Here is a 111,333-nt window from a genome sequence, read left to right as displayed (position 1 = left end):
ACCTGGAAAACATAAGCAGTAACAACATCCCTGGCTAACAAGAACATGCTGTGTCCATACTACTCGGCATCATAACAGGGAACCCGATCTTGTCTGCCTCCGCCTTCAAGGTGTCCAGGCTCTGGTCCTCTCCGTGGTAACCGTGGATTACAGGTACGTTAGCGGCTTCCATGATCATCTAAAAAACAGGTTAAATATTAGAAAAATTGTAACGACAGACTTCTTTTAAATACACAGTTGCTTTTCCTAGAGCCTACTTGTGTTTCGTCTTAAAAGAGGATGGTTGGAGGGTTTTTACCAATGAAAATATTCGAGGTCATTTTTCCAAGAAGCGGTGTCATACCCCCCCCCCCCGCCAAAAAAACAGCATAAACATTCCCTGAAAATTATGGAAGACCAGAAGATTGAGATCGTACAGGACAAATGAACAGACATCCTGTTACTCCGGTATAGTATAGAGTGTTATTTTTTTCTACTTGAAATCAACCAAAATAAGTTCCTGAGTAGCTACTCTATCATTTACCTTAGATGTAGACTTGATACCCATATCTCTAATGGCAGTGGACGGTGGACCAACAAATATAACTCCTTTCTCCTGATAAAAAAAAAAAATTTAAATTAAAAGGTAGGTATCATTCTTATTAATATAATATTACATTCTTGAAATTAACCAGAAAAAAACGTAAGCAGTACAGTCTGCACAGGGTTTTTACGGGAAGGGATGTAATCTTAGAGGTTTTTAAAAAACGGGGGGGGGGGAATCTACATAATTTTAATTTTAAGGGGTGTGTTGTCAACCCCATTCCTCACACTAATGACCGTGGACAAGATAATGAACGAAATATACATATATAAATCCCCAAATATATTGAACAAAACAACACCTTAGATTAGTTCAGACACTGCTAGTTTGAATGAACCAATCAAGATTTAAAGTTGTGAGCTAACGTGTTTATAAAACTTTGGGTACCAGTATAACTTCCAGTCTAATATCCACTCCCTCCCTGCAGTCAAATGGAAAATATTACCTGTCCAGGGATATAAAATACACGTGGATATTATTAATGACATATCATGGAAATTTGTTGTCATGAATTTAGGTTCCTAACATGGACTTCATATATTGGTCAGATCGTTTACCCAGAAGGAGGTAAGGGGGTGTTGTAAGGGAGGAATAAGGGTGTATCTTTATTTTAGCCCGCTGTGAGTACCGCTTTATTAGAGTACATGAAAAACTGGTGTAACATCCAGGTAATAATATATCCATTTACCCAAGAATCTTAAGGGATAAGACAATGGTCGACAAATTGATGTACTGTACATGTACAACCCCATTGATGATACACAAAATTACCCCTTACATAGATTACCTTTTGTGGTTGATACGTTTGGACACTCAACTTAATGTACCAACCAATCAGGGATCACTTAATCCCCAAAGTTGTTAAGCCAACGAATAAGAATACGTTATTATAAAAGTTTGGGGACACGTGTAGTTAACAGCCCATTGTCCCCTCCCTCCCTGCATTTACCTGGCAAAGATTAGCAAACTCGACATTCTCGGAGAGAAATCCATAGCCAGGATGTACAGCATCGGAGCCGGTTTCCGCCGCAACCTAAGATAATACAGTGTATGGTCAATAGTAACTAAGCCCCTAGAGGCCTCTAGGGGCACTTGAGTTAGTGGTGAGTTGAAATAGATCCCAACATTTTTTTATTTTAGTTTCAATAGAAAAAGTAAAAAAAATCCATCTTAAGGCTTAAATATGATCAGAAAATAGAATAAAACCAACTCAGGACCTATGTGATGCCTACCTAAAATAGAGAACCCAATCGGATCAGTAGTTATTTAGAAAAAAAGTCTTACTGCTTTATATAATAGGATGATGCATTACTGATTATATGCTTCACGTGGCGTATGGAGTCGTGGAACGCGGGGTCCTAAGTTATGGAGGATTAAATGAAGGAAGGAAGTGGACTGTTTATTACACTAGTCCCCAAAGCTTTATTTTCTTCTTATTATAACGTTTTCTTATTCATTGGCTTAGGTAACTACTTTGGGGAGTTAATTAAATTTTGATTTATTGTTTCAATAAGTTGAGTGTTCAAACGTTTTTTAACCACTAATTTTATGTATCATCGATGTTGATGTTCATCAGTTTATCGGCCATTGACTTATCCCTTTACATCCCTGATATAAATTTGATTTTACCTTGGGGGTGGCCGACCTCTTGGTTCAGGTGAGTAATCCCTGGGCCCCTACCGGGAGGTCCCCTCCTGGGTGACGGGGAATATTCTCTGTGGTGGGGGGGAGGAGGTCCGCGGGGGGGGTCCTCGTGGCGACATATCCCTCATTGGCGGTGGGGGGCCTCTGTAACGTTGTTGTGGAGGGGAGTAGTCGCCCCTGGGGTGTGCCTCCCTTGTGAAGTAATGTGAGGGGGGTCCGTAGCCATCTCTCCTCTCATACCTGAAAAAATAAAAATAATTTACTTAAAAAGTTAAAATTCATTAAAAAAAAGGTTTTTAAAATTTTTTGATTGGTAGAAAAGGGAAGAACTAATAAAAAAGAGCATATCTAGGTAGGAAAGTTATTGTAATTTTAGAAAATCTTTAATAAAGCAATAAAAGAGATGGTAGGCATTTAAAGTTAGCAAATTTGGAAATTACACTAATATATTTTGTTTATATACTAAATTGTTTAAAGTAAAAAGGTTCTTTGTCTTTAGCTTAAGATTTCGATAACTACTAAACCGATTGAGTTCTCCTTTATAGGTAGGAAAGCTTCTCATATGACACGGAATGGTTTTAGACTATATTTCTGTCCCCTATCTATCCTTTTTAATACAGAGCCCCTAAATGCTAGGGCCGCAGCCGCTAGCAATATCTAAACTAATCTTAAAATTTAAAATTTTACCTTGGTGGAGGGGATCTACCACCCCCTCTGCCACCACGTCCTCTGAAACCACCCCTGTCCCCTCCACGGCCTCTGCCTCTAAAGCCACCCTTATCACCTCCCCTTCCTCTAGAGCCACCTCTGTTATTTTTAAATGTTTTCATTTTGAAAAAAAAAATTCGATGATTTTTAGTAAGTATTTTGGAAGATTAATTTTAAATTTTTTTATCTTAGGTACTGCTGTTTTATTAGCGCAGCAACTTTATAACAAAACTGTACGTCAGTCCATGGCGAAATTACAAAAAATGCATTGCTTTTAAACGTTACATTTAATAAATAAGCCTACCTAAAGATTTTCTAACTTTTACTTTTTAAAACAAAAACTTTCCTAGAGTAATGTGGGGGGCTGCGTCTTTCATACCTATCCCCGCTCCACCCCGGCCTCTACCTCTGTAAGAACTGCGCCCCCTATCACCTCCGCCTCCACGTCCCCTGCCTCGTCCCCGGGATATTTCCACTCTCAGCCGTTCACCGGCATATAATGTACCGTTCATTTCCTTAAAAAATAAAGTGAAGTAAAAATAACTTCAATTTTAGGTTAGGTTAGGTTTTAGGCTAGGGAGCCGAGCGCTGCGGCTAGGCAGGCAAGTGGGCCGAGCGCTGCGGCTAGGCAGGCAAGGGGGCCGAGCGCTGCGGCTAGGCAGGCTAGGGAGCCGAGCGCTACATTTCTAAAAGGATAATACCACCTACTCTAATGAATGTAGAATATACGTGGATATTACGACAGGGGGAAAAAATTGTCGTTATTTTAGCTTGCTAACATGAAATTCGTTTATTGGTCAGTTTGTTCAACCAGTAGTAGGGTAAGGATTGGGTTTAAAGAAGGGGGGTATCTTTATTTTAGCCAGCTGTGAGCATCTCCTTATCAGAGTAAATGAAAATGTGGTACAACATCCCAGTAATAATATATCGATTATTTTTATAAACTTTAATGGAAAAAACATTAAAAAAATAATATACCTGTCTAGCTAACACTCTGGTAAGGGTTTCCATAGTCTTAAACCACTCCCGGATTAATTCTTCCCATAAAGTTAGTCCACTCAAAACCTAAAACAAACGAACTTATTTTGACAAGTAGAAAAGTTGGTGGAAAAATAATTCATCTAAATTAATGAAGCAAAAATTCGTCCCCAAACTTCATTTTTAATTCTTGATACAGATTTTAAAGGGTGGGGCTTAAAGGGTGTTAACTCCACTCAACCCGTAAAACCCCTTATTTGTTTCCCTTCAAAATTAAAAAAAAAATATATTAGATTACCAACCTCAAACCTTTGAAATCCCTCATTTTATCCCTCTTAAAATTAAAAGCTTGACGTACAATCAACCATTGGTTGTCTTTAGGACGATTGGCAAATAGATCTGATTCCTGTACTGTAGAACAAATAAAACATTATGGAATGGATATAGAATATACGTGGATATTGATGACAGTGGAAAAATTGAAGTCAATTTAGGTTGCTAACATGAAACTCATTCAATGGTCAGTTTGTTTATCCAGTAGGACGGGACGGAATGGAGTAAAGGGGGCGAATTAGGGTTATCGTCATTTTAGCCCACTGGGAGTTTTACTTTATTAGAGAAAATAAAAATCTAGTGTAACATCCAAGTAATAAAATATCTATTTCTGCAGGTTATCTTAATTATAGTATAGCTAACATTACCTCTAGAAACTGATCCCAAAGTTCACAGTACACAACAACATAGAGATTAGCCTTGATCCATGTGACAATGAGGGTCTGGAAGATGGCCTGGGTCAACCTTCCTCCAAGGGTGTCCTCCCTGATAAGCATAGATAACTATTAACTAAAGATCCAAGAACAAATTAAATATAAATAGGCTATTTTTATTTAAGTGTGTAGGTAGGTATAAAGTATACTTTTTATCTAAAAATGGTATTTTTGTCTCTGATTTTATTTATCGCGTCGTATTATAGACAGCTTTCCGCGACTGGTAAAATGAGAAATTTTCAGATCAATAGCAATTTTGTTAGCCCCGAGGGGCCAAAGGACTGGCCTAACAAAGCTGGTATTGATAATATAATTTCTAGACTATTGTTCATAGAAAATTGTCTGTAATACGTAATTTTTCAGTATGGCCCAGAACCATTTTTAATCCAGGGGATATTTATCGGTTTCAAAGCCATACTGGAAACTCTTTGTTTAAGTCAAAACTACATTAATATCAATTTTTCTTTATTTTAGATTTAGTGTGCTGACTAAACAAACTAATTTCATTACTTCTTCTTTACAAGCAAAATGCTAGTGAATTTGTTCTTAAATACTTAAAGAAAATCGTAACTTCTCTATAATAATTATCTATGTGCCTGCGTCTTGGTGGTGTTTCTGTGAGGGTGAGTTGAGTTATCTGCTGCAAGATAAAGAGTAACTGCTCCCATGTTCGCCCGTCCATCTTTACATTCATTACCATAAACCTGACCAAAATAAAATTATTGTTAGATTAGGAATATCTATTTCTTAAATAAAATTAACAGGATGTCTTTCTGTACCATGTGAAAAAGTTTAATTTTAGCTATAATGGGAGAAAAAATCGGCGTTATCCTCTTAGAAATTTTTTTTTCAATTTTGTCCCCCCCCCCCCCCCCCCGACTACCGACGAACAACTATTTTAGGTTAGGTTAGGTTTTAGGCTAGGGACATTTTAAATAATACGAAAAATTTCTTCCTTTCCCTGTACCTTATAAAAATCGTCGGAAAAAGCCGTTTTTTAAGCAAACAAAAGCGCGTTTTGCTCTATCTGTGAGATATTATGAATAAGATAATGTTAAGATGAGAAAAATTTACGTTCACAGTCCCTTTAAAGACACAATACCTGTAATAATAATACCCTGGCCTTTCTCATTAAAAGCCTAGGCAGAGCCGCTGGTGAGTGATGCTAGCCCAAGCGTGGACCGTGGTGAACTGTACTTCTACCGCCAATACCTAATTACAGGGTTACGAAATTTTAAATTGATGTTTTTTTTTTAATGTTAATATTAACTGTAATATAGTTTTGTAATGACATATAAAATATATATTCGATAGAATATAAAAAAATATAGTGCATTCAATATTAAAAAAAAATATTTAAATATATATATAGTTGTTAACCATATAGAATCTATTTCCGGCCGGGTTCTTAAAAGATATTGCCGCGTTTTTTCGACATTTTTTACGCTATGAATAACAAGCGCGACATTCGCGAAATCTAAAAGAGTATACAATGATTTATTTATCTATTTCGCTTTTGATGGTACGGCCTTCATAGAAAAAAAAAGATTATCTTCAATCCATTTTTGCTGCATATTAATTAATGCATCTTTTTAGAGCTGTGTTAGACATTAGAAAAATTGCTAAAAAAATAATTTAAAATTCAGTATTTTTATGTTATATACTCTGTTTGAAATTCTCTCGTCAACGTTCAATCAATCAATGTCTAAAAAACGCCGAAAAAATGTGGCATTCATCTTTTAAAAACCCATCTCGGTGGTACTTCCGGTTGGCAAAGACAACATAAATATAGAAATCATGAAACATTGTTGTTCCACAATTTTGCCACATTTTTAAACATCTTGCTTAAAAAAAACTTCCAAACAAATTGTAAATTCTACAAATTTAAATATTTAGAGAAAATTGAGTAGTAATTTACTTCTTGATTCAAAATATTTGATTAAATTGAATCAAAACTAATAATTATTTTTGGCACTCTATATTCAAATAATCATAAGCTTAATATCAATAGTGCGCATGCGCGCACAGAGGTGCCATAAATTTCAAAACTTAAAAATATAAGTTTTGTAGCGAAATTACTCTATAATTCGAAATCTCTGTCTTTCTTTTAGAAACATTCAGGGGAATATACGAAAGCTTATATTTATATTAAAGATGAAAAATCGATAAATTCAAATGCACACGGCACATCTGCGTAAACACACCCTGGATTTTTTTTCTTTTAATTTTAATTCGTATGAAGCTAGCTCAAATAAGTAAATATTAAATTTGATATATTTTTGATGATGCGGGAGGATGTTTTAAAAGAAATGATGAAATAATTTTCAAGGTTTTAAAAAAAAGTTAGCTTCTTTTATGCGAAAAAATTCAATAAAAAGTAAAAATTTTTACCAAAAAGTTGGTCAAATTTTACCAAGTTTGTTTTTTTGTTAAAGTCCAAAAATCTGGACTTAGCCTAAAAATTTACCTTGTCAATTTTTACCAAAAAGTTGGTCAAATTTTACCAAGTTTTTTTTTTTGGCAAAGTCCAAAAATTTGGACTTAGCCTAAAAATTTACCTTGTCAATTTTTACCAAAAAGTTGGTCAAATTTTACCAAGTTTTTTTTTTTGGCAAAGTCCAAAAATTTGGACTTAGCCTAAAAATTTACCTTGTCAATTTTTACCAAAAAGTTGGTCAAATTTTACCAAGTTTTTTTTTTTGGCAAAGTCCAAAAATTTGGACTTAGCCTAAAAATTTACCTTGTCAATTTTTACCAAAAAGTTGGTCAAATTTTACCAAGTTCATTTTTTTTGGCAAAGTCCAAAAATCTGGACTTAGCCTAAAAAAATACCTTGTCAAATTTTACCAACTTTTTGGTAAAAATTGACCAAATTGTGTTTTTTTGTCTAAGTCCGAAAATTCGGACTTAACCTGAAAAATAGAGTTGTAAAATTGACCACATTTTTGGTAAAACTTCCAAAAGTGGTAAAATTGAAAAAAAAAAAAAAAATTTAAATTTAGGCTTCATTGTATAAAAGTCATTATTTTAAAGTACTACAACTGATTATGAAGAGCTGTTTTTTATTTAAAACACAAAAAACGGGTTTTTTTGTTTCGTCAAATTTTACAAAAAAAATGGTAAAATTTGACTAATTTTTTGGCTAAAATTTTTGCTGGTAAAATTTACCACGAAACTGGTATATTATACCAGGTTGACCAGCTTTACCACTTTTCTGGTAAAACGACTCTTTTTTTATGGTATTTCGTAGAACCTGGGTTTTTACTCTCATAATTAAATATTGTAATGATTTTGTTTAATTTAAAGATTAGCAATTCTGGGTATCCTGTATATTAAACCAGAAAGGTTGTGTTAGCATACAAATGTAATGTTATGTTGACTATATGTTATTTCATCTGATTGAAAATTTCTGTCATACATTTTTTATATTTGATAGATAAATTTTTCCACATACCAAAGGTAAACTATCTATGTCTTTTTTTCATGGTTGACTTTGTCCCTAGCCTTAAGAGAAATGTTGAAATAAGAGTTTGCCGCATTTTATTTTAGTTGCAGTAGAGTAAAAGAAGGGTGAATCAATTCATATAAAGCAGTTTTTTTATCAGAGGTGGATTCTTAAAAAAATTTGGCCCACTAATCGCTTAGTGGGGCAAAATTGTTTTTGTGAAAAATCAACCAAAATCACATTAAAAATCTACAAAAATTAAACAAAATCATACATTAATAACCCTTCTATGATTTTGTTTAATTTTTGTAGATTTTTAATGTGATTTTGGTGGATTTTTCACGAAAACAATTTTGCCCCACTAAGCGATAAGTGGGACAAATTTTTTTTAAGAATCCACCTCTGAAGTTTAATATTTCAATAACTTCTAAAAAGATCGGGTTCTAATCTAAAAGTGCCGTGATAGTTTTATGCTATTTAGCCGCTTAAAGTAATAAGGTTTTTGTGTCTTTACCTTAGGACTTTGATAACTACTGAGCTGGTTGAGTTCTCCATTTTAGGGAAACTTCACATAGGTACCGGGTTGGTTTTAGGCTATTATAGTTATAGAAAAGTCTCGGGATGGTTTTTTTTTGGATTTCCCTACCCATACAAAATCCATAGAGGTCACGGGCGCAGTTATTTGTTATTGAAATAGTACTGTAGTCTGTAGATTATATAAAAATCTATTATTATCATTTTTAAGAGAAGAGAAATAATTTCAACCTTATAGCTGTTTATGGCAATATTAAGGAAGGAATATCCTGTAGAGATAGGGAAAGGGAAAGGAAAAGGGGAAACATATCAGTCGATATAGATGGGTTAGGACACGAGAAAAGGGGAGAGGGGAGATAGCTGGTACAAATTTAAACTATAGGCCCAAATGTCTTCATTTAGGATTAGATCATCTTTGATTTACCAAAATCTACTTTAATTGTCTGTAATTCATGTTACTTAATTTTAGATTATTTTGGTTGAAAGTTATAAAAAGTTATTTATACCTTTATGTTTTATTTGGTGTATCTTAGGAAAGTATACCTACAAGATTTATTACATTTTAAGGGATAAGACAATGAACGATTAATGATGTTGAATTGAAACCCATAATGCTAAACAAATTAAAATTTGTCTCGATTAAAATAATTGATGGAAAAGTTAAGACACTGTTATTTTTCACAACTAATAAATATTTAATAAAAGTCTTTAAAGTTTTCAAGTCTTATGTCCCTTTCTTCCCTGTGATTTACAATTGGCTAGATTGACAATAAAAGACGATAAATCTATCTGGTTTCATATGCTAATATCATAATGGATAGTTTCCAAAGCCAGGAAACAGTAATGTATAGTATAGTAGATTACAAGTATATTAATCTTGTTTCTTGATAGTCCTTTCTGTAAGATTCGGATCTAAATTATTCTGACCACCATTTGTAGAATTTAGTTCACCCCAAGCTAATAAATTCACAACATTTATTTTTAAACTTTTCATTTAATTCATTAGTAACGAAGCATCCTAGTTTTTAATAGCAAAGCTGCTCTAAAATTCACTTTGTCTAACCCATTGTTCGTATTTTCTCTCTGTTTGTCTTTCTATGATGTATTTATGTTTTCTTTGTATCATTAAATAATCTGCCAGCCAAAAACTTAAATTAAGCACACAGTTAATTCTGCTGGACTATTTTGAAAGGCAGAAAGAAAGTAAGTTTTGCCTCAAAATATAAATGATAGAAAATTATTTTTCTTCATACTAAATATCCTTTCCAACATTGATATGTAATCTAAATGTATTCCTTGATTATGATTGTACAAATGGATAATGGCAACGTTGCTACTTAATATGCAATAGATATCATATACAATACATATGAGTGTTGTCCACCTTTTAAAGTGTGTGTTCTTGTCAGCTAAAAAATGATATTTCATTATAAGCAATTCTTTTTCTGCGGTGTTTTACATCATTCCCCAACCCCATATTTCTCAATTTATTTCAAAATAAGGTAGATTATGTACTAGACTAAGAATTTTGAAGGAAACCTTTCTTTGTCCTAGTTTTTACACCTAACTTTTTTATGCGAATATTATCATAAGCAAAATCATTTTGGAATTATGAATTGGTGTTTTTTGGGTACACCGTTTTTTGCTATTTAAAACCAACACTACCAACAGCACATATGTAAGTTTTAACAGTAGGACAAGGAAAACATTGTATATTCTTAAATCTAAGGAATAAAATTGTTCTTTTATAGTATACAGCAGTAATTAATAAATTATAATAAACAAAATTACCCTTGCTGTAGATTAAAATTATTGAAGGAAAATTTTCTTCTTCTCTTATTGTTAATCTTTTTAAAAATACATTAAATTGAACAGTAACCATATAAATTGTAAGTCAATAAAGTTTACAAGTTTTACAGGGAGGATTGTCTGTCTGTCTGCCCAACTGTTTGAACTTGACCAAGGATACAGGAATAGGTGTATAACCTTAGATGGTCAATCAGACACTATAATTCGCCAAACTTTATTAAGATTGTTTAGTAGACAAAGACATTTGTTTTTATTTAGTTGCATGTGATACAAGAATATAATTTCCCCAATAAAAGTAATTCAATTATTTCTTGCTAAAATATTAATAAATTAGATAAAAAATAACTGTCCTTTCATACCAAAATGTGTATACATTCAAATCAATAATGTGGTTGGATTATTCCTACTCTGCGTTCTCATTGGCCCTATTAAGGGATTAAGCATCTAGACTTTGTATATCTATAAATTCCAGCTTCATGGTCAAGGCAATGAAAACAAAGATTATCAAATCTGATAAAATTGAGGCGATGATGGAAACGAAGGGAGTTGATTGGCTGAAGGATCAACATAAGGAACTATTAAAATGTACAGGCTAATATAATTCAGGTCTCTCGTATGTTACACAAAACTAAATATAATACTTCTTTTTGGAGGGGCTGATTAATATTCCCCAATAAACACAGGGGACTTTGTTCAGTAAAATATACAGGTAACCAAATTAAAACCATCTTATGAGTTAACTCAAAATGTTTTTTTTTAATTATGATAGGTTGGTTCCAAATTAGAAGTGCTCAAATCATTCAACAAATAATTGTCTTCTAAAGAAAGGATAATTTTTGTTTATGATCATTAAGATGTTCATGATTCAATTGTTCTTTTAATCAATACATAGTACTGATCACTGATTGGGCTGTTCCTTGGGTGGGTGGGGGGTGGGGTTGGCTTTTAACACACAGGGACAAAAGGAATATAAAAATTAATAATGATCAAAATAGATTTGTTAATTTTCTTGTTTGTTATTAAAGAATAAGATGCTGACATTTTTTGTAAAGACGTTTTGGATCAATTGGAAGATTTTTTGGCTGCATGTTAAGATCTCTGTAATCACAGAACGAAAGAAAGATTTCTATCTATTATTTTGCAGGTTGTCTTACGACACATTATGATGTATTGTTATTAATTAATCAATATCACATTTGGACAAAACTACTTTTCCCTTTAATTCCTGGATTAAATATCATTGGCAGCAGAAGCAAACAATCTATCTTATTATTAATTTGTTGAAAGAAGTCATCAATTAATATAAATTTAAAAGATGTGGCATCGGCCATAACCCTATGTTTTATTACATAAGGATGACAACATCCATAGGTAGTGAACCAAAAAAAGTTTCTGATAGAGCAGCGAATAAAGTGAGTCTAAGAGCAGATATTCAGTGTTATAAAAACTGAAGATCTAGTAAAAAATCACAAAACCTTTTGTATTAAATATCTAGTAATCCTTTGTAGTAATTTTTTGTAATCTGGATGATCATATCCATTGGTATGGTGAATCTTCTAAAAAACAGCCGTCTATCTAGATAGCGTTTAAGAAAATCGCATTTCCCCAGAGAAACAGACATACAGACAACGCAAATTATGAAACAGTTATACAATACAATTGACCAATGATAGGCTAGTATACAATATATCATTTATTAATTACAATGTACACTGGCCTGTCATTGGTCATTTGTATTATATGACGTTATTTTTTATTGGACACTATACGCTGTTTCGCAAGTTATAGAGTGGCTTTGTTACTAATTATGTAGTGAACAATTTTTGAAAATATTTGATATTAAAAAGTATTTTTGTATGGTTTTGTCTATTCTTTATTATGCTATTTTATTAATCATGTACTAAACAGTATACACATGATAAATTACCTCTTAATTAATTATGATTAAGCTTACTTTTCTAGTACCTAGAACACTGTTTTAAAGTGGTTTTTTTATGCCAAAAAGGCGAATAGATAGAGTGAGATATACAGTAGATGCATCTTAATAATGGAGCAGTTTCACTACAAAATTAACATTGAAAAAAAATTGAAAAATATGACTGGTTTTATATAGATTTATAGAAATTTATATCATTTAAGAGTTATAGGTATTTTAAAATCTCATTATTTATTCACATTTTTACCTGTGCTAGATTTACAAAATAAACTACCGGCCTAACTATCCATCTACAAATCAATTTTGACAAGAAAACTGGAATTTTCCATTAACTATCCATTATAATATTAACTAGAAAATATTAACATTTTTTTGGCAAAGAAGTATAAATTACTAGCAGTGGCTACGCCCCCTGATGTGGGAAGAGGAGGGTGACGAGTCGCCCACCATCCATTTTTAATTTTGTTTTTTTAAAGAAAAAGTAAAAAAAAATTGGGCTTTTTTTTAGGGTGGTATTTATAAACCTTCCCAGGACCAATGAAAAGCTACATATTGTAAAGGAGAACCATATAATTTTATTATTAATTCTCTATGAAAATGTTATAGACTTGAAGTAAAACCTATTTCAGGTTTAACATTGTCTATTCCTAATCATGCCGCTCTATCATATAATTATATATTATCTAATTTGTTAATCTTAACTTTTATGGATCTTATTATCCTTGTTTTATTTACAAGCCTTTATCCTATGTATGAAATGATACTTGTTGTTTTTAAATGTTAGAATGCCTAAACTCTTCTTCCTATTTAGATTTCAATTTCATGCAATTTCCCTAGAAGTGCCTAGTCGAGCACGGAAAATCCCACCTCTCCTCTCTGATTTTGAAATAAAATTTAAAAAAAGAGGGGGGGATTTTTCATGTACTATTTAGGTTAGGTTAGGTTAGGTTATAATTGTTTAAATGCTAGCCCCGCATGGTTACATCATCACAGATGTTGCCACAGCTTCGGTTAGGCATAAAGAAATAAAAACTTCCCACCCCCTTATTTATAATTTATTTCAAAAATAAGAGATGCTATTCTTGCACTTTAAAGGAAAGCGCCGAATTCAGGTCCCACCAAAACATCCAACCCAAAATAAAACCTTTTCAGAGTGTAATATTAAAATCTTATGAAATACCGCTTCCTAAAGTCATATTAACTGCTCTATCACAGCTGAAAAGTTCGAAATACCGTCATTACCAGGGATAAGATAGTGGACGATGAATTTAAAATAGACAAAATTACCTCGTTAGTTTATTTGAATTATTGGTTGAAAAGTTTAACACTACTTAATTGAACCAATCGATCAAGATTTCTAAAATGTACAAAAAAGGGTTTATATAACTTGGGTTATTAGTTACTACTAAATCCCCCCCTCCCCTCCCTCCCCCTTCAATACTTGTTATGGTTTTCTGCCTACTGAATGTCTGTCTGTCCGTATGTCTTAAACATTTTGAGGTAACATGATTTCTAGGCTGCTATTTAAAAAAGACAAATAGACAATTATGTTAAACAAAATTCTATTCTGTAGATTAAGACTATTGGCGTAAACCTTTTAACACTGTAAATATTAACAAAAGTCTCCAAAGTCTTTAAGAAGGTGGTCATAAAGTTTTGGGGAGAAGTAAAATTACCCTCTCTAACGGCTACTACGTATTAAGATCTTAATTTCTAAGTTTGAATCTGTAATCATCTGTGTCAATGTGATTTTCCTCTTATTTTTTTTAAAGAAACCGCTTTAAATCTGACAGCTAAAAGTTAACGCCCAGCCCCCAAAGGAATAGAGAATATGATGGTCAGTTTTGTGTCAGCAACACAGCATAAGAAAAAAAAATAAATCTGTTCGTCTGTCATCCTATTTTGACTCTCTTTGTCCATAAGCTGTGCTGAAGAGCAAACGGATTTGTATTGGCTACAACATTTGGACCCTGAGTTATACTGGTACCCAAAGTTTTATAAACGTCTTCTCTTATCCGTTACTTTAAACCTGTTGGTACATTAAGGACGTCCAGGGGGGGGGGCGGTAAATGGGTGATTACCCTCCCCCCCCCCCACCGAAAGCTTTTTACATTTTTAAATTAACCCCCCAAAAAAATTTACACCTGGGGTAAATTTTGGGGGAAGGTAAAAAAATTTAAACAAAATTTACAGCGCGCTTCGCGCGCCATTTTACCCCTCCCCTCCCCCCCAAAAAATTATCCCCCCCCCTTAAAAAATGTTGACCCCCCAAACTAGAAAGCTTGGACGCCCCTGTGGTACATTATTGAATGGTTGGTTCAAACTAAAAGTGTTCACACTTTTTAACCGTTAAAATTAATTTACAAAAGGAGTTATTTTGTTTGTCATCATTGGGGATATACATCAGTTTATCATTTATTATTATGTAATATGTATGTATAATTTGTATATGCTGTTTGAATAACCACGCTTGCTTTGGGCATTTTGTGACAAAAACTAACAGGATATCATACATACATATTTAAATATACACTACAAAACATATCATTTAAATACAAAAAAAACTCATATAATTTGTTTTTCGGATCTTTGACCGAATAACCTTTACAAATAAGTGGAAACAATATCTGAAAAATGAACCCTTTTTTTAAATTTTAGGTTTGGGTTTTAGTGCGTAAATTTTGATACATAGAAGACTTTTTCTAAATAGTAAAACTATTCATGCAACGATTAGGTATAATCTTAAAGTGTAAATATAATAGGAAGAGCTATTCATTTTTTGGTTTTTAACAAGGATGACATCTATAAAAGCCCACAGGAATTTGGGACTTTTTCTCTATTATGATTAATTTAATACCTTTTCATATTATGCCTAACTGTGAGGAATATCATGCCAGGTTTGACATCGATAGGCCTATTTGCACTTGTCTAATATTCTGTGTTTTTTTACATTTATAAACCTAGCTATGATAGATATTGTCATCCTTGTTTCATGTTTATTTCCAATTGCTTAGAAACTATATGTGAGTGCCGGATGGTGTTTTATCATTTTCTCAAAAACAAAATGAATGTTGATAAGGTTAAACGTAAAAAAAGACCACCAAAAGTTTCGGAAACAGATATAACAAGGAAGATGACATCATTCAAAATTAGCGAAGCATAAAAATATTTAAAGATATTACGAAAGAAGCATAAAGAGTAGATGCTTATTATTCTTAAATCATAAAAAAAAAACTTTGAAATCGGAACAAAAATATCCATGATATTTTTAAAATAAAGAAAAAAATAAGACACCAAAATTTGATTTAAATACAATTAAGATATGTGTACATGAATGTTTAACCGTTTACCTTGACGTTCCCCCTTCAGGTTTCAGTCGAACATTTCGAATTATAGAGTAGCTTTGCTTCTGATAACAATATCTTTAGGTATTGAAGTAATGAAATTTTGCTCTTCTAATAATCTTTATCACATTGATGTTGAACTTTTCTAATTTTGGTAGTTCTAATAAACTTTTTTTTGTTGAAATGATAATACACCCTGTGTGAGACACATAAGTCTGTGACCAGAAATTACCGTTATAAAATTAGATAATAAAAGGGGTCATATACTGGGATAAAGAGACAAGACAATGGGACCTAATTATGATATACAAATTCATCACTTATGTAAATTAGAATCATTGGTAGAAAAGATTCAACACTGTTACTTTGCACAATCCAATCATAATTCAGCCTTACCCCTCTATAAGCTAACGAATGGCAGAACAACAATGGTGGACAGTTCCATATACAGTCCAATGTCCCCCCTCTATCTATCAAATATGACAGTCATAGTCCATGTCCATCATAGGCAATTTAGTCGATATTAAACTTCGAAATTGTTAGTCGACATAATGTCTTCATTTTATAAATGTATTGCCTTGTGGTATTAGGTTAAGTAACGACCAACTCTTTGATTGTACGACATTTGTAATAGCTATGAATGGTAATAAGTTGCGCCTGTTTTTAGGCTAAGGTATTTTCCCCTACTCAGTCTATTAATGTCGCACATGTGACATAACAGCAGTTGGAACACTTTTTTAACGTCTTTAGTTATGCCGCCGGCGTTGAGCCGAGATTCAAACCCCTCACCTTTCCAAAGACGAGTAGATTCCGTAATGCTTCGATTACTGAACCATTTAGTTCTGGGCAATAAACCGTTTATTGTTCATTTGTCTTTATGTCTAAATTTATATTATGTTGTATAGATGTAAGATGGTTTTGTATTTAAAAATTTCAAAGTTGAGCAATTTTCCAAAATATTTGTACAGTTAAATTGTGTAGTTTTTAAAGCCTTTTTATAGACGGATACATTATCTGGTTTTAACTTTAGACTTTCCAAATATCTAGTTTTAAATACCAAATTATGAAGTGGTTAGTCAGTAACCGGGCCAATATCCTGTTAAGTGGTTAAGCTACTCTATAATTGTCTGTCCATAACGCTAAAAGGGAAATGCGATTTTTTCAGCTGATATACAAGATAATTACCTGAAGATCCACTCCGTCACACCAATAAACCCGATTTAATATTATCTGGCCCCCAATAACATGCAAAAAAACATTTAGGAGGGGTTTTAAAGACGGGGGGGGGGGGGATAAAATAATAATATGGGGAAGATGCCACTTTACTCCCCCACCCCTTTGACGTCCCTTGTTCAATTGAAACTAAATATCGCTTTGAATTGTTTCTCTAACCAATTATCATTAATTTACACAATTCTATTGTTCTAATTTTATAGGTATATAAAAGCATATACCATTATATATGTCCCTCAGCAGATTATGACGTCATACGATAAAATAACCAATGAGAGGCCAGCATAAATTTTACCATTGGTTAATTACAGTGTATATTGGCCTCTTATTGGCTATTCTATCGTATGACGTCATAATCTGTTGAGGACTTTAATCATCTTCTCCTTATATAATCATAGTAAAGAGGGTTTGACATTTTTACAGTGAATAATGTTAAAACTTGTACAGACTTTTAAACAAGTCCACAACATTAGTAAAATACATAAATGGCTTGTTGTGTACTAGTAAAGTTTAAAAAAAAAACAGATATAGACTTACAAACCAATTATATATGAAAAATGCTAAATCTTCTAAAATACTATTGTTTTTTTCTGCTTTAGTGAAATAAAAGTTTTGTAGATTTATGATTATTATAATGCATTTTATTTGCACCCTAAGAATATTACTACTAATTATTTCGATAAAATAATCATTTAACGTATCGCATTATAGAGAGCTTTCCTTGAATAGTAAAATTTAAAATTATTAGTATGATTTCAGTTTAGTTGTCCCTGAAGGGCCAAAGGTCTGGGCCAACTGCAATGGCTATCTGAAAACATAATAATGTATTTGTATACCTAACTGCAAGAGGCAACAAAACTAGAACAACTCTGCAACGACCCACAACATCTAACAGTCGTCGTGAAAAGGATGTTAGGTGCCAGGAATGTAAGGGATACATAACGACATATCCTTATAATAAAGTAACAGGATGTCTATTTGTTTTTTTTGTTTGTCTGTCTGTCTGTACCGAAGGATCTCGCTAACCGCTCAACCAATAGGGTTATTCTTAACAGGGTAGCTTCTCATAGGTCCCGGAAAGGTCTCATAGGTCTCCAGATAAGTCGACAAAAATAATGAAAATAAAAAAAACACTGTTCTGCGAATATTTTTAGAACTAAAATAAAAACATGACTAGCAGCAAACATAATATTTTTTGTAAATAGATGATTCATAGACGTCCAAGGGGGGGGGGTAATCGATTACCCCCCCCCCTCAAATAAAAAAAATGCCTCTATGAAATAAAAATTACCCCCCCCCCCAAAAAAAAAAAATAAAAAAACTTATTTTCTAAATTTTTTAAATAGCTTGGACGCCCCTGAGATGATTTTCACACGGATTACTTGATGAATACTTAATACTTTAATATTACAATTTTTAAAAAATTGGTGTCAAATATAAAACACTTGGTTATCAGAAAACTTTTTGGGAAGATTATACCTTGTTCCTGTTAAAATATTGGCTTTGATTTAAACGTGTCTGTTTGTCTGTAAGTGTATGCATGTGTGTCTGCGAGTACGTGTGGGGGTAAAACATTGGTCTATTCATCAATATTAGTGTGTTAGAATTTGGTTATGTGCTATCAGGAAAATACAAATAAGTAAATCTGCTAAAAAAATTTTCAATTCAAAATAAATATTTGGCAGGAATCTTGAGGTATAAGACAATGGACGATAAATTGATGTACATGCCCAAATAATGATGACTAAATCTATCCCTTCTCTATTCAAAATTTAGTGTTTGAAAAGTTTAAGCATAGCAAGAATTACCAAGATTGGATGGATGCCTTAAAAGTTTTTAAGCCATCAAATAAAAAGGCATGATTAAAAAACTTTGGGTACCAACATCATTTACTATCCCCGCTTTTTTTTAAATATAAGATGGTGGTCACACGAACCTTCGCCTGAAATTTTAGCAGATTATCTTAGATAACAGCTAAGAAAAACTCATTTCTTAGCATCACAATAAAGCAATGGACCAAATTTTTCGCAATTAAAAAGTTTATATTCAAATTTCAAATTCTTAAACACATTTTTCTATCTCTATTTCTCTGAACATGATCTATATATCATACACACTTATATACCTAAGTCTCAAGCATGTAGGAACTGTAAATTGGTTTTAAAGATTTAAAATGACAACCCAATTTTACCAATTTGGATATGTTAATTAATAAAACTAATTGAAAGGCATAGTATGATAAAATAAGAAAGCTAAATAAACTCTAATAATCAAACTCATTGTTTTTACATTTACGTGCTATTGATATCTAAACTTCACCTAAAGTCAAATAAACTTTATTATATAATAGCTAAATGATATTTATATTAATGTAAGATCTAAAAGTTAAGTTACTTAAACATGTGTATTTTGGTTCCACTCCGTTTCTGTTAACTTTTTAGTTTTGATTTATTGTCAAAATTTAAAGATTATAAGAAATAGTCCATTGGCATATCTCTGTATTCCAGCTGTATACCAGAAATGTTAGTCAATATTAACACCAAAAAACATGATTTTACAGTTAGACACCCAGATATAATACATTAAAGTTTTGGTCTTATTTTGGTTTTCCTATCTTATTTGATACATGTTTGTTATGACTAATTATCTTTATAAGTCGTCTTTTCCCTCAATTTTAGCTGCAAGTGGTTTACATGACTGACCTTTTAAGTGATCTTAAGGGACAAGACAATGGAATATAAATCAATGTACATTCCCTTTGAATTATTGTGGAAAAGTCTGGACACTGCTAGTTTGGTTAAAACTAGCAGAATGGATTTGATGAAATCGATGATTTTAATGACAAAGCCCAATCTGCCCCCTTTTTTGAGCAAGACGATTCCTATATGACGTCATATAAAGGGAAAAGAAAAAGGGAAGGGGGAGAAGAAAATCTCTTCAAAAAAGATGGGAGAAAAGGGAATCGTCTTGCTCAAAAGTGGGACAGATTGGGCTTCGTTATTTTAATGCACAGAAGGAGTATTTTAATCATCTTTGGGGATGCACCTAATTTTTTTCGACTATTGTCTTATCTCTTTAATATCCATAAGAAAGAAAAAGGTTCTCTAGACATATAAAGAGAACAAAAATACTTACAAATGTGCGAAAAATTTGCAATGAATAAATGAGTACATACTTATAATATTAAAAATAATGTCTTAAAATTCATTACAATTTTGTTCTATAATGTTCGTATGCTATGCATATAAAACTTATGACTCATTATACCAAGAATGAGAACATTCATGAAATTTAAGCTCAAACAAACTATCAAACGAAGATAATTAATTATAAATAGATGTAGACAGCTAATCTTTAATGTAAAAATAAACATTTTGTTTTATATTTTGTGGTAAAACTGCGTAAAATGCAGGATTTAAAAAAAAGAGTTTCTTGATATATAATATAGTAAGTTTTTTGTCTGAAGCTTAAGATTTTAATAACTACTGAACCTAGTGAGTTCTTCTTTTCAGGGAAGCTTTATATGGTCTGAGGATGTTTTATAGCAAATTTTGTGCCCCCTTCTTATGAGGGAAAAGAAAAAACCCCTAGGTGATGGAGCGCAACCGCTAGATACTAGTATTGTGGATATAAGCTGTCTATAGTGCCCTAGCAAAATGGGGATAGATGTCACTGCTTTTGGCCTACCTATTTTATTGAAGTCAGGAAATATCCCATACCCCATCTTTTTTCTATTGGATTTCTTTCTCCTTCCCTTTTTGTCTTTCCCTCTACTATGATGTCAATAGAATGGGTAGGCCAAAACCTGTGACATCTATCCCCATTTTCCTAGGGTACTAAACACAGCTACTTGTAGATACGCTGGACTTTTCACAAAATCAAAACAAATTGCCAAGGTAAAATAAATAGGACAATTTTAGCATGTAGTAACTTAGATATATCATACGTAGAAAAGCTTTGCTATTCAAAATGTGTATAAAACACACGTCTATTATCTGAAATCGATATCAACAGTAATTATTAGGTGGCTAGAATTGGGTTAAAAAATATAATTATACTTTGCTTTATTTCTATGAATAAAATTGTGTGCTTAATTGCAAAAACAAATTAAGTAAATATAAAATCAATTAGTTTAAAAGAGGTCACCAATCTTTGATTTTTAAAAAATCATTGAAAAATTGATTCTATTTATGCAATAGCCTAAAAAACAACCAAAGACATTTCCCTAGAAAGAACAACCCTTCTGGACAATTTCCGGGATCTTAGTTTCAGACAAAAATCGATGTTATAGGTTATTATAGCTTATATTATCTATTTTCCTATATTTGTAGTTGATTATCATTGCAATCATCTGATAATTAAATTACAAGTAATTTATATCTTCGCTCTTTTCAACATTGTCTTCCTTGTCTGTTACTTATAAAACAAAGCCTAATTTTGGCTCATACACAAATTAATCCGAGTCCCTGACCTATGCCATTCACAATAGACAGTGGGGAGCATGTAACAAAACTCCCATTTCACAAAATTCATCGGTACATTAACTACATGTTTATGATTGAGATACAAGAAGTTATTTGAAAATAAAAAATTTTCTTGTATTTAGTCCAATCCAGTGGATAGGAACCGGTTTTCATTCATAAAAAAAACTATGTCTAGCATCGTATTATATCCAGCTTCCTATGAATATAAAACTTTACAATCATAAGATTAAAACCAGTTTTTTAGCCTGTACCTTTGGCACTTCGGGGCTAAAAAAACTGGTTTTAATCTTATAATTGTACATTCTATATCCGCGGAAAGCTGTTTATAATACAATGCAAGAAATAACTATTCCCGTATTGCTTCAAAACCAAATGATATCCGATAGATTAGAACCAGTTCTCAGCAATACAGAAAAATTATGTCTAGCATGGCATTATATGCAGATTTCTGAGGGCTAAAAAACTGGTTTTAAATTATAATAATACTAGCGGCTATGCCCCTAGAAGCCTCTAGGGGCACTGCACTGGTAGGAGAAGGAAAAGTCGACCTCATCCTATTTTAAATTTGAGTTTCCAAAGAGTTATAAAAATTATTTTTTGGGGGAGAGGGGGGTTAAGATACCCTCTCGAAAAAATAGTTTAAAACCTTCCCAGGACCTACAAGAAGCTTTTCTGTAAAGGAGAACAATATCGGTTCAGCGGTTAGCGAGATCCTTCGGGACAGACAAAAAACGCTTACTACTTTATATAATAGGATGTGAGAAATCACTATTCTTGTATTTTTTGATATTATTCTACAATATTTTATCAAAAGTGAACCCTCGTACCCTTGACAACACAGTTCTTAATTGATATTTTTTTATAGATATATAATTCTAAGTAGCTTAGTTTCATGGTCCTAACTTATATAAAGATAATTTTATCTGTCTAATTAATTATCTGATTATTCCTCCTACAGACCAATGTGAATTATAACAAGAGGCTTGGTTTCAAGGTACTAACTGTCAGAAAAAGGGTCCCATCTGAAATTATCTAATTGATCCTCCTACAGACCAATGTGAATTAAAATAAGTAGCCTGGTTTCATGGTCCCAACTGGTAGAAAGAGAGTTCAATCTGTAATTATCTAATTGATCCTCCTACAGACCAATGTGAATTAAAATAAGTAGCCTGGTTTAATGGTCCCAACTGGTAGAAAGAGAGTTCAATCTGAAATTATCTAATTAATCCTCCTACAGACCAATGTGAATTGAAATGATTAACCAGATGTGCACTGTGTGATGTTAATTCCGCAGAAATAAACAGGTTGGTAAAAATTGCCAAATTAAAGTGACAAGTTATCATATAGATATTCAAAGTGCAATTATCATAATAGCATTTCTTATTAAAATCATTTGATATTATCAATTTGCGCAATTGATATTTGGGAGGAAATTATAAAACACCCATTGGGCGCACTTGTTTTAGACCTAGTTGTATAGACCTTCAACCACTGGTACAGGGATTAGAAAAATAAACTCTAAATTTCACTTGTACCAAAAAAATTTATAAAAAACGTATTTTTACTATAACTTCATGATTCATTCACCATTTTTTGACAGGGCCGTCAGAACTATGCCATTTATTGTGTTTAAATTACCTAGTGATAAATGTACAAATTGATTCTCGTCTTTACATCTAACAGATTATTTTCTTATTTTGTAGATGTTATTCTACTTTTATTACAATTTTATAAATGTAGTTCCCAAAATTAGATCAATTTATAATTTAGTAGAAAAATTCAAAAATGTATGTTTCTTTGACTTCTGCAGTCTCTCGTTGCCTTTCGCTTATATGTTGGTTTAGTTATTAGAGATTTTTAATATTTATTATTTGATAAAAGATTAACTAAGCACTTTTTTGACTCGCAGCTTCTCTTCGTGTTTATCTCCTTTTTTAACTTGGGTCTTAGCTTTAAACTTTGTTTTTTTTTAAGAAAAAAAAGACTTAAAACAAAGGGTGAAAATTTGTGCTCATTTTACCTTACTGTATAACATAATACGTACAACATTGCATGAATAAAAGAAATTACCTTTATTTACACTAAAACATTATATTCTTGAAAAGGGTAATAATGTCCATCAGATATATTAGGCATATTGACTTTGAAACCAGAAAAAAACTAATGTGGATGGCTTCGAAACCGATTAATATCCGCTGGATTAGAACCGGTTCTAAGCTAAACTGAAAAATCATGTAAAACATCGTATTATAGACAATTTTCTACAAAAATTAAAATAAAAATCATAAAACTAATACCAGTTTTGTTAGCCCGGACATTAGGACCCTCCGGGCTAACTCTGATCTAATTGGACAAACTAAAAAATCCCTAATATATAATTAACAGGATGTCTATGTATCTCGACCGCTAACCGATGTGCAGATATGGTTCTCCTTCACAGTTACAGGGAAGTTTTGTAAACTATTTTTGGGGAGGCTACCTCCACCCTCCAAAGAGAAATAGCTTTTTTCAAATAACCCCCTAAAAAATTATATCTTTTTAAGACTAAAATGTAAAGTTAGTATTGTATAATGTTTTTAAAGCCTGTATTTTTTAAATGGCATAATTGTAATGATTAAATATACAATGATTATATGCTGTATTCCTTATATTCTGAAGTACTTATAACGTAATCGATTAATGTATTTGATTTGCAACCATATTTTAGTAATAAAACTATTGTTTTTCTTTTGTTGCACAGCTACTTTATAACTTACTAGCGGCTATGCCCCTAGAGGTATCTAGGGGCATTTGAGAAGGGGGGAAATTGAATTCGATAATCAAATTTTTATTTTAGGTTTAAAAAGAAAGGTAAAATTTCGCACCAGGTCTACAAGTTATAACAAATAATATGGCCAGATTGTTCCTTCACATGTGTTCTCATTGGTCCAATTTATTGATTAGGGATCTAGATCTACCATATTTATTAACTAATGCCTTCCATACTTTAATATGTTAAAAATATGAGACTAAATATTGACGCTCTTATTTATTGAAGGATTTTAAAAAGTCGTTCGTCGTGTGGCTGACAAACAAACAGACGGACAGGCGAATTTTCTGGAAACTGGTGTTATTGTTAATGTTTTATATTAGTTTACCAAAAATTATGTACTTTTGTAAACATTAATAAAACTCAAAGGTTTACCTATAATCATAGTATTTCATGAATAAACAAGAAAGAGAACATTCTAGACATTCTAAAAGCTTTTGATATATCAATTAGTCATTTTATTGCCTGGTTGTTTATACTGAGTGTCTAACTTTTTGGAAAACGAAAAATGTCATGTTACGTCATAAAAACGTAGGATTATCCATATCTTACATTTCTTTCCCACTCCTCCTTTCATTAACCCTCATTTTTATGACGTCATTGTGCGACTTTCTTCGTCATCAACTTTTTGGGTCTTTGAAAATCAACTAAAAGAGTCGGAAATATTAACACAGTCAAATCGCTACAAATCAATTTATATATTCGATGAGCAGAGGTCATTGGAATTGTCAACAATAAACAACATGTACATATATGATAAAAGCCAATAAAATTACAAGGTCAAAGTAATCTATATAGTAGCCTCGCTACTAAAAAAGAATATTACATGGGCGTCCAAAAAGTATAATTACATTAATTGTGAAGGCAGAGCCGATAATCTATTGGGAATAACAAAACCAGTAAGACAATCATTCATTAGACGCGCGGTTATTCATTTACAGAGTGTCCAACAAAATATAGAATGTTCACTCCCAAAGTTTTGTGTTTTCAATATGGCATTAAATAGGAGTTGCCATTAGTGACATATTATTTATATGATTTGACATTATTTATGTCGACTTGATGACATTTGGTAGAAGTGGTCATTGCTGACATATTATCGATTTATCGTTATTAAGCTACATATAACTTTGAAAGGGATTAAGTAAAACTTGAAATAATCATTTAAATAACAAAACTACTGATATGTCAGTAAATAATGCACTTGTTAAATGTATATTAGAAAACACAATGGTGTCTCAAAATTCGCCACTACTCCACTGATGATCCAAATGAAAAAGAGTTATTTGGTCATGATTACATATTTTGTTGCCACCCTCTTGAACATAGGTTTATATAATATGTTTGCCCTAATTAATAAGACTGTACAATAAGCTTTTTGTTATATATTTGTACAATGTAAAACTAACAATATAACTAGCAACAACAACAATTTTATATACTCAGGAACCCAAAGTTTTTAAGCCAACATGGTTATAAAACTTTGGGTACATTACAATATAATAAGATAGTAGTTGGATTTCTGCCTTTTTAAATTAAATTTTCTCATCAAATAAATATTAGTATGTATGTAGGTATTATGTCATCTAAATATTCTGATGTCTAAAGATGGCAGTGTTTAAATTTGTTGGAAATATAAATATCACATTAGCGCTTTTATTTTATGTCAATAAGGCAATTTTCAGCTAAATGAAAAGTTAGAATTTTTGGGTAAAAGTAAATATTTCAAGTAACATTTAAAGACTTTCCAAGCTTTACATAACTGTTACTTTAATCACAATGCGAAGTTTCAAATCGATAGGCCTATTATAACATGCCTAAATTAACGATTAGAGCTAACTTTACGTACGGACCGTTCTAAATGTAGAAAAGCTTCGTTTTTTTAAATCTTCCCTTTTCCCTATTAAAACAGAAAAAAGTGACTTAACCCTAAAATTTAAGAATCCTTGAAAACTGGTCAAATATTTTTTTATAGTTGACCTCTTCTATAATAATTTTAAATGACCACCAAGATTTTTTCGATATGTGTACACTTTACCGTCTATACTAATTGCCAGAGCCCAGTTCACAAAAGACAAAGGTCGACCTATAGAAGCTTTAGGTTGACCGATTTTATAAATGTATATGTTGGTTGTACATGTTTAGGTTGACCTTATACAGGAAAAATCGGTCGACCTTTAAAAGTTATTTGTTAACTGGGCACAGGTCCTATAGCCGTTAATTTTAGGTTTTAAGTACTGTAGCGGCTCTTGAGCATTAATAACCCCGTTCCCCTCCTTATTTTGCATTCAATAAAAAGATTTTGGAAAGAGGTTTTTGGTTTGTTTGTATAATTAGGACAGGTTAGATTATGTTGTATAGGGTAACCCTGCAGGGTTATTGCAGTTCAGGTATACGACCGAAGGGTTAGCTAGTTTCACAGGGGTAGAGCATAGAAATAAAAAATCCTCTATTTATTTCTAATTCATTTTCAGTGATCAATTGCCTTTGAGCTATTATCGTCGGCTTTCCAAGGAATTGTTCAAAAAATTAGAAAATTTGCGATTTCCCTCATATTGAATCTGGAACACAAACAAATCAATTGTATTGTTTGTGTAAAAAAAATCCTCAAACGTTATTAAGAAATCCGAAAAATCTTTAAAATCCTAAGTGACCAATTCCTCAAAAACTGATTATATGTATATCAATAACCAGGGGCATAGTTTGAAACATTGGTAGAATCCCATATTTTCAAGAAGAGCAGCTGGCCACCCACCCCCATAATTTTTGTTTAGTCATGCCCTAACCATGAGGGACATTTAACCTACTAGTACATGTTGATGGTAAAAAAAGGTTTGGACACTACTGGTTTGTATTCCACAATAAAGATTAAATGAAAGTCTTCACAGCTTTTAGGCCAACGAATAAGATTTTGAAATTTTTTAAGAACCAGTATATTTTACAGACAAATGTTTCCTCCTGCCATGAGCATCACAAAAAAATAATATTGGCGAGGGGTGACGGTTGATTGAAACACACAAACGGATTTTGTGTAAACATTTGATTCAGGACTTCAAAATGCCACCCAAGACATAATTATATAGTCTACGTTTAGCTTAATAGGACACTATTAAACTTTTGCTTATTTAAAGAGAAACAGCTTACAATTTTTGTACAAGATACTTAATAATACAGCATTTGGTGGACCATCAAGAATATTTTTGTGTATATTTATTATCTCACGGTATTATGAAGGATATACTTCTTAATTTTAGCCTAAAACCTGCCCTGAATAAGAATCTTTTATAAATCTGAGGAAAGAAAGGAAATATTGATATGAAAATTATACAGATTCCCAAAGTTAAATAACGACTTTTTTCATTTTCAAAAATTCTAATCTACATTAGGAGTATTTTTGTTTATTGTAGATGAAGAGGTACATACATTTATCATGCATTGTCAAATCCCTATTAAATCTTGAATAGTTCAGAAGTATTACTAAAAATCCATTAACATCCTGTAGTTCATATTACAGTAGAATATTTAGGAAAAAATTACGTTGTAAAAAGTAAAATTTGATAAAAACAAGAACACGAGTTTCCTCTGACTGGAAGCTCGAACGTAACAATGTGGTGGCACGATATATTATTTTTATATCCTCACTGGTCAGTTCTCATAATTGGGCAACAAGTTTACAGAATTCACAATTCCTTTATTTATCAAACTTTAGTTAACCACCGATTGAGTTCTGTTATTGTTTTTAGGCTAATTTTTGGAATGACTTTCTTAAGTCAGCTTTTTTCCTGTTGAATTAAAAGCCCTTAATTCAGGGGCGAAGCCTCAAGCCCTTTATAACGTTCGCCAGTATATGATTACGTGAGATTGAAAATTAGCTGTCGCTTTCGGGCTCAGTAATAGTAATTAGCAAAAAATATAATTAATACTATAACATTTTTGGACCGTATAATTTGTCTATACGTTGTTTTCTGGTTTAATAGAGACACTTATGTCCAAATAGTATTAAGAGTATTAAAATAATTAATAAACTTGAAATGAACAAACAAATTATATCACTGGTTTATAGTAATACTTTGTGGCGGCAGCCGCGACTAATCCACAAATTTAAACCCTTAAAGGGATTACCATATTTAGGTTTACAGGCGGCTGACGCACGGCTGCCGAGCCCTGCTTTGTGGTTCTTTTACAATCTACACTGCAACAGCTTACTATTGCTTTGCTTATTCTAAAGATAAATGTAAGTTTTCGCTAATAAACTAAAATATGTTAAAAACCTTATTGAAACACAGAGGCATTTTTAGTAGGAATCTATTAAATCAATGCCAATTTTATTATGCTACATATTGGCTCGAACCATCGAAAGAAAATCAGATGCTGATTGAATCACTACCCCCCATACCCCCTAAATTCCCCCCTACATAGATACTAAAATTGAAATATAAAAAAAACAATGTATAAAGATTTATTAAATATGTGTCTAGTTTTGTATTTAATTTTCAAATATACGATAAATCTTTTGCAAAATAAGTTTATCCTCTGACCTACTTTAGTGAAACAAAATAAGTTAATATCATTGTTTTACTTTTTTCTTTCTATTAACTTTTAAACAGGGATTGAGAGGACAATGGGCTGTTTATTACACTAGTCCCAAAAGTTTTATAATAAAGTTAGCTTAACATCTTTTGAAACTTTTAGAAAATTTTGATTGGTTTGTTCATTAAGTTAATTGTCCAAACGTTCCAAGAAGGTGTAATTTTGTATATCATCATTGGGGATGTACATCAGTTTATCAGATATTATCTTATCCCTTTAGATCCCTGAGTTTTAATAGTAAAAAGAATTTGTTTACTTAATAGTTGAACAAACACACTTCGCCATTTCTGTTTAGAAGCATGAACTAAATATGTTATGTGGTGCTTTCCTTCAAACCAATTCCTAGAGCGTATTATTGAATTTTAAAAAACATATGGTCAAAAAATTAAGTTTTGGATATTTGTCTGACAAGAATTGACAAACTTTCGACGTGCCCCAAAATTTTTATTTCGATTTATTTTGCTTGTTAGCTATAACTTATTCCTTTGAAATATAACGTTTTCCCGCTAAATTGATTTTCAATAATTACAGAAATACAGACCAAACATTCTAACATGCCTAAAGTAACGTAAAGAAAGAGTGTGTCGTTACATGTGGACAGACGTACGGGCTCAACTCAAATTAAAGAGAGGCTTTGCTTTAAAAAAAAATTCATTCATCAACGTAAAAAATCCACTTAACATTTAATCCAATTTACTTCGACTCAATTCTTCATAATTTTCCAACAAACCAAGAATGACAACTTACATAAAAACGAAGCTCTACAAACATTATCAAAAATAAACGATACACTCTTATACATAATCTTACTGGGATTAATCGTCACATGAATACCCATTTGAAATATAAATTCATGTAATAATTCTACAATTTTTCAGGGCTCGGCGTAAAATTGAAATTGTCATTTTATACCCTAAAAATTCAGCTGGATGTTTTAAACTGTTCTTAAATAGACAATTCATTTTTTATGATTTTTTTTGCAAATAAGGAGGTTTAATTTAAGGCTTTTGCGCGATTGAGGCGTGGCTGCCGAGCCCTGAATGTTTCATCACAGAAGGTTTAAAATTTATAGGACGGTTCCAAGCTGTCTAAATTTATCGTCAGACCTATCAATTACAGTCAGATGTATGTACAGAAGTACATACACACCCTTATTGTAGAAAAGCTTTGTGTTAAATAAAAACATGAAATAATGCAATTATCATAATTTAGGTTAAAAATATAATATCGATGTAATAAAGGAGAAATCCAATATAAAAACGTCATACCTTTAAAATATATAATAATTGCTTGGTAGCTATTTTTTATGATTGTTTAATTTGTACAGCTTTTTTATGGGAATATATTGTTTAAATTCAGGCATTTAAAAAAGATATTTTGTTTTAATAAAAAAACAATTGGTTAAAAAAGTATAATATTTTATTGCAATTTCAGTGTGAGACTTGTATTCCGTTAGTCAATCCTTCCTAATATCATTACTTCTTTTCCAATACAATTTTGTATCCATTGTTTATTAGCAGTTTCTATTATTTTTTTTCTGACTTAAATGTCATATATGAAAAGATTTTGTGAATTCACATTACTGCATACTCCAGACTTGCCATTTGGAAAGAAAATTTTCATAAAAATAAAATTTGTGTAACTATATAATATTCACTTGATTCATTTATAATTGTTATTCTTATTATGTATGTACAGTACATTGTACACCAAAGAAAAATATATCTTATTCCAGCTACTTTTTTGTTGAATGTTTTGTTTTAGTCTAGTCTTTTACGATACACAAGACCATAGACAAGCATCAAACTACTTACAGCAAATTTGCCCTGAACACAGCACAGAACAGTTTCAAAATCTTCCGTCCATAAAAAAAAACACAGCTATTTACGAAATGAACATGCTTTACATCGCGTTTCAAAAATTAACGATATTAGCTGGTGAAAGGTTCAAACAAAATATGATATTCTGAAATGTTGGCAGCTCCTAAAACTGAGGAGAATAAGAAAAATTAGATACTTTTGACCTACATGCTGACTCGAGGAAGGGAATGGTACATATTTAAAATTTCCGCGATATTTGTCTATGTATTTTATGAAATTCAACCATAAATAACGATAAAATAGCGAGAAATCAATCTTCATGAATCTTTTAGAAGAATTTGGGGTTTAATGTTGTTGTTATGTTTTATCTTGAGTGTCGCATAAAAGACGGTGACCACTCCCCCCCCCCCCTCTCCCTCCACCTTCCAGAAACACCTGCTATCCTTATATAAAAGTAACAGGATCTTTATCTGTCTGTCTCTACCGCTAACCACTGAACTGATATGGTTCTCATAGGTCCTATGAAAGTTCACAACTATTTTTGGGGGGTGTAACCGCCCACAAAAAAATATAACCGAACCTAAAATAACCTATAAAAAGCCAATTTAAAAATACGACAAATCGCCCCTTAAGGTGCGATGACACGAAAGGAACTATTCCCGATTTTTCTTTTTCTAAAAATAAAAATAACAAGGGAGGGGTCGAATTCAACCCATCACCACCTCAAGTGACCTTAAGGGCCTCTAAGCCTAAGGGCGTAACTGCTAGTTCAGTTCAGGTCATTGTGCAAACTTCAGAAAATGTAAAAAAAAAACATCTTGTAGAAAAACGTTTATTAGGCGAAAGAGATTCTTTTTATGTTATACTTAAAACATTGATATGGTATATTGATAATAATTAAACATAATAATAATAATACAGATTTTTTTATGATTTTTTAGATCCCAATTTCAAGCTTTTTGTAGCTTTTGATTGAATTTTGCTTTTTGATGTCTTTTTATGTTACTTTTGTGTTTAAAGTTATAGTATAATTAAGGTTTAGGTCCCTACTATAAACTAATCAAAATAAAATAAAAATTTAATAAAAATAATCATTGTCATATAAATAATAAACATCTTATTATAAAGATAAATAAAATTTGATTATAACATTTATTTCAATAAATTTTTTGCACATGTTTTTTTATCTTCTTTGGTTAAGCTATAATATGCTTTAATACAATATTTTTGTTTAGTTTAGTTCATTGATATGGAGATTAAAATGACAGGTGGTATGTCCTAAATAAATGTACAAAACGTTAGAGAGATCTCAAATTTTACAGTCAACATTTAGGCTACACATTAGTGCGCATACTTTTGTTTTTAAACCAGAGTTTTAAAAGGTTTTACTTAATTTGAAGACAAAATGTTTAGAATTTTTTTTTTGTTCACAAAGATTTTCGTTATTAACATTAAAGTTTGTTCAACATTAAGTTGTTTCAAAATCTTTAGTGACAATAACGAGCCTAATTAAAAATCATTAAATTTTGAGATAATCCATTTATGTTTACATACTGACATATGTACTGTACAATTATTTAGCACATACAACCCATCACCGCTAGGCTACTATATATTACATTTAGAAGTTATAGAATTCATGATCAGGGTGGGGACTCCTTCGCTTCTCATTGGCTGTGTACTCAATGGTTCTTCGTACCTGAAAAGTCATTTTTCAGTTCTTAAAAACACGTTTGTTCTAAACATCTAAATTTAAGTTCTAAAAATCTGACGGTCAGAGTCAGACATATAAATCAAAAACAAAAATAATTCTTATAGTATTTAACATTAATTAGAAGTCAGAACAAAAATTTTTATAAAAAAATATTTATCCAAAAACTAGTTAGCTTGGACATACGTTCGCGTTTGCAATCGATAGGACAATTTTAAATTAACTGGAGAACTATCCGCAACGGATGTACGGATTGACAAAATACCCTAATTGTAAAAAAAGTTTCAAGTAGAATTAAATAAAAAACATGACAAGTAAATAATTGTAGAGTAACAGCGGCATTCAGATTGTAAAATTTACCTTGTGATGAGCTACAGGTCCAATACACACATCTGAGGCCGTGAAGTAGGTGCACAACTATAATAGATAGATAGATATATAGATAGGTAGATAGATAGATAGATAGATAGATAGATAGATAGATAGATAGGTAGATAGATAGAAAGATAGATAGATATATAGATATATAGACAGATATATGGATAGATAGATAAGTAGAAAAATGCATTCATTATGTAATAGACCAAAATAATGATTGGTTCTGTTGTACTGGTCCTTTGGGAACTGCTAGCCTAGATAAAAAGAACAAACCCACAAATCATTGTTTATTTTTCTTTAGCAGACAAGGTTATTTTGGTATAAATGTAAAAGAGTTGCTATATAATTAGTTTTCACTTTACTTGTCTAGTGTAGTTGTAAAGAGAAACATAAAAAGTAAAGAAAAGTTATAAAAGATTGATTGTATTTCTCTTGTTGTATAGATACTGTATAGTTTGTAAGCCAGTTAATCATATCAATATTTAATGTATCTATTTATAGTACAAATAAAAAAACATGATATTAAAACCTCATTAAAAGTTTCGTGTAAACAGGCTAAATCAATTGGTTTTCCACAAAAGTATAAAAATTAAAAGTATTCAAATAATGGAACTTTCATCTTTCCGTGAAATTAGATAATACATAATAGGATAGAAATGATCATAACAAATTAATTTGCCCTTTTCTAATGGTACTTCTGACTCACTTCAATCAAAATCTAAATTTTGTAAAACAGATTTTAATTGATTCTTAAAAATACATAAATAAATACAACATCTAAATTAATGTTATAACCTAATAACGTAATAACATTTTTAAAAATTATTCAAGTAAATGAAATTTTCTGTGATAGGATTTTGGTGCTTTCTGTAAAGTGCCTAGCGAGCAAAGAATCCCCTCTCCATTTTTAAATTTTATTTTCTCTATTTCTAACCCCTGCATATTGGGAATTTTCAACATTGGGAATTTATATCAATTTATCGTCCATTGTCTTATCCTTTAAGACCCCTGGATAATATGAATTTAATGCAGGTTAATGACGCACATAAATAAATGAATTGCGTGCCTATTTTAGTTACTTATAAATAAAACAAGGATGACAACATCTGCAATAGTAAAGCTAAATAAATAAGACAATAATAGAAGAATAGCTAGCTAAGAGTGGCTTTTATATTGAAGAATTAGGAGTCATGCAAAATTTCATGCTAATCTGGCATTGATTTGCTCAAATCTAAGATGTATAAAATGAAACGTTTTTTTCACTCTTACACAATAATTGAGAAGCTACGCATGTTAGAGGTTTTTGATAAAATAGTTTTAAAACATTTCATTACTGGATTGCTTTCCTAGTAATACCAATTTCTATCAGGAATCATCAAGCAAGGTTTAAATTGATAAGACCAGAGCAGACAGACGGACGGACATACTCTTATCATAGAGTAGCTTTAATACTATTAATAAATGTATTTCAATTGTATTTATGTTGTAATGAGAAATGTCAAGTAACATTGTTGGTTATGACACTTAAATTAGTCTGCCTATAATGGATGTAGAATATGCGTGGATATTATGACAGGGGGAAAATTATCGTCAATTTAGCTTGCTAACATGAAACTCATTTATTGGTCAGTTTGTTTATACAGTAGGAGGGGAGGGGATTATATAAAGGGGCGGAGGGAGAATCGTCATTTGAGTCTGCTGTGTGTTTCATTTTATAAGAGAAAATGAAAATCTGGTGTAACATCCAAATAATAAATTCATTCTGCCTATACCTTTTACGATTTATTCATTTTTTACTATATACCGGAGAATGATATTTTAATTTTATGTAAATTCATCCTAGGATCTTAAAGGATAAGAAAATAGACAAAAATTAACGTACTTCCCCTATGATAAAGAACAAAACTACTCTTTTTTTAGATTAAGATTATTGGTTGAAAAATTAAGACACTACGAGTTTGAACCAACAAACTAAACTTTTATAAAAGTACCCAAAGTATAAAATCTGCGGGATTAAAAAACTTTGGGTACCATAATGATTTACAATGTCCCAATGTTCCTTCATTCCCTGATTGTAACCTAACTTTATTTCTAAAAATAATTTACTTACATCATCACGCAACCTCTCCACATGAAAAAATATTCGTTGTCAATATCTTGCAACGCAGCTGCTTTATTACAAAGTTTCGACTGTATGTCCGTTCGTCCGTCCAATTGCTAAAAACTGCCACTATACTTTTTTTAATGGGGGAATAACGGGAAAACCTATATAGATCACAATTAGATAATCTAAATGTTTTAATTAGTAACTTATCAAACTGTTATTACTTAAAACAAAACTGCTTTTAATATTGTCGAAATTAAAATAAAATTGCAATCCTGTTATAAATTAAATCAAACAGCTAAAAGTAAACTATTTGTCACAAAGCAAAAATTTTACAGTCAATTAATTATCTTTTTTCGACACAATAAACATGATTAATAAATTTGCACCAGACCTTCATTTTTTCAATTAATTCTTGATAAAAATATAATGTAAATATTAGACTGTTGGGCGAATAATAAAAGATATAATAAATTTATGCTTATGGATATAAACTGCAGACAACTACCTAACTTATTTTACAACTATCTTTAAAGTAGGTACACCATTAAAGTAAAAGAATAGAGGGGGGATGCCCACAGAACGGGAACTCTTTCCCGATTTTGTATTAGGTCATGGAAATCATCTAATAGCGTCGAAAATATAAACACAGCCGAAGAAATAGGTCTCCACCACCATCTATACTTTTACATTTACCCAACTTTAACATGATCAAACTATTCTTTCAAGTTGATTATCCCGTTGAAATTTAAAAGTTGGAAAAAAAGTTAGTTTAAAGTAAAATAATTAAATTCAGCTGCCCAACTCTTAAAGCTGTAAAAATGCGTAATGGGAATTATTCATGAAGCTGTTTGCAAAAATAAACTAGTTACGTCATTGTTCAAAATTTTTTGGATCAATAAAACAAGGATAATAAAAAAACAAAGTCAAAATTTTATGTTGAAAAATTATATGAAACTTTTCCAAGTTAAATCATACCTCTTTGAACTTATCTAAAAGTTTGAAGTTTATCCTTAAATAAATGTCAAAACCAACCAATATATTTTTTTCTAGTAACTTTGGCAAAGTCAGGAAAAAAAGGATTGTGAGAAACATAAATTTTTCAACAATTCTTGTAATGCTGTTGTCATATTAAATGAAATGAAATCCACAAAAAAAGTTAAGAAGTTAGTATGACAGTTATGGTTACCTTCATTTCATGTCATATAGTCGACGTAATGGATGACAACGGCATGTTAATTATGACCACATATACTTTAAAAATATATCAAACCTCTGATCCCTTTTCCCTGACTACAAAATTGCACTTGAAGATCAACTTAAGAAAATTGCATTTTTTTGAATGGTGAATAAGTTGGAATTTCCACTGTTAAGTACCTACTGCAGCTATTACGTCATAAATTGGAAGAGAGGGGACATTGGACTGTTAGTTACACTGGTACCCAAACACGTTATCTCATTTGTTGGTTTAAAAACTTTGTTAAGTTTAAAAATTGGTTGATTCAAACTTTATAATCAATAATTTCAACATACAAAGTGGTATTTATGTATTATGTGGATGTACATACTTTTATCGTTCATTGTTCTATCCCTTAAGAACTCTTGAAATAAGACAAGAATAGTTATTTCTCGCATCGTATTATAAACAGCTTTCCGCGGATATAGAATGTACAATTATAAGATTAAAACTAGTTTTTTTAGCCCCGAGGTGCCGAAGGCACCGGCTTAAAGACTGGTTTTAATCTTATAATTGTACATTTTTATATTCGTAGAAAGCTGGATATAATAAGATGCTAGACATTGTTTTTTCGTATGGATGAGAACCGGTTCCTATCCACCGGATTCGAATAAATACGAAAAATGTTATAACACAACCCAATCTGAAATTATTGGATATTTCGATTTTAATGCAAGAATAGAAAATTTAAATAATGTATGTACATTTTTATACATATATATCTTATAAATTTATTCATTTTTATTCCATTTAAAATTGGTTTAAATCTTTTTTTTAACATATGACTAATCCCTTTTAATCTTACTTAAACGATTCAAATGAATAGAAATTCCTTTAAACAGTTCTGAATATTTCTTATGGAATTTACGATTTAAATTATGTTTAAGGAATTGAATTACCTAATTTTTTGATGATAAAAAAGTAATGAAATTAATGTACTAGTTTCTATGTAAAAAAAGACTATTGACTTCTGATTGTTTTGATAACGAATGAATACTAGATTCAACCTGTTTAAATAATCGATTTCTTAACTGCTCCTTCTTGGAAAACATAATTTTTTTACTTCATTTTTATATTACCCCGTTCAAAAATCACAATAGTTTTTTTGAATATGCTTCCCAAACTTAACCTTAAAATCTTTTTTTTACCCCCACCCCCACCCCTTATTTTTAATTTCAAATATAAGTCGGGGTCTTTTTTTGTGGTGGACAAGGAATTTTGAGGGAAGTTGGAAGATATTTTTATTAAGATGCGTGTAGTTTTTTAGAATTTGGACCTAAGTATTCATGGAGTAGGACTAGACACTTTTGTATGCTAGCCACCAGGGCCAGCTCAAGTACAAGTACTTAACCCGCTGTCTCAAGAGAGATACTCAGATAATATAGAGATGAAAGTTGAAGCTAATGGAATGTTACCTTTTTGGGCTGCATTTTCTGTCTTCTCTGGAGCCTGCAGCACAGACCCAGGTGGATGTTACAATCATCACTGGTACCACACTCATCACCTGAATAAATCATATGATTACTGGAGCCTGCAGCATAGACCCAAGTAGTTGTTACAATCATCACTGGTACTACACTCATCACCTGAATAAATCATATGATTACTGGAGCCTGCAGCCAAGACCCAGGTGGATGTTACAATCATCACTGGTACCACACTTATCACCTGAATAAATCAAATGAATCCTCTTCTTGGAAAGTTCCTTTATAAAAGAATATGCTTCAGTTTTAATAATGAGTTCATTTACAAAATATTTTTAGTCAAAAAATATCTTAAATCATAAATTATGGAACAATTCTTTCAAAACAGCTTCAAACAGCTAAGAAAATTATTAATAGGATTACCAAAAATAACAGGTTTTAAAAAAAAATTTGAAAAATGTTCAATGTTTATCCGATTCACGTCTTATTCCTTTACAATATGACGTCAATCGGGGTAGTTCGGCTTAGTGTATTAATAGTTGTACATTTTTTTGAAGACACTATAGGCTGTTTTCCAAAAATATGTACTTTTCTAAAAATAATCATTATAAACCTTTGTGTATACAATTTATAATTCCCAAGGAACATTTATCTTAATTTTACTTTATATTGAAATTAATGCTTTTTTCTCTCCATACGTATTTTTAACCTGGAATATATAGATAGTTTGATGGCAAATAATATAAACTTCCAAATATGAAAAATCAAATATGTTGCTAAACACAAAAATGCTATAATCTGAAAATTAAATGAAAAAAGTTCTTTTTATGTTTAATCAAATAAATGTACAAAAAGATACTATTATTTTTAAAAATGTACTTTTAAAGAAGAAATAACAAAGTGTATACAAGTTATTTCCATTTTTTTTCTGAGCTTAACTTAGAAAGTAACATGTAAAGTTTGGGAAAAAAACATAAAAAGTTTTTCAATCATAAAAAATAACAAGGAATGTGATAAACAAGAGAGACTATGTTTAATGTTTATCTAATTTTTTTAATAGAAAATATGCTTTGACTAGCTTCTTAGCTTTTAGGAGCTCTGTATTTGATTGAGTACGAAAAGTAGGAAAATAACCTAAAATCAAACTTAGATATAAAAATTAAATAGCCTAATACCATACAGTGACCTGTAAGAAGCTTCCTTAAAATGAAGAAATCTTAGGCTACAGACAAAAAAAAACCTTACTACTTTATATGATAGGATAAACTATTCTCACTGCAAACACATTACAATTGTAGAAAATCTTTGCTTCTAAAAATGTTACAAAACACATTCTAAACGAAAGAATGAAACGAAAACGAGAAAAATAAGTTTGCTATAATGAGGGTAATGAGATTATTTTTGCAGCTTTTGTCGCAAAAATGAAAAAGGGGAACATAATAAAAAGCTTGTGTTTTAGGAAAATTATTAGATTATAAAAAGAAGCGGGATCTTAAATTATTATTGGATTACACTGAAAAAGAGATAATAACTTTTTATACCAATTAGGACAGATACAATTAGTTTTTTTTATCGCAGCGTATAATAAACAGCTTTCCGCGGATATGAAACACTATAAGAATAAAACCAGTTTTGTTAGCGTTGAAGATGTGAAGGCCTGGGTTAAATTTATTATGTGATTTTTATTTTAACATTCGTGGGAAATTGTCTGCATGCTATACATTTTTTAGTATGACTGAGAACAAGTTCTCATCCAGGAAAATGTTTTACTACATCATCAATGAAAAAGGTGAATTATTACGCCCAATTATGCAAAGAATTTAAAATTTTATGTAATAAATTTTGAGTCATACAACAGTACTTTCAGAAAAAGTACAATATCAACCAAAAACAAATTAAAGAAGAAAAGAAAATGGCTGCCAAAAATCTGAAGAAACTTACCAAATCTGCCAGTACCGGGAGTCTGTTCAGCGCACATCATACGGCCGCTCTCCGCCTCAAGACAGACAAAACCGGTTTCGCAGTCGCTGTTCCTCACGCAGCTCTCGCCGTACTTCTTGCCGTACAAGGGCATACAGGTTCCAACAGCTAAAATTAATTATTTACAGAACTTGACTATCGCACTATGACTATTGTAATCAAATAATTTTGATTTTTGAAGAAGAAAAAATAAGTTTTATCTTTATTTATGCTTGATTTAGGGGTAAGATTGAAGTAAAAGGAACCCCGCAGGGTAAGATCTTACCCTTGATGTCCATATCAATGCAGACCGAGCCCTCGCAGCAGTGCTCGTTACTGGTACATTTCTTCTCGTAACAAGGATCTTCCTCAACTCCAATCTAAATATGTTCATTGAGATCTCAAACACGTCCTCAATTTTTTTTTCAAGTTTTGGCCCAAAATGCAGTGTACATTCCAAAATAGTTCTTAATTCTGATATGTCAATAGAATGCCAGCAATTTGCCAACAAAGACCTTGGCATATAACCCGCGTATTAAACCCGCAGTTAAGACCTATATACAAAAATTGTGTAATTAAATTGTTGGTTTTCCCTAAGTTGCAAAATTTACCTAATTGAATGAAATAATATATTTACAAATTATTTTTTAATTTATGATTTATAAAAAGCATGTAATTTTATTAATTATTAATTTATTTAATGATACTTTTGCAAATTGATTCATGATTGCAAGAAAGTAGGAAATACCATTTAATTGTAAAATCTATACAGTTTTATAAATGCATTAATAACCCTATTAAAAAGTTTGTACAGTTACTTTTATGTCGATAATATGTCAGTTATTGCTACTATTATATATCTTAAAAATTGCATATCAATAGAATAACTGTTTTGAAAGGGAAGAAATTTTTCTTTTTTCCTAAATAACTATCATGAGCAAAATTCAAGAGCAATTATATTATATTAATTATTATAAGTGGTTTACCTGTCCAGATGCGCCATCAACAGTCCTGGCCAAGACTTTGGGTTCCTGAATATAACAACAAATTATATCTTACGGGTAAATAAGATTGCTTGAGCTTCATCCACTTTTTTACTTAAAACTTTAATATAATTCAAATGTAATGCTTTATGTAGACTCTGGGTTTTAGAAAATGAAAAAAGTTTATTGTTTGTAAAAACTTCAACAAATATGTCTCATAAAATATTGACGCTAACAATTTTCTAACATTTCATCAAAATAATAGATTTCACAAATTTTAGTGAGGTAAATATATTTATAGTGGTATATACAGAGCGAATATAAATGAGTATGAGAGTTAAGTCCATATTGCTACAATGTAGAAATAACTTATATGATTTTAGTTTGGTTGATAAGTTTATGCAAGCTTAAATTCTATTTTAGAAGTTATTTGCAAGATACAAGATATGTTTTTTATATATGTTATACAAGATAAAGTTCTAATGCAAATAGGTTTACTTTTTGCATATATTTGTGTGGTGAATAATTGTTTAAATTTTTATTTTATTTACCTCGACTACATGTTTTGAGTCAGTGTAGAGATTATAATAGCTACCAGTCTTGTGCTCCTCAGGAACCAGCATAGGGTTTACTCTAGATACAAATAATCATTTAATTTTATAGGACAGGCTTTCATAAATGAAATATCATTACCAAGAATAGTTACCATGAACAGCACTATTCAAGTTACCTTTGCATTAAAGTTTTGAATATTACTTTTTTTAAAACCAGATGATGGTAAACTAATAATATTATATTCAGGTACAATCCTTGAAGCACACAATTAGAAAATAAAACACCCTCTTTTAAATCCAGGGAAATTGTTAGATATTCCTATATTTTTTCTAGGTCAGATTGTTATATAAATATTATTATTATTTGGATGAGTTATCATATCAATTAGATCAATTTATTTGCTTATTATGAGATTAATTATGATTACAACTTATGATAAATCTTAACACAAAAAAAAACAGAGAAAGAATGAATATTAATATATAATGTGCGTCTTTTTTTTTAATATTTGAAATTTCTATCTTTGAATAGAAGGATTTCTTAGAAATTAGATCTTTTCAAACGGATTAATGTCCAAAACAAAATATCTTATTCAGCATTTGAGGAATTAAAGAAATAATCTAACAAATAAAATTCTAATAAAAAGTATTTTCTTTAGAAATTTGATGACTCAAATTCTTTATATAAAAAAGAAAAATATTTGATCAGCAAGAATAATCAATGACTGATATTTTCAATAACCAAAACTACTCTATAATTCCTTTGTTCACAAGCTTTTGTTTTGATGGTAAAGATAGGCTTCCATAAATAATGGGTCTCTGATCAATTATTATGCTTTGCTAGAAGTTAGAATTTTATGAAAAAAACTGTGAGCTTCTTAGATTTGATGTTGAACGCCCCCCCCCCCCCCCCCTTCCTGTTTTTCTATCTCATTTTCTGTGTGTGGAAGATAAAGAGCCCAAAATGCTTGACTTTTTAAGTGTGGGTATGACACATAACTGAGAGTTGGAATTTTTTGAAAAGTTTGGCAAGGGGCCCGACTGTTAAGGGTTAATGAAAATTTCCTGGTCACAAAATTTTTTTTGCTTAATTAACAATGAGCCTAATAGGAAAATAACTTCTTGCTTTTTTGAAAGCATGGCTAAAATAATCAAATAAATATAAGATATTTGCTTTTATTACAGCTTCAATAATTGAAAGGATTATTAGCTAACAAAGTGAGGGAAACAAAAGAAATAAGCCAACATTTAACTGAAAAATATAACTTTTTTTTTCATTGAAAGAAAGAGGCCAAAAGCACATAGTTCTGTTCAAAATAAGGTAGAGGCCTTAAGGTTAAGACCTTTATTAAACACGTTCATAAAAAATCTATGAAAGTATTTATACATTGAAAACAACCCCGTTTCAAAAATTTTATATTGTTATTCTCACTCTTTAGAATCAATTATTGGTTTAACCAATTCAACTCAGAACAAATCATAAGTTCTCTTTTGTTCTACCAAAATTCAAATGTTGCCTTGATTAGATATTGTATATGTAAACAGTATGTTTTATAAGATATCTCGGTATACATTGCACAATTGAATATTGTTGTACTAACTAAAACGAGCTAGACATTCTAATGGTAGATAGTGTATTTCCCTGGGGGTTATCTATACTTAACTCCAATTATGTAAGGCAAATATATATTTTTACAAGAATAGAAAGGTGTTTTAGATATAAAAAAAAATACAAAAGAGAAGATATAGATTTAAAATCTCATTAATTGTAAATTATAGAAATTTAATCTATTTTAAAGATATTTTGTTAGATTGGTAACTTATTCTTCCTTTAATACATGTCCTTTACTTTATATATTGAAGAAACAAATTGTTGTTAAACATGAGATAAACTGGTTTTTACAGGATTTAATCCTTCTTTCAAATAATTTCAGCCAATAAAAGTTGTTTCTTTTAGAACACTATTGGAAGATTAAGAAATATATTTTCTATTTACAAGGCAAGTCTTTCTGTCTGCTAAAGTTTTGGTATATTAGACCATTTTTTGCGTGGTGATTCCTATGAAGATTTAGCAAAATATTTATCGATTAAGATAAATGACATTATGACTTTTCCTGTAATTCTTTTATTTCATAGTTATCAATTTTATAACAATCCAATATTACGTTCAATTTTACTTAACCTTATTTTTACATAATGACAAAACAAACAGAATTTGCTCGAAAGCAAAAAGTATTAACCCAAACATATTCATTCATATGTATGATATATTGTATAGAGTTCGATACTTAAAAACATATTTCTAGATGTAGAGGGACAAAGTGACTTAACAATAAGCCATGTAACGTCATAAAAATGAGGGAGATGATAGGAAAAGTGGGAAAGGACACCACTAAAAAAGAGATGGATAATCCAGGGGCGTCCAAGCTTTTTTTTTGGGTGGGGTAAACACCCCCAAGGTAGAGGTAATTTTTTTTGGGGGGGGGTATTGTTCACAAAATTTTGGGGGTGCCAAATGGCCCATTACCCCCCCCCCCCTTGGACGCCTATGGGATAATCCCTTATTTCTATGACGTCACAGGGCTGATTTTTTAGTCACTTCTTCCCTCTACTTTCTAGAGTCTTTTTAAAAAGTAATTTTTAACAAACAAATGATATTCAGGACTTTCGTAATTTTGTCCAGTAATCTAAGTATAGCTAAAATGATGAAATAAAAAGTATCGTTTTTTAGTAAAGAAATAAATGAATGAGACTATTTAAAGATCGGACTTTGGATAAACTAACCAATAATGTATGTAATGTGTATAAAGAAGTGTAAACACATGTAAAACAAATATAATTATATTTTGAAATAACGCATCATTCATTTAGTTTGCAACTATTTTAGTTTCAGATCAAATATAAAATTTAAATGAAAGACAAAAAACGCACTGAAAATTTTTTTAACAAATTTTGATTTGTTTTTTTTTTCGCTCTAAAAGTTCTAATTGTGCTCTAAACGTTTTAAATTTGATAATAGAAAAATGATGGTCAAGGTATGTATTAGAGACTTACGAACATGAACCTAATATTTTGAAGCTGCGCTCCTAAAATACCTAAACCATTACCACAACTATTCACAGGAATCCAAAATAAATATTGACTCACTTTTTATTAAAACACGCTCTGTACATACATAGATGCGAAAAAAGTTTCAATAATATTTTTTTTCGTAAAATTATATGACTTTTATTGATTGAAAACAAAAAAATCTTTGAAAACTTATTTTTTGCATAGAAAATAGGTTTAAAAATTTTAATTTAAAGGTTTTTATCGAATCATTCAAGCAAATAATACTTATATTTTTGCTTAACTTAGATGGAACTGTAAAAAAGTATTAAAATGACATGAAAACCAAATTAAAAACCCAAATTAACTTTAACTTTACAACATAAAATCATAAAGTAAACATAATAATTGTATAGAAAAATAATTGCGTGCATATAAATGATTTATTTCTTTGTACTTTACACTGAAAATCGATTTAAACTTAGCATGATAAGGCCTATAACAGTTTGATACAATTTGCAAATTGTAGGAACTCTATTATCATTACTATATAGACTGAATGGCAATTTAAAACTGGTTGATTTAAAACGATAATAGCAGTGTACATTTTTAGTAGCAGTAAAAAATGTTTGGGAATTGTCAAAAGCTTTGTCAAGGTCTAATTAACATTATTGTATTATCTGCCAATCTATAGCAACCTTTTAAAATATAAATCCTATATTTCTTAAAACTAAAATCTAGTTATCTTCATATGTAAGTCTTTCTATCTTTAATATCTTTTAAAAATCAATATAAAAACATTAAAAAAACACAAATTGGATAGGTTATAGGAAACAATAACTGGTTTTAACATAATAAATAAATTAGTAATTAGACACTATGAAATATTAAAGAAAAAAATTGTCTACCTGTTGAAAACGGCTCCCCATCCCCTCACTGAGCTAACAGCGGTCAGAACAAATACCAACAGTTTCATTAGTGACTTTTTGTAGGTTTTTTTTACTGTAAATATGTGTGTAGTTAATACTCTACAGAATACTTTCTGCTTGTAGAAAATCTATAAATAAAGAGCGTTTGTGTGTGTGTATGTAAGTGAGACTTGGGGTGTGCTGACTCTACAGAGGTTGAACACCTTCTGCTGTCATGAGTTATGAGTGCACCATAGTCAACATACGGACCCCACAACCCCTTCCTCTATCCGGGCCCTGCCTTCTGGCTTAGCAGCCTTCTTTGTCATTCCAGAAAGGGGCGGCTCCTAAGGAGGACATTTTTGTAGATTTTTACCATTTTAAGCCTTAACTCTTTCATCAAAGTCTAATTTCTTAAATAAAAAAAAATAAATCTACAAAACTCTAGTCAGCCTCCATCCCATGGGTCATGAAGTTGCCAGCCTCTTCGTTTTTTGAGGTCGAACCATAAAAGATGATGAGAGAAATAGAGAAATACACATAGAGAGAGAGAGAGAGAGAGGAAGAGATAGAGAGGAAGAGATAGAGAGAGGAAGAGAGAGAGAGAGAGGGAGAGAGAGAGAGAGAGAGAGAGAGAGAGAGAAAGAAAGAAAGAGAGGAGAGAGTGAGAGTGAGAGAGGGAGAAAGAGATAGTGAAAGGGAAAAAAGAAAAATAGAGAAGATAGAGAGAGAGAGAGAAAGAGTAAGCGAGAGAAAATTAAAGAAAATGAAAAAGAAATAAGAGGAGATAGAGATATAAAGAGAGAAAATGAGAGAGTCAAAGGGGAGAATAAAAATGATAAAAATAGAGAAATACAGCTAGAAAGAGAAACATAGAAAATAGAAATAGTTAGAAAGGATGTACAGGATTCCAAAAAGATAAGGTGAGTTGGATGCATAGAATAGAAGGGGGCTAAAAAAGAAAAAATACTAAAGAACGGAGGAGAGAAAGAGAGAGGGAAATAAGAGTAATATAAAAAAGAGAGAGAATGAGATTTATTAGCAGAGAAAAACGATAAGGATGTGAAAAAAGGATTAATATTATCAAAAAGTCAAAAAGAAAGAAATTTAGAAAGATAAAGATGTTAATAAAGAGAATAAAGAAATATCAAGATAGAGAATGAGATAAAGTTAGAGAGGGATGGAAGGTTAGAAAAAAAGAGAGAAAGAAAATAGGGATACTGTAAAACACAAAAATAGAGATAGATAGATAGAGAGAGAGAGAGAGAGAGAGAGAGAGAGAGAGAGAGAGAGAGAGAGAGAGAGAGAGAGAGAGAGAGAGAAGAGAGAGAGAAAGCTATAAAAAAAATTAAATATATTATAACAAGCTTTTTGTTTAATGTCAATACTAAACATATTTATAAAAATAAAGGAGCTCCAAAGAAGTTCTGGTTGGTTTTAGCTCAATTTTCTCTGATACCTCACCCATAATAATCTAAGAATCCCTATGTCACCGAAAAAATTCTTATTTAGAGGGTAAATTTTATAATCTTTTTTTAAATTTGTGGGTGTCCTAATCTTGAAGGGGAGTAAAGGATTAAACACCCCTTAGATAATAAGGTAATAGAAAAGAGATAGAGAAAGAGAGGAATGGAGAAATAGAGAGATTAATGGAGAGAAGAAAAAAAGAAAGGGGACGTTCAGAAAGAGAGAAAGAAAGAGAAAAATAGGACAAAGAAAGAAATACGAGAGAGAGTGAGAGTAAGAGAGAGGGAGAGAGAGAGAGAAAGAAGAGACATAGAAAAATAAACATAGAGAGGGGAATGTCAAAAAGGGAAAGAAAAGTGGCCCAAAGGGGCCTCATGGTGCCAATTGATTTTTCTCCTCATGAGCAACAGATTTTAGGCACTTCAATTCAGATAAAGCAAGAGCTTTACAATAAATGCGTAGCTATTCATATATAAAATTGTAGAGTTAAAACAAAGTATTTATTTTTAAGATTCTGCTGAATATTTGTAAAAAAAAACATATTTCATTTATTATAAGACTTTGCATGGTTAACGTAAGGCCTGGTAGGGATTTAGTGTTATTCTTTAATAAGATAACAATAGAGCTTGAAGTCAGGATAACTCCAATTTAGATGTCATATCAAAGTTAAAAAAAGACTCTGAGCCCTGTCTCTGAGGTTGCGAGGCCATACATACAGTAGAGGATGGTTCGTGCTTACTTATTTTTTCAAACTTGTTGCAGTCATCTTCTGGAAAGCTAGCTTAAATTCTTTATTTCAATAGTAATACTTTTTGAAATCCCTTTTGGGGTTTTCATCGTATTTTATTGGTTGTTGAAAAATACTATTCATTAAATTATATGGGTACTCTAACATGTATCTATTTATATAATTTATTTATACCAAAATTACTTAATCAATTTTGTTTTTTCAAAATAATATAATGAGCTTTATAAGGGTTAAATTATAATTTAGACGGACCTATGATAGTAGACATACTTATCTACATCGTTTTAATTCTGTTAGTAAATATAACTAATATTCCCTTTCTGTAAAAAAAAATTCTCGGAGCCAGCTAAGCAACCAGAAATTAACATTTGTGCAACAAAAAATGCGGGGGAAATATTGAGGTAGAGAGCCGGAGAAAGTTGCTCCGATGGTTCTGTTCACGAGACCTGGATCAGCTGACATAGGATAGAGATAGTAACTCAAGACTAGATAAGTGAATTTATTGTGTTTTTACAATATTTTAGGCAATAAGTGCTTAAACGAACTATAAACATTATTAGATTAACGTGTTTTTGGAAATCTATTTTATTCTTTATTTATTAACCTGTAAGTTTTGAAAAAATACTATTATTTTATATAGGAACCTAGTTTTAATACTTTTCTATTAATCTATTGTTTAAAAATAAAATGCTTATTTCTAGCTAAAACCAAAAAAAGCGAGGAAAAACTTAACTTTTTCTAGTCAGTTTTTTGATAATAAATGAAAAATCTTAATTTATTACCTTATGCATATAAATTAAAAAGATACAAGATATCTAAAGTACATCAGCATTATGGATATAGAATATACGTGAATGTTAATATATCGTTGCAATAATTGACATCACCTATTGGTCAGTTCGTTCATTCGTTAGGGTTATATTGGGAAGATTTTAGCTATAAATAAGTTTGACTTTATTAGATTACATGATAATCTGGTGTAAGATCCAAGTAATGATAATTGATTATAAGCATTCACAAGAAAAGTAAATAAAACATAGAGACAGTATTTTAGATTTTACATAATATTAAAGAGAAATATATGTTTTACTTTTAACATACCTTATTTTTTTCAGAAAGTTATGATGTTGATTGGTTTATGATATTGATAATAATTGTTATATATTGATAAACAAAAACTTATTACTATATTGTTTTAAGCATCGATATCAGGAAAGAGTGATTAGATAATACATCCTATTATCCTAATATTAAAGAAGAATGTCTGTTTGTTTGTGTCTGTCTGTCTGTACCAAAATCTCGCTAACCGCTAAACTGATATGGTTCTCCTTTACAATGTAGCAGCTTCTCATAGGTCCGGGGTGTATAACTATATTAGGGTATGTAACAAGGTTACCACCAATCCCCCACACCTCAAATGCCCTCTAGGGACGTAGTCGCTAGTTATATGTTTAAAGCAGAATGGCTTTTTTGTTTGACGCTTAAGCTTTTAATAACTACAGAGCAGAGTTCTTCTTTTTAGGAAAGCTTTGGATAGATCCCTGGATGGTTTTAGATTTAAACCTTGGATAGTTTTAGAACTTTTTCGGCCTTTGACGGCCATTGTCCTATCTCTCTAGATCCCTTGGTTTCTAAAATGTTACTGGCCATTACAATTTACAGTCCAATGTTTTCTCCCTCTATTATTGTATATACTCACTCTATGTATCTCCTGATAGGATGGGAGACTTTATGACTGGAGGAACAGGCGCAGCCCTATTCGAGGAAGGAGCCACCGCTCAACCAAAGCCAAAATTAAATCAACAGGTAGCTTAAAATAAGGATGATATAAGATGCGTTCTACTGATTTTTTTTAACGCCCCTCTTAAGTTTAACTTTTTTATTCTCACACAGACCTAAGCTTTATTAGGTGCGTGTATAAGGGTTGTGCAGACCCTTACTAAAGAGGGTTTAGAGGGATGTACTACTCTTTTCTGCACGCCTTTGATAAAGAAAAAAATCAATTTAAAACGGACATTCAGACTTTCTAATTATGATTGCAGACAGTTGGTTAAGTTTCCAGATTATAATATTCTGTTTCAGGAGGCCACTTGCAAGGAATCGACGATTCTAACAGCAATCTATACTTATAAATATTTAGAACTTGGGAGATGATTATGTACCCCCAGTAGGATTACTAGAATATATACCAGATACTAATATATGGATACTATGTTTAGAACTTGGAAGATGATTATGTACCCCCAGTAGGATTACTAGAATATATACCAGATACTAATATATATGGATACTATGTTTAGAACTTGGGAGATGATTATGTACCCCCAGTAGGATTACTAGAATATATACCAGATACTAATATATATGGATACTATGTTTAGAACTTGGAAGATGATTATGTACCACCAGTAGGATTACCAGAATATATACCAGATACTAATATATGGATACTATGTTTAGAACTTGGGAGATGATTATGTACCACCAGTAGGATTACCAGAATAAAAACCAGATACTAAGATATGGATACTATGTTTAGAACTTGGGAGATGATTATGTACCACCAGTAGGATTACCAGAATATATACCAGATACTAATATATATGGATACTATGTTTAGAACTTGGGAGATGATTATGTACCACCAGTAGGATTACCAGAATAAAAACCAGATACTAAGATATGGATACTATGTTTAGAACTTGGGAGATGATTATGTACCACCAGTAGGATTACCAGAATGGAAGCAGCCAAGCTTTGATGATGATGACCAAGTGAGACAGACAAGTGTACTACAAGATGTAAGTTTTATTGGTTCTTTCCCCGTAAGTGCATATGGAGCACAGACCCTACCCCTTTTCCATTTTTAGAGTTAATTAAAAATAAGGGGTGAGTGTAGTTTTTCCCTACGGATACCCAACCCTGCTTTAAAAAAAAACTTTTATTTTACCGGATAAATAAACAAACAAAAACTAACTCCTCCATCTTATTTTTAAATTATTTTAAAATAAGAGGGGGTTCTAGGCACATAAAGGAAACTGCCGTTTTAGTAACACATTTAGGGTCCTGGCTTTGTAACAGCCCCAAAATTTGAGCTCCCCCTGTTTCATGTTATTGTGAATAAGGATTAGTAGAACGTTTATGTTTTTTGGGTAATTTAGATTTTCAAACAAAAAAAATGCTTTTTATTAATCTAAAACTATTTGTTTGACTTTGCTAGATTAAAATTTTTGTTGAAAGAATTACATTTTTTTAAAGCCAATCTATTAATTAACTTGTTTTCTTGATTTAGGGTATAGGCAACAAGTTTATCTTTATAAAGAGTGAGTTAAAAGTAGCGAAGGCATTCTACTTCTTCTTCTTCGGTGCCTTTGGTTCTCTCTTCCCTTTGATGGCTGTATACTTCAAGGTAATTATCCTTATATGTATATATAAGTAACAGGATGTTCGTCTGTCTGTCTGTGTGTAGCAAAGAATCTTGCCAACCTCTGAACCAATATGGTTCTTCTTTACACGAAAGCTTTGTAGGTAGCTGAAAGATTTATAACTCGTTTTGGAGAGGGAACCTGAACCATCCAAAGAGAAATCGTCCCAAGAAAAAAATAACCCCCCCCCCTTAAATTTTGTTTTCTAAAGTAATAGAAGGTGTGTCTGTCTGTTTGTTGTTTTGGATCTAAAAGTTTAAGAAAAGCTTTGTAATGATCATTAGGCCTCCTGCATTTGCAGCAATTTCACAACAAATGAATGTTTGCTAAGACACCTAAATAATCAGCTGTTTCAATGAAATTTAAAAAAAAATGCCACTCTATCAATATTTAAGCAATTTTTTCCCTCTGGTTTTATTCTTGTTTTGCTTTAGCATATAAAACTCATATTAAAATTGCAGAATGATCAGCAGTTTACAAGATTTTACTGAACATAAATACAGACAAACATCATAATACTGTTTAACATTGGAAAACAAAATATACTCATTAGAAGCAGAGTAGCTACGTTCTGCTAAAAATGTATATGTAATCCCATAATGCTAAAAGTTGCAACACTAATTCCCGTGGGTTTATGAATATATTATAAAGTTCAAATCTCTTGGGGGGCGCAGCGCAATTTTATAGAAATAGAAAAAACTACTCACATACAGAAATAACCACTCACTATAATTAGTTTAGTTCAGAGAGTCGGGCTGAGCACACGCATTTAGCAAGCTCTCCCCCGCCCTACCCCATGTGTTAAGCTCAGTTCTACCTTCCCCCTCTCTCTCAACTAGTTCCCCTCTCCCCACTGCCCGTGGTCACTCCGCAGTTGGAGGAAAGGGAAGACACTGTAGCCAGAGGGCACCTCGTATTTAGGCCTGGCAATGTGTATGTGTTAACGTATCGGTCAATTGTTAACACAAAAAAAGTGAAAATAAAACATTAATGAATTAAAAGTTTTTTTTTAACTTATGTGTAACCTAATCGCTTTAACTTAATGAACAATTTTTGGTGAAAACACTCTCAAATTTTTTTGATAATTTTATGATAATTTATCGGTCTGGCAACATTTTACCGGCGCAAAGTACTCCCGACAAATAAGCTCTCCCATTGGCTAACATTTTTTCGCGTCCCACCATTGGTCAGCTGACCCACACTCACTCAGCACCCTCGGTTCCGCCATCTTCACTTCATCATGGCCTGTAGTACGTGTGACAACCCAGAATATTGGTCAAAGTTTAAAACAAATTTGGACGCTGCTTTGGATGTTAAGTTTAAAGAATACGATGCGAATATAGCTAAGGTAAGGGATGAGCTTATTCATAGTACTTTTGCCAGTCATAAAACCGAAATAAACGATATTAAATTGAGAGTCTCAGATTTAAATGTTAAAATTCAATCTATCAAAGGTATAGAAAATTTCGTAGATGCTAAATCTGTTGCAAGTGAACAAAAAGCGATTAGGACCACGATTACACAACAAAAAGACTATTTAAACTCTGTCGAATCGTCGAGAGAAAATTTCGTCAAATTTCAACTTCTACAAAACTCGATAAGAGAGCAAAGGTGCCGCGATTGGAGTTGTAGAATAGTGAATTTTCAGCAGCCGTGGAGCCGTGAAAATATTACAGAGTTTATCATATTTAGAAACATTATAAGGCCCACCCTTGAAGCCGCTCTTAAACGTGGGGAATTAGAATATATTCCCTCACATTTTTGTGATATCGTCGAGCGTGCCCATATGCTCCCATATACAAAGGGCCAGATCCCCGTTTTTATTTTTCGTTTTATGTCTAGATCCTACCTCGACGCGTGGATGAACAATAAGAAGGCTGTGCTTGACCGTTACAACGCCGAGATCAAGAGGTTCAATCCCAGGAACAACGCGTCACCGGTCCCGTTCTTCCCCAATAGGTTAGTCCAGGCGAAGCAAGATATGTCCGACCTCAACAGGAAGACCATGACCTTTGTATATGCCACAAACCAGATTTCGAGGGCCAAAGTCGCTGGCCAACATGTCCAATTTCAGCTCAAGAACGGCAGCCGCTGGATACGCTGCCTTAACCCGTTTGGCAAAGACCTGAAGGAAATGGCCCAACCCATACCTGGAAGCGAGGATTTTTTTCTGTCAGAGGCACCGCCTATCCTTTGTTTCAACAAGCTAGCGCCTGAGGAAAGGAAAACATTCTTCTCTAATCAGGCTGACTTAACAGAGGATGACTTCCCAAGACAGTTTAGTACGATCACAGCCCACCCTTCCAGCACGATTCAACATAATTTAACGTCTGCCCCTGCCCCAGCTCTTGGGGACCTAGCTGTGTTCCCTCCCATAGTTGCACCAGCCGCACAGCCCACACAGTCAGTACCTGCCGCCGTCGCATCCGCAGCCGCCGCTACCGCTGATTTCACTGCCGCACCTGCCGCCGCGCTCACCGCCGCACCTGCCGCCGTGACCGCCGCCGCATCTGCCGCCACGTCTGCCGCACTTGCCGCCGTGTCTGTCGCCGTACCTGCGGCATCTATTGCCGTACCTACCGCCACACACACCGCCGCACTTGCCGCCACGTCTGCCGCATCTGCCGCATCTACACCTGTCGTTGACTCAGCACCTTCTGATCCTGTTGCCCCTGTCGTTGACTCAGCACCTTCTGATCCTGTGGCCACGAGGGCCAAAGCTAGAGACACCGCCAACAAAGCTAAGCAAAGCAAAGCTACAAAGGCGGTAATCACATCATGAGGTTAAGTATCTTATACGTCGGAAAAAAAGGTACCTAACAAAAATTATTATCATCATTTTTAAATTCATTTACAAAGTGATTATTTCGAAAAACTTAATGTTTATATCCACGTAAACTCTATATTATTATAATATTATTATTAAATATTACCTAACTTGTTAGAACGCCAACATAGCATATTAATTTCAATCTATTTTTCTTATTTTTCTTTTCTGCTGATTAGCATATAAAATACTTGGAACTTGTATGAAAATGAGTAGGGGGAACTAAACTAGCTTGAAATGTGTTGCCACCCCCAACACACACATAAACTAAACGCTATCGGAATAACCATAGTAAATATGGTAATTTTTTTCGCCTTAACGATAATATATTGTATATTACCTATTTTTATTTGTCCACTAATATCTACTGTGTTTCAGATGTCCATACTTGATGTTAAGACGATTCCTCCTGCGGTGCTCCTGGACCAGCTCTACTATGACAAACCTCCCTAATGATCAGATTAACCAGGATTACGGTAACTTAAACGATAACATTGGTCTAAATCTTATGAATCCGATTTACGGCGACTACTTTAACGATTTTGAGAATGAATTCGGAATAAATTGCGTTTTTTCAAGTGAACAAGGTATCGTACAGAAACTGAAAACATTCAATGAAAACCTTCTCAATATTTTTAGTATTAATTGTCAGTCATTACATTCTAAATACAATGATATTGTCTCCACTGTAGACTTCTTTAGGCAACATGATATCCACTTAAATGTTCTGTGTTTTCAAGAATTATGGCTGAATAAGGATGTAAATATGGATTGCTATGGAATTAATAATTACGATTGGCATGTCAAACTCCGCACAAAAAGTAGGGGGGGAGGGGTGGGTATTCTAGTAAGCAAATATTATAAAGTAGATAAACTATTTGATAAATTTTCATTTAAAGAAAATATTCTTGAATCTATTTGCTTAAAAATTTCCCACAATGGACTAAAGTTTTGCTTACTAAACTGTTATCGGCCACCCAATCAGAGTAGTGCTGAAATAGAAGAATTTTTTGAACTTTTTTTGGACCTGATTGATAGAATAGCAGCTTTAAGCATACCATACTTCATTGTGGGAGATTTCAATTTTGATCTTTTCAAAATAAATAATATAAATAGCAACTCCATGAGAATTATTGAGTCTTTTTCTTTTAACGGTATCATAAATACCGTTACCAGAGCTACTAGAGTAACTAGAACCACTGCAACCCTTCTTGATTTATTCGGGGTGGGTAACTTTATTCAAAACCTAATGTCTTCCTTTGTTTTAACTTCAAAAATCTCCGATCACTTGCCAATTATTAATTCATTCCGAATAGACAGAGTAAATAAACCCAAACCTCCAGATTTCTTTGAAAAAAGAGAATTGAGTGATGAAAACTTTGATGCCTTAAACTATGCACTCTACCACACTAACTGGAATCACGTTTTAAGTCAAGACAACACAAACATTGCTTATGATAACTTTATTTCAACCTTTTTGAGACTTTATAATGAAAAGTGTCCAGTTAGGAAAAAACGAAAAAACAAACGTACCCAGCCTCAGCAGCCTTTCATGTCAGACTTTTTATTGCGTTGTAGATTGCATAGAGATATTTTGTACAGCAACTTTTTAAAAGACAAAACAATTGAAAATGAAAGTATTTACAATGTCTATAGGAATAATTACAATAGGCAAGTGAGAAGAGCAAAGATTGAATATTACAGACAACAAATAAGAGATGCAAACGGGGATGGGAAAAAACTCTGGAAAACCCTAAAGGAAGTCATTGGGTTTAGTAAATCTTCCCCTGAGTGCACATACCTTCAAGTAGGCCCAAACAAAATTGAAAATGACCAAGAAATAGCTAATGAATTTAATCGTTATTTTAGTCAGATTGGGTCTTCCCTAAGGCCTGAAATTCCTTCCACCCCCAAAAATTTTTTTGAATATTTACCACCCCCATGTCAAGATTCCCTCTTCTTTGAGCCATTGTACCCCTTCAAGGTTATTAATATCATTCGTAGTATTAAACCTAAGCGTTCCACAGACATAAATGATGTCTCGATGTATGTTCTGTCTCGCTGTGCTGATACCATTGCCACTCCCTTAACACATGTTTATAATTTATCACTTCAAAATGGCACTTTTCCTGAAAAAATGAAAACTTCCAAAATAGTTGTCCTTCACAAATCAGGTTCACTCAGCGAGGCAGATAATCATCGAGGAATTTCACTCATTGATAACTTTTCCAAACCCATTGAAAAATATGTCTGTGAAACGCTGGTTAAGTTCTTGGAAGATCGGTCTTTTTTTAGCAACCGCCAGTTTGGCTTCATGAAAGGGATCTCAACCTTTCACAATGTATTGAACTTAAGCACATTGATCACCCAAGCACTCAGTCGAGACACTTCCTGTATGGCCATATTTTTGGACATAAGGAAGTGTTTCGACATGATAAATAGGGACATCCTTTTTAGCAAACTGGAGAATTCAGGGATAAGGGGGGTTGCACTTGATTGGTTCCGTAGTTATTATGCAAATAGAAAACAGCGTGTATATTTTAAGGGCCTTTTCTCCTCCACAATTGAATTCATTATCATTGGCGTACTTCAGGGGTCAGTCCTGGGACCAATTCTTTTTTTGATTTTTATCAATGACCTTGTTTCATGCAGTGAGGAGATCCTAATCAATCTCTTTGCTGATGACGCAGTGGGCTTCATTGAAAAGCAGAATATTATACAATTGATCAACCTTGCAAAGGAGCTTGTCCCCAGACTGACCCAATGGTACAATGCCAATAAACTTCTTATTCACCCCCGCAAGACCAAATGTATGGTCTTTTCCTCCCCCCGTGAGATACTCACCCCCGCTGAGCTCGCCGCTAAGACCAACTTTGAAGTCTATGTAAACATGAATAATCATAATGAAAATGATGAGTCAAAAATCACTAAGTTGGATCTTGTGAGCGGTACCAATGAGGGTAGTATCAAACACTTGGGAATTCAATTGGACGAGAAAATGAAGTTTTCTTATCATCTTGAAAAAGTCTATAGCAAAGTCTCTAAAATAATTTATAGTATGAAAGTAATGCGTCATTTGTTGGACAAGAAACACTTAAAGCTACTCTATTCTTCTTATATTAAGTCGAATATCGAATATTGCTGTCTCCTGTTCACTGCCTGTCCTATGTATCTGTTAGCACCAATCATTAAGTTGCAGAAGCAAGCCATTAGAATAATCGAAAATTTACCTAGCAGAGCTCACACAGCTGAATTCTTTAAATCTAATGGCATACTTCCATTTAACCTGTTAATTGAATTCAATGTTTGTAAATTTATGCACGCCTATAAATTAGGCAATTTTCCCAAAATCTTTGAAAACACCTGGAATTTTGTTCAAGACAGACATACGTATGGCACTAGGAACAGGAACAACTTTGCTTACGAACCGGGCACCAATAGAAACTTTCTCCTGCACGCCCCTCTTAACTCTTTCCCAACTATATTCAACAACCTTCCACTTGAAATTAAACTAATTGATAATAAAAATATTTTTAAGAAAAAATGTTTTACTTATTACCTAAACAAGATTGAGTTTTAAAAAAGCAAATATTTTAAAAAAAAAAGCAAATATTTTATTTTTGAAATTAAACTGATTGATAATAAAAATATTCTCAAGAAAGATATTTTACTTATTACTTACTATCTTAAAAAAGCAAATACTTTATTTTTTCTCTTCCTCTATTTAACAATTTTTTGTTCTAACTAAGTTTCTATTCGTATCTTTAGCCCTCGACTTTTTGTAAGCACTTAATTTCTATATCAAAAAATAATAAAACAGCATTTCTTTAACCTCAAATCTCAACGAGTAGGTTCCGTAGGAACCGACATACATACCTATGTATAGAGTAGCTTTAGCATAGTTTGTTTCTTATCCATTTTATTCATTCTACATTTTATATTTTGACTTTAACTTCTTCTATTATATTATATATTTTTTATCAAGCAACTAACGAATCGCGCAACCTCTACCTCTATTTTATCTAATAAAAAATAACAAAGTTTTTTCATAATTTTGACCAAAAATATATTTATTTATTCAAATTTAGATATCGAAAATTTTGTTTAATATATGACTATCGCTGACTGGACTGGTTAAGCTCATGTAGTGGGCATAGCCATCTACTCGTCGTAGTCGCTGGAGTCGCCGATGTCGTCGGGTTCCTGTTGGAGGAGCTCCTCCACAAGGGATTGCTGGACGGTGACCAGGCGGTCCATGGCGGCGATGGAATCCATGTTGGCCTGGAAGGAGCGGGCGTACGTGGGCATTACTGATATTAACCTCACGACTAACCCATAGTTGGAATACATCATGCGGAGGATCTCCTCATCGATGGCGTCGTTGCGGAATCTCCGCCACATCAACATGTCGCCCTCGTGCACAACGCCCAACAACCTCCTCTTGACCATAAACCAGAGGTCCAGACAGCGCCTGTCTACCCCAGGAAACGGGAGTAGATCAGGCACTGCCGCGAGGTTCAGCAGCTGCTGGACGCCGTGCACGGGTACAGGATCATCGACATCATCGCTAGAATTTAACATAGCGATGAGCTCCTGCACCTGGTCATGGAGGGGAACATCTTCCTCACCTCCAGCCTCCTCCGGAACTTCCGGCGCCCCGTCTGGTAGAGCACCTTGGCCTTGTCCTACTTCCTCTTCTTGATCTGACATCTTGGAGACAATTGAAATTTGACCTTAACTACCCCATATTTATACCCCCCTTGTGTTTTAATACCATGCATTATGCAATCTTAATTTAACTTATTAATTAGTAAATAACTTTCCCCACTTCCGATTTCCCGCGTATTTCCCCTATGCTTTACAACCAATTGTCTCCCTCCCACCCCTTTTTCCTTTATTTTACTGTGCTTTACCGGAAAACCACTCATCCCCCCTCCCCCTACTTTTTCTCCCCCCCTAGCATATACCAAACAATAAGCGCCGCTCTGTCTGTCTGGCTGGTAGCCACGACCGCGCACAAACCATTCACCACGCCCCATTTTTATCCCCCCCGTTTTTCTCCCCTCCTCCCCCATACCTGTTTAATTCCTCGACCCATCTCCCTTATTCTATCTAGCCTCTCACTTCATCTACTTACATTTCTTATCCTTACTTTTTTTTTATGCTAATACTAAATTAATCCATAGCAAAATATTAATTAACAGACATCCTATTACTTTGTACATCTTTCAAATAAAAACAAAAGTTCATAGCAAGATATCTAGGATTTATTAAAAAACAAATCAATGCATTTATGGTAAATTATTTTTAAAAAAATTATATTTAGCTACTTTTTTTTCAAAAAACTAAACTGTATTATTTATTTCTCACTTTGCAGATTTTTTTCGGTCGCCTCACTGTTGTTTTTTGTGGACGTCTTGCGGATAATTCCGCGGTTGTTTTTGCGGACATTTTGCGGATATCTTGTATATAAAGTCATAGAGAAATTGACCATAACTGGTCCTGACCAGAAATGGCCAACTTCTGGAGCTATAGTTGGAGACAAGCCCCCTCTTGTGCAGTTATCCGCTCAGCAATTTCACCTAATTTAGTTTCATGATACTCCATATCCTTGCTTGGGTTGTATAGTGTGAGTGCCAACTCGGTTTCTAAATAACCCTGATGGTATAGTAGACGGGCTACCTCACGACGTACTTCCTCACTGACATTGTCACCATTAACTATATTGAGAAGTCGTTGATATGTTATTGTCAGTCTATTGCGTAGCGGCTGCCACATTTGTTGGTACTCTTCCTCTCCGAACATTTTCGTGCCTAAACAACAGAAAGATTTAAACTCCACTAAAGCAAAGCTATAACAAATTGTGCGCGCAATAGCACGCCACAGCCCTTTTTTTAACATGACCCACTTTCACCCTTTACTTTCAAAAAGAGTGAGATCAATGGATTAATGTAAACGTTTTCTAGCACAAACCACTCTCCTCTCACCTTCCCTCACCTCACCCTCCCCCATATTGTTGCCCCATTCACAGCCAAGCTGTGACCAGTTCTCAAAACATAAAAATCAGATTCCGGAGGAATCGAACCTTACATATTTAGGGACACACTCCCATTATCAAAACACCAAAATCAGATTCCGTAGGAATCGCACATGACCTATTCTTTATTCTGTACAATTATACAATTGTACATCATAGGATTATTATATCCATTCTCAAGAAATAAAAATCAGATTCCGTAGGAATCGAAACCAACCATTACACCTTGTTCACTTAGTACATGATACGATAGTACATGATACGATTATATATTAGGATATCTTATTCATTCTTTGGATTTTGGATTTTTGGATTGGACCAAGTGTTATCGCGAGATTTGCCGTCATCCTGTAATTATTGGTGTGGAGATGTCCTTAGACCCGGACAAAACTCCACTCTATAATGAAAATAATTTGTTATAAAGGAAACTGTCTATGTAGAGCTGAAAAGGGATCACAACGGGAATAGCGACTCCTGGTGGAGGTTTTGGTTCCTTAATTGTTCCGAATTTACGCTTGGAGAAGTTGCAACTGATAGTAGGAGGATGTCTGAAATACACAGCAAGATATTTTTGTTCTTTCATTGTTAAGATTATTATTTATTTGCACATATAACATTGTACCGGCTTAGCAAGCGTCAAAGTACACCAGTGGCTCCACAACCCTTAAAGGGTTATGCTAACTATCTGGTACAATGTTGCATGGAATTTTTTTCTGTAAAATGTTATCTTCATATTATTCGAACTGGCCTGGTAACTAGGTGGAGACGAAGTTCGGCCAATTCCATGCTAGGTACTTAATAATAGTTATTATGTATATTATTATATTACCAAACCTACATCAAACAAACAAGAAGAATCAAACAGATCAAAGCATAGTAACATAATGTATGATATATATCTAATAAAATATGTTGTACCTTTGAGGAAAATAAATCTTATCTTATCTTATCTTATCTTATCTAAAACATGATTATGAATCAAATATAAAATTTATGTCTAAAAACTGAAAGTGTTTCTTGCACTTCCCCAGAAGAATCTAAAATGCATGATACTTTCATGACTTTTAAGAATAATGCATATAAAAAAATATGTCTTCCTTTTTAGGTAGCGTAGCTACTCTATAACTAGGGTTTGTCCGTCTGTATGTCCGTTTGTCAATAAAAGTACTTTAGCTTACAAGTTTCGTTATTTATATAATATTTTTATTAAAGGTTTATTTGATTCTACTTTTTTTCTTTAAAGTCCTTTTTGCTAAGTAAATTCTGATATTATTTGTTTTATTTTAGGGTATTGGTATGGACGCAGCTCAATGTGGAATTTTGGTCGGCATCAGGCCAATTGTAGAATTTATTGCCACGCCGTTCTGGCATGGCATTTCTGACAGGTATAAAAAATTTATGGTGGAACGTCTAAAAATAATTTATAACTTTCATTTACATACCAATCTGACATGATAATGATAACTGATTTAGTTTGGTATTATGATTAGTGTCAATTTCATTGCCGCTCTTAATTAGGTACAAAATTGTAATTTTTTCCTTTTAAAATGACGTCATGCAATACAAATGACCAATGATAGGCCAATACACAGAAAAATTACCAATGGCGGTCCAGTATACATTTTAATTGACCAATGGTAGGCCAGTATGACGTCCTTTTTAACACGCACTATAAAAAGCTTCAGAGAGAGTCGGTGATTGAAAAATAGGGAAATGTAATCATCTAAAATAAGTAGGAATAAAGAATACAAATGATTATTATTGTTGTTAAGGTTCCAAGCTGGGAAACTGTTGTTGCTGATGTCAGTCCTTAGCTGGGTTGTATTCACACTGCCAATTGGTAATATACGCTTTTTTATTAAACATAATTGAAATATACTGACAAAACAAGTTATATTGTAGCGAATTATGGAGTAGCTTCGCTAAAATCTAAAATTAAAAGTTGGCAGTAACTCTTTTTCTTACAGCGTATTTTTTATTTAAAACTCATTATGTATTGTTAACGTCAACTTGACTTTCCTGTGGTATTTGATTGGATATTGGAAAAACAATTTAATTTTAATTTAAATGAATCCATATTCAAACATAAAATATTGAAATAAGGTTCGCTATTATTTGATTGCTATTTTCATTATGCAACCTAATAAAAAAAAGATTTCTTTCTTAAATCTCTGAAAGTAAAAGGTTGGTTATGAATGATTTTTTTTATAATATTTTTTTTATATATATAAATATTTTTCACGTATTCATTCGAATTCATATCCGGTGGATTAGAACCGGTTAGCATCTCGTGGCTAAAAAACTGGTTTTAATCTTATAATTATACATTTTATATCCGCGGACAGCTGTTTATAATACGATGTGAGAAATAACTATTATGGCACTGAACACTTTACAACAGACACAGATCCTGTTGCTTTTATTGTATAAGGTTTTTATTTCAGGTTATCTGCACCCACCTGTTGTGTCCTGCAAAGAGAAGGATGCCAACGGAAGTGTTATGCTCATAGAACCAAGGTATGCAAATATAAACATAGAGTAGCTTCACTCCAATTCCAAAGATGTTATAGTTATTGTATGTCGTGGTGGTCAAGAAGATGCACTCATATAGAACTATATCTATAATACAAAGTAAAATGATGTCTTTCCGTCTGTCCGTCCGTCCGTCTGAAGTTTAAGATCTCGGTAACGAATGAACCGATCGGATTCTACTCTTCAGAGTATATACATATTGGTCCTGTGGTGGTTTAAGCTTTTTTCTTGGGGGTGGAACACCCCCAACCCCCCTTAAAATAAAAAATCCCCCCTCCGATTTTTTTTCTTTTTCTTGCGGAGCAGTTAGATTTTTTTTTATGGAGAAGTTAGTTCACATAAAACTACTGGCGGCAACACCAGTAGTACTTAATTTTTTTTATTTACCTCTTGGGGCAAAGCCCCTAGAGGATAGGGGCGAAGCCGCTAGTATAATTAATCAGAGGTATACAACAAGGATGACATCATCCAAAGTATAATAAAAAATTTAAAAAACTGCAGTTTGTCCAACTGAGTTATTGAGTAGATGTTAATTGGTCTTGCAGATCTTTGCAAAAAAATTTCGCCATCTATCTTTATTTTTAAAAAGATTAATTTTACCACATTAGAATCCTTATAAAAAAAGGTAGAAATTTAAAGCTCTTTTTAAAAAGATTAAATATATGATTACGTTCAAAATAGGTTAAGCTCCTGTCAAGCTTGAAAAGAATTAAAAATACTTAAAATATCTGTAGAATTCGTAAAAAAACAATTATAAGAAAGAACAAAAAATATTAAAACATATCAAATCTAAATTTTCTTCGGATGAAATAAAAATGGGGACGAATTAAAACAATATATACCTAATCTCTGGAATCAAAGATATTATTATGTCACTTTATATCTATAAAAAGACAATTTTGATAAAAGAAAACTGTAGATTTTACAGCCTTTTCCGGTCATTATACTTCTTAAATACATTCATGACAATCTGACTGATGAGCATACTATTATAGAGTAGTTTTACTTGTAATAACGTCAATATCAACAATTATCGCTAAAAGAAAGTTATTAATTAGTCTTTGAAAAGGTATTTTAGCCCACAATCTACGACTATGGGGCCAAATTGGTACAGGTATTGTCAAACAATCACCATTTAATAGGCAACATGAGGCATGTGTACAAATAAAAATTAAATAAAGGCTAAAGAAATTAAACAGAAATATTTTATCCTAAGAAAAAACTATATTGCTTATGACTTTTCTGCCTATCAAAACTGTACTTTATTCAGAGCAAAAAGTTTTTTTTTTAATTTGAATGCATGATAGTTTTTCTTCAGATGTTGATTAACTCCCTAGTTAGTTAAAGCTGGAGAATCTTTAAAAATATTAATGACAATTAAAAGCATGAAACAAACAAGGATGACAGCATCCATAAAGCAAAGTTTAACTTATCCCACAATTTTGAAAAACATGATGCTTAATACGGACAAACTTACATTTTATTAGTTGATTTTAGACATTTTCACTAATAACATAAATAAGTACTCAAATTAACACCTACACAAAATAAAAACAAATTAAAAACGCTGCGAGCTAATATTAAATGCATGATGTTAGTATAATACTACATTATAAAATTACATAGGAATGGATTAGCAAAAAGTTTTTACCACTTAAGAAATGCGAATTATTATTAATTTAGATAATGTATTTTAATAGCAAAGTAACTTTACAATTCTCTGTACATGAACACAGTAATAGTGTCTGACTGATTATGACGTAACAAAAAAAATTAGCCAATGAGAGGCCGTTATTGACCAATGGTAAAATTTATAGTGGCCTCTCATTGGCTATTTTTTTTGTTACGTCATAATCAGTCAGACACTATTACTGTGTTCTCTGTACATTCATTTGTCTTGTCCGTTCACATAGGGAAGGGGGGGGGGCTTGTGGATAATTATACTGGACCCCAAAGTTTTATAACCAATCATTGGTTGGCCTTAAAAACTATAACTAAATTTGGATCTACTGCAGTTCACGGTAAAATATTGCTGGTAAGCAATATTTCCAAAAATCTATGAATTTTGAAGGCAGCCAGCTGCCAAACGGCTTAACGTACAGATCATGCCCGCACACTGTTTTAAGCGGCATAAGGCCTACAAATATTCTGGAATAGCCATAAATCAATAATGCATAATTATCTCGCAGTGCAGAGAAATGCGCTTTCCCTGTGCATAATTGGATCTTGGATATTCCAGATTATTTGTAGGCCTTCTTATGCCGCTTAAAATAGTGTGCGTGTATGATCTGTACGTTCAGCCGTTACCAGCAATATTTTACCGTGAACTGCAGTAGATCCCTAAATTTTGCTTAGGATGTACAATTAGGGAGTTTTGCCAGAAAATTACTTTTGGGGTAATTGGTTACTAGTTTATTGTAAAATCAATTGCCATAGCCCTTAAGATCTCTGCGATCACCATTTATTTCTAAATATACATGATTGGCACACAAACATGTAACAATAAATGTATAAGCATAGATTTACAACCCAGACAACTACCTAGCCCATGTGGTAAGGACCTTTTTCGTCTGCTAGCAAACTGCTTTGTTCTGTTTTGTAGCGACTTTGCAGTGTTGATATTTCCGACGCTATTGGTTGATATTCAAAGACCCAATTGAAAGCCGGCACAAGGTCCCCACTCAATAGTAGTAGAGTTACAAATAGCTCGTGTCCCTCTATTCTGAAACTTGTCTTTGTATTAAAGTTTTATTTTAAATCTTTAATAAACTGATTTTTTTTCAAAAAGCTTTGCTAATATGGAACGTAAACAACTTTGTTAAAACTTAAAGGCTTATATTCTAATTTGATAATGTGTTTCTCTTAGCTGTTGCAAAAATATTAAAGATAAATATTAATTTTCTAAAACAATTTCATGATGTTTTTTTAAGAACAGCACAAAGTATAGTTATGGAAAATTTAATCATCTTAAATCACTAAATGATTTTTTTTTGCAAAATAAAACTTTTACCAGTTGGAGACTTCATAAAATTCGAAGCATGTGACAGATAGATGTACAATAATTAAAGAGAAGCTGCGTTACCAATTGTCAAATACCTATTAATCCATAAATTTAAATATAAAAGGTTTTAAAGGTAATTTGCAAAGAAGTTGTATCAACTTTTTTGCTTTTTATTTAAGATAGCTAGCCGGTCCTTTCAGTAAATAGTAGATGTAAAATTTTTCATAGAATTCAGATATGCAATCGGTTTTTTTGTAGACCTCTTATTTTTTAAGTAATTTAAGTTTTTTAAAAAAATAATTAAGTCGGTTTTAAGGTACTAAAACGCAACAAAATAAAAGAAGAAAATGGCCAGTATGAACAAAAATAGTAAGATCTTTAATTTGACACCTTACTTTTAAAATTCTGTTGAGTAATTATTGAAAAAATCTATTTTTTTAACCTCGGTTTAATAAAATCTTTAGACCTAAATATTTTCTCAAACAGACATAAAAAACATGGGTTCATATATACCTTTAGAATCAGAAAAATATTACGAATCTATTCTAAGCAAAATTGAAAAAGTTTTATAAAACTATAATAAAAAAAATAAGTTTATTTTAAGAATCATAATTTTCGGCTTTAAAGGGTTAGCTTGAATAAAACCTGAATAAAACCTAAACAAAAGACAATGCAATGTAGCAGATATTTTTTAAACACAAGAAACAATAATGTATTTTTAACTGCATTGTTTTGAAGTTTATAAACAGACTGATGCATATTTGTTCATAATTTTTCATTCTTTACATGTTCTTTAATATCACTATATCTATTGTAGTATCTATTGTATATATTGTATGAACGTTCTCCTTTTTTCTGGCAATTCTATAGGTTAACTTTATAGATTAAGCTTCCCGATTCGTCAATTTTTGCGATTTGTGATTGGCTAGTTTAGTAGTTACAATTCTTAAAATAACTTTTTTATTTTTTCTATTTTTTATTACAATTTTTTAAAACTTTTTCAATTTTGCTTACAATAGATTCATATTATTTTTCTCATTCTAATGGTATATATGAACCCATATTTTTTATGTCTGTATGAGAAAATATTTAGGTTTAATGTTTTGATTAAACCGAGGTTAAAAAAATAGATTTTTTCAACAATTACTCAACCGAATTTAAAAGTAAGGTGTCAAATTAAAGATCTTACTATTTTTGTTTATACTGGCTATTTTCTTCTTTTTTTTGTTGCGTTTTAGTACCTTAAAACCGACTTAATTATTTTTTTAAAAAACTTAAATTACTTAAAAAATAAGAGGTCTACAAAAAAACCGATTGCATATCTGAATTCTATGAAAAATTTTACATCTAATGCTTACTGAAAGGACCGGCTAGCTATCTTAAATAAAAAACAAAAAAGTTGATACAACTTCTTTCCACTTAAATACTGCTTTTAAAAGTTTTATACCTATTTAGTATTAAAATATATTTTTTGTACAATTAAATTAAAATCTTATAATTATAGATATTTGAATATTTAACTTGAGAAAACACATAGGTACTGAACATGAATAGTCTGGTGGAAAATTCGGGTATAGTCCTTTCCACGACATCCCTCCATAAGGAGCGATTCTTCGTATTTTTAATATGGCTTTTTTTAGGTTATTTTAGGTTAGGTTAGGTTATATTGTGTTAGGTGATTGCCCCCACAGTGTTAGGTAATTGGCCCCGCAGGGTTAGAGCCCCCCGCAGGTGCTAGAAATAGGAGAAAAGCTACTGTGAAAAATACGAAGAATCGCTCCTTATGGAGGGATGTCGTGGAAAGGACAATACCCGAAAATTCATTATATCGAATTAAAAAAAACATGTTATAAAATGTAATTAATTGAAAAATCAAAATGTTAATAAAAACAATACATTTATTGAATATAGGTTGCATGAGTTAAACACACACAATAAAATGACATGTTACGTTAAAGTTAATTTGTTGGTCTAATGCTATTAGAACATATTGATAGGCAAGTGATTTTGGTGAAACTTAAATTTGGCTTGAAAAAAGGCTTTATACTCCTATTTTTTCATCTTTTCAAAACTAAATTATTGAAAAAGATTAATCTACTTTTAAACCAAAAAAGGACATTTAATTTGTATGACCTTTGTTTTTAGGTATCTAGCACGGGATGACGTGGTGGTAGACGTTGTTCGTGAACGGCGGGATGTCAGTCTCTTTCCGCAGGATAATTTCTATGCCATCGACCAATTAGAGCACAGGTAGGAAACAGCACACACATAATATGTTTTATTATAATAGCATTTTAGCTACATCCTAAAATACAAATATTAAATTCAGGAAAAAAATCATCAGTGTTTTAACTTTTGAGTAAAATGAGAGGTTTCAAAGATTTGTGTGGGATAATCTAATGTATTTTTACGAATGTTAAGGGTATAGAATTAGGTGTGTTTTAAAGTTTGAGGGGAGTAAACAGTAAACACCACTTTACCCCTAACATTGGATTTCTATGCGTCACTCTCATAATAATTGCCATTATTTATGTATAAAAATATAAAACACTATGTTGATATAATGATATACGGAAGTGTATGAACCTCCAAAGAACCAAAGTTAAAAGTTTAAATATTTTTATGGGGATTAGGGATACTTAAGATAGTTTGGAAACTTAGCAGCAAGTTTTATGTCAACTATAATGCTTTAATGAAACATGTTGGATTAAAATAATATTTACTTTAGGATAAAACGAAGTGTGGAGAGTTCAGATGAGCGATGGGCCCCAGGTTATGTTGTTGGAACCAGTCCAGAGGTAAGTAGCAAAGCAGGGGACCAGGTTATGTTTTTGGAATAGTTTAGAGGTAAGTAGCATAGCAGGAGACCAGGTTATGTTGTTGGAACCAGTCCAGAGGTAAGTAGCATAGCAGGGGACCAGGTTATGTTGTTGGAACCAGTCGAGAGGTAAGTAGCATAGCAGGGGACCAGGTTATGTTGTTGGAACCAGTCCAGAGGTAAGTAGCATAGCAGGGGACCAGGTTATGTTGTTGGAACCAGTCGAGAGGTAAGTAGCATAGCAGGGGACCAGGATATGTTGTTGGAACCAGTCCAGAGGTAAGTAGCATAGCAGGGGACCAGGTTATGTTGTTGGAACCAGTCCAGAGGTAAGTAGCATAGCAAGGCACCAAGTTATGTTGTTGGAATCAGTCCAGAGGTAAGTAGCATAGCAAGGCACCAAGTTATGTTGTTGGAATCAGTCCAGAGGTAAGTAGCATAGCAGGGGACAAGGATATGTTGTTGGAACCAGAGCAGAGGTAAGTAGCATAGCTGGACCCCAGGTTATTGTGATGGAACCAGTCTTCAGTAGAGCCTCAAGTTAAAGTTCAGATATACACTCGTTATTACTTGAAACAAATTAATTAAAGTTACTTTATGCGTTTTCTACATGTCATAAAAATCTTTAACAAAATGAGTCATAACCAAAAAAATTTCATAAAAGCCTATACATATGTAACCCAATATGTTACATTAATAATGACGTCATTATGGTCTGATCTGCCTGTATTTGTATTATCAGATATGTTTTCCAATACATGTGTGGTAGCGGCCGCAGTTTATCAGCCGCTGCCCGAGTCCGGGTATTACGGCAGTGTGAACAGACGTGGACAAGTGTAATTATAGAGAAGCTGTGCTTCTCTATGTATCACCAAATAACAAACAGAATATAAATTGGATGTTACTTTATTCAGAGCTCACAAGATACTAATTTATAATACAACAAAATGGTCAATGCATAAATTGGAATAATTAATACTAAAATCAGAGGTTAAAGATATATAAATACAATAAACATAATAGGCAATATTTATCCCCCATCCCTGAAAGGGGTGGGTAAAAGCAAGATAATCAGATTAAACATAATAGGGTTGTCAAACTATAAATACTTTAATACATGGGGGGGTTTCAAATGGCCCCACCTCCTACTCAGGGGAGATCTCTCGGACCGCCCACAAGTTGGGAGCAAGGTTGCCATACAATCAGGGCTTAGGGGTGGCGAATACCACACATGAATAAACACAGGAAGTGAAAAGACTACTCAAGTACTCCTATGAATTTACAATCAATATTATCTACAATTAATCAAAATTATTTTTCTTCAGATAACTTTAATTGCATTTTATTATAATCCTTAGCATATTTCATTTTTACCCTTTTTCACATATAAGAACTAGATGCTTCCACATAGCCTCTAGGGAAAATGAGTGAATTCAAGGGGGGTCAGCAAAAAATCTTAAAACCAGTTTAAGACTATTATAACGCTTTCTTAAAAAGTACAGCCCAATCAGACCTATAATTTTCGAGATCTTAAGCTTCAGACAAAAAAAACCTTACTACTTATAGGATAATTGTATTTTAATCTATTATACTTTTTTTTGCCGCGCTATTAATAACATGTTTAACCTTGGTAACTTTGAGAGCTCAAACCATGTTCAGATTATTAACTTTCTTTAGATGCAAAATCCCTTAACTCCCTGGGAAAATAACACTTGAACACTAAGGTACCATTCTGTGTAAATACATTTAGTATTATAATAGATATACGTGGATATATTAACAGGGGAAAATTTGTCGTCAATTTAGCTTCCTAATATAGACCTCATTTATTGGTCAGTACGTTCATCCAGTAGGAGGGAGGGGATGAGGTATAGGGGGTGGAAGGGTAGTATCGTTATTTTAGTCAACTGTAAGTATTACTTCATCAGTGTACATTAAAATCTGGTGCAACATCCAAGTAATAATATATCGATTTGTATCACACATACACACACACACACTCACACACACACATATGTATGTACCAAAATACTTATACAAAATACATTTTTCATTAATCAATTTCCCTTAGATTTGATAATTGTACCTCTTTTTAATGGATATAGAATATAAGTGGATATTATGACAGGGGGGAAATGTCGTCAATTTAGGTTGCTAAAATGGAAACTTTTTTCTCGTATTTATTCGAATCCGGTGGATAAGAACCGGTTCTCATCCATACGAAAAAACTATGTCTAGCATCGTATTATATCCAGCTTTCTACGAATATAAAAATGTACAATCAAAAGATTGAAACCAGTTTTTTTAGCCGGTGCCTCCGGCACCTCGGGGCTAAAAAAACTAGTTTTAATCTTTTAATTGTACATTCCATATCCGCGTAAAGCCGTTTATAATACAATGCGAGAAATAACTATTATTGGTCAGTTCGTTCGTCCAGTTGAAAACTACCATATCGTTTCAAAATGTTCAAACGTTCTAATCAATTATATGGACGAATTGTTCTTACACCAACATGTTACTATTGTTCCAATGTAGGAATTGTCCCTTATGTAATTATTTTATTAGAGGGGGGGGGGGGATAAAAAAAGGATGACATTATGTTGGGGGGAAAATGCTTAACTCATGACAACGTCATAAACGATACTGTGAATAAATGTACCAAAATGGTTATTATATTATCTTTGTATAATTGCCTACAATTAGAAGTGTCTGTCAGTCTGTAGGATATTACGGATCAAAAATTTCAGTAGGGAACTTCGTTTAAGGTACCCAGTAATTAAAAAAGGATAATTAAGCGAAATATTTTAAGGTAATTAATTTCTTGTAAAGTATCTTACATTGTATAATATCTTTGTAATATAATTAGATTTACGTCGGTCCATCTTTCTGACCGGATGGATTTTTTGGGAGTGGGGCACTCAACTCAGAAAAATTCCCCCCTGAATTTTTTAAAAGATAAATGTTGAATGGGTGCGTGGGGGGGGGACCCCAAACACCTGTCAAATTTCTAAAATTTGTTGAGCTACACTCATATGTATATTTTCAACCTTGTTATTCTTCACATCTATCCTAACTATTCATTTTTTTTCCATTAACGTAAATGCAGTAAAAGTATTTTTTTGTATCTGTACTTATATATACTTATACTTATATATCCAAGTAATAAAATTGTGTTTTGCCTTTCAAAAATATGCAGAAAGGGAACGACACATAGTTTTCACTTATTCTGCTAATTAAATTTTATATGCTCTCTCGTCACCCAGTAACCTCCAAAACTATGGTTTGTTTGTGGGTGTGTTTGTTTTAAAGATTACCACTTTTTTAGGCCTATATATAAGAGAATGTGTACTTAACTTTATGTACCAGAATAACTTTAAGTCCAATGTCAATATATGCAATGAGGCATATTAGTATTGTTCTATAGATTTCAAACTTTCCGCCAAGTCCGCAATTCTATTTAAAACATGCTGATTTTTTTCTTTTTAATATGATATAATTATCTCAATTATTTGATTTTTGAAACAACAAGGTACAATATTAAGAGCGACGCCCCTCTATAAATGTAAGTATATTCTGAAACAATATCCTGTATTTACGCAATTCTGCATCAAATTTATTTACAATTTTGTTTAGACTTTAGATTTAGTTCTGACCCTCTACAAGTGTTAATGTTTGTTTATCCCACCTTCTGATTATAGAGCTTTGCTTTTATGTTTTGATTTGTAAATAACAATCAACTAATAATCAGCGTCTTATTGTAGAAAGTTTGGATAGTTGGAATAATTTTTGCAGTAATAATAAAGCAAAAACAAATTAATGGAACATAATATTGGTTAAATATAATTGGAACAAAATAAACTATAATTACAATTAAGACATTTATTGCTTTTTACTTTCACATTATTTCCAATTTGTATTTCATAATATTAAAAAAAATAAGATAATGTAAAAAAAAATTGCAAACCCCTCATTTACTAAGTATATTTGCGATTACTTTTATTTAATGAAATCTTCCAATTTTTAACATGTACAAAACGGCCTGCTTAATTGCTTCAAGATCCATGTCAGATCTATATAGGAAATAAATGTCTATAAACGAGCTCAAGTTTTCCAAGGAATATATGATTAAAACTCATAGTGCTCCAATAATCCATAATAAACTCTCATTGCCCAGAACGATAAGACCCATTATTTTACTTTATTAAAAATAAATTCATTTTTTTCATTTCATGTTGCTATTTACCTTATATTGATGTATTTAATTTCTAATCATAAAAAAGAAAATTTAAATTTATAATATGATAAATTTAAGAAAACTATGTTTTAAAAGAATTCGATTGTGGTGACATTTTGTGTGTTCAAATATTAAACTAAAATTGTAATCATCATCATTAACCCTTTGGTGATGGTAATGTAAAGAAAAAAATATAATTTAAAAAAATCTTTTAAAAATCATTTAAATTATTAAATATTTACTTTCTTTTAGATAGTAATGCCGGGTGAGGAAAATAGATTTATTGAGAAATAGATATGCATATAGAAAACTAGCCAATAGGGAGATAATTATATCGAGCCAACTCTAGTATCGCATATGGCCAATAGCCATACGTAATAATTTGATGCTGATTATAGGTTGGGTTAAGTTAAGAATGGATTAAGATATCTCCGTAAATGGCCAATCTGAGATAAACTATATAAAACTGACGTTAAGGATGTTAGAATGAATTATTCCATCCCGTTATAGGATGTTGCTAAAATACAGAATTCTTTTAAGAACATACTTATTGATAATTAACTTTAAGTACTCATAAGCCACTCAGAGATAATGCTCACCTGCTTTACTAGTACTAGCCCCCCCCCCCTAAAAAAAAAGAGTAAAGGGGTTGGGTTTCAGTGCTCAACTTTAAGAGAAAGCACTAAATGAAATAAACTTTTGTTTCAGGTGATCAACTTCCGTGACGTGCACAAGGACATGGCCAAGGGGAAGGAGTGGGTGTCCCCCTCCTTTAGCAACGAGGTGTTCGAGAGGGCCGGAGTGGCCAAGGTCTTCTTCCTCGTACTTCTGCTTGTTGTCATTGGTCAGTATTCTTGGTAGTATCACAGCTTTTCAATAATTTAGCTGTGTTTGTTCGCTTGTCATTATATCTGTAAGTCACTCCAATGCAACGTAAAAGTACTTTCAGTATTATTATTTACAGTTTACTTAATTTTCTTTATTCTACTAACTTTTTAAAAAAAAAAACAGTTTATTGTTCTTTTAATGATTCTCACATTCCAATGTTGAATGTTGAATTATATTCATGGACATATTCTATTTGAGAACCTTTTTCCTTGCCATTTAAATACAATTTTTACAATATTAATTCAATTATGCCGTTTTGCTTTACATAATAACATTAAATAAATGTTGCATTATCATATCTTTGAAAGGTACCTGTTAAACTGTTTTAAAAATTGCAGGTGAATTCTTTGCCAGTCCTGCAGTGCCCCTGGCGGATTCAGCTGTTATCACTGCACTTGGCGACAGACAGGTACATGTAGCAGCCAGCGTCAAGTGTAATGCGTCCAGCAACTATGGGGTTACAACCCCTTTTTAGCCAAATGTAAGCCTCATTGACATCGATGTATTGCAGAATTAAAATAAAGCTGGAGTTCTGAACCTGGTTCTTCATAAGATCCTTTTCTTATAAGCCAACCCTTCTATGGAATATTAATTAACGGGTTTAGTTTTAAGGTATATGCCCGTTTAAATTCAAGTAAATCTAAACAGGTATACTGAGCAAATTTTTTTCTCCAAACAAATTTATGAAATAAAAATTCTTAAGTAAAAATTTATAATTTTTTATTCTTATTAAAACTTTCACATTTTTTATATATATTTTAGGATAAATATGGATCCCAGAGAATGTGGGGTAGCATAGGTAAGTTGGAATTTCTTTTTTTAAATTAATGTATTTCTTAAAGTTTTTATTTTTTTTGCAAACATTGTGTTCTGATATTAGGGAAACTGCGAATTTTATTCTTTTTTATCAAAGGCAAAAATCTTCTATATAAATATCAGTTCTATCAAGAGAAATATCTGCCTTGACTAAAATAAATGCATTAAATTTGGCAAGGATCTTAAAATCAATATTATTGTATAGTTTCAATGGTTATATGCATAGATGTAACTTTATCGTCCATTTTAGTACCAAAGATACTCTTTAGGTGAAGTGCGTTTCTGTTGGTCCATCTGGTTTCAACCATTCAATGGTTGAAACATTAAAACTCTTGTTATGATGAGTTAAATTATTAACTTGCTTTCTGATTGGTCAAATCCACACAGACTTTCTTTATTATTGGCCTAAAAACTTAAATAGCACCCTGATTGGTCACATATACATAGATGATCTTCTCCTATTGGCTCGTATTATAAAATTGCTTTCTGATTGGTCATATATACACAGTCACACAAACATGCACTCTCTTTTTTATTGGCTAATTAACTAAAATAGCTCTCTGATTGGTATGCATACTCAGATGATCTTCTCCTTTAGACTCAAATTATTTACTTGCTTTCTGATTGGTCATATATACACAGACACTCTTCTCAAATTGGATTAAATTCTTAAACTTGACCTCTGATTGGCGTATACAATAAACAATCTATTAGTAGCTTAAAACGATTTATTTAATCATTTGTTTAGGTTGGGGAGTGTGTATGTTTATAATGGGTATTGTTCTCGATTATTCTACCATTTTTCCTGCAGCAAAGTAAGTAACAGTTTTAATTATTCATATCAGGTTTGAGATTAATGGCTGTACACAAAAGTAGGCAAAGTGTATTAGATTTAATAAAATTTGTGCGATAATAAAGTAAAATTTAATTTAAATCACTTTCTTGATTTCTTACGCTTCATCCAATCTAATTGCCCAAAAACATAAGAGAAAATTATTAAACAAGGATGACAACATCCAAAAGTAGCGATGCATAAAAAAGACCATGGAATGAATTAGGACATGATGATTAAAAAAGCATTTGTTAAAATAAAAAATCACGAAACCTTTATCACATAATTTATATTTACATTTTGAAACATGTCTTGCATACTGTGGCGGACAAAGTAAATTATATACTGCAGGTTCATTGAAATTTTTATAAAAAGAATCATCCGTATATCTTTTAAAGCTGAAACAAATTACATTTTTGATCTGCAGCGTTACACCTGACTGACGGACGGACAAACAAAGCGAATTATAGAGAAATTTACTAATTTAATAATGATTTAACTGTCAATTTACCAAAAAAAGTAGGTAAATTTTCCCAATTTTATATGACTACAAAAATTTTAAAAAATAAAAAATATTTCCTAACGGTTCTGATATATATCAAATTACGACGACCTTTACATATATTTTAATCATTATGAAATTTATTAATCATATGATCTAAGCTAAATAAACTCGGGAATTATCGTCAAGATTTCATTTGATTTTTAGATTTTCTTTATCACAGACGACATTTATTTATTTTTATCAAATGCTTTACAAAGTTCAAACTTACAATAAATAAACACTATACACAATTTATTTATGTGGTACATTATTGTCTTCAAATAAAGGAGTAATAATACAAATATAAATAACATAGATATAGAACAACAAAACTTGAAAATTTTTGTTAGTTTAATTAATTAAAAATATCTTAAGCTCGAAACACATCATCACGTCTAACTTGAAAAAAAAATTATTTCCACGAATATTAAAATAAAAATCATAGATTTTGATTGCCCGTAATAACAAAACTGGTTTTAATCTTATAATCTTGTGTATTAATATCCGCGTAAAGCTGGCTATAAAACGATGCGACAAATAACTTTTATTCAATATAAAATTTTAGATGTTCCGAGAGCCCAGGTGAAAGAAACTACGACGTATGTTTCTACGCCTTCTCTGGAATGATGATTTTGGCCTTTTTCACGGCTACTCAAATACCCTTCAGGTTTAGTTTTGTGTTTTTAATCCTAATTAGTCTGTGACTCTGTAATCAATTCTATTTATATCCTTATATAAAAGTAACAGGATGTCTGTCTGCCTGTCAGAATGTACCGTAGGGTCATTTAACTGCTGGACCGATATGATTTTTCTTACAAGGTATATCTACTCATAAGTCTTGGGAATGTTTTTAACTATTTTAGGGGAGTTTACCATTACTCTCCCAAGATAAATCGCCCCTAGAACAATCACCCTTACCCCCCCCCCAAAAAAAAAAGATTAAAACGGGGTAAATTGGTAAAAAAAAGAAAAATATTTATGATAAGTCACAAGCATAAGAATATTTTTTATTAACAAGAAAAAGATGAATAATGATATAAACCTGTCAAAAGTTTTGATCAATTAGCAATTAGTTCAGAAACTATACTTTTACATTTATTTTTGTATTGTTATATGTTTAACGTTAGTTAAATATTATTGAAAAATTCAGAAATAAGATATTTCTATCCTATTATATAAAGTAATTATTATATGTATAAACACATTTAATTTTTTAACTATTTATTGGCGGAATACATATGTTTCTCTATAAAAATAGATCATCAGTTCCAATTAAGATGTATAAAATAAGAGTTAAAAAGATATATGTCCATGCATTTTGAATCCTTGTAAAAGACTAAATGAGAAAGAAGTGTTAGAAAATTGTGCCCCCTGCGGGGTTTTTTACTGCTTGTATCCTCTTGGGGTTGGGGGGGGGGGGGAATTAGCATCTTTATATAAAAAGGGGGAGTTGTTTAAAGGGAATCTTTAAAGAGACAAAAATAGGTCATATTTATCATTTGCAGTTTCACAAATTAATACATATTATATAAAAAATACTGCTTTGAAAAGTAGTGCTTTTTTGTATGTATTAAATTATCTCGCTAACTGCTGAAAAAATGTTTCTCTTTTACAGTGAAGCATTTAAAGGTCCTGAAGTGGTTTAAGGCTGTTTTATATTTTTTATAAATAAGTCTGGGCATGGTTTTAGGCTATTTTACTGCCCTTCCATATCCTTTCGAATATAGAGCCCCTACATACTAGGGGTGCAGCAGTTAGTTATCAATATAAAACAAAAGTAAATAATGAAATTTTAAAAAAAGCTCTGGTATTTTATAATACAACGTTGAACAATATATATCCATCTGAACGGCTGTTTGTCTTTCGGAACTAAAGAATAATATAATAATTAGCTAAAATCTAATTTTCCCTAATTTTAGATAAACTTACTTTTAGTTCCGTAATAACTATTCCAGCTAAATGTCTTACACAAGGAAATTTGAATGTTAATTAGTCTAAAACACATAAGTTGATTTTGGCATTTCAAATAAATACATAATTTTGGTAATTAGCAATAAGTACCAGGGAGGGAGGGGACATAGGACTGTTTATTACACTTGTCCCCAAAGTTTTCTTATTCGTTGGCTCACTGACTTTGGAGACATTTATTGAATTTTGATTGGTTGGTTTATTAAGTTGAGTGTCGAAATATTTCAACCACTAATTTTAATTTATTGAAGGAGTAATTTCGTGTATCATCATTGGGGATGTACATAAATTTATTGACCATTGGCCTAACCCACTAGATACCTGAATGAATACCCAGAGAAAGAGATATTGCAGGAGAAGAAATTATTTTCCCTCCATTTTTTCCCGCCAATAATAGATGCTAGTAATTCAGGAAGAAAGAGGAGCATAGGACTTTGAATTAAATTGGTCCCCAAAGTTTTAAAAACATTAATTCCTTTCGGTGGCTTAGAAACTTGCATCAACCTTCAGTGTCTAGTTTTTATTCAAAGCATTTTAATTTGGAAATGTTTTATTATGTTTATCGTAATTGTGGATGTTTCTAAATTTTTTGCCCATTGTCTTAACCTTTAAGATCCTAGTAAATATTTAAATGACCTAGCCTATAATGAATTAAAATTAATTGTATATAACAATAAAGAAAACTACTTAATATGTTTGCGTTTTCGTTGACAACTGCCATTGTAATATATCACAGTTTGAGGAATTTCAAGAAACTAAAATAGTCAAAAGTTTAAAATCCAAGTTTTAAAAAATCAATATAATTTTAGATATACTTTGATCCGTGAGGAAGATTTAGCCATGAATGACGTCAAAATCAACAACGCCGATACCAAGAAGGTAATAGTCAAATTTCCAGTATGGCTTCGAAACCGATCAATATCCGCTTGATTAGAACACCAACCCCCTTCACCCCTTACATGTTCAAGGGGGGATGTCAAGTAAAATAACACATTACCTAACAATCATGAGGGTTTTGTAAATAAAATTAACCATAGGGTAGGTAACCTAAGTATAATGGACCAAGAATTTTAATAGAAAATACCTTGTTGAAATTATTTTAGCTATTATTTGAGCTATGTAGTCCATTTCATATTGATAAAATGCGGCATATTTTGACAGATTTATTAACACAGATTTTATCAACAAATACACAGTGGGATCTTTTGCCAAAAAACGGGACATTAAGGGTAGACAAAAGTAAACATCAATAAAAAAGCTTGTATTTGACGAAATGATGTAATTTCTTTTGCTTTAACTCAAAAATAACATAAATTTTGCTCCTGTTAACTTCTAATGTGCATTTGGTAAGTACGTCTGGCGGTTTTGGAGGAGCGAAGCTACCCTATTTTAAAAAAATCTATAAACCTTCATAACTTTAGTTAGGATAGGAATATTTTAACAAAATAAACGTCTATGTAAATATTTCTTCAATGCAAACAATGTTTGTGAACATGAATATAGCGTCAGGTGCACCCAGTTCGAGTCCCGGCATTTTTAGGTAGGTCCAGTATAAGTAAAATAGGACACTAATAAGGCATGTTTTCTAATGTTTTTTTTTACAGATATAAACAACAATAACATAATTTTCAAAACACTTTTGATTTTGTGTTAATACCTTTATTCTAAGTCTAGCTATCTTCATTTAAAGTTTGTATAAGAATATAAACATAATTGCTTATATTATATTCTCTCTCAAACGTATATTTCTCTCTCTCTCTCAGACGCATATATAATGTTTTTGCAATATTATAATTAATCCTCGAATTTGAATTTCTGCTGAACCAAAACCAGTTAGAAATACAATTTTTTTCAGAACACATGAAATTTAGCAAATTTAATTGCTAAAATAAAAGTATTTATAAGTCATCTTTTTTTAAGGACTCCTTGTTCCCTTAAATGTCCATTAAAACCGCGAGAACGGCAAAAATCGTTAAAAATCACACCTACGGCGGCAAATAACGGCGAAACGGTTGGCCGGAGGCAAATAATGCATAAGTAAAGAAAGTTTCGCCTCAAAAAGTTAGAAAACATTGCAGAGATGACTTTTGGCTCTAAAATGACTCCTTCCCCCTCTAACGAGGGAAAATTTCAAATTAACAAGAACAAAATTGTTCAAACCATGCAATGTAAAATGCTCAATTACTCAAAAACGGCCGGGAGGCCCCAGGTTATGAAAACTGTTTTAAACACAATACATGTTGCATATTAATATTATTATTGCAAAACCCGGGGCATCCTGGCCGTTTTTGGGTAAAATGGAGAAAACTGATTTTTTGGGGTTAAAAATCTTAATATTTTTGGTGAAATTTTCTCACAAAATGTCAATTTACACCACCAAAAAAATATTTTTTTAAAATTTTTCTTTAATTAGACATTGGTACAGGTATCTGAAAAGTACCTCAATCAAAAATTATTTTCATAAGATGAACATAAATGTATTTTTTGTTGTTTTGAAAAGATTGTGTAAAAAAATCTGGAAAATCATCAAAACTGAAAAGAAATTTTTCACTACCTTTTTTAAAAATGGCGTAAATCCGCCAAAAATGAATATTTTTTAAAAATTTCTTTTCTAGCTGTCTACTTACAGCCATTATTAATTCCTAGGATAGATAAAAGTCAATTTTAAATTTTTTGGATGTCCCACTGGATCCCACTGTGAAATAGCTTGAATCAAACTCAAATATGTTGGTTTTTAGGCCAATATATTCTGAAGTTTTAAACAGATACTTGGAAAAATACATCCTAATACTTATGCAGGTGCCCGCCAAGTCGAGCGAGGAGAAGCTGAAGGAGCAGGCCAAGAAGATGAAGTTCTTCGCCAAGGAGCTCCAGGGCATGCCGGAGTTCACTGCTGTCATCAAGGTAATCAGTTTTCAATAGCGCAGCCGACATATCATTATGTTATGTACGTACGTCAATCAGTAACTAAAATTCTATTATTTATTTTAAAAATATAAAAATACCTGATATTAAGATCTTTAAATACCCATTTATAAAACACGAACACACACTTAAAAATACAGATTTATGCACAAAATTCTTCTGGCAGGACTAGTATACACAAACACACTCATTGATGTATGTATCTGTTAGTACTATATATATTTCAAAATTGACAAATACCTTCTTTTAGACCCTGTCAAACTTGAGAATGCTGTTGTTCATGGTCGTTGCTTGGGTCATGGGCGTTGGTATGGGTCTAATCTTTACCTTCCTCTTCTGGCATCTACAGGTATGTATATGATGTGTCAGGTAGACATGGGTCATGTAAATATATGACAAGTTAGGGTGTCATTGGTGTTAGTATGGGTATAATCTTTACCTTTCTTTTCTGGTATCTACATGTATGTATATGAAATGTCAGGTAGTCATAGGTCATAGTAATACAAGACAAGTAATGTTATCTTTGTCATGGGTGTTGTTGTTATGGGTCTAATCTTTACCTTCCTCTTCTGGCATCTGCAGGTATGATATGTCAGGTAGTCTTGTGTCATTTTCATATGATTTGTCAGGTAGTCATGGATCATGTAAATACATGACAAGTTAGATTATCTGTGTAATGGGTGTTGATATAGGTCAAGTCATAAAACATTTGTCAGTATTTACATGACATGCATAGCAGTCATGGGTCATGGGTGTTTTTATCAAATATTTTTTTGTCGTTTCTTATTGTCAAGTCAATGAAGAAGGTTGTCAAGGCATGCGTATTATTTTAGCTTTTCTATAGTCATGGGTCATGTTTATAAAAGAAAAGTCTAGTAGATTGCATGATCATCTTATCATTAGATATATGGTATGGGTCTAATGTTTGTATTTATTTAATGAAACTTGTTGTTAAAACCAAAATATATGATATAAACAAAGATGTTGGGATATGGATAAAATCTTCTCTGTTCCACTAATGCCTTATCCGTTATTTTATTTTATATACTTTGATATGATTACTTCATTTGTTTTATGTTATGAATTCAATAACTTTCAATTTAACTTTCCCTATTTAGTTTATATAGACAAAGTAATACCTTGCCTAAAAATATAACAGTTTAGTCTGGCACGGAATTAACTTTTATGTGCAAAGTTTTGAAATTATTCTACTTAAGTTCATGTAATAGATATAGCAGTTCTTGATGGTAATGCTGGCCCCATAATCCGAAAAATTATTAATTCTGGCAGACAAACACCTTTGTTTGTTATTTTTTACAATGATACGAGCGACTACAAAATATTTCCTTGACATAATTTCCCGGAAGCTAACTTCATCCTAAGAAATTCAACTATTCATAGCGGGCTTATTATATAATGGTTGACAGGGTTAAATTGTTGATAAGTTATTTATCGCATCCTATTATAGAAACTTTTTCTTGGGTATTAAATTTATTATTTCTATTCCAATAATCGTGGAAAATCAACTATATTACGATGCCATACATAGTAAGGCTGAGAACCGGTTCTAATCCAGCGGATATTGATTGGTTTCGAAGTCAAACTGGAAAAAAATATTCTAAACAGATTGTTGAAAATAATATTTTCTAGGAACTTGGCGGACACCCAACCATCTTCGGTATTGCCAGTGTTATCAACCACGTCAGTGAGATGGGGGCCTACTTCTATAGCTTCAAGATCATTTCACAGTATGGCCACGTTAAGGTATAGATTGATAGATAGATGGGTAGATAGTTGGCTAGATAGACAGATAGATAGATAGACAGGTAAACAATGTTATAAACCACGTTAGTGAAATAGGCGCATAATTCTATAGCTTCAAGATCATTTCACAGTATGGCCACGTTAAGGTAGAGATATATAGTCACATAAATATACACTTTGATTGATGGACATAAAAACAGTAAGACAAGTAAGACAAAAAAAACAGCGATTATTAATCACATCAGACAAACGGCCATCGACGTGTTAGATAGAAAGATATAAAAAGGTACCTTTATCACATGACATGAATATAAATATCTAACCATTACTAGTTATGACATCCTTAAAACTTTTTGAAGTCCTAAATGTGCATCATAATGATTTACACCTGTTTATGGACCATTACATTCTTCCTTCTCTTACTACTCTCCCTAACGTCTCTAGTTTGACACTAGGCATGGCCATGACTAGAAACTGACACCTCTCCAGCGACAAGTGTACATACTATCATATAAATTAATTAAATATATGTAACTATAGAAAATGTGTTTAAAATTGATATCTGTAGGTCCTGATGGCTGGTTTGCTTGGTAATCTCTTGAGGTTTATCTACATCTCATATCTCACCTTCCCATGGCTTGTTCTACCCTTTGAATTTTTACAAGGTAAGAGTAATGGGTGCACAATTATTTTGAATAATAAAGAACTGTTTTAATGGCAAGAGCATTTTTACATCATGACAGACTTATAAAGATACGACGTACATACCCAAATTATAAAGAAGCTGAACTTAAGGACATTGGGAGATGAGGTAAAGGGGTCTTTGACACCCCCTCCCCAAGTCGAATAAGGGGATTTTGATATTCTGCTGCTTTACTTTTTATAAAATTGTTTTTACAAGATACAAATTGAAATAGCTTTATACAAAAAGTCAATCTATGCAATAATTTATTTCTGTGTATTTGTATTTCAATTTTTGCCTAGGTTTGAAAAAAAAATACCATTATTTTACATGAATTTTATTAATGATTAGTTGGCATTAATTTTGTTTGATAATTAAACTCTAGCTAATATTTTGTAAGGGTACTTAAACAGTATGATTTTATTTAAATCCGGGCTTTTCATCTTTTTAGACGCCATTCAATTTAAGTCAAAGCTGTAGGGTGAGGGGGGCTATTTTCGGGGAGGGGTTAATCCGGTAATTTTCGACCTACCTTCATAAAATGATATTTATCTCCATGTTCCTTTCGAATGACAGAAAAAAAAACTTAAAAGTAAATTTGTTCGTTATTAAATTGCCTACAAAAAAAAACGTTATATTAAAAACTTTGGATACTATTGTAAAAAACATAGCCCAATGTCCCCTCCATAGCTGATTAATTCTTGTAAAATATATATGAAATAGGTATAACCCATGCCGCTGTGTGGGCTGCCTGTTGTTCATTCATCTCCCACAACACAGATGAGAAGCTTCGCGCAAATGCACAAGGAGTGCTCCAGGTATAAATTTTCTTTCGGTCATTTTGGAGATAACAAACTGGTCTAAGTTATTGCTAATCTGCTTTTACTACCATACTTTTTCTAATACATGCTTTTAATTCATATGAGAGTGCCTTTAATTTTTAACAAATTCCAAAACTTTAGGCCAGGTTGATGCTTTAGATCGAGTCCCATTCTAACATTTATTGACTCGCAGAATGATTAAATCCCCCCCAATAGAGTTAATTTATGAAAACAAGTGGCCCGTAAATACATTTTTTGGGTATAGTCCCTTTCGTAACATCGCACCCTATGGGGCGATTCTTCGTATTTTTCACAGAAGCTTTTCCCCTATTTTTAGCCCCTGAGGGGGGCTCTAACCCTGCGAGGCCAATTACCTAACCCTGTGGGGCAATCATCTAACCCAATATAACCTAACCTAACCTAAAATAACCTATAAAAAGCCATTTTAAAAATACGACGAATCGCCCCTTATGGGGCGATGTTACGAAAGGGACTATTCCCCATTTTTTTTGTGTTTTTGACCGTTGTTTTTCTTTTAGTTTAAACTTCTTATATGCCATATAATAAATTTGAATTAAGCTAAATGTTAAACCTATCTATATAGTCAGATTAGGTTAAGCGGCATTATTCCATTTGTAATGATTTTTATTTAGGGAATTCATCATGGATTTGGAAAGTTTTGTGGAGCTGTTTTTGGTGGAATGTTCATTAAACAATATGGTAAGAAATCTTTTTTTTGATTTGGGGAAGAGTCCTTTTCGTGGCAACGCCCCTTAAGGGCCGATTCGTCGTGTTTTGAAAATGGCTCTTAATAGATTATTTAGGTTAGGTTAGGTTATATTGGATTAGGTGATTGCCCAGCAGGGTTAGACAATTGGAGCCGTAGGGTTAGAGCCCCCGCAGGGGCTAGAAATAAGAGAAAAGCTACTGTAAAAATAAGAAGAAACGCTCCCTAAGGGGCGTTGCCACGAAAGGGACTATACCAAAAATTTGTTCTTAAGCATTGAGCAACGTAGCAATAAATGAATAATGTATATTCAAGACAACTACCTGGCCCAAGAAATATTTAAAACATATTTTTAATTTTTAGTAGTGTTATGTGTCTGTCCTATTTTTTAAAATTTTGGCGTATCTTAGCTATCATTATCTGATTTGAATGAAATAATAGAAAAAAACATTTCTGGTGTGGCATGGATTTGTATGTATTGCTTTTAGGGTTAGGGGCCCCCGCAGGGGATAGGCTTAAAAATAAGGAAAAACTTTCCCACCCTAACTTCCAAATTCCAACTTACTATATATATATGAGGGGGATAGGTTTATGCGTTCGCTAGACACTTTGAAGGAAAACACCATGAAATCTAATCTTAGTTTTCCTTTATTCCAGGAACTGCCCGTATATTCCTGATCTACGGTCTGGCCTGTGGAGTTGTTCTCATTCTCTTCACCCTCTTTAACTTCTATAACATCACCGAGGGCAAGTTCAACACGGATTTGTCTGAGGAAATTGATCCCAGGTATAGTTATCGTAAAGGGTAGCGTGCCCGTCGCTTAGGTGTAGGGTATCGAGGCTGGAACGCACTGCATAATAACATAGACATTAAAATGATAACTACTGCTGCTCTGCCTGGGATGTGATAATAAGACTTATAGTTGGGCGAATGCCTTGGGCCGTAAAAAGTCGCAACAAATTGTTATGCATAGTTAGCACTACAATCATTGGGTTGGTTGTCTGTAATATCCGTGGGCAATAAGATAAGCTCGAATAAACGATGCACTAAGGTCTTTGAACGACCGGCCTCACGAGGCATTGATAAATAGCAGCTAACAAAACAGTTTTCTGTCATAATAAGCTTATAAGTGATTATTGTGCAATTTTACAGATTTTTCATATTATCTAACAAAAGTAAATTGTGTTGTTTTCAGGAATGTTGTACAAGGGGAGCACCTTGCCCCCCACGGAGTCCCCTCCTCCTCGTACAAGCCCCGCCCCAGAAGTAGAAGGAATTCTGAAGATGGCGCCGCCCCTCAATCAAACCCCACAGGTATAGCACAACATTAACTATAACTGGTGGGACCGTAACTCTGTGGTAATGCACTGAGTTACGGGTAGAGAATTTGCGTTCAAACCCATTCGTGTTGCTATCACAACATGTTGTCTCAAAATCTTCTACCAATTTACGAAGAAGAAGGGATAACACCAACAAATCCCTGGCCCTCCAGGGTGGGGGATCTGTGCGCATGTTGCAACGGCACAGGATATCCGCCATTGAAATGGACATATGATCCACGGGCACAAGATAAATGATGGGACAACTTGAATCTTAGGCATTTATTGCCATCATAAAAAAGCTTTGACAGATAACCAACACCTTCCACTCGTTTGTTTGATAACGCAAAATTGAAAATGTACTAATTAACAAGGTTTTCATAAAAATAAAACAGGGGAATTTGAAACCTTGAAGAGGTGAAAATAAGGTTGGGCAGTTCTAATAACTTGTTTGTCAAACTTTAGTTTGTTAGTTGTTTTTCCTCCAAATCTCCTTGATGAAGTCATAACTTTAAATAGATTTAGTCAAAAAAAATTGAGAAATTTAATTTTTTCAGTGCCACAGTCGAACAATCCTTTCCTGGAACCTGGAACACAACAGCCTGCAGGTAATTTATTTTTACCAGAAAAGCTTCCTAATATAGAATTCAACCTTTTTTTCGATGTCGAGAAATTGGACATTTAGAATAACAGCAAGTAGCCCAAGGAAGATTTTAACTTTATTTGGGGGAGGGGGGGGGGGGGAGTTTCACTAAGAGATATTCCAAGAAAAGAAAGTTAATCACACCCAAAATATTAGGATGATTAGCCAATAATAATTATATTAATTAGTGTTTCTGTTATCTAATTTTAACTTGTTGCAAAATAAACGTATGAAAACAAGACTATAACTTTCTTTAAAATTAACAAAGGGTCAAAATTTTATGATAATACTATCATTTATTTAGGCGGTAATACAGCCACCAACCAGAACTATTATGGAGGCAGCTACTCACAAGCCCAGTCAGGATACTCCAGCTCCGGTTTTGGATACTAAGATAGAAATGCGGACATACTAGTTTTATAAAGTAGCCACGCTGCTTAGATATATAAACGCGACCAAATAAACAGAAAGGAAGAAAATTATAATTATTGTATAGTTTTATTGAAAAATTATCCGTAAATATGAATATGCAAAAAATATAGGATAAACTCCTGTTTGTCATTTTCATGGTTAATTTCAATAAAACTGTGCGATTCATGTGTTTTCCTTACAATTAAGAACCGGTTTTTAAATGCAAACCCAATAGGATTTGGAGTTGTAATAGAAAAACACCTGCCTAAAATCTAAAAATGGATATGATATTGTAATTCATTTTAATTAGACAAGTATGGATGAATTTAATAATAAATTTTCATTACATAAATTCTGGATTTCATTAAAAGATAGAAGAAATAAGAAAAATAAAGTACACTAATGAATATTATTAAAGCAAAAATTGCTTATTTTCATGTATGTTAATGATGTAAAAAGTATTTAGATAATATTTGAAACTAGACAAATGACTTTAAAAAGCTGCAAGACCTAATTGGATAAATAAAATGGACAAAATAAAGTCTGTCAGGGAGTAATGGAGGTGAAATCTTATTTTAAGACCATAGTTAACTTTAATTTGAAGAAGAAAACTAAAAAGATTTCACTTTTATCATTCCTAATTTTAATAACTTGGAGAAAAATTAGTTAGCCCTTCATAGTTTAGCTTTGATACTTATAACCTATGATTAAACAGAATATAATGAATTAATATTTTTATTCATATAATAGTTTGGATCATTTGATAATTATTTCTATTGCTATTGCTGTAATAAAGTACAATATGTATTTTACCTTTTTTAGATCTTAAGTTTAATGATTCATGAAGTTGCTTCCATTAAAAATATGTTTTTCCTTAAAGGAAGCCTGCAGGAAATACACCTCTCTAACTGCTGAATAACTGGCACAAGTAGACCAAGTGCCCCAATTTCTCAACTCCCTGAAATATAAATTTAGGATGCCTTTATTTTTTATTGTTGAAGCTGGAGGCTTCAAATTTGTGTATTGGGTCTACTTGTGGAAATCTTTTAACAGTTAGAGCAGTGTATTTTATGCAGGCTTCCTTTTAAAACAATTTATTAAAAATCTTCCTTTTTATTTTGAAAAAAAAACTTAATTTATAAGTAATAGTTTATTTTCCAATTCTTAAGAAGAGGAAAACTTTTTTTACTTAATAATCTTCACAGATTTTTTTTATAGGTTCACTAATGAAACATATTTCTGATACTCAGCAAAACTATTTCTTTGCACTTTCCTTTCAAAATATTAATTAGTAAAGTTTGAATTCATGAAAATAATTTGTTTCTGTCACACTTATGAAACAAGCAATGAGAAAAATAAAAATTTTTCCCTTATGGCTTCGAAACCGATTAATATCCGCTTGATTAGAACCGGTTCTCAGCCATACTGAAACATAATGTATACCATTTTATTACAGGAAATTTTCCACGAATATTAAGATAAAAAATCATAAAGTCAATACCAGTTTTGTATTTTTAATTCTAATATCCGCGGAAAGCTGTCTATGATACAATGCTATAAATAAATATTACTTTAAATTCCCCCAAAGAAAAGCAAGTTAAACTTTTTGAAAATGTATTTTGTCAACTTTATTTCTATGAAAAAATATGTATTTTTTCTTAGAAAAAAGCATTGTATATGTAAATCTTATCAACAGAAAATGTATCTAAAAGAAAATCTTGTTTTCCCAGTATGGCCTCGAAACCGATTAATATCCGTTCGATTAGAACCGGTTCTCAGTCATACTGAAAAATCATGTTTAGCATCGTATTATAGACAATTTTTTCACGAATATTTGATTAAAAATCATAAAATCCTAACCAGTTTTGTTAGACATGGCCTTCGAAGTCTTGGTGCTTACAAAACTGGTTATAAACTTATATTTTTTTAATATCCGCGGAAATCTGTCTTTGATACGATGCGATAATTAACTATTCTCCAGAAATTCTATTCATTTTTGTTACTGGTATAAATGAAACATATCTGAAATGAGGCTTTACTAAAAATTATTTAGAATTATGACTTGACCAAGGTGTTTGATTGTATTCTGTACTGGTTAACTATTGTAAAAAATGTATTTTCAGTGTGGTACATTACATGTAATAAACTGATAGCTTTGGCAAAAATTTATCTAAACTCTGTAAAAATCCTCGTAAATTTTCTGTTTACTTTAAGTATTTTAATATAATTACTTTAATTTTAATTAAAATGTGCCAAGCAAACATTTAATTTACCACAATTCTTTATGTTAGGTTTAATGAAAGATTCACACAAATTTTGGCATGACAATTGAAAAATATAAATGGATATAAAGAACCTAAAAGTTTCAACAAAATTGATATTCAATAGTAATTTCATACACTAAGAATTTTTATTCTCTTGCACTGCACGATATTTAATAAACTTTTGATACAGCACTCATTAAATAGAAATATGTAAAATTTTATTTTAACATAAGCACTTGCCTTGAATGTTATTCAGTTTTTCCTAAAGTCCTATGTTTACTTGAAAATATATATTATGAGTTGATGATAAAAAACTTCAATATTTTATTTGATGAATTGTAAGTTTTCTATGATTATTCATAAGCCTTTAAATCTTTCTAAATAATAGCTTTACAGAAATATGTTTAGCCCTTATATTTAATACATCTTCAATCCCAATGCATGTTTATTAGTTTTAGCAATTCAATTCCTAATTGTTGATATAATTGTTTAAAAGTTTTTAATCTTCAATAGCAGTGTAACAATCATTTAAGGTGATGGTACTACCCTGTTCAAATTTTAGCTTTTTTTAGTAATTTTGTCAAAACACTTTGTGGCTCAACACAAAAAAAGTTGATGGTTTATAAAAAATTTAATTGGTAAATTTATCCAATAACTTTTTTTGTGTTTTGTAGCATAGTGTGAAAATTGTTGGTCAATTGATCAAAAATGCATTTAAACGTCTTTTTAGAACCAATTGTTAATATTATTTGTAAAAAAAATAATGTAATTTCATTTTTTATAATTATTTAAAAAAATAAATTCTTTAAAAACTAACTTTAGTATAAATGGCTTCAAATCAGATGCGATTAGCATAGCCTCTAATATAAGACAAAAAGGAAAAAAATATCTTTAAAATAAAATAATAAATACTTCAAAATTAATCATCTAAAATACTAGAAAAACAGTAAATTATTGTAACAAAAAATACTGAAAAAACTCTTGTAATGGAAATTTTGCAATACAAAAAACCATTTTGCTGGAAGTAAAACTTGATATTTTAACCTTACTTCAAAGTTAAACCCCTGTATTAATTAGATATTTATTATTATGCAGTTATTATAATGTTAGAATTATGTTGAACGAGAATATTGTATTATTAATATAAATATAAAATGTTAATTTGTTAAATGTAAAAAACATTGATCTGAATAAAGGTATTGTAACTTTTTAATTATGTTCATGTTTTGGAAAGGGTAAAACTCTGGAAAAATTTTACATCTGGATAAAACCTACACAATGGAGTATAAAATGTCTAAAATTCGCCAATTTTTTAAAATCTAATAAAATTGAATGTTTTGTTACCCCTGTCAATTGATTTATTATTACTTGAATCTTACAACAGATTATCATGTACACTGATAAAGTGTAACTTGTGGTGGGCTAAAAAACTGATCCCTTACCTCACCCGCCTTATCCCATCACTTCCCTTCATAGTGGATGAACGAACTGACCAATAAAATAGTTCCATGTTAGAACTACATCAATTGCTGCCAGCCTTGTCAGTGTCTAAATGGTTGTGGTTCTTTCTAAAGAATCATTTCATACGTATCAGACATATAAATAGGCAATTTAATAAAATCTTCAAATTTTGCCAAAAAAAAATATTAAAATTGAGATCAAAATTATGTAAAAGTTTGTGTTTGAAGAAAATATGCTTTTTATATAAAATTGAAAATTTTGTGTATCTATCATGGTATCAGTATATAAATTGAAAAAGCAATACAGAATATGGAGAGAAAAATTATTTTATATAATTTTTTTGTACAGGTTTTTACAGAAAATCTACTAGATAATTTGGGACTATTGGTTCAAAAATCATCATGCAAAGTTTGAAATTGATTATACAATTTTGACATGCCTAAATCAACATAGCTATAGGTGCTTTCAAAATATTAAGATTCGATAATCAGAGGAGAATTTTTTTATGAACACTCCCTTAAATATAGCAGCTACTCTTTAGTTTATATATTATCAATCTTTGTGCATAGTTAAGTAAGACGAATGGTTAACGAACCCAACATGTAAAATCCTCAGACAGAAAAACTCAAGGCATCAAATTTTTAAATTTATTCAACGTTTCGAGGGCAAACTGCCCTCATCATCAGGAACTAAACAAAAAAATAGCAATTAAAATTTATCAACATATGCATTTTAAGTCAATTATTACCTAATATATGTTTTATAGGTATTTTTACATATAAAAAAAAGAATTAAAATTCCCTATGGTTACACATTGATAACAAATAAAGTGAATAAATAGGATATATGTTTATACAAGGTTAATTAAATGCAAAGTAGGGCAGTTTAAATAACAAAATAGAATTAAATTTGAAATAAAATCTTACTTTTTTTCGTCCATGTACATTATTAACAAAACACAAATTGAAACTGGCAAATTTTTGATTGATTTTTTGTAAATTTTTTGAAAGTTGGACGGTCAAATTAAACAAGTTATTAAATCATTTGCTCTAGAAAAAACTTCAGTATAGGTGCAGCTTTGCAGATCAGTCTTTAAGTAAAAGTTTGACCAAGAAAATTTTTTTAAAAAAGATGAGCAAATGTAACAAAACAAAACAAAAAAAATTTTTTATTGCAACTAGCAAAAAGGTACATAAAACTGTCATGAATTTATATTTAAACCATGTTCAACTGTCTCCTTTTCTCTTATCCAATATTTTTCTCTGATATCCAACAGAGTTTTATCTTTTTTGTGGAGTTTTTCAAAAGGGGTAAAAACCATGTCTGACCATGAATGGTTTCTACTGTTAAAATGTTTGGCAACTGGCTTTGAAATTTTTTTGTTTAAAATATCCGAAGAATGAGCATTAAATCTAACAGAGGCAGCATTAGAAGTTTGTCCAACATATTGCATTGGACATTGTTTACACTGAATAGAATAAATTACAAAATTATCTGAACATTTAATATTTGACTTGATTGGGTACTTTTTTTGAGAAAAACTGGCAACATGTTCAGAAATATTTTGACTACGATTACACAGGTTACAACCAATATCTCTTATGCTACATTTAAAGAATCCATTTCTTTCTCTTAAGTTGTATCTCTGAGTAGGATATAACTTGGCTCGAATTAGGTGTTCACCTAAATTTCTTGCTCTTTTATATCCTATCATTGGCATCAGAGGAAAAGTTTTTTTAAAAACTGGATCTTTACTTGCTAAAGAGAAATGTTTTTTCATAGAATTAGATACAGAATCAATACGAGGGTCATATGTTAAACAAAACACAGGTCTACTGTTACTTTTTACATGAACAACTTTTTGTAAGGCTTGTGTGCGAGAAATAATCTTTACTTTCTCAAAAGCATGTTTTATAACTTTAGAGTTATATCCACGAATTAATAAATTACATTCAAGTTCTTTTAATCTAATTACAAAGTTATCATTTGAAGAACAAATTCGTTTTAATCTATAGGCTAAGCTGTAAGGAATATTTTTTGTAACAAATGGTGCATGTGCACTTTGAGGCTTTAAATAGGTTACACGATCTGATCCCTTTACAAAAAGGTCAGTTTCAAATTTATTATTTTCATTTATCCAAATATTACAGTCTAAAAAATCAACAGATCTGGGCCTAATATTTAAAATAGGAAAATTTTCAACAATAAATTGGCCATTTTTCCATTTTGTTTTTACAATTTTATCTTTTAAACGATATTCACATGTAAATTTAATAGTGTTATGAAATGTACTTATATATTTTAAAAAATCAAGAAGTTCATCCTCTGTTCCTACAAACAAACAAAGAATGTCATCAATAAAGCGTTTCCACCAAGAGGGGGGACGGCCTTTCCAATCTGTGAGTAATTGGGATTCAAGTTTTCCCATGAAAATATTGGCATATGTTGGTGCCACTTTTGTTCCAATGGCTGTCCCCCACTCTTGCAAATAATACAATCCATTAAATATGAACGAGTTGAATTTTAGAACAAAAGATAGTAACATAATTAAAAAAGAAATAGATACATTACAATCGCCATATTTCTTATCACTTAAAGCTTCTTTAAAAGCTTGTATCCCTTCATTGATAGGAATTGAAGGATAAAGTGCCTCGACATCAATACTGACCAATATAGCCTGTTCTGATTGGTCCATATTTTCATTTTGCTGATCAAGAAAACGTAGTAAATCGGGGGTATCTAAAATGTGGCTATCAAGCATTGGGGGAATATGTTTGGCTTTAAAATCTAAATAGCTACTTAGATTTTCAGTATTGCTGGAACACCCACTTATCACTAATCTAGTGGGCGGAATTTTTTTACCTTCTGCTACACCTTTGTGTACTTTGATTAAGCCATAACCTCGCGCTTCTGCTGGTTGGTCAGGCAAAAGCTGGTCAGCCAGCTTTTTGTCAATAGTCTCGTCTTGTGCATAGTTTATTAATTTGTTGATTTCTGAGATGGGCGTTTTTTTAAGATAGACGTTTTTGTGGTGACCCTACACAACCACCCACCCCCTATATTCCTCGTTTAGTCAAGTGGTAGTAAAAATCGCAAAGTGGGTGTCAAAACCTTGTGCACCTCGCTGTAGGCACAGTACACATGTTACTTTTGTGGGAAATTGTTCAATATATACACACACACACAACCAAAAAAGTTGCAAATCTAATTATATACCTTTCAAATATATATATACATATATTCATGTTTTTTCGGAGTGGGGGGGGAGTGGCAAAATAGATACTCTACCACTGCACTGTCAAAACTGTTTGCATTATATCGACATGCAATGTCAATGGCTTAGGTCGATTGAATATTGGCAATATTTATAACGGCTATATACATACAAGGAAGGACGTCCAAGCTTTTTTTGAGGGCGGTGAAATGAAGGGGTTTCAAAAGTTTGAACTTGGAGGTTGATAATCTAAGGTATTTTCAAAAATTTTGAGTTGTATAAACACCTCTTTACCCCCAACCTTTGGACGGGCTAGCTTTCTGTTCCTCTCTATATCATTATGTGTATCGTAGATGTGTAAGCTTCGCTGCAAATGAACATAATACTCGTCCTTGTTTACATATATTGTTATTATAAATAATGGTTATATTGAAGATAAAAAGAATTGTGAAGATTAAAGAATAAATTAGGTAACTTAGTCATTTTATTCATGAGAATCATAATAACAAAAGGATGACAACATCCATTATAGCGAAGCAGAGGGCGGATACGGTTAATTTTTTTTTTCTATTTTTAATCGTGTTTCAGAGGGTGACTAAAGGTGGCTTATGCTAGCTTAGACTAAGTAAGCTTAGAATAGCTAGACAGAAATTAAATAGCTGCGACTGAGGATAACTTAGAATCATTCCAGCTGCGACTTCGGACTTTTAGGTGGCTGTGTCTATCAAGCTCTGATTTCGAAATTAACAAGAAAAGGAAAAGAATATGTACATCTATCGCGCATCTATCGCTAACAAAAATATATTATCACCAAACAACTATTGCATGAAAAATGAAGAGTTTTGCTATAAAGAAATGTTTATATAAGCTGGAATAAATTGAACGAAATTTAGCAATGTTTGTTATACAAACGTTGTGTATTAACAATTTTTTTGTATTCTACTTTTTAATAATTTTAGAATTGTAGTTATATCTACATAAGTATATCATTAAAGTCTAGCGTCCTCCAACCATGATCCCTTTAAACCCATAAATGATGAACCCCCAATTTTTCTATAAATATAGATGTATAACCAGACAACTACCTGGATTCACCTTGTTTGGGACCTTTTTCGTTTGCTAGCAGTTTGCTTTCTGTTTTTTTTTTTGTAGCGACTTGGCTGTATTAATATTCCCGACGCTGTTGGTTGATTTTCAAAGACTCTTTGAAAATCGGCGCACAGGGTCCTCAGTGTGGGGACAATGACATACAGGTTTTTAACCCCTTCTCCTCTATTGTTTCACTCTAATGAAGAACCCCAACCACCCCTATAAAGTATAGGGAAACCCTACCCCCAAAGACCACCGCTACTTCCTCGACATTATAGCTAGAGGTCTAAAACTTGATGTGTGGTTTTTGCTTTACATAAAATATATTTCGACAATTTACCAGACCAAGACATTTTGCTTCCTTACCCCGCTTTTGTTTTTAATCCAGTTTAATAGCAAAGCTACTCCATAATGGCTATTCATCAGAACAAAAGCACAAAAGGGCAACGATACTAAAGTCCCCAAAGTTTTACAAAAACTAATTTTTCATTTACTGGCTTTTAAACTCTTATTAAGTCTTTTTGGGTTGTGTAAACTCTCAGTGCCTAAACTTTTCCACCACTAATTTTAATATACAAAAATGGTAATTTAGTTTAACGTAATAGAGGACATAAATTGATTATTACTCATTGTCTAGTCCCTTAAGATTCATGATAAAGATCGACTAACGTATTCAAAATGTATTCAAATTTTTCCCACTTTTCAATAAAATTCGCAATGATGAATATTCTAAATTTACACATTGCCAGAAAACAATAGTTTGCAATAAATTTATATTAATTTTATTTCTGCTTAAGCTAGCAATATTATCTTTTATGGTAAATGAACAAATAGTAGATTATTAGTTAGGTAGCTTATTCTCTCTTAGTTAGCCCGAAAGAACCAAACTAAAAGTCGTGTTAAGTATAAAAAAAAAACATGATTTTTAAAGAGTTATATTTATTAGGTTCTTATTTTAAGGATGGCTTACTTAAATTACTTGTATTAAGACAAAAAAAACTGTGTAAATAATCTACGAGACAAATAATTCGTGTTATTATTATTTATTGTTATTCGTCCTACTTATTATTTCATTTATTGATACATTCGCAAATTTTTTTGTATCGAAGCTACTCTATAATTCACCTTGTTTAACCGTCTGTCAGTCTATGGGGGAATTGTGATTTTCTCTACTTCTATTTAACATAGGCAGATCAATTTTTGGTAAAGATTGCTCGTACCAACGTCGATTTGTCGGTCCTGTTTTAAAAGTCATAAATACAATTCATTTTAAATTAAGGTTTCGTGTTTTTTATTGGTGTATTATCTTTTTATGACAATTGAACATGTGCTATATAACTTTCTTTGTTCGTTTGTCTATTCATGATTTTTTTGAGCTTTGCTACTAATGAATGTTGTAATCCTTGTTTCTATATCTATTTTGTCCCACACACAAACATAAATATTTAGGTATTTTTAAAATATTTACAATAGAATTTTATTCATAGTTATCCAGGAATCTTGATGGATAAGACAATGGACTATAATTGATATACACCCTGAATGATAATGAACAAAACTACCCATTTGGTAGATTAAAATCATTGGTTGTATAGTTTGGACACTTATTGTTAGAAGCCAATCAATTAGAATTCAATAAAAGCGCCCAGAGTTTTGGAGCTAACGAATAAGATAACGTGATAACATTACAATGCCCCCCCCCCCCCCTGAATTAATCCCAAAAGAACCATTGTATAAGAAAATTGAACACAACAGCTTTTGATTTTGGTTCGAGCAATTTCTGGAAGGGAGATAACATTGGAATAAAAACACCATTTCTTTTATTTCATAATGTTTATTTTGTTCACTGAGTAAGGTTTGTTGAGCTTCGTTTTTACAAATGTTGTCATCCTTGTTATATATAAGTATAAAACAATTATAAAAAGCCAGTATGTTTATACAGGGAGTAAGGGAGGGGACAATGGGCAATTAATTCAATTTAAGAGTTTTTGAAGAAAGGCAATGAAAACCAGAATAATCCCGAAAATATGGTGGAAATTGTAAAGTGATTGATGATTAAATCTAGAAAACCATAAACTAAGAAAAAAGTTCCAAGAAAAAAAGCAATCATTTGAAAATAAGATTACCAGTATTACAGACTGACATAACCATTCTGTAATTAATTACTAGAAATATCTCCCTGGATCTCATCAGATGACAGGGAAAGAGAAAAGAGATTTGGGGGCAAGTGATGTGAACACGGAAAAAAGGGGCAGGCAGGCGTGTAGCTGGATGGGCAAGTATATGACCCACACGCCTTCCTGCCCCTTTTTATCCTGTTTATTTCCCCCACATCCCTTCTCCATTTCCCTTTCTCGTCTACTTTTAAAAAGGAGGTGGGGATGAAGGGAGTGAAATATAGTATGTGAGGGGGGCCGTGTATTTATATTTGAACTACTCTCTGTCTGCAAAACTATATATATTCAAAACTAACATAGCGAGTAACGGCATTTCTTGCGCAAGTCCCCAAACTCAGTCAGAAACTGCTAAATTTTTGCACATTCCCTTTAAGCCAGTCCCCAAAGTCTGAGACTCCTAAAAATTGAATATTCGATCCATTGTCCCCTCCCTTACTCCCTGATGTTTATATCATTATATAACATAATATTATAAAAAACGTACTTGTTTGTTTGCCTCTTAAGACCCAAAACTTTTCTTTTAGTTCTTGGTATAATTCATTTATATGAATAATTAATTAAAAAACAGTATACTATGATTATATCTATAACTAGCGGCTATGCCCCTAGTGGTCTCTGGGAGCATTTGGTAAAAGGATAAATTTGGTAGGGAAAGTCGACCCTCCCCTTTTAATTTTTATTTTTAAATAAAAAAAAGTTGTGTGGTGGGGGGGGGGGGTATTATATTTATTAAGAGCAATTTCTCAAGGGAAGTGATGATACTCGCCTTAAAATAGCTATAAATCTTCTCCAGACCTATAAGAAGCTTCACTGCAAGGAGAACCATGTCGATCTAGTGGTTATAGAGATTTTACACAGGGATAGACAAACATCTTGTCGCTTTCAAACAGGCAATAAAAAAAAGAGACGAAGCCCAAAATACATAACTTTTGCACCACAACGTCTTCCTGTGACGTCATATTCTCCATCTCTTTTTTATGGATTTTCTTTCCCACTTCTCCTCTCATCTCCCTCATTTAATGGCGTCACAGGAAGACGATGTGGTGCAAAAGTTATGTATTTTGGGCTTCGTCAAAAAAAGATGACAAAATCCATAAGGACAGCGATTTTCCGCGTGCATTAAGAGTTAAGATGAACATTTCAAATCCAATTTGAACACACAGTCACAGGATACTGATAAACATTGTTTTTGTAACTGTACTTTCAATTTTGTTTATTCTACTCCAAAAAGCAAAGCTTTTCTACTTGTGTCTTGTATCATTGTCAGATTTAGAAATAGTTTTCCTCCTAGCATCAATGACAGACATTCTGTTACTTTAGGACATGGATATTTTTAAAAGAAACAAGGATGACAACATCCATAAAAGCGAAGCACTGAAACGGTAGTACAAACGGACATTAACACTTGTATATTAATTATCATAATATAAATTTATAAGAGTCAAAGCAAAACTGTAAGTAAATTTGTTGAAAAACTGCTTGATACAGGATAATTTTTATGGACATACTTACATTTTTAGGACTTGATTATAGAGTTGCTTCGCTTATTACATTATACTTTGTTGTCCCAGGAATCAATATACCAAAAATCAGATCAATCCGATGATTAGATCACATAAAAATTTGTTGTTAAAAAAGTAAAAACTCAACATGTTTAAAATAGACGTACGGACATTTTGGTAATGATTATAGAGTTGATACGCTTTCTAAATTGTACCTTATTACTAAAGGAATCACCATGCAAAATTTGAAATAGACAGGACGATTCTAACATGCCTAAATTAACGGAAAAAGCTATTCGTTACGGACGGACGTACGGACAGACCGACCCTAATTATAGAAAAGCTTCGCTTTTAAAAAACAAAGAAAAAAAAACAAGGATAAACAAATCCATGACCACATATACTATCATATAAATAAGGACATACTATTATAGAGTGGATAAAGAGTGGATACGTGATAACCATCGAGTAATTTATGGAAATAATGAAAAGGTTCGGTTGGTGGTATTAAATATTAGTTGAATTTTTGCCATATCAAAACATATGAAACCCCAACAATAAAAATTTTGTGAAGATAATGCAAAATTTTGACATTTTGTATTCCCCCCAACTATGGTAATTTTGTACTCTTGCATCAAAAGTAAAATCTACATGTATTGTTTAACTTCTCTTTTGAAGTATGTTGTCATCCTTGTTTCTCACTACTTTACAAGATGAAAGCCTAATTTGTTTTGGAAAGAAATAAAAGTTTTGTTATGTTTCAAAACAAAAATACCGAAATAAAACCATGAATTAATATACACTCATGAAAGGAATAGAGTTTTATTCTATGCATTTTATTCAATTTGAAATCATTTTATTTAATTTGTTAAATAACTATCTCGTTTAAGCCGGGCAGGGTATACATTTGTAATCAAAACATCCTAATAATAAAGTAACAGGATGTTTGTGTGCCTGTTTGTCTGTACCTAAGGATCTCGCTCATCGCTAAAACCTATATGGTTCTCCTTTACAGGGTAGCTTCTCATAGGTTCTGGAAAGGTTTATAACTATTTTGGGGGAGGGTACAATAGAAATATATGTAACAAGGATGACAACATCCATAAAAGCGAAGCACTAAAACGGTAGGACAAACGGACATTAACACTTGTATAGTGTCAGAACTGAATAATCATAATATAATTGTATAAGAGTCAAAGCAAAATTGTAAGTAAATTTGTTGAAAAACTGCTTGATTCAGGATAATGTTTATGGTACATTTTTAGGACTTGATTATAGAGTTGCTTCGATTATTACATTATACTGTGTTGTCCTAGGAATAAATATACAAAAAATTAGATCAATCGGATGATTAGATCACATAAAAATTTGTTGTTAAAAAAGTAAAAAAATCAACATGTTTAAAATAGACGTACGGACATTTTGGTGATGATTATAGAGTTGCTACGCTTTCGAAATCGTACCTAACTATTAAAGGAATCACCATGCAAAATTTGAAATCGATAGGACAATTCTAACATGCCTAAATTAACGAAAAAAGCTATTCGTTACGCACGGACGGACCGACCGACCCTAATCATAGAAAAGCTTCGCTTTTAAAAATCGAGACTTTAATTGACCGATATGAGTACTCGAGAGTGTTGAAACGCTTTTCCCAATCTTAGATTTATACGGTACCTATTTTTGCCTTATTTCAATATTTTTATTATTTTCTGTCCTTTTTCTTCGTATTGTCTTCCCATTATATTTTTATGTGTCTTCAATCCAAGAGGTGATCGCTCGGAGAATTGAAATTTCTCCGACAAAGTAACTTGTTGACTCTGGAAAAATCTCCGTAAAATCACCCCTCCCCCAAATCCCTTCGCCCCAACACCCCTACCCCCCTAACCTCTCCATATTTCTTCCTTTTCTCTCTGTATAATAGGAAATAAACCGCAACGCCATAATGGAAGGGGAAGGGCATTGTACCTAGGGGGGGGGGGGCAAGGTGTTACAGCAGGAGTATGGGGCGGGTGTAAATGGAGGGTCGGGGGTAGGCAATGGTTGAAGAAAATGATATATATCTGGGACCAAAAATTTTTAAGCATTAAGTTGGACTTGGGCAACCAGTGCTAAAGGTAGGAATTAGGTCAAGTGGCTTTTGAAAAATAGTTTTTTACCAAAAAAAAAATATTTAGTCAATTTATCATAGATCCATACATCTGTTTTTTTATACTTACGTCCGTAAAACGGTTTGCTCTGATTGTTAATTTGGGCATGTTAGAAACGTTCTACTTATTTCAAACTTAATGAAAATTATTTTAGCAATATGGACAATTATAAAATCAAAAGTTATTACCTGACAGTCCAAGCTAAACAGATTTTTAGCTTTATTTTAATAAATTTTAGGTTGTTGATTTTTAGCAGAACTAGGCACAGTAGCAAAACCAAAGCATCTTTAAAAATAAGTCTTTAAAAATATCGAGTATGTATTGAGGCAAAATTCTATAGATTTTAAATAAAATTGTTCATTTTTCTGAAGATGATTAACGTGCCTCAACAGATTATGACGTCATACGATAGAATAGCCAATAAGAGGCCAGTATACACTGTAATTGACCAATGGTAAAATTTATGCTGGCCCCTCATTGTATGACGTCATATTCTGTTGAGGGACTTTAATCATCATCATTTTCTTAATAATATTGCGCTTTACTTTTTAATCATCAATATTTTTTTGTCTAACTGTCTCATTTCATAAGAAACGTTTTGATAAATGTATCATCCTTGTTTTTCATTGTTGAATTTAAATATGTTTTTTTTATTTTCTAAAGGGAAAGAAGGAAATGGGCATTATTTTTAACAAAAACTAACAGATCTATAGTATAGATATACATATACAGACAACATCTCCTAACCTTTTTCAAATACCTCTTTCGTCTGCTTCTAAACTATTTTCTGCTACTTGGCTGTGTTAATATAAGCGACACCATTGATTGATTTTCAATGACTCAATAGAAAGGTTGCCCAAGGCGGTTCCGATGGGGAGATACAGTTATTTAACGCCCCCCCCCCCCCCTAGCGTTAATATAGTTATTTCTCGCATCGTATTATAAACAGCTTTCCTCGGATATGGAATGTACAAATATAAAAAACTGGTTTTAATCTTATGATTGTACATTTTTATATTCGTAGAAAGCTGGATATAATACGATGCTAGACATAGTTTTTTTTGTATGGATGAGAACCGGTTCCTATTCACCGGATTCGAATGAATACGAGAAAAAAAGTTATGGTATTGTATTTCAAATGAATACTATGTTTCGACGTAATTGTAATTTATATTTCACAGAAAAGTAAGAGGCAAATATAATTTATTATATATTCCTTTACTGAGGCCTACATGGTTCGGACTATTTTATTATGTGTAAACCTCGGGGCTAAAAAAACTGGTTTTGATCTCATAATTGTACATTCTATATCAGCGGAAAGCCGTTTATAATACGATGCGAGAAATAACTATTATCTAATTTTGAAGACTTATTTGAACAATAATCGTTTTTTTTCTATCGCATAAATAAAGCATAAGTAAATCATTACTGGATACACAAGATTACATAAAGAACAATATTTCTAAAATGGATCTGAATCAGCTGGATTAAAACCGTATCCAAGAAATATTGAATAATAATGTATTGTAAATTATAATAGAAGAATTTTCATAAAAAAACTAATACTTTAAAATTAATCCTTGTTTTATAGACTTGGTCTTTCGACCCTTCTTGGTCAACGAAACTGGAATTTATAATAGAGTTTTTATTTACAGTTCGCGGAAAACTGTTTATAATACGATGCTATAAATAACTATCAAAGTTTAAAGTAGCGGAGCTAATCTTTAATTTCTAACTATTATTATTATTTAAAATCAAAATAATCCCCTTTAAAATACTCTGAAAATGCTGTACTTTTTTTGCTGAATAAAATTCCAGAGTCAAATACAATATTTACATTATTACACTATCTTAGTTAGCTTGTCATATAATCAGATGAATTGAGAAATAACCCCGTATTATTTTGCAAAACATTAATATACTTACAAAAAAACGGTAAATTGCGACATTTTAACGGTAAAATTTATTAAAAATTCCTAATGTCTTTTCATAGGAAGCTATTTTAATTATTTTACCTATCTAGTTTTAACTAACACTTTATTTTACATATTATCTATTAGTTCCTTTCCCCCTTTGTAATAAATATGTCTAATTGTGAAAAATATTATACTTGTTAAGGAAATTTCTTTGATGTAAGCAACCTTGAAAGTAAACTTGTATCAAAATCTGACCTACAAAGTGTAGCTTAAAATCAGGGATTCACAAGGAAAATTAAATTGTTATTTGAACAAAAAATAATTTTAGCCCGGTCTAAAAATTGTTTGAATACAGGTTACATAATAAGGACATACTTACTTACATACTTATATTTTAAGATTTTATTATAGAGACGCTTCGTTTTTAATATTGTGTCTAATCTTCGTAGGAAACATCATTCATAATGAAAGGTTAAATATATCATGTATTTTGTTTGTGTAAATATTGCTAAAAAAAATCAACATGTAAATAGAAACTTACGAACGTTTGTTAATGATTAGATAGTTGACACGCTTTCTAAATTTTTACAAATAAATTATGCATAGTTGAACGATAGGACGATTTTAAGATGTCTAAATTAACGATAACAGCTTTTAATTACGAATAAACAGATATACCCAGAATGTAGAAAAACCCCTTTATAACAAAAGGAGATAATTTAATCTTTAGTATCTGATAAGGAGGAATGAGAGGGATGTAGATTTATTTGTTGTCCCTTTCCTTGCCATTTCCCTAAAGTTAGTCAAATACTTTGTTGAGGTTAAACTTACACTAATTATACTAAAATTAAGTTTACATCTTTCCTTGTTTGAAACCACTAGAAAAAGTAAAAATTTGTCCAAATTTTGGTTTAATGAAGGCATAGTATAATGCAAACTATATCAATTTAAAGAGAGGGAGGGGACAACGTACATTAAATCATACTTCCCTATCTTTGATTCTGCTATTCGTTGGCTAAAAAGTTCAGGTAAAACATTCCAAGGTATTTAACCAATGATTTTAATCAATCAATGTACTAATTTATCATTCATTATCCCTACTCTAAACTTTCCTGGGTTTAACTCTATTTTTAATTTATGCTATGAATAAGTTAATAACACATAATATTAACAATTTTAAGTTAAAAGTTTAGGAGTTTGTTTTAAATAATGATTTTTAAATATCAAACTTATTACAGTTAAGTACCAATTTAGTAAAAATTTGCAACATGTAGGAGTTAAAAACTACAACAAAGGATTCTAGTAGCAAAGCTACTCTATAATTCTTTTTGTCTGTCTGTCAGTCAGGTTTTCCGTAACGCCACGGGTAAAATGTGCTTTTCTTGGCTGCTATTGAAATTTTAAGAGAAGATTCTTATGACATATACGTATCTAGTCTATACAGTGTTATGTCCGTCTGTCTGCCGGTCATGCTTTAAAGATAAAAATCATAGTTTTTAATTTTCGCGATTTTCTTTTCATTTTTTATATTATCTCTCTTTACTTTGTTTTGACAACTAAAAATCTGCTCTATAACACATTTTGTCCGTTTATCCATTACATGGTTTTTTTTGTTTGCTTAGCTACTTATGAATGTTGTTATCTTTATTTAAGGTTAGGTTGGTAGGATTTTAAAATTTTACATTTGCATAAATGTTATGTAATATTTTGTGATATAATCTTAAAAGTGCTATCGTATCATGTTTCATGCTTCGTTTAAACATAAAACGTAGATAGACGTTCACAGAAAGTACCCCGTTGAGCGCTGAAAGCCCCCTTCTTATTTCTAAAATCAATTAAAAAAGGGGGAAATGGATGGTAGTTTTGCTTATTTTTGTATATTACTTTAGATCAGTTCAGGTTAGGTTATATTGGATACTGTGTAGCCCGAACCCCCAGAATTAGGGCACCGTAGCTTTACGCCCAGCAAGAATTAGAGAAAAATTAATTCATTCAAAAAAAAAGGTTGGCTGTCAGTGCTTAACATACGTTTTGTGTAAATTACAAAGTAGCTGACTGTATGTATAAAAAAAAGAAGGGTTAAAACCTCTTTTGGATTTTTCTTGCTCATTAAATTCACCGTCTCAAGAGTATTCGCCCCTAAAAATTATTCTATACCCCCCCCAAAAAAAAAACTTTTCCTTTTTGAAACTAAAGGTAAAACCGAAGGGTAATTTTACCTCCTAGCTTCATCAAGTGCCCCTAGAGGCCTCTATTGGTGCAGCCGCTAGTAATGAATAATACAATAAACAATCCAGAGGTAGCACTTATCATTTTCTTAATCAGTATTCCATATCTTAATAAAAAAATACATTTGCATATTATGTATTAAATATGACAAAATACAAATTTATTTCTTAATTTAATACTGACAAGGATGACAACGCACATCAAACATAAAAAAAAATTTTAACATGTTAAAGAATATTTAATAAATAAAGGAAAATAATACATTTTTTTGTTAAGCTTATAAAAAAAATTTAAAATTGTCTTTGGGGTAAATTTTTAAAAATATCTAGATAACTTGAAAAATGTTTTATATATAAACTAAAAACCATGAAATAATTTTTTTCAAAATATCAATTGTTGGTTACAGCTACCACTCAAATTGAAGCTTCAACCCTACAGGCTAGGGGCAATAGGGGACTTTCTTGAAATATATTTTCACTCGAATTTTCATAATAAATATAAGACATTGTGACCTAATCCTTATAATAAAGTAGCAGGAACTCTGTGTGTGTGTGTACCGAAAGATCTTGCTAACCTACATTTTCTACTTTACAGGGTATTTTCTCATAGATCCTAAGAAGGTTTATAACTATTTTAGGAGAATGTACCACCACCCCCCAAAGATAAATCTCCCCTAGAAAAAAATTACAACCTCCCAAAATAAAAAGTTAGGTTATCGAATTCAACTCCCCCTTCCTCAAGTACCCCTAGAGGCCTGTAAGGGCCTAGCTGCTAGTTTTAGTTATAAAGCAATAATAAAGTTATAGAACAGCTGCGTTCCTAAAAAATGATCTTAGCCATTTGGGAATATTGGAGAAAATTAGCTTGTTAATAAGACAAAAAAACAAATCATGATTTTTTGTCCTTATATTTTTCATTCATTCATTTGATGATAAAAATTATGTCCATATCAGAAAAGAACAATAAAATTGAAATACAAATGATTTTATGACATGTTATATTTCAGTATGTAAGAATTTAAGAAAAAAGTAGACAAGCATTTAACACGTAATTGTTTTAGAATTTCTTAATTTGCCGCCAAATTGAGCCAATTACGTTATACCTTGTCAAATACCAGCGCCTCATTGGATGTCTAAAAACACTTATAAATTCTGAAATTTAAAAAAAAAATTATGCATTACTTTTAAAAGGAAATATCTACCTTAATTAAAACAAGTTCAATACACAAATACCTATAAAGTAGATTCACTACTAAAAATCTTTGGCAAAACTAAAAATTTCATGAATCATATATTAACCTTTGTATATGTTTATTTTTAACTACGTTTTTATCCTTTTATCAGTGATTTATATAAAGGAAAAAGACAGTGGCAGATAAATTAATATACATACACAATAATAATACATAAAATTACCCCTTCTGTAGATTACAGTTAGTGGTAAAAACGTTAAAAACAATTTAATAAACCAGCTAATCAAATTTAATTATAAGTTGTAAAGCTAACCAATAAAAAACGTCAATATGAAACTTTGGGGACTATAGTAATAAACAGCCCTATGTCCCCTCTGTCTCTACATTGTATTAAGAAAAATCATTGTTTGCGGATAGAAACAAATATAGCAATCGTCAGGAAAAGAGGGATAAGTTTCCAACCCTCTCTCCACCCCACCACCTTCCAAAAAAACAGAGCGTGTAGTTTTTGTTTTACATTTTGAAAACCATAGAATAAGTAATTTTTTTTGTCCTAAAGATTAATCACTACGGGGTGTTCACCTACCCAAATGGTATACAGCCTAAAACCTGCCCTGTGCCATTAATAAGTCTGAAGACGATGAAAGTCCCTTAATGACGTCATAAAAATGAGGGATAAAAGGAGGAGTGGGAAAGAAAACTCCTAAAAAAGAGATGGATAATCCCTCGTTTTTATGACGTAATATGCTGATTAGGGACTTTTTTCGTCTTCATAAGTCTCATCAACGAAAGGCTTATCTAGTTGTTATTGAGATCTTATGTGACAAAAATATTTATAATATTGTTATTCCTTTTATTTGTTGGGGTGTATAATATTATGTTTATAGGATTTATTTGATATTTGTTTGTCCACACATTTGTATTTATTATATGCTTCAGGCAGGGAATGGAGATGTAAATTATACTGCCCCATAATATTTATAATCTATCTGCTATTCATTAGCTTTAAGACTTTGTGGGTATATTGAGTTTTTATTAGTGATCCAAAGAAGAAAATAAAATGGTCGATAAATTGATGTAAATCCCAAATGATCATACATAAAATTACCTCTTCCGTAGATTACAATTAGTGGTTGAAACGTTAGGACACTCATCTTAATAAGCCAACCAATCAAAATTCAATAATAAATAGTCCTCAAAGTTATTAAGCCAACAAAAAAGAAAACGTTGTTATGCAACTTTGGGTACTTGTGTAATCTCCCATTCCCTCCATGTTGACTTCATTCCTTTTTTTAATCCAATAACTTTAATTGTAAGTGTTTTTTCTAATATAATCGTTGGCTACCTTAAATTATCGTCAATTGTTCCATCCCTGAAAATCCCTGAGTACACTTTGACACTACAAATGAATATTGAGTAGAGAACCTATTATACAAACAGGGAAGTCTAGCTTTAAGTCACAGCAAAACACAAATGTTTGGATCTAGTACGTAAAATGTTCCTAGAATCGAAAATTTACTGTAACTAATTTTTTTTCCTTCTCATTTTTCACACAGGGGTAGCCAGTCTGACCAACAATTCTACAAAATATCACGAAACCTTTAGTGGTATCTTGTGATATAGTTTGTTTTTGTAATGTAAGTGAAGAGGGGTGGGAAAGAAGGGGAGGAAAAGGGGAAGGGAGTTGTGGAGAAATTTTCCTTTAGCGTTGCTTTTTGTACTGTGCTTTTTGTGGATGTTGTCATCTTACTCTTTGTCATCAATAATGTCTTAAGGTAACTCTCCTCCATCTATAATTCATTATTAGTTGATGTTTGACTGTAAAGAAGCACCCTGTCGGTTCATCCATTAGCTAAATCTTTCTCTAACAACAAACAAATTTATATAATTAGACATCCTGTTTTTATAACAGAACATGCTTTGATTAAGTTCTTTTTCCTATTATAAGTAAGGGAAAAAGATATATAAGAAAAAAAAACTTTTTTATATGCATTTCTATCTTATTTTCTAGGGATAAAGAAAGCGGACTTTAATATTTTCAAGATTTGAATATTGTAATTCTCGTGTATCTTTTATTTTAATTTGTCAATCCGTAAGTCAGTCATTTCTTAACGTTTTTGGGGAATTTTCTCATGTTATTCAAGATAGACGGCCAATTTTGTGAAGATTCCCAATACCAATGAACATTCAGTATTCAACTTACTTTGTCCGTCGGTCAGTCATATGTATAAATTTCAAAAGATATAGAAATATGTGAAAAAGGTTTCGTGAGGTTTTTAACAAATGCTCATTATATCTCCATGTCCGTATTCCCATCCATGATTTTATGTGCTTCGCTTCTTATGGATGTTTTTATATTGTTTCTCATAATTTGGAGCCTTGATTAATTACTTATCATTTATCATATTTATTATACCCTTATTCTTAACTTTATGACAAAAAAAAACAAATAATTTTGTTCACCTGTTTCCTCCAATCAACCTATCCTTAGATGCCTAGTGGTATATCAATCATTTACTTACTTTTGTATCCAACTTTGTTATTTCTTTGCATTGATCTAAGTTTTGTGACAGCGCAGATGCTGTATAATAAGGGATAAACGTTAGTTTGTCGACTGGCTAATAAATATATATAAGTACGGATGTATAACCCAGACAACTACAAATGTCAGTGCTGGTGACCTTTTCGTCTGCTAACAAATTGTTTTCTGCTCTTTTGTAACGACTTATCTTTATAAATATTTCCTACGTTATAGGTTGATATTCAAAGACCCATTGAAATCTGGCACAGGGTCTTACCCCGGTAACATAAAGTTATTTAGCCCCTGCCCCCTTTATTCTTTTAATTTAATCACTCGCTGACTAATGAAATGATTAAACACTTTATTTAGTTGAATCTTTTTTGTTAATTGTCTCAAATCTTGTTCTATTTCATCAGCTTAGATAAACAGTTTTGTAATTTGTGCCCCATGCCCAACATTATCATTCTTTTACTTAGAAATAAGAACAAGTTTTGGTTATATAAGAATTTTTTAATAAGCAATGATTTTCTATAGTTGGGGTAGGTCCGTCTAGCATATTTGTAAGATACACCAAATAAGTGAAATTAAGAGAAAAAACAATGGCCAATAAATTCATTTCCAATGATGATACACACAATTGCCCTTTCCGTAGAAAACAGTTAGTTATTGATACGTTTGGAGACCCAACTTAATAAACAAACTAATCAAAATTTAATAAAAGCCCCAAAATTTGTTTAGCAAACGAATAAAAAAATCATTATTATATATCTTTTGATTTTTGGGATATTTTATTTTGTACCTAATTTTCTATCAAGATGTTGTTGTTATTTTACAAGGCTTTTTGTAATGTAAACCATTATAGTCAGATTATTTATCTGATTTGTAGATGAATGTTGTCATCCTTGTTTTATTTACTTAGAAATCAAAGGGATATCTTGGAACTAATTATAATATTTTACTTATATTTCCTTTCTTGCCTAATTATATTCTAAGATTTAGCAAAGCCTACATGTAATGAATAAAAATGACGACATTCATTAAAACGAAGCTCAATTTATTAGAAAATATATTATACCTATCAGTTACAGGAAACTATAAGAGAGTTTAAAAATTATTATTAAATAATTTTTAAGATTTAGTAAGAAATGAAAGCTACCAGTCCTATATAGTAGCTAAGCTTCAAATATTATTTAAAATTGACAGAGCTGTGACATATTTGCCGCCAAAATGAACCAATCGCGTGTCTTTTATGTCAAAAACAGCCAATGATGGACTTATCTCCTGACAAGGAGACACATGATTGGTTGATTTTAGCGCCAAATGTAGAAATATTGTACTATTTATTTATCCCATCGTATGATAGACAGCTTTCCGCGTATAGGAAAAAGAAAAATTATATGATTTTTTTTATTATTCGTGGAAAATTGTCTATGATACAACACTTTTTTTTAATGTGGCTCATAGCTGGTTTTAATCAAGCTGATATTAATCGATCTATCAGTCATACTTGAAAAACAATTTTGAAATGAAGCTTTTGGCCATATAAAGCAATACAAAAGCTTAAATCATGCATATGACGCAATTAGTAATATGTAATTATATTTTCATAAACAAAAGTAGTGTATGTGTGTGTGTGTGTCTTAATTTTCCTAATTGTAATTAAGTTTGCATAATATTGTACAGTTAGGTGAACAAATGAATTTCTCTATATTGGTACTGCTTATATTTGAGTGTAAAAAGAAGGACTTTGTCTATTGTCTATGTAAAATGTAATGATATTTTTTGTTAACAAATTTGTACATTTACAATTGAATGGCAAGAGAATCATAGACGATTAGGGGGGGGGGGGGGCTGGGGTAAAGGATTTTTATCTCCTTGAAAATTTTAAAAAATACATCAGGTTACCCCCTCTCCCCCTTCATGACCTTTGAAGTTACATTAAAGGAATTAACCTTCTGATTGCGCATTTTTTAATTGGGCGATTTCTATTGGGAGGTCGTGAGTATATCCCAACCCCCCCCCCCAAAAAAAAAAAAAGTTATAAGAATATGATCACTTTTATGTATTAGAATTTAGTAGATACAAACATCTGCAATTGCAAGGTGATAAACTCATTTCAGATTTGTCATTATATACAATAATCCATACATGTATCTAACTGTTGTAATTTGGACATGCCATAATTTTGTTTCATTATCATGTCACAGGGTATTACGGAGTTAATAACACCCAGCCAATGTGTAAAATAAAAAATATATAGCAGATGAGTATTTACATAAAAACAAAGCTTTTTTGCTTTCCAGTATAATCAAGAATGTTAGTATAGTTTTGTATATTTCAACTTTGCATTTAGATTCCTCTTACTGTAAGGTACAATTTAAATAGCGTAGCAACTCTTGTCTTGGTATACAAAATTCGATTTTATGGGTTACTAAAGGAGGGAGGAGACACAGGCATTATAAACAACTTGTTATTTTAATGTGATTAAGTATGAGCAACCCCCCCCCCCCCATGCATGAGATAATCCATAAAAATATGATTATAAATAAAAGAATATAAATGTTTACTACAAAGATGTACATTTAAGACAATTGTATTTCACCCTTCTTTAGAATTAGATTTGCCTGTATGTATGTATTTTGACATTCGTATTTCTATTATTGAATTTTAAAAGCTAAAGTAGAAGAATATGGTGCTTTTAAGCAATTTATACAGGAATGACAACTTCCATTAAAGCGAAATTCTAAAAAAATACACACTAATGAATATTACCAAACAAAAAGCTGCAATTTAATATTAAATAGAGAAAAATATTTTTTAATCATTTATTTTAATTGATAAATTTTTTCTTGTTTACCCAATCATTTTTATGAAATAATTAATTTTTTTAATATAAAGTCAGTAATAACCAGAAAAAAAATTATTATAAAAATTAATGATTATTTTTCAAATACACGAATAAACCTTAAACTTTTAATCAATTAAAAAAGTAATTCAAAGTTTCTAAAATTCTTTTCATTTATTGTTGACAATTTAATAAATGAAAGGTTAAATCAGGGACGTCCAAGGGGGGGGGGGGGTAAAGGGGTTGTTGCTCCCCCCCTCTCAAATAAATTTGGGGGTGCCATAGGCCAAATTCTATTATTTTACCCCCACCCAAAAAGCTTTGACGTCCTTATGTACAGATTAGCTTGGAAG

At 31.8% G+C, this 111,333-nt stretch overlaps 4 protein-coding genes across 7 annotated transcripts in view; 2 read left to right on the top strand and 2 right to left on the bottom strand.

Moving 5' to 3' along the window:
* The window catches only part of LOC145329695 (uncharacterized), a 7,101-nt gene extending 722 nt beyond the window's left edge, over positions 1-6,379 (bottom strand). Inside the window, exons 1-10 of one of the 3 annotated variants that reach the window (XM_080174055.1) lie at positions 5,783-6,379; positions 5,277-5,384; positions 4,615-4,732; positions 3,914-4,000; positions 3,284-3,450; positions 2,915-3,036; positions 2,213-2,467; positions 1,533-1,616; positions 524-595; positions 3-178 (exon numbers count right to left, since the gene is read on the bottom strand). In XM_080174055.1, the coding sequence (XP_080030181.1) occupies positions 2,352-2,467; positions 2,915-3,036; positions 3,284-3,450; positions 3,914-4,000; positions 4,615-4,732; positions 5,277-5,380 (714 nt within the window). In that variant the 5' untranslated portion in view covers positions 5,381-5,384; positions 5,783-6,379 and the 3' untranslated portion in view covers positions 3-178; positions 524-595; positions 1,533-1,616; positions 2,213-2,351. The remainder of the gene's footprint in view (positions 1-2; positions 179-523; positions 596-1,532; positions 1,617-2,212; positions 2,468-2,914; positions 3,037-3,283; positions 3,451-3,913; positions 4,001-4,614; positions 4,733-5,276; positions 5,385-5,782) is intronic. The other 2 variants (XM_080174056.1, XM_080174057.1) reach the window with 2 other exon arrangements.
* Positions 6,380-31,502: 25,123 nt separating this feature from the next.
* spab (space blanket) lies at positions 31,503-45,288 on the bottom strand. Of its 2 annotated transcripts, none has more exons than XM_080174053.1 (8): positions 44,991-45,288; positions 41,032-41,113; positions 40,484-40,528; positions 39,784-39,877; positions 39,480-39,626; positions 37,530-37,618; positions 32,756-32,812; positions 31,503-32,383 (listed from the first exon to the last, which is right to left on the bottom strand). In XM_080174053.1, the coding sequence occupies exons 1-8, from the start codon at positions 45,056-45,058 to the stop codon at positions 32,306-32,308; spliced, it is 660 nt and encodes a 219-aa protein (XP_080030179.1). In that variant the 5' UTR covers positions 45,059-45,288; the 3' UTR covers positions 31,503-32,305. The 2 variants fall into 2 exon arrangements, with proteins under 2 accessions (XP_080030179.1, XP_080030180.1); XM_080174054.1 differs by having other exon boundaries at positions 31,503-32,375; positions 44,991-45,275.
* Positions 45,289-48,318: 3,030 nt separating this feature from the next.
* On the top strand, positions 48,319-87,665 carry jef (major facilitator superfamily domain-containing protein 6 jef). Its single transcript, XM_080174052.1, has 25 exons — positions 48,319-48,419; positions 48,926-49,011; positions 49,905-50,006; positions 50,498-50,614; positions 60,782-60,879; positions 61,267-61,334; positions 61,939-62,011; positions 67,173-67,277; positions 67,756-67,825; positions 72,788-72,923; positions 73,306-73,376; positions 73,730-73,766; positions 74,532-74,598; positions 75,725-75,826; positions 77,937-78,006; positions 79,927-80,031; positions 80,303-80,401; positions 81,703-81,816; positions 82,385-82,481; positions 83,222-83,316; positions 83,973-84,039; positions 84,704-84,833; positions 85,243-85,361; positions 85,924-85,974; positions 86,314-87,665. Coding segments are annotated over exons 1-25 (2,169 nt in total). The 5' UTR covers positions 48,319-48,418; the 3' UTR covers positions 86,403-87,665.
* Positions 51,371-53,471, top strand: LOC145329692 (uncharacterized). The gene is made up of 2 exons (XM_080174051.1): positions 51,371-51,978; positions 52,473-53,471. Exon 2 carries the CDS (start codon positions 52,492-52,494, stop codon positions 53,410-53,412), a length of 921 nt encoding a protein of 306 aa, XP_080030177.1. The 5' UTR covers positions 51,371-51,978; positions 52,473-52,491; the 3' UTR covers positions 53,413-53,471.
* Positions 87,666-111,333: the final 23,668 nt, after the last annotated feature.

The sequence above is a fragment of the Acartia tonsa genome, chromosome 10 (genome assembly GCF_053477335.1).
Source record: "Acartia tonsa isolate MP-2025a chromosome 10, ASM5347733v1, whole genome shotgun sequence".
Classification (NCBI taxonomy): Eukaryota; Metazoa; Arthropoda; class Copepoda; order Calanoida; family Acartiidae; genus Acartia; species Acartia tonsa.
This window is presented reverse-complemented; position numbering and strand designations above follow the sequence as displayed.

Bases quoted from the DNA above. Each gene is read 5' to 3' on its own strand.
- jef (XM_080174052.1), top strand. The intron at 49,012-49,904 runs GTAGCTTAAAAT...TACTATGTTTAG, and splicing joins AGCCAAAATTAAATCAACAG to AACTTGGGAGATGATTATGT. The intron at 61,335-61,938 runs GTAATATACGCT...TTTTTATTTCAG, and splicing joins TGTATTCACACTGCCAATTG to GTTATCTGCACCCACCTGTT.
- spab (XM_080174053.1), bottom strand. From the start codon at position 45,058: ATGAAACTGTTGGTATTTGTTCTGACCGCTGTTAGCTCAGTGAGGGGA. The intron at 39,627-39,783 runs GTAAGATCTTAC...AATTAATTTTAG, and splicing joins CATTGATATGGACATCAAGG to CTGTTGGAACCTGTATGCCC. The intron at 37,619-39,479 runs GTAAGTTTCTTC...TGATTTATTCAG, and splicing joins TCCCGGTACTGGCAGATTTG to GTGATGAGTGTGGTACCAGT.
- LOC145329692 (XM_080174051.1), top strand. From the start codon at position 52,492: ATGAACAATAAGAAGGCTGTGCTTGACCGTTACAACGCCGAGATCAAG.